A 142,918-nucleotide genomic window follows, 5' to 3' on the forward strand; every position below is an offset into this window, starting at 1 on the left:
AAAAAAATGCTATGTTTTTCCATTTAAATATCAAACTTAATTTGTATGGTCCATAGCTCGAACCGGCGTTTACAAACATGGATCGAAAACCTACAAAATTTAGTAATCTGTTACGACAGTAAAAACAACAATACTAGGGCAATTTGCACGATTGCCCTCATCTTGGGGTGGTCTTTAATTTTTGTCCCTTAAACGATGGTCTTTAATTTTTGCTCTTCGGCATTTCAAGTAATAAAAAAGTGGCCGAAAATACTCTTGACATTCTGGGTTCGACCCCAGCAAAGTAAAAAAAAAAAAAAATCACAAGGCAAGGTTTCATAGAAACTATGCTTATAGGGGTAAAGTTACATAGAAACTATTAGATAACTTAATTTCTACGGAACTATGCTGGAAGACATAGTTTCACCAGCATAGTTCTGTAGAAATTAAGTTATCCTACATATACATAGAAACTATGTCTTCCGGCATAGTTTTGTGAAATGCCGGACAAGGCATAGTTTCTATGAAACCTTGCCTTGCAATTTTTTTTTTTTTTTACGTTGCTGGGGTTTGAACCCATAATCTCTAATTTCGTAGACCAGTGAATAAAGATACTTTAGCCCATAAATTTTCATTAAATGAGAAGTAGGGACAAAAATTAAAGACCAACGATTTTGAGGGGGAAAAATCAAAGACCAGTCCATATGAAGGACAATCCGCGCAAAAACTTGACAATACTAGTTTAAGAAATTTTTTACACTGTCCATTAAAGGAAATATTAAAATTCCACCAACTCCTTATAAGCAGTATCGTAACTGTGTCTAGCTAATTCAAGTTGGGTGGCACTTCGAGCTAAACAATAACCATTCGCCACATCAAATTATTCTTGAAAAAGCAAAGCACAAGGAATATGTGTTAATTGCACAAAAAATTCAAATAATCAGAAGGTTAAATATGCTAGTCGAACAATCTTGTTCATTTAAATTTATAATTTGTTTTGTTTTATAAAACAATTAGATAGTCAAAACCTGTTCATAATGATTATCTTAAAAAAAAAATCATTTTTGTTCCATAAGGGGGAAAATTGACCTTCTGGTCAATTGTATTTTCCGAGCAATTGATACACACATACACAAATCGCTGAGTTACTTTAATATAACAAAAATTAATTTTGTAACTTTATATAGTAGACAGCAATCAATTATTCGAATGAGGCAAAAAAGTTAATTTTATAACTTTATTATAATGAGTAAAATTAAGTGATCACAGATGACTTATCATATCTTAGTTTTTCTTACGAGAATTCTGTTTTTTTTTTGGAATAAAGAGATAAATGAAGTCGAATAGTACATCCCAAAGATCCAAAAAAGATTAGCAACATCAGAAATAAACTTGCTAAGGAAACCGTATAGGTCTGATGGTACAAGTGTAATTATACGTCTAAACTTTTTGATGCACTGATAGAGAGGGAATATTTACGATGTAAATATTTTTTCTTTTGCTTCCTTTTTTTTTTTTTTTTTTATTTTTTTAACGGGGTTTCACCCGATGTCTGGTATTTGAGTTGAGTTCCAACTAATTCGGATCGAATTGGAAAGTTCCACTTTGGGGGTAAATTACTTCCTATCAAAAATGACTCCGATCAATTTCCTGAGTTCGAATCCAAAATCTCTAATTAAAAATGGAGGGATACTTACTCTCCACCACGACCTTGGCAAACGTCCTTTTCAGTCTATAACATTTTCAGCTTTTCAATATTCGACCTCAAGTGATGAGAACTTTTTCAGTTTTGAAGATCATGAGATGCTTTAGAAACTTTCTTGTACCAAATGAAGTACAAATATGTCCATTTCTTATCACTTTTCAAACCCTATATAGTCTATGGTCACCTACAAAATTCTTCTTTCAGATAATCCATCAGTTGCCCATTTTTTCCTAACTTAAAAATGCCTTTCCATGGTGTGCTAGTTGCAAAGTTTGTGGGTCTTGCTATACTAGTCCTGGCTCTTAATTAAGCTGATAGTTTCCATGAATAGGACTTGTGAAACCAGTTTAAATTTTATGCATCGAAGGTATCACAAAACATATTTATCTGATCAGTAATTTTTATAAGGTAATTATATATAAATATTTAATGCAAAATGGTACTGTATTAATCATCTTCTAAGCCACCATCACTTTCTTTTGGAAAGAGAATAATGTTGTTTTTATATGACAGGAACCTAATATATATCCATTTGAGTTTGTAACTAGCTAGCAATATTCTCATTTTAGGTAATGCCTAGGAAAGTTTGTCAGCTTATAGGTATTGTTACAACTAAACCTGTCTTTTCAAGTCTGAGATTAGACATCATACTTTTGACCTTTCCTTTTTGTTCAGGTTGTTAAGTACCTATTCTTTTAGTCCGTGTAAATTGATCTGATATAATTATTTTATCAGATAACTTTCTTTTATTGAGGAAAAAATTCCGTTGGTCGAAATAAAATCCTCTATTGAACTATCATTTCCTTTTTCTTTTTGGTAATGTAATAAAGAAAAACTCTGTTGGTCGAAATAAAATCCTCTATTGAACTATCATTTCCTCTTTCCTTTTGGTAATGTAATTAAAAGAAGGGATATCTACAAGGTATAATGATTTTTTCTAACAAGAGTTCTGAAATTTCTTCATTTTCTTTATATTTTGTTAGTAGGAAGTGTTTGAAATGATTACAATTTGAATGTAAACATATTCTTCCATTTAGTGCAAATTTAGGCCTTTGAAAATGAAATAGTAGTAATAAGAACCACCCATTCTTGGAAGTTCCTATAGAAAGAGAACCTTAAATGCTTCATTTTTTCTAGTAAAACCTAGGTCCCTATACAACTAATGAGAACCAGTTTAACATAAATAGTATGTATTATATTATAGGTACAAGTCATAATCTGTCCCTATTTCCTTTCTTATTCAAACCCTATGGTCTATGGTCACAAAGTCCCTCTAGCTATTTACAACTTGTAGAGAAGCCATCAACCACCACTTTTCTAATTTCTTTAAGAAACTTTAATTCCAATGTGCTAGCTAGTTGTGTGCTTGTGGGGTCAGTCTTCATGAGGCACAAAAAATCTCACGTTCGAGTTTGGAGAACAAAGAACAACTTGGTCAAACGCGCTTTATCTAAGGGTGGATCTAGTACTACAGTTGTGAGTTCATTTGAACCTACAATTTGTAGTTTAAACCTGGATTTGTCTTTGTTAATCCTACTGAAATTGCTGAAAATATTAAACTATGAGCCCTAAAACTCAAACAAGGTGATGCATCAATAGTTGTAACTAAGTCCTAAACCCATAAAATTGAAATTCCAGATTTGCCTTTGGACGGAGCTAGAGAGCGGGAAGTGATTCATCCGAATCCCTTTGCTGAAACATAATATATATACAAGGTCAACTTTTATATATAGAGAGTAGATAATGAACCCCTTGATGAAAATACTGCCACTAATTACCCCTTCACTGGGTCTATCCGGCACTTATCTGAATTAGTCGCGTCAGTGAGTTTTTAATACCGGCTTCCTGAAGAAAAAAGAGTCTGCTCTTGCTTTAAGCTTTGATTAGAGCTGATATTTTCATTCCCTAACACAAATAAAGGAGAATTTTGAACTAACTTCAAGTTGTTGAAAGGAAAATAGGTCTATCAACAGGCATCAATCACTTTAAGAAATTTATTATTTTGGTGTAATAGCGACCTTTACAACTTACAAGTACATATTCGGATAACAAGTAATGCAAAGGAGACAGTGACTGCTTGGACTGCGTATAGTTTTTACAACCAAACTATCATTTTCAAATAATACTTCGGAATAGAAACTCTATAGCTTTGAACTTGCCTTCCTTTTTTAGTCGCTCCCAATATGCATTATTCATCATTTTTTTGTGCGGACTCCCTCTGTCTTTAATTTTTGGCCCTCAAATTGGTGTTCTTTAAATTTTTGTCCTTCGCCTAATACCCCAAGTTCTGGGTTTGAACCCCGGCTCAGTTAAAAAAAAAAAAAAAATCGCAAGGCAGTGCAAAACTCTCCCTGCAGACAGAGTTTGCAAAACTCTGCCTGCAGGGAGAGTTTTGCATTCAGGTATAAGGCAAAACTCTGCCTTAAGGTAAAGTTTTGGCATGCCTGAAGGCAAAACTCTGCTTGAAGGTTTGCATGCAAATCTTTATCTTCAAGCAGAGTTTTGCATGCAAATTTCTGCCTTACGAATCCAAATTCTACCTTGCGGATTTTTTTATTTATTTTTGACTGAGCGGGGGTTCGAACCCGAAACCAAGGAGTTCTAACGAAGGGCAAAAATTAAAGACCAACAAATTAATGGGAAAAAATTAAAGACCACCCAAAATAAGGGCATTCCTGCGAATTGCCCATTATTCATTGACACAGCAACCCAGAATCATTTTTTTGCGCAGATTGTCCTTTTGGGGTGGTCTTTAATTTTTGCCCCTCAAATTGGTGGTCTTTAATATTTTCCCTTCGCTTAACACCCAGAGGTCTTGCTCAGTCAAAAAATAAAAACAAAAAAAAATTCCAAGGCATACGTTGGGATTCTCAGGGTAGAAGTTGGGATTCGAAAGGCATAAGACTACTGATGAGTCGTGAAATTACGCGATATTCGACGCTAATTCCTTAAGCTTTTGTGACTCCTTAAGCACTTTTGTTGTTACTTTTTGTGTTTTTATGTTGTTTTGTAGGAAAAGATGCCCGGAGAGCATAAAAGAGCAAAATGGATCAAAATGGACCAAAATGGAACAAAATAGAGCAAAACAAGCCAAGTAGCTGAAATGAGTGATCGGAAGAAACCAAGTGAAAAGAAAGTCAAAAAGAGACCAAACTGGACCATTTTGCAAAACTGTCAAAACTGGACAGTTTTGCAAAAACGGGACAGATTTGCAAAACTGTCAAAAGTGGACAGTTTTGCAAAAAAACGGGCAGAATTGCAAAAACAGAAATATGGGGGCAGATTTTGACATTTTTTGGACTTGGAAAAATAGAGGGCAGCTACAAAAGAGAGATTTGGGGCATATCATTTTCATCTTTGGTCATTTTGCAAGTTTTGGAGGCTAGGGTTTTCACCTACACCATTGGAGGAGAAGATTGGAGCACTTTAATGAGATAATTCTTAAACCTTTCTTCAATTCCTTGTTTTGTATTGAATATTTTAGTGTGTAGTATTTCATTTCTAGACTTGAATCTTGTTTATGAAAATATTCTTGATTAAAGTTTGGATTGATTCTTATTGCTATTGAAGTGGGTCTTTGTTGATTTAATTAATCTCGTTCTTGAATGTTTCCAAAGGGATTAGCTAACCCTAGGACTCACCCATTTACTTAGATTGAGCTTGGAAAAGGAAATATAGGTTGGGAAAGATTAATTAACAAGAATTTGGGTCATTAAACTCATCTAATAACTGGAGCTCGGAAGAGGATAGTTACTTGAGGTTAAATTGATTGTGCCTAATATCACACTCTAAGGCTTGGAAAAGCTTAGAGTGAAAGTCATTGATTTGGTTGGAAGACTTTCAATGAGATTTTAGATATCATTATCTATTGACATAAACCCGTCCTTAGTTGTAAAATCGTGAAATACATTGGATCGTTACTTGAGTGTAATTTCCTTTGTATCCAAACTTGTGGCCATTGATCATTTTACTTGCTTTCTAGGTTAGTTTACATTTCCACATTAGCTATAATTTTCTCAAAAACCCAAAATATTATCCATCGTTTGGCTTTAGCGTAGTTGGTGAAAGTTTCTTACTTTCTTAATCGTCTAGCATATTGTTCTCTGTGGGATCGACCCCGACTCATAGTTGGGTAAATATATTTTATACGACCGTGTACACTTTCTGTTTGAGGAGTGTATTTGGACGTTATCAACTACCTCAACTTACGCTTTAAGGCAAACTTTTACCCAAAATTAAGTCTTAAGGCAAACCTCTGCCTTAAAGCAGAGGTTAGGCCTTAAGGCAGAGGCTTGCAAAATTCCAGACAGAGTTTGAAACCCAACTTATCCCTGTGAATCCCAACTTATGCATTGTGAATTTTTTTAAAATTTTTAACTGAGCGGGGGTTCGAACCCGAAACCAAGGGGCTTTAACGAAGGGCAAAAATTAAAGACCACTAATTTGAAGAGAAAAAATTAAAGACCACCCAGCGAAGGACAATCCTGCTAATTGTACTAGTAGCAACTCTCCTTTTTTCCAATCAATGTCTACCTGCTTTAGGGCCCAATTAATCTACTTCGCACTAGAAAGTTCTATTTTGGAGGGTAAAGTGCTTCATACAAAAAGCGACTTATTCTCAGGGTTCGAACCTAAAACCTTTGGTTAATGATGAACGGAAATTTATCATCCCACCACAATCTTTTGTGAAAATTTTAATTAATTTAACGGTACAAGTGTATGTAGGTTTGTGCTTTATTTTCTTTCCGTGATCACGATCCTGCTATTAATTTTGATATTCTAATATGGAAGCCTTGCAGTTGTCCTATTCTTTCACGTTTTAGAAACCATATTGTGATTTCACTATATTAGATGAAGTGTAAAAAACAAGGGATATGGAGATGCTCGCAAGTCAGTCCGAACACTATCGTTGCGAGGAATTGGGATGTTCTCTCTAAGCACATGACCTTTAATCATCACGTCTACCGAAAGCAGAATATAAGAAAAAACCAATAAGTAAAGCAAATTCTGAATATAATTTTATAAATGGAAAATTTGCATTTAATAATCTGCATCCATTCAAATGAAAAAAGCTAAAGGGGTTCAAAGAGTAGTAAAATCATACTTGTACTCCATATAAACCATTCCTTTAGCTCCTGACATGGCACTCATATTACCCATGTAGCGACGAGCTTTTTGAAGAGCTACGTCATCTGCATCTTCATCTAGCTGCTCCAAACCGACTACATCATCGCCAGCACTCAGTACCTATAGGTGAAATTAAAGATCATATGAGTCGGAGAAACATCTTAAAGTAAAGTGCGGAAAAAAAAATCCTTGCCTGATGTATAGAAAAAAAAAAAAAAACAAGTAGAAGTACCTTTCCAAGAAGTTGAATCTGTTCCTCAAGACGATGATAAGATAACTCGGGCCCAGAATCAGAAGGCGGCAAGCTTGTGATCACCTAATACAAGAACAGCCAGAAGGGCAATTAGAAGAAAAGGTAGAACTTTAACAAATAGGCAGGTTAATGACCCGCCCAAAAGTTACTCGGGCTGAAATGAACTAAGAATCGGGTCATAACCCAACCCGCCTAATTTTTACTATCTTTATTTGTTCTTTTTATAATTTGTATAAGTACCTAATAGAACTTTTTTTTCTTTATTATGGCTATATATAACAAATCAAACAAAGGAAAGGTCTTTTCAAAAATATTTTGGCAAGGTTTCTCATGGGTCAATTTGGACTACATATTGGCCCAAATTTTAAATGAACTGAATTGGGCGGGTCAAGATGGGCAGAGCTATGACCCGCCCAAACTTGAACGAGTTGGGTGGGTCATGTTTTCATGGGCTAATTTTTGCACCCCTACGTAGAACAGTATGTACGCTATCAATGGCTTTGCCAAGATGCAGTACCTTAAAGCTATAACCTTGATCGATCAAGAACTGCTGTCTTTTGGTTGAGTAGTACATTTCCTGCATTTGAAAATTGCTAGTAAGGTCATATATTATAATGTTATTTCAAAATAGCATATAAGAAGATATCAGACATCAAAAGAAACTAGCAAAGAGAAAAGGATTCTGCACCTGGGTATCTGTTGACACAAGGGAGTAAAAGAATGCATTGTACTCCTCTTTACCTCCTGCCATCCTATCTTGATGCCGCCCCTGTCAACCCAACAAGAAGTTAAAAGACAGATAGATCGGAAACATACACTAAATATTTGAAGTTATCTCGACTTTTATGTTTAAAACCACGGGAGAAGGTTTTTTCCTTAATTCTTTTTTCCTCTTGCATAGAGATGCTTATAGAATAGTCCGTTAGCCAAGTAATTGTTTCAAATTATTCAGCATATTCCTATATCCTACTTATCAGGAGGAATTTCCACCTGAATTACCAAAAGGTAAACTCAATTTTCCACCACTATGGTAGCAGTGCAAAGACTAACATCTTTTCGTCATATATTTAACCTTAGAGAACGCAATGACAACCTTGTTATTTATATAAAGGATTTAACCTGGGGTATCACTCGCTAGAGAGATTTATTCAATTATCATGATTTTATTCGACATTTGAAATACGAATCAAGGTAGGCAATTATGAACCAGAAAACAAACACACCTTGGCCCTGAGAATACGCCCTAGACGTTGAGCTTCTTGTCGTCTTGAACCAGCATGTGACGAAATTTGTATTATAACATTCGCCTCAGGAATATCAATGGAGTTATCACCCACCTGCAAGCACAAGCAGAGATCACATCATCCACAAAAAGAAAAACTTTGAATGTAAACACTATGAGTTGGTAGCTAAAAAACTACTATGTTTTTAACTGGAAAGAGGAATACACAAATGAATATGGCATCACAATAAGATAATCATGGTTCAGCACAAGCACATATGCAAACTTTCAAAGATCTTAAAGAAAACATACACACACATTAAACATGAGTGTGTGGGTGTAAAGAGAAGATAGTGAGCAATATTTGGTGGCACACAATGGGTCCATTATCACACATTATCACCAATGCAAGGTACTCAAAACACAGTGGCACACAACCTCCTACATCCATCCAAATCACCAGCTAGTGATATTAAGAATCTGCTTGAACACAATACCTTGGAAAGAAATATGGTGTTAACCTCCTTGCTAGTTTTAAATGCATCAAGAATTTTTGTTCTTTCAACATGGCTGCATAACAAGAAAAAACACTTAAATGGAGAAGCAAACAAGAAGGTATCAAAAATATCTATCTTGCTCGGACTCTTTAAAAATGTTTTCGGGTGCGTGTCAGATCGTCCAAAAGTAGTGCACTTACGGAGGATCTGACACAGGTGTGACAAATAGTTTTGGAGAGCCCCAGCAACATAGTCTAAAATAGCAACGCAACATAAAATTATTGAGATAGCATCTTGTATATACCTGGTAGCACCATAGATCATGGGTTTCCGAAGCTTCATTGCATACTCGGTAAGTGCAAATAGATTGTCGGCAAAGACAATGATCTTGTCCCCACGCTGCTGTTCATGAAAGCGGATAAGAAACTCACAAGCCCTGAACTTGTTTGGGTTCATCACATAAAGTGCCTGGAACATCACATGGATATGAGTTAAGAAAATATAATAACAATATGCCAAAAGGAAGGGGTGAACTCAAAATAATATTACAGAAACGTTGCCTTGCAGAATCAAACAATTGCCTTGCAGAATCAAACAAACATGATTTTAAGAAAGAGAAATTAAAATCCACTATATGGAACATAGTCATAGCCAGAAATTCCACAGGCCAAGGACAAACTTCGCTCCTTAACGAGATCAATAACTACGTGAAATTGAACAATTGTGAAGTCATCAAACATTGCGTTCTAAGCATTAAGAATGGAACAGTTACAAAAGACAACGTACTTGTCGCTTCTTTGAATTCTCTTTTTTCAAATATTCAGCAAAGAATTCCTTCGTCATAGGACACCACACCTCAGCACATTGTACATTTGCAATAAATCCTCCTTTCACTAAATCCAACCAATTTGCTTCATACAACTTGGGACCAATAAGAAAGTTCAAATATGTGATCCTCTCGTCTTCTCTGACAAGCGTAGCTGTTAAGAAAGCCAAATAATCCGTTAAATTTTGTGAATAACAAACAAAATTAACATTGCAATATGCAATAACTCTTTTTGAAATACGTACCAGTGAGCCCAAGTTTGCAGTGTGATTTCGTGATACTAATGACCTTTCGAAACATATGTGCAGGAACCACGTGCACCTACATAAATGCCAAGAAGAGACCCTTATATTTATGCCAGTATAAATTTCACCTTTAATATCTATCTCTACAGTTGAAATGAACCTTTCGAAATAAATTCTGTGACACGCATTTCCCACGAGATACTTGTACTGAACCAGAAATTTAAAAAAAAAAAAAAAAAAAAAAATCATCTAATCGCACATAGCACTAGCGGAGAAAGAAAAAAAATACATTATAAGCATTCTAATAAATATAGATGCAGCATTTTAGAATAAATCAGTGCCCCCATATCAGCAATTACTATTAATTTCCAAATAAAAGGAAATGAGTGAGACGAAATTGACCACTACTTATCGGCAACACAGAGTACAAGAATTACACGGAAATGGGAAACTCAACCAAGAATTACTAAATAGCTAAAGCTTTCATACTTCTGTAAGTAACATACATCATACATCATATATACTCCCTCCGTTTCATTTTGTTTTAGCTTGGCCGTGCACGAAACTTAAGAATATCAAAAAGACTTTTAAATCTTGCCGTCTTAAATTAAGGTGTGTAAAACATATCAATAATACCTCGTGAATCTTGTGGTTTTAACATGCCATGTCATTTCTATAACAGTCATTAAAGGTAAATTGGGGATATTGGAATTAAAGGCTTACTAAATATAGGAAGGTGGCATTCTTTTTAAGAGACTAAAAATAAAATTGAAACACATAAATTAAAGCAGTGAGAGATTATGTGTTTGTGTGTGCGCACGCATCTATCTCTGTGAGTATCTGTCTTTATGTATGTATGGTTGTATGTTCTTCCATAAACAGCAACATAAACGGATATGATACTCCTGCCACCAAGGAAAGCATTCGAAATAAACTATTGTTTCGCATTAAGCTCGAAAAGCAAGACTCATATACTGGATTCTTATACGAAAGGCACAATTTGAAACATTGCAAGACCAGGCATTTACCTCGTCCATAAGGAGTAAACCCCATTCTCTATTTCTTATTTCTTCAATGATCTTCTCAGATTCTTCAGAACGTTTGCCACCAAAAGCAACCATGTTATATGTTGTCACCACCACACCAACATTTCCGCGGAATCTTTCTTTGCTGTCAGATGTGAAACGACATATCTGCTCTTCTCGGATAGTAGACCATAACTTAAACTGGAAAGCCCATTGATCCACAGACACAGCATTTGTTGCCAAACAAAGGCAGCTCTTTTTTATTCTGCTTGCTGCAGAAACGCCTACTAAAGACTTCCCGGCACCACAAGGTAGCACAATAATTCCAGATCTTGCTCTTCCTGAAGCATTCAACATACAATTTAACCACAGGCAAGAGCATTATATCTATCAAGCAACTACGACTCTTCCTGAAGCATTCAACATACAATTTTTGATACCTTCTTGTTATTATGAACTTCTGTTATTAATTTGTTAGGCGGAATAGCCTGATAGGCCCTTGTACTTATTCGTTTTTGTCATCTCGGTGTTCGTACTTACGAGTTTACCAACTAAAGCATATGTGGCATTAATATGAAATAAATACAAGTCTTCAAACAAAAAAAAAGACTTTAAGCACTTTTCAACCACTAAAACGATAATCCAAATTTTTACGTATCCTTGATGTATTGAGCTTACCTTATTAATCGTATAAATATAAGTAGGGTTCTACAAAGAATGATTAATATACGACTAAACTTACAAGTAAAAAAGTGTGAAAATGTAATAAGAGGTTGTTTTGGGAAAATGGTGAAGTCCTATAGCGTAGTATTTTACTGCACTATAGGAGAGAGAAAGTTTGGTTTAGCGCAGTATTTTACTGCGCTAAAGCACTTAACGGCTCCGTCAAAGTTAAGTGCTTTAGCGCACTATAGTTACTTCTGTACCAATTTTTTTTTTGGGATATCTTGGTTCACTTTGATTTTTAATGGGTCATTTTGGTTCCGAACTCAAAAATTTTACACATTACCAATGTACTTCACATGCATTATACAAAACTAGCAAGTATGTTGCCTTATTTTCTCGGTTATTAATTGTTTTATGATAATGAATCACCTGTAATTATTTTTTAGGTGCCTTGATAGTATAATTGTAATGTCAATACATAGAAGTTTAACTCATGCAGAAATTATAAGCTTCAACTTGATTTTAATTTCGGAGGGGGTTGGTGAACATGAAAATTGAAACTACTTAAGTATATAACCTTACAACTTTAAAAGTTGTGATAAAATAACAAGGACCCCTCTATCCGTAATCAAAGGTCGAACTCTGGAAATTGATTCACCTTCGATAGAAAGCTCTATTCTCATAAAGAGATTTTTCTAATAGATTATGTAAATATTAGTTAGAATATTTTGCAGTCTGCTATTTTATGTTAGAATATTTTATATATTTTGTAATCTCCTATTTTAGGTTAAAATATTTTGTATATTAACGAATTCAAGGATTGAAAGGAGACACGGAAAATATTTCCTACATGGTATCAAATTAGGGTTTCTTTCTTCTTCCTCCTTCCGCTACGCCCTAGTCCCTCTTTCTTCTTCCTCTTTCCGTCACTTTTTTATTTTTTTTCCGCCATGGCCGATGCCACTACCACTCAAACTAAGCCCTCGTTCCATCCGGCCCTCGCGATCTCCAATATCAAGAAACACATCTCTTTTACTCTTGAGATGGATAACTCACAATACAGAACATGGGCCAAGCTTTTCAAGATTCATACTCGTTCTCACGAGGTCCTTCATCACATCATTCCTCCACCCACAGGAAAGGAGAAGTTAGCTCCCAAAACTGATGAGGAAGTCGAATTATGGATGACCATTGACGCCAACGTGCTTCAATGGATTTATTCGACAATTTCGAATGATCTGTTAAACACTTTCATTGAACTAGACGCTACTGCCATGGACGTTTGGGTTTGCTTGCGTGATATATTCGAAGATCATCAAAACTCTCGTGCGGTGACTCTTGAACATGAATTCACGACGACTCGTATGGAGGATTTTCCCAATGCCACCGCCTATTGTCAACGTCTAAAGAGCCTTGCGGATCAACTGAAAAACGTCGGGGCTCCGGTGACGAATAGCCGCCTTGTCCTTCAACTGGTTTCGGGTCTCACTAAAGCATACAAAGAGGTTGGGACACAAATTCACCATGCTAAGCCTCTCTCCCCATTCACAGAGGCTCAGTCTTCCCTTGTTTTGGAAGAATGTAAACTTGCGGCAATGGTGTCTCACAGGTATGGTTCGGCTATGGTAGTCGCGGTCGACGACGCGGCACTGCCCTCTGAAAGCATAAGCTCACGCCGAGGGAAAACCAAAAATTCCCACCGCTAAAATTTTGGGACTGGCTAAAAAAATGGTTCTGGCCGCGGCTCTGGCGGCGGGAAAAACACTGGCAGCAGCGGCGAACGTGGTGGTCCAGGCCGTAGCAGCGGCGGTCTGCCGCCAGCGGGCTTCTCTTCGCAGTAGTGGCCTGCCGGACAGTTTGGCCACCAGCATTGGGTATCGCAGCCACGCTGGGCTGCTCTTCCATCCCCCTGCCCGTACCCGACGACTACTTGAGCTCGTCCCCCGCCTGGCCCGCCATGGCAGCAGGGTATATTGGGCCCTCCTCCAGCCCAGCAGCTCTACACGGCAGCAGTGGCCCCTTATGTGTCGTATGTTCCAACTGACATCGAGTCTGCAATGCACACCATGACCTTGAACCAGCCCGATAAAAATTGATACATAGATACCGGGGCTACTTCTCATATGACATCCTCGGACGGTAATCTCTCATCTTATTTTAATTTGAGTAATCAAAATAATGGTATTGTTCTGGAAAATGGTCATTCGATTCAAATTCGTGGTTGTGGTCATACTAGTTTGCCTCCCCCAAACCCCTCTTTATCCTTGCGGAATGTCTTACATGCTCCTAAACTCATTAAGAATTTAATTTCAGTACGGAAGTTTACTACTGATAATTCTGTGTCTGTTGATCTTAATCAGTATGAGTTTTCTGTGAAGGATTTTCAGATGGGGATGACACTAATACGGTGTGATAGTCGGGTAGATCTTTATCCAATCACCACCATCAAATATCCAACCACCACTCCATCAACATTTGCGGCATTGTCCTCTCCTTTTTGGCTTGATCGTTTGGGTCACCCGAAAATTCTATTCTAGATTGTCTTAGGCTTAATAAAAGCATTGAATATAATAAATCTAGTCATTCTAGTATTTGTCGTTTTTGCGTTCTTGGTAAACATGTTAAGTTGCCGTTTGGTTCTTCTGTTTCCGAAACTTTGATGCCATTTGATATTATTCATAGTGATTTGTGAACCTCTTCCGTGTTAAGTTCATTGGGTCACCGGTATCATGTACTTTTTTGGACGATTTTTTGAAGTTTTTATGGACTTTTCCTTTAGCTAAGCAATTCGATGTTTATGCGAAATTCTTAGCTTTATAAGCCCACATTCATACCCAATTTGAACGTCATATTAAAAATGTCCAATGTGATAATAGGAGGGAATATGATAATGGACAATTTAGTAAATTTTGTGAGTCTAATGGGATGTCTTTTCGTCTTTCTTGTCCACATACGTCATCACAAAATGGGAAAGCCGAAAGAAAAATCCGATTTATAAATAATATCACTCAGGCTCTCCTTGCTCATACCTCTCTTCCCGCGTCGTTTTGGCATAACGCCTTACAAATGGCAACATATCTTCTTAATATTTTACCAAGCAAATTATTGGGTCATGTCTCTCCTCTTCAAGTGCTATACCAAAGAAAGTCATATGACTTTCATCTTCAGGTTTTGGGGTGTTTATGCTATCTGTAGGAAATATTTTCCGTGTCTCCTTTCATTCCTTGAATTGGTTAATATACAAAATATTCTAACCTAAAATAGGAGATTACAAAATATACAAAATATTATAACCTAAAATAGCAGACTACAAAATATTCTAACTAATATTTACATAATCTATCACACCCCCGCAGTCGAAACGGGAGGTTTACGAACGCTGAGACTGTCTTGAAAATCTTTAAATAAGACTTATAGTAGTCCCTTGGTGAAAATATCGGCAATCTGATAACGAGATGAAACATGAAGGACACGAACCTGTCCTCGCGCAACCTTCTCATGAACAAAGTGAATGTCCATTTCAATGTGCTTGGTGCGCTGATGTTGCACTGGATTTCCTGAAAGATAAATGACACTCACATTGTCACAATACACCATAGTAGCCTTATGAATAGGACAATGTAATTCCAACAGAAGATTGCGAATCCAGCATGACTCGGGGACAACATTAGCAACCCCCATATACTCTGCCTCAGCACTCGAACGAAAGAGGGTGGGTTGGCGTTTCGAAGACCACGATATCAAGTTATCTCCAAGAAAGACACAATAACCAGACGTTGACTGATGTGTGTTAGGGCAGCCCCCCCCCCCCCCCCCAAGTCTACATCAGTGTAGGAAAGAAGGTCAGTAACGGAGGATGGATAAAGATGCAAACCATAATCAAGTGTACCATGAATGTAACGGATGATACGCTTAAGAGCATAAGAGATATCTGGCCTCGTGAAAGTAAGATATTGAAGTGCACTTGCGAGACTGCAATAGTGAGTCGGGTCATCATATGGAGCACCCGATGTACTGCTCACCTTCGGTTTGGTATCAACCGGAGTATAAGTAGCCTTACAAGAAGACATCCCAGCTCGATCAATGATTTCTTCGGCATACTTGCGTTGCGACAGAAACAGGCCATCTTTATGGCGAGTGACATGAATGCTAAGGAAATAACTCAAAGGACCCAGATCCTTCATAGCAAATTCCGAGGCAAGGAGAGCCATAATGGAGCATCGGAGAGAATCTGAGGAAGCATTAAGAATAATATCATCAACATAAAGTAAAATGTATGCCATATCGGACCCCTTTTTTTAGATGAACAAAGAATTGTCAGATCTGTTGTTTGAAAAACCAAGAGAAGAGACATAATCTGCAAAATGCTTGTACCATGCCCTCGAGGCCTGCTTAAGTCTATATGGACTTACGGAGTAAACATACATAATCCGAATGAGTGGGATCTCTGAAACCCAGAGGTTGATACATATACACTATTTCCTTGAGCTTACCGTGTAAGAAAGCATTCTTGACATCTAGCTGATGAATAGACCACTTCTTTGATAATGAAATACTGAGAACGGTACAGATTGTAGCCGGCTTGACCACCGGACTGAAGGTCTCACTACAATCAATGCAACCTGTTGAGTCTTTCCATCACCTATAAGACGGGCTTTATGCCTCTCAAAATCACCATTAGACTTTTCTTTATGAGTGAAAATACACATAGAACAAATAGCATTCAAATTAGGTGAACGGGGCACCAACTCCCACGTCTTATTTTTAATAAGAGCATCAAATTCATCATCCATAGCCATTTTCCAATTCAGGTCACGAAGGGCGGTCATAGGGTTACGAGGGTGAGGGAATTTCGTAATTATGGTATTCAAGTTAAACGTACGTTTTGGCTTAAAAATACCATTTTGACTCCGGGTCACCATTTGGGGCGGATTGGTAGGCTGGGGCGATATTTGTGTGGGTGTGTGAGATGGAGCTGAGGGTTGTTGGCCCAAGGCAGAGGGGAGAGGGGTAGGTGCGGCAGGGGAGGCGGCTGGCGGAGGCGCTGCCGACGGAGGGGAGGTAGCAGTATAAGCCACGGGGGGAGGGGTTAGTCGGCGGGGTCACGGGTGCAGCGTGGGGTGGGCTGGGCCGATTATCTGGATCAGAAGCCATATGATGCAACCAAAATGGGGAAATTCCATCATCCAAAAAATCATAAGTAGTTGAAGTGGGAGAATGTAAATTGAAAAATGGGAAAACATTCTCATCAAAAATCACGTGACGAGAAATAATGATTTTGTTGGACGATAAATCATAACACTTATATCCTCTATGATTCGTAGAATACCCCAAAAATACACACGGTGTAGACCGGGCTTGTAATTTGTGGATAGTCGGAGAAGGAAAGAGAGGATAGTGATAGATTATGTAAATATTAGTTAGAATATTTTGTAGTCTGTTATTTTAGGTTAGACTATTTTGTATATTTTGTAATCTCTTATTTTAGGTTAAAATATTTTGTATATTATCGAATTGAAGGAATGAAAAAAGACACTAAAAATATTTCCTACATTTTGTATACAAAGGCAAGTACACTTCTCTTTTATTTTGTGTGCCTTTTTCATGTATATTGGTTAGAACGAGAAATTCATCATGGTGACACATGGATTGTTTGTTTGTAGTTTACTACAATTAAAAAAATCCCACTCGTTATGGTTTATTAACTAGTGTCATTCGTGCACATATGCTATGACTATCTTCTGTCATCATTGAAAAGCAGATCTTATTTCTTTTTTAAAATGGTTGAAAAAGAGGAAGGAGAAGACGAAATTTTTGACAAGCATTGAAGAATTGTTCTTTAGAATAAGCAAAAGCTAGTCCAAAAACACTTGTTTTTGTTTGTTTTAAAACAAACATTTTTAATTCATTGTCTTCTCATTCCTCCCAGAAAGCATTGAGTTTTAAATATTTTTTCAGGTATCTTACAATTATTTTTTGGTCCAATCGAACTCCTAATCTATAGCAATGCAATGATAGGGTATTGAAGTTGAAACTTACTAGTACTAATATATTTATTTTAATGGAAATGGACTTATTCTTTCATGAGAAGAGTGTCTTGGTCAAAAGTGATCATATTCCTATTGGAATCTTTGTTATGTTGGAGGTGTTTGTTGATCAATTTAAATATGATTTCTTTCGCATTTTGCTCATTCCATTATTTATAGTTGGTTCTCACTTTGGACTATTTTCCTCTCAAGAATTCATTAAAGTACTCAAATATTACCATAAGAAGAATAAAGCGCTTGCAATTAGAAATGGCAAGAGTAAAATTAGACCAAGATAGTACGACAAAATGATTAAAAATGCTATCTTTTTATAAGGTGCAAACTTTGTAACATGGAGAAGAAAATGCTGCAAATTAAGCATTTTTAATCAAAGGTCTTGCGTTCGAGTCTTAAAAACTAATAAAAGTTGATATAGAAAGTTGTTTCCCCTTTAGTAAGGCTTACGCGGCGCGAATCCAAATTAATTTGTGTACCAAAACATATATCGAACATTAAGTAAAAAAAAAAGTCTCTATTTTGCTCTAAATTCATTACTATAATATTTCACTTAAAAATTCTGTTCAATTACATACATGGTTCTCGAGTTTAAAACTACTCTAGGTTCAGTATAAAAGTTCAAAGACTTATAGAATCATGCATTTTATTGATTCAATTTCCTTCCTTTTTGTAGGCTCTACGTATCAATTTACTATGCTTCATCTGAAAGAAAAGAATCAAAATTATGTCAGACATTAAAAGAAGAATCGGCATAAAAAGATTCCTAGTGTATCATAAGGTCAAATATCTAAATGATTTAAGGACCAATTAATTGGACATAGTATATGGTTGCTTTGGAACATTTGAACTTTATATTATACTAAATTATAATCTTGGAGTTCATCTATTCTGACGATAAATTTTCGTACAAAGAAAAATTAATTTGGTAGGAAAAAAGAAGATATTCTATCACACAAATGGAAACCGTAAAAATGAACTGTTAATTCCTAACTAAAATAATAAATAAAGACCAATAATGACAAACACAAAGAGCTATTAAAAAAAAAATACTTATCAGATTAGGTCTTTGCAATATCCCATCCTTTTTTCTGGTTCTTTGGAGATGCTTCTTGCTTCTTTTTTAGGGCTCACAACTAAATTTTGTCTTAATTTCATCTTTGTTAGGTGTCAGATCATTTATAAGAATAATTGAGTCACAACTTCTCTTAGACTGACAAGAAATTGAATTAAAGATGGCATCAAAGTGTTAGCTAGTCAAAGAAACGGAGTTTTTGGGCATATTTCTGAAGAAAACTCTCATAGACTTTCTAGTAAAGGAGGTAGCTTGTCATTTCATTAATAAAAGATGGTGGCAACTATTAATTAAATAAATAAAGTTGCTTCTAAAAGAGATGCCAATCAAGCTTTGGAAAGTGTTTTTTTCATCTGTGCCTACTTCCTAGAAAAGCATGTCTTTGGCTTAATTATGGAATATATACACACACACAAATGAATACATTCTTGAAACTATTGAGGAATACAGTGAAATAGACGAGATCCTTTCTCCATTATTTAGAGGATTTAGTTTTTGAACTCTGATATAAAAAAATTCTTGACAAAAAATGTTTCTTCTAATTAGGCGTGGTTTTTTAACTCTTAATAGAAAAATTCTTGCAAAGATTAATTAGGCCATCTGTGACATCAATCTGAATTAATTAAATCAGTGAGTTTTGAATATAAAATAATATAACAAATAAAGAATAAATGCTCGTTTCCTTTACTAGTTTTTTTTTACGCTGTACATTAAAAAGCATATCTTTGTCTTGTCAAATACTTCTGAGCAAAGAAAATGTAGTCTACCAAACATATACGTGGATATTGGGGAAACACGAACATTTTTATTTTTGTTGACACATATACTAACAATTTTAAGATATATGGAAGCAGCCTAAAATTATTATTTTTAGGAGAGAGCAAACTCATAATTATGAGGTCACAACAAAATGTCGATTAAAAGACATTCTGCCGACCACATTTTTATCAAGGGCTCAAATAGTTTAGCAAAAATATATATATAACTCTTGATTTGACAGCACAGAAAGGGGTTGATCAAATATAATTTTATGAGGTTCTTTTTATCTTTTATTAGTACTAATAAATTACATCTCCTAGGCTCTAGGGTTTGAAATTCCTTGACTGAACTTTCTGATAAACTATAAAATAAAAAGGTCCCATGTTCTTCTATAACTTTTTCCTTAAAGAATTTTAAAAAATTGTGCTCTAGTAGTTAAATATTATTATTTGTTGCTAGTACTTTTCTTGTTCAACGGAGAGAATTTATTCAACAAATGGTTAAATTAATATTACACTAGTAGTTCATAACTTAATTATAACGGTGAAGAAGCTAATTACAATTATGTTTATGCCTAACATGCATCTCTTTTGTTAGGGCAGCATATATAGTGCATTTGTGGCATATAGTAAAAAATTAATCAGACCTAAGAGCTATTAGCTTGGCTGATTGCTGTTTTGTAAATCATTTATTAGCTTGGCTGATTACTATTTTGTAAATCATTAAATTTTGCTTTCTAGATTTAATCCTAGAAAATCTAATTAAGAAAAAAAGCACGTTTTTTACAGTCTGTTATTTCAAAATATATAGTGCAAAGTTTGCATTTCATTAATTTCATATGTAATTTATTCTAATTAGGTTGGCAGATATGAGCTCTAGGAACAAACAAATTAAAAAAGACAAAAGGAATAAGAAAAAGAAGACAACAAATTAAAATGAGCAATGAAAATTAAAATGTAGACATTTCATTAATGTTATATGGCAAGTTGCCAAGATTTTGAGTGCATTGAATATGGACAAGCAGTACAAAGTTACTGCTGAATTTTACAAGTGGTAGTTACTAGTTAGTGTTACCAATTTGACGTGGAGAATTTACAACCAAGCCTGCACATGTAAAAAGGTTCTCCAAAAATTGACGAAATAACAAATATCTTAAAAAAATTAATAAAGACGCTAATTAAGTTCTCACCTGGTGCCACAAATGAGTAGCAAGTGATGTAGATCGCAGCAGAGCTAGCTTTTCGGTTACGGGTTCAGTTAAATCTAATAATTTTATGTTAAATTCAGTAATTTTTCTTATAAAATTTATTAAATATGTATAAATTATAATTTAGAACTCAATAACTTAAAAAGATTAAAATTCTAACCCATATAGTTCAAATTCTGACTCCACTTTTGTCGTAGAATTCCATTAACCTAAAATCTTAGATGCACTGTTGCAAGTATAACTGCTTTAGAAAAAGAAAATCAAATGGTCTTCTAAGTATAGGCTGTTTACTTAATTAATTTGTTTAGGGAAGTTTAATTAGCAAGATTCGCACAACTTGACAGAGATTCCACCTAAATGTATCACTATTTGATTTAATAGAAGCATAGAGCCCACACTAAAAATCTTTAGGGTAGATTGTAATAATGGAACTCAATTCAGGGAACCATAAGTTAATTATCTCCTGGTTTGATTACATTAAAAAAGTAATCAACATGTCTCATCAGTTCCTTTAATAGCATTAACAATCAGAACTGGTAAACTGGTTGTTAGTCATCAGGGGTGGATCCTAGAGTTTAGGACATGAATCCAGCAAAATTCAATAATTTTAGATCAAATTATATATTTGTATTAAAAAATTCATTTAATATATATAAACTATATTTTAAAATCCAATAACTCAAATAACTAAAATTTTGAACTCATACATCTCAAATTCTGACTTCAAAATATGCTAATCACGTATGATAAGAGCTTCTCTGTGAGAGTAATAATTGAGCTTGACAACAACCTTTGAAGTTACAAGAAGATATGACTTATTAAAACACTAGGTAGATATTATTTCCATAGGTTAAAACTTGGGTGAATTCTTTTTTTTTTTTAATGATCAAGAAATTTGTATGGGCTTATATTGATTTCCAAAATCTATTATTGGGTCATTTGCACGATTATCCTTCAAAGGCACTGGTCTTTAATTTTTGTTCTTTGCCTAACATCATGAGGTTTGGGCTTTGAATTCCGGCTCAGCCAAACGCAAGATAGAGTTTTGTAACAAAGTTAGACCTCAGGTAGAGTTTTGAATCCAAACATTCTGCCTTGCGAAATTCCTGTTTTTTTTTTTTTTACTGAGCTGGGTTCGAACCCAGAACCTTGGAATATTAGGCAAAGGACAAAATTAAAGACCAGTGCTTTTGAAGGGCAATCCGCACAAAAAAATGTTATGTTTTTCCATTTAAATATCAAACTTAATTTGTATGGTCCATAGCTCGAACCAGCGTTTACAAACATGGATCGAAAACCTACAAAATTTAGTAATCTGTTACGACAGTAAAAACAACAATACTAGGGCAATTCACACGATTGCCCCCATCTTGGGGTGGTCTTTAATTTTTCATTGATGGTCTTTAATTTTTGCTCTTTGGCATTTAAGTAACAAAAAAATGGCCGAAAATACTCTTGACATTCTGGGTCGATCCCGGCAAAGTAAAAAGAAATTGCAAGGCAAGGTTTCACCGAAACTATGACTATAGAGATAAAGTTACATGGAAACTATTAGATAACTTAATTTCTACGGAATTATGCTGGAAGATATAGTTTCACCAGCATAATTCTGTAGAAATTAAGTTATCTACATATACATAGAAACTATGTCTTCCGGCATAGTTCTGTAAAATGCCGGACAAGGCATAGTTTCTATGTAACATTTAGGCATAGTTTTTATGAAACCTTGTCTTACAATTTTTATTTTTTTTTACGTTGATGGGGTTTGAATCCATCATTTCTAATTTTGTAGACCAGTGAATACGAATACTTTAAATTTTCATTAAATGAAAAGTAGAGATAAAAATTAAAGACCCACGATTTTGAGGGGAAAAAAAATCAAATACCAGTCCATATGAAGGACAATCCGTGCAAAAACTTGACAATACTAGTATAAGAAATTTTGTACACTGTCCATTAAAGGAAATATTAAATTCCACCAACTCCTCGTAACTGTGTCTAGCTAATTCAAGTTGGGTGGCACTTCAAGCTAAACAATAAGCATTCGCCACATCAAATTATTCTTGAAAAAGCAAAGCACAAGGAATATGCGTTAATTGCACAAAAAAATCAAATAATCAGAAGGTTAAATATGCTAGTCGAACAATATTGTTCATTTAAATTTATAATTTATTTTGTTTTATAAAATAATTAGATCTGTTCATAATGATTATCTTTAAAAAAAATCATTTTTGTTCCATAAGGGGGAAAATTGACCTTCTGGTCAATTGTATTTTCCGAGCAATTGATATACACACACACAAATCGCTGAGTTACTTTAATATAACAAAAATTAATTTTGTAACTTTATATAGTAGACAGCAATCAATTATTCGAATGAGGCAAAAAAAATAATTTTATAACTTTATTATAATGAGTAAAACTAAGTGATTACAGATAACTCATCATATCTTAGTTTTTCTTACGAGAATTCTCTTTTTTTTTTTTTTTAATAAAGAGAGAAATGAAGTCGAATAGTACATCCCAAAGATCCAAAAAAGATTAGCAACATCAGAAAATAAACTTGCTAAGGAAACCGTATAGGTCTGATGGTACAAGTGTAATTATACGTCTAAACGTTTTGATGCAATGATAGAGAGGGAATATTTACGTTGTAAATATTTTTTCTTTTGCATCCTTTTTTTTTAACGGGGTTTCACCCAATGTCTAGTATTCGGGTTGAGTTCCAACTAATTCGGATCGAATTGGAAAGTTTCACTTTGGGGGTAAATTATTTCCTATCAAAGATGACTCCGATCAATTTTCTGAGTTCGAATTCGAGATCTCTAATTAAAAATGGAGAAATACTTACTCCCCACCACGACCTAGGCAAACGTACTTTTCAGTCTATAACATTTTCAGCTTTTCAATATTGGACCTAAGTGATGAGAACTTTTTCACTTTTGAAGATCATGAGATGCTTTAGAAACTTTCTTGTACCAAATGAAGTACAAATATGTCCATTTCTTATCACTTTTCAAACCGTATATATTCTATGGTCATCTACAAAATTCTTCTTTCAGATAATCCATCAGTTGCCCCTTTTCCCTAACTTTTAAAAAATGCCTTGCCATGCTGTGCTAGTTACAAAGTTTGTGGGTCTTGCTATACTAGTCTTTTGCTCTTAATTAAGCTGATAGTTTTCATGAATAGGACTTGTGAAACCAGTTTAAATTTTATGCATCAAAGGTATCATAAAACATATTTATGTGATCAGTAATTTTTATAAAGTAATTATATATAAATATTTAATGCAAAATGGTACTGTATTAATTATCTTCTAAGCCACCATCACTTTCTTTTGGAAAGAGAATAATGTTAGTTTTTATATGACAGGAACTTTATATATATCCATTTGAGTTTGTAACTAGCTAGCAAAACTCTCAATTTAGGTAATGCCTAGGAAAGTTTGTCAGCTTACAGGTATTGTTACAACTAAACTTGCCTTTTCAAGTCTGGGATTAGACATCATACTTTTGACCTTTTCTTTTTGTTCGGGTTGTTAAATGTTAAGTACCTTTTTTTTTTAGTCGAGATGTGTGTAAATTGGTCTGATATAATTATTTTTTCTAGTAACTTTCTTTTATTGAGGAAAAATTTCCGTTGGTCGAAATAAAATCCTCTATTGTTTCTTTTTGGTAATATAATAAAGAAAAACTTTGTTGATCGAAATAAAATCCTCTATTGAACTATAATTTCCTCTTTCCTTTTGGTAATGTAATTAAAAGAAGGGATATCTACAAGGTATAATGTGAGATCTTTTCTAACAAGAGTTCTGAAATTTCTTCATTTTCTTTATATTTTGTTAGTAGGAAGTGTTTGAAATGATTACAATTTGAATGTAAACATATTCTTCCATTTAGTGCAAATTTAGGCCTTTGAAAATGAAATAGCAGTAATAAGAACCACCCATTCTTGGAAGTTCCTACAAAAAGAGAACCTGCTTCATTTTTTCTAGTAAAACCTAGGTCCCCTATACAACTAATGAGAACCAGTTTAACATAAATAGTACTATCTATTATATTATATGTACAAATCATAATCTATCCCTATTTCCTTTCTTATTCAAACCCTATGGTCTATGGTCACAAAGTCCCTCTAGCTATTTCCAACCTGTAGAGAAGCCATTAACCACCACCTTTCTATTTTCTTTGAGAAACTTTAATTCCAATGTGCTAGCTAGTTGTGTGCTTGTGGGGTCATTCTTCATGAGGCACAAAAAATCTCATGTTCTGAGTTTTGAGAACAAAGAACAACTTGGTCAAACGCGCTTTATCTAAGGGTGGATCTAGTATTATAGTTGTGAGTTCATTTGAACCTACAATTTTTAGTTTAGACCTGGATTTATCTTTGTTAATCCTACTGAAATTGCTGAAAATATTAAACTATGAGCCCTAAAACTCAAACAAGGTGATGCGTCAATAGTTGTAACTAAGTTCTAAACCCATAAAATTGAAATTTCAGATTTGACTCTGGACGGAGCTAGAGAGCGGGAAGTGATTCATCTGAATCCCTTTGCTGAAACATAATATATATACAAGGTCAACTTTTATATATATATATATATAGTAGATAATGAACCCTTTGATGAAAATTCTATCACTAATTACCCCTTCACTGAATCTATCCGGCACTTATCTGAATTAGTCACGTCAGTGAATTTTTAATACCGACTTCCTGAAGAAAAAAGAGTCTGCTCTTACTTTGAGCTTTGATTAGAGCTGATATTTTCATTCCCTAACACAAATAAAGGAGAATTTTGAACTAACTTCAAAGTTGTTGAAAGGAAAATAGGTCTATCAACAGGCATCAATCACTTTAAGAAATGTATTACTTTGGTGTAATAGCGACCTTTACTCTCAAGTACATATTCGGATAACAAGTAATGCAAAGGAGCCAGTGACTACTTGGACGGCGTATAGTTTTTACTTTTTACAACCAAACTATCATTTTCAAATAATACTTCGGAATAGAATCTCTATAGCTTCCGAGCAGGGGCGGATCTACAGCCCACTAAGGATGTTCAGCGAACACTTTTGGTCGAAAAATTATACTGTGTAAATCGATGAAACACTGTCTTATATCATGATATATATATATATATATATATATTCGTTGATTAATAAAATAAGCCACTAGGGGGTGAAAAGCCTAGTGGTCTTTAATTTTTAAAAAAAAAATATCATGATATATAATATTCTGAACATCTTTAAATTAACTAGAGAAGTTGGTCCAGCGATAAAGGTGGTTCAGAAGGTCTTGGACGGCCCAAGTTTGATTCTCAGCAGCAGCTTTACTTTTTTATAGAGCAAAACTACCTATACCAATTCAAAACATCATTGTTTGACTTTTCCTTTTTACTTTTTAATTAATCTTATTTCAAGTAAACAAATATTAAAAGTCATTTTTGAACTAAATATAGTATAGTTTGATTTAAAAATTTGGTGCGCCCATTTTTTCTTTTTAAAGAAAATCTACTTGGCTAAGTTTGAACACTCTTAACAAAGTTTCTACCTCCGCCACTGTAGCTTTGAACTTGCCTTCCTTTTTTAGTCGCTCCCAATATGCATTATTCATCATTTTTTTGTGCGGACTCCCTCGTCTTTAATTTTTGTCCTTCGCCTAATACCTCAAGATTCTAGGTTTGAATTCCGGCCCAGTTTAAAAAAAATCATAAGGCAGTGTAAAACTCTCCCTGCAGGCAGAGTTTGCAAAACTCTACCTCACATGCAAAACTCTGCCTGCAGGGAGAGTTTTGCATTCAGGTATAAGGAAAAACTCTGCCTTAAGGTAGAGTTTTAGCATGCCTGAAGGCAAAACTCTGCCTGAAGGTTTGCATGCAAATCTTTATCTTCAGGCAGAGTTTTGCATGCAAATATCTACCTTACGAATCCAAATTCTACCTTGCAAACTTTTTTTAATTTTTGACTGAGCGGGGATTCGAACCCGAAACCAAGGGGTTCTAACGAAGGGTAAAAATTAAAGACCAACAATTTAATGGGAAAAAATTAAAGACCACCCAAAATAAGGGCATTCCTGCGAATTGCCCACTATTCATTGACACGGCAACCCAGAATCATTTTTTTGCACGGATTGTCCTTCTTTTGGGGTGGTCTTTAATTTTTGCCCCTCCAATTGGCGGTCTTTAATATTTTCCCTTCGCTTAATACCCAGAGATCTTGCTCAGTCAAAAAAAAATCGCAAGGCATAAATTGGGATTCTTAGGGCAGAAGTTGGGATTCGAAAGGCATAAGACTACCCAACTTACGCTTTAAGGCAAACTTTTATCCAAAATTAAGCCTTAAGGCAAACCTCTCTTAAAGCAGAGGTTTGCAAAATTCCAGGAAAAGTTTGAAACCCAACTTATGCCTGTGAATCCCACCTTATGCATTGTGAATTTGTTTTAAAATTTTAACTGAGCGAGGGTTCGAACCCGAAACCAAGGGGCTTTAACGAAGGGCAAAAATTAAAGACCACTGATTTGAAGAGCAAAAATTAAAGACCACCCTAGCGAAGGACAATCCTGCAAATTGTACTAGTAGCAACTCTCCTTTTTTCCAATCAATGTCTACCTGCTTTAGGGCCCAATTAATCTATTTCGCACTAGAAAGTTCTATTTTGGAGGGTAAAGCGCTTCATACAAAAAGTGACTTAGTCTCAAGGCTCGAACCTAGAGCCTGGAGGGAAATTTATCATCCCACCACAATCTTTGGTGAAAATTTTAATTAATTTAACGGTACAAGTGTATGTAGGTTTGTGCTTTATTTTCTTAACGTGATCGCGATCCTGCTATTAATTTTGATATTCTAATATGGAAGCCTTGCAGTTGTCCTATTCTTTCACGTTCTAGAAACCATATCGTGATTTCACTATACTAGATGAAGTGTAAAAAACGAGGGATATGGAGATGCTCACAAGTCGGTCCGAACACTATCGCTGCGAGGAATTGGGATGGTCTCTCTAAGCACACGACCTTTATGAAACTGATGTAGAGAATTCACATGATCAACCCCAACTAGCTTGAAATTAGAGCATAATCTAATCCATTTGCTCTAAAGTTGAAAACGAGATCACGTCTACCGAAAGCAGAATATAAGAAAAGACCAATAAGTAAAGCAAATTCTGAGTATAATTTTATAAACATTCACGTTAGCAGGCTTGTTACATTTCTTTTGATATAAGTAAAGGCTTGTTACATTTCTTTTGATAAGTAAAGGCTTGTTACATTCATTCATATCCATGTCTCATGTACCTTACAGTTCTTCCTAAAGGACAACTAAACAAGCAGTTGCATAGGGGAGACATGTATCAATAGATGAATCAAACATAACGTTTCTTGAATAATGTATGTCTCTTGGTTGGATCTTTAGGCTTGCTTTTACCAAGGCCCTTCTTCCCAGTGCTGCATTACACAAACAGTTATTTGTTAGTATCAAATAATTTCACTTTCTAAATGGAAAATTTGCATTTAATAATCTGCATCCATTCAAATGAAAAAAGCTAAAGGGGTTCAAAGAGTAGTAAAATCATACTTGTACTCCATATAAACCATTCCTTTAGCTCCTGACATGGCACTCATATTACCCATGTAGCGACGAGCTTTTTGAAGAGCTACGTCATCTGCATCTTCATCTAGCTGCTCCAAACCGACTACATCATCGCCAGCACTCAATACCTATAGGTGAAAGTAAAGATCATATGAGTCGGAGAAACATCTTAAAGTAAAGTGCGAAAAAAAAAATGCAAGTAGAAGTACCTTTCCAAGAAGTTGAATCTGTTCCTCAAGACGATGATAAGATAACTCGGGCCCAGAATCAGAAGGTGGCAAGCTTGTGATCACCTAATACAAGAACAGCCAGAAGGGCAATTAGAAGAAAAGGTAGAACCTTAACAAATAGGCAGGTTAATGACCCGTCCAAAAGTTACTCGGGCTGAAATGAACTAAATTGGGTCATAACCCAACCCGCCTAATTTTTACTATCTTTATTTGTTCTTTTTATAATTTGTATAAGTACCTAATAGAACTTCTTTTTTCTTTATTATGGCTATATATAACAAATCAAACAAAGGAAAGGTCTTTTCAAAAATATTTTGACCAGGTTCTCATGGGTCAATTTGGACTACATATTGGCCCAAATTTTAAATGGACTGAATTGGGCGGGTCAAGATGGGCAGAGCTATGACCCGCCCAAACTTGAACGAGTTGGGTGGGTCATGTTTTCATGGGCTAATTTTTGCACCCCTACGTAGAACAGTATGTACGCTATCAATGGCTTTGCCAAGATGCAGTACCTTAAAGCTATAACCTTGATCGATCAAGAACTGCTGTCTTTTGGTTGAGTAGTACATTTCCTGCATTTGAAAATTGCTAGTAAGGTCACATATTATAATGTTATTTCAAAATAGCATATAAGAAGATATCAGACATCAAAAGAAACTAGCAAAGAGAAAAGGATTCTGCACCTGGGTATCAGTTGACACAAGGGAGTAAAAGAATGCATTGTACTCCTCTTTACCTCCTGCCATCCTATCTTGATGCCGCCCCTGTCAACCCAACAAGAAGTTAAAAGACAGATAGATCGGAAACATACACTAAATATTTGAAGTTATCTCGACTTTTATGTTTAAAACCACGGGAGAAGGTTTTTTCCTTATTCTTTTTTCCCCTTGCATAGAGATGCTTATAGAATAGTCCGTCAGCCAAGTAATTGTTTCAAATTATTCAGCATATTCCTATGTCCTACTTATCAGGAGGAATTTCCAACTGAAAATAGCTAGTATTACCAAAAGGTTCACTCAATTTTCCACCACTATGGTAGCAGTGCAAAGACTAAGAAGACTGACATCTTTTCGTCATATATTTAACTAACCTTAGAGAACGCAATGACAACCTTGTTATTTATATAAAGGATTTAACCTGGGGTATCACTCGCTGGAGAGATTAATTCAATTATCATGATTTTATTCGACATTTGAAATACGAATCAAGGGAGGCAATTATGAACGAGAAAACAAACACACCTTGGCCCTGAGAATACGCCCTAGACGTTGAGCTTCTTGTCGTCTTGAACCAGCATGTGACGAAATTTGTATTATAACATTCGCCTCAGGAATATCAATGGAGTTATCACCCACCTGCAAGCACAAGCAGAGATCACATCATCCACAAAAAGAAAAACTTTGAATGTAACACTATGAGTTGGTAGCTAAAAAACTACTATGTTTTTAACTTGAAAGAGGAATACACAAATGAATATGGCATCACAATTAGATAATCATGGTTCAGCACAAGCACATATGCAAACTTTCAAAGATCTTAAAGAAAACATACACACATTAAACATGAGTGTGTGGGTGTAAAGAGAAGATAGTGAGCAATAATTGGTGGCACACAATGGGTCCATTATCACACATTATCACCAATGCAAGGTACTCAAAACACAGTGGCACACAACCTCCTACATCCATCCAAATCACCAGCTAGTGATATTAAGAATCTGCTTGAACACAATACCTTGGAAAGAAATATGGTGTTAACCTCCTTGCTAGTTTTAAATGCATCAAGAATTTTTGTTCTTTCAACATGGCTGCATAACAAGAAAAAACATTAAATGGAGAAGCAAACAAGAAGGCATCAAAAATATCTATCTTGCTCGGACTCTTCAAAAATGTTTTCGGGTGCGTGTCAGATCGTCCAAAAGTAGTGCACTTGCGGAGGATCTGACACAGGTGTGACAAATATTTTTGGAGAGCCCCAGCAACATAGTCTAAAATAGCATCGCAACATAAAATTATTGAGATAGCATCTTGTATATACCTGGTAGCACCATAGATCATGGGTTTCCGAAGCTTCATTGCATACTCAGTAAGTGCAAATAGATTGTCGGCAAAGACAATGATCTTGTCCCCACGCTGCTGTTCATGAAAGCGGATAAGAAACTCACAAGCCCTGAACTTGTTTGGGTTCATCACATAAAGTGCCTGGAACATCACATGGATATGAGTTAAGAAAATATAATAACAATATGCCAAAAGGACGGGGTGAACTCAAAATAATATTACAGAAACGTTGCCTTGCAGAATCAAACAAACATGATTTTAAGAAAAAGAAATTAAAATCCACTATATGGAACATAGTCATAGCCAGAAATTCCACAGGCCAAGGACAAACTTCGCTCCTTAACGAGATCAATAACTACATGAAATTGAACAATTGTGAAGTCATCAAACATTGCGTTCTAAGCATTAAGAATGGAACAGTTACAAAAGACAACGTACTTGTCGCTTCTTTGAATTCTCTTTTTTCAAATATTCAGCAAAGAATTCCTTCGTCATAGGACACCACACCTCAGCACATTGTACATTTGCAATAAATCCTCCTTTCACTAAATCCAACCAATTTGCTTCATACAACTTGGGACCAATAAGAAAGTTCAAATCCGTGATCCTCTCGTCTTCTCTGACAAGCGTAGCTGTTAAGAAAGCCAAATAATCCGTTAAATTTTGTGAATAACAAACAAAATTAACATTGCAATTTGCAATAACTCTTTTTGAAATACATACCAGTAAGCCCAAGTTTGCAGTGTGATTTCGTGATACTAATGACCTTTCGAAACATATGTGCAGGAACCACATGCACCTACATAAATGCCAAGAAGAGACCCTTATATTTATGCCAGTATAAATTTCACCTTTAATATCTATCTCTACGGTTGAAATGAACCTTTCGAAATAAATTCTGTGACACGCATTTCCCACGAGATACTTGTACTGAACCAGAAATTTAAAAAAAAAATCATCTAATCACACAAAGCAATAGCGGAGAAAGAAAAAAATACAACAACAAAAAACCCAGTTGGATCCCACAACGTGAGGTCTGGGGAGGGTGAAGTGTACGCAGACCTTACCCCCACCTTGGAGGGTAGGGAGGTTGTTTCCGAAAGACCCTCGGCTTAGAGGAAAACAAGGAAACAAGGGAAAAGAGTCAGATACGGACAAGCAAATCAAAACCATGTGAAAATGAGAAACAGCAAGAGCAACGAAATCATGATAAAATAATAAAGATAGACAGGACCAACACATAGAAGCAGGACAAAAATACATTATAAGCATTCTAATAAATATAGATGCAGCATTTTAGAATAAATCAGTGCCCCCATATCAGCAATTACTATTAATTTCCAAATAAAAGGAAATGAGTGAGATGAAATTGACCACTACTTATCGGCAACACAGAGTAAAAGAATTACACGGAAATGGGAAACTCAACCAAGAAATACTAAATAGCTAAAGCTTTCATCCTTCTGTAAGTAACATACATCATACATCATAGATACTCCCTCCCAAATAAAAGGAAATGAGTGAGACGAAATTGACCACTACTTATCGGCAACACAGAGTACAAGAATTACACGGAAATGGGAAACTCAACCAAGAAATACTAAATAGCTAAAGCTTTCATCCTTCTGTAAGTAACAGACATCATACATCATATATACTCCCTCCGTTTCATTTTGTTTTAGCTTGGCCGTGCACGAAACTTAAGAATATCAAGAAGACTTTTGAATCTTGCCGTCTTCAATTAAGGTGTGTAAAACATATCAATAATACCTCATGAGTCTTGTGGTCTTAACATGCCATGTCATTTCTATAATAGAGTCATTAAAGGTAAATTGAGGATATTGGAATTAAAGGCTTACTAAATATAGAAAGGTGGCATTCTTTTTAAGAGACTAAAAATAAAATTGAAACACATAAATTAAAGCAGTGAGAGATTATGTGTTTGTGTGTGCGCACGCATCTATCTCTGTGAGTATCTGTCTTTATGTATGTATGGTTGTATGTTCTTCCATAAACAGATATGATACTCCGGCCACAAAGGAATAGCATTCGAAATAAACTATTGTTTCGCATTAAGCTTGAAAAGCAAGACTCATATACTGGATTCTTATACGAAAGGCACAATTTGAAACATTGCAAGACCAGGCATTTACCTCATCCATAAGGAGTAAACCCCATTCTCTATTTCTTATTTCTTCAATGATCTTCTCAGATTCTTCAGAACGTTTGCCACCAAAAGCAACCATGTTATATGTTGTCACCACCACACCAACATTTCCGCGGAATCTTTCTTTGCTGTCAGATGTGAAACGACATATCTGCTCTTCTCGGATAGTAGACCATAACTTAAACTGGAAAGCCCATTGATCCACAGACACAGCATTTGTTGCCAAACAAAGGCAGCTCTTTTTTATTCTGCTTGCTGCAGAAACGCCTACTAAAGACTTCCCGGCACCACAAGGTAGCACAATAATTCCAGATCTTGCTCTTCCTGAAGCATTCAACATACAATTTAACCACAGGCAAGAGCATTATATCTATCAAGAAACTACGACTCTTCCTGAAGCATTCAACATACAATTTAACCACAACATACAATCTAACTACAACCAGTCAGCTTGTGAATCCCCACACCTGAGTTCAGCATTAATTGGATTCATCATAATTCAATAATTTTAATGTTGGAAGTCCATCTACTACAACCCTCCTCAGTTATGCGAACGTGAGACTATCTATGTTTTGTGAAACTCACATAGACGACGTCTAAGCCAAGAATATATACACCTGTCAAAATATAGATGGTCTCACGTTCGCATAACTGAGGACGGTTGTCAAAATAACAATGTATTCCCTTCTCTTTTATAACTTTTTGTAAACTAGAGTTCTAATGTAAACTAACAGAAGCAGGCTAAATAAACGACGACACCTCTATCATCCCTATTTTCGAATTGCGCGCACTGGAACAGAAACCGGATATAACCAGATATCCTCTTTGCAAGCGCAAGGATGCAGCTTTCTCACATCTTCATATCTTTCCCATTGAGCAATCTTCTATCAATCTCTGTGGTATAACCGTGTTCCTCACTGTGTGAGGGTTAAGACTTCAATATACTGTGACGATAATCAATGATCCCCCAGAATCCTTTATTTACCTTTTTTTTTTATCAAGGACCTTTATTTACCTTTTTAACGAAAGATACTCACTGTATCTCCATATGTCTGTGAGAGAGAGAATAGCAGATATCAGCAAACTTGTTTATGTTCTTTTGTCAACTTAAAAGTCACTTATATAAACCGTTTTTTGGCAATCAGCAAAAGTTAATTATTATTGAAAAGGACAAATTCCAAAAATGTAACAATTGAACAGAAGCTTAATCATTACATTAAGTTAATACAGAGAAGAATAAGGGAATAGAAAAACACATAAAAAGTTTAGGAAAATTCATTGACCATGACACCTGACTTTCAAATAGAGAACAAGACAAAAAAGAAAGCATCAATCGGAAAAATTAAAGTCGCTTGCTTGGTAAAATTTGGCTTTATATCCTTACCATTTCCAAACATCTTACTAAGACTCTTCTCTTGATAAGGACGTGGTTGTGCTTGAGGCTTCAACTCCATGTCAAGATCAGGATTAACCTGCAATGTTCAGTGGGCATTAAGCAGAAATACTTAGCTATTGTACAGCTCATAAATCACACGCCCTCCAAATCTATTGTCAAAAAAAAACTGACAATACATTGATGCGAGATAATTTATTACTCAAATTTCTCATACTCTAGACCAAATGTTTGATTTGCCTCTACGGATCCGACAATGGCTTTCATATCACATGGTGCAATACTCCTCCCACACCATTTTAGTTACTAGCTCAAGCAACTTATTCATGTCATCCGTACCCACCCAACAACTAAAAAGCCTAATTGCAACTGCAAGTATTCCCTCCGTTTCATTTTATGTAACGGTGTGGTGGAACAAAATAGTACAAAACTTGCGGTTGAGAAGAGCGAAATATCACATCGAAATTCAACTGTGAATGGTTTAATGAAGCCGAGGGTCTTTCGGAAACAGTCGCCCTACCTTTCAAGGTGGGGGTTAGGTCTGCGTACACTCTACCCTCCCCAGACCCCACATGGTGGAATTATACTGGGCTTCTTGTTGTTGTTGTAATGGTTTAATGAACTTAAACTCTTAAAGTTGTATCAAACTAGAATTATGTCAAAACATTTTGGAGCATGCCAAAACGGAAAAAGCATAATATAAGTTGGAACTGAGGGAGTAATTGCTTTCTTGAAACATTATAAACCATGTCAACGGTACATACATATTGAATACCAAAGGTGCACCCCCCCACCCCCCACAACACACTCCGGGAACCCCTACCACCAGTTTCAATTTAGCCAAGATAACAAGTGCTTTTAGCAACTATGAACCTTCCACCACTGCAGGTTCCTCTGTCTAGCATCTCGATTGAAAAACAGAAGATTATTTAGATATTTTAATTAGTGAATTTTTGTTCTTATAGGCAAACTAGTTGTCAACTAAGGGAATCTCATTCCTATTTTACCAGTAAGAAAGATTCTCCATCAGCTAAATTATTCACTGTCCACTTGTCCACCCTGATGCAAAAAAAGAAAAAAGGAAAAAGGAGCAACTCACTGTATCATTCCTGAAGTCATACTCCTCCATCATGGGATAATTCAAAGCATTTGGTAGACACCGCTGCTTCACATTTTCAACCTGTCCATATACAAATAGGAAAACTGTCATCTTTTAGGTAAAGCCAAAGAAATTTGTGTGTCTGTGTTCACCCACAAAGATACTCCAACACCAGGAGAAATAGTCTCCATCTAGAGCAAGCATACATATTTTCTCAGCATGACTTTTCTCAAACCACAAGATACAGCAGATAAATGGGCAACTGCAGCTCCCTAAGAAGATATTTGGAGGATACTTAAGTGCAAATATCAAAGTGAAAAATGGCACAGGTAAGCAAATTTGATTATCATCTATTAGGTCTACTCTTCAATTAACTGTAGTAAGTAGTGAAAATGAACTGTTGCATTAGAGTCTGATCCTAGAAATACAACTAACCAATTGATTAGTCAAACCACCACTTATTCATATTGCTGGAGAATCAATATCTAACAGCGTCATAATTGGTGTGATCAAGTCATATCCAACAGTGTCAAAATCCACGCACATCATACTTTAGTGTAAATCTTAGCTCCAAAATGATACAGCCACATACTAGGGAAACAGCAAAAGTACGGAGACAAACAACCAAACATCCTTAGCAGGTGAAACAAGAAGTCGACAACCATGCTTACATTTGTATTGGTTTACTTGACCTAATGAAGATGTTTTTATCGGCAATGAGTAACTTACACATGACCACAAGAAAAGTGGAGACCAAAGAATTAAAAGAACAAGAATAACTTCGGAGAACTGGATATGAAATACTATAATCAGCAGTTAGTGTATTTCATGCAAATGCTGCAACTTATTACAATAGCATCTGACACCACAGACTCCCAACTCGACATTTAAACGAGGCCTTCTTGTTGCAAAACATTAAATTATTACCTGAGCAGGGTCTATTTCAAATGAATGGGTTTCTTTTTCTTCAGCCGCTGCTGCCAGATCTACTCCGTTTATCAACTCATCATGTCCGCGTTCAATTTCATTCACAGGTTTGCTTACAGTAAACCCATCCTTAACCAAAAAATAAAATAAAATTTCACTTGATAGTTATGAACTTGTAATAGAAATACAAAGCATCAAAACAAAGATATGGGGTCTGATTTTCTTTTTTCATGATTCTGCCTCCCAAGTCTAAAACGATGCAGTCAAATTTCTTGATAACCATTACAGATTACAAAACAAGCAACTCAATCACATTGAACACGAACCTCAGACGAAATCCTAGCCTTCCCTATGGCTTCATCTGCAAGCAATTTTTTCAACACCTAGAGATAATCACATCAAATAAATCAATTAAGATAGTCAAGAAAACATCTAAAATTAAAGCATTGTTACTATATAGCTCATTATCTTGCCTCTGGAAATGGAGATTCTATAAAATACCGATTCTTCTTAAGAACAAGCTTCACTTTTCCGTAGTTAGCAGTAGAAGCATGAATAAAATCAATCATCTCTTTGGGAAGTTTGGTCTTTGACAATTTGTTCAAAACAGCGATTATAGTTTCAGTCTCAAGACCAACTGACACAGCGGCATACAACGAGTGAGGCGTCAAGTTGTACTCATGCATCGACTCCGGCCTACAAAATAGAAGTCCATTAACCCTCTCCAAAACAAACAAAAACATAGAATACAGATTGCCAGACACACAAAAAGGTACCTGCAAACAGGCTCAGCAATGGCAATGAGAAAATCATAGGCTTGCTTATACAATGGAGAGAAGGTCTCAAGGAAAATTCTTCCATCCGCACAAGCCCACAATGGACGATTGGCGTGATCGAGTTTGAGTTCCAGCTTAGTGAAATCCATCTTCTTCCCTTCTCTCTCGCCTAAATATAACATTCATTCAAATTTTTCTACATCAAACGAGTTTAATATTATATAAAAGCATCACCGAACTGTAATTATAAGGTGTGGCAATAGTACATACTCCCTCCGTTTCAATTTGTTTGTCTTAGTTTGACTTGACACCGAGATTAAGAAAGTAAGGGTCTATTGGGTACCAAACTACCCTATAATCTTGTTGTCTTAAACATGTCATGCGTAGGAAATAGGCATTCTTTTTTAAACAACTAAAAAGGAAAGTAAGACAAAGAAATTGAAACAGAGTGAGTAATACAAACAAACTACCAACTATCCTAATTTGTAACCTCGATAACTTCCTATCTAGGGTCATGTCCTCAGTAAGCTGGATCATATAAAAGCATCATGAAGTGTAGTCATAGGACATAATAGTAGTTTCTAATGATCCTTTATATTTTCTTTATACATAAGTAGAGTAATACCATCATTAAAATCATCACTGCCTTCTTCAGGATAATACTGATCATCATCAGCAGTTGAAGCCCGATACTCCTCCTTCAATCACCACAAAAACAAATAAAAATACAATCTTTATCAATTTCTATTTCAAGAAAACACTAAATAACATATCAAAACTAGCTGGGAAATCAAAGAACCTTTGAATTGAACTTGATCTTCTTGCTTGGTCGACTTTTATCACCTGAATTCAAACACTTATTATTAACAAACTACAAATACAAAGCTATACATATAGTATAATTCAATCAAGAAACCAAGTAACTACCCCCCCCCCCCCCCCCTCCCACAAGTTGCTATATTGCAATATGAATATTCTACATGGTTAAAATCAAGAAACCAACTAACCCCATTAAATTTTTCCTAAAAAAAAATACTAAACTTTTGGGATTTTTTTTTTTTTTGGATGTAAATGATTAAAGTTTAAATCTTTGAATGATAATCAAATTACCGTGTCCGTGATGACCCATTTTATGAGATGAAGCAATCTGTTTATTCGAATCACAAATATGAGTTATGAGTTTCTCTTCTCTTTTCTCTCTTTTGTTGTATTTTATCAGTCTATTATTGGAATGGCGGTTTTTAGGAAAATAGGCAAATACTTTATTGTTGTTGCTCAGAAGAAATATTTATTTTCTGGAAATGAGAATTTTAGGGTATTTGTATTTGTAACCCCTGATCTGTGAAAAAGTTGCTGTTACGCCCTCAAAACCTACTTATCGAATTATCTATCGTGATTCTCCTTTTCATGCTTCAAATCCTTTTTTTCTCTTGAGCCAAGAGGTTCTATTGGAAACAGCTTCCCTGTCCCAAACAGGTAAGGATAAGGTCTGCGTACATCCTACCCTCTCAGATCCCACTTGTGCGATACACTAGTATGTTGTTGGTGTTGTTGTTGATTCTCTTTTACATACCCCTTAAAAAACATTAATTAGGAGGGATTTTTTTAACTATTTTACCCTTCATTGGTATTTGAATAATCATAACATCACCCCTTAATTGAGATGTTTTTAATATTCAAGAACAATAACTACTAACGGTGAAGTGCGAAAAAAATAATTAATTTTGTCTGAACTTCTAAAACGATAAATAATTTGAGACAACTATTTTTAGAAAGCACGACATGTAATTTGAGATGGTGGAGTAATAAAGTATTGTTGATTGCGGCAACAAAATAATTAAACTGACATATTCTCCCATGACGGAATAAAAAAAAAAGATCAATAAGAGCGTTTTTCCCCTTTTCACCTCGACTAATTTCTGGGGACCTACTATCTCCCACTGATTAATAAGGGTATTTTTTGGAAGAAAAGAAATTCTTAAGAACACATATTCCTCTAATTTCCAAAAAATAATTTCCTTGAAATAGCAAAGATGTCATTTTCCACAAATATTCAAATGAGCAATTTTTTATAGTGAGAAATGAATTAGAATGAGAAGGGTGATAAATGATGAAACTAACCTTTTGGGTGTGGTCTCCATTTGCTTTGTAAAATGCTCTTCCACGTGAATTAAACTTTTAATAATTTGATATCTGGTTAGTCAGCTTTGAAAAATGATCCTTCCAAGTTCTACATGAATATTTTTCATATTTGCTCTTGAAAATGTTCAGGGAAATGGATTATTCATCTGTTGTGTACGTTGTATATTTCATTGGGTTTGACTCCTCAACAATCTGATAATCGTATAGTTCCTTTTATTGGGGACGATATGTTTTTTGATATATTGTAAATATTATTGATCTCTCTTGAATATTGAGTTGATCTTTATGAACTATATGATCACTTCATCTCAAAAAGGAATGGTTAGGAAATGTTTTTCCTCCTCACGCACCAAACATTCGAAAATACTCTAAAAATACTTTCGAAATATATTCTAAATATTACTATTTATTCACCTTACCAAACATCAAAAAATATGTAGGAATCACTTATTTTCCATGAAAATATGTTCTATAGAAAACATTTCCCTTCATATCAAACACGCCCTAATGTCAAAACACACTTGCAAATTGTTAAGAATAGAAAGTAAATTCAGTTGATCAAAGTCATTATCCATAAAGGTTTTATCACCAAACACAAATCCAGATGACCTAACTCTTTAACTACATACTAATGAGAACATCAGATGCAACGACTGGCGAAATTGTCGCATTTACACAGTAAAATCATTTTTCTGTCCCTTACTTTTAGGTTTAGCACTTTGATCAGTCCTATACAGAGTTGTTTTTTCTTGAAGAGACACCATGTACAGTCTCAAAATGAAAAGCCAGTAACTTCTTCATCTTCATCCTCATCTATGGCACCTTCATCGTCACTAAAAACCTGGATGTCGTCTTCATCTTCTTCCTCTTCATCCTCGTCATGCATCATATCCTTGTTCTTCCCTTTTCCATCCTTCAAACCAGTGCTCAATACTACAGTCTCTCCTCCAGTTTTCTCGATATCTTTCCTCAGCTTTTCCATATTCTCCCTTCTGCGTTTTTCCTCTAACAATTGCTTCTCCTCCCGTCTCTTGTCCAAGTCAGCCCTGACAGGAAAATTTTGCAACAATAGTTATTAAGCATGTCCAACTATCAGTGATATTTCAAGAGGTATAAATAAACATTAAGTTTCAGTTAGTGTAATACTTGTAAGTTTCCATATACTCTTCAGTGCTGGCATCAATTGTCTTGAAAAAGGCGTCCATCCCAGCACCTGAAACTGCAGAGACCCCGACGGATCTGAGATTCTTGTAGAACTCCTCAAGTGCAAGAGAAAGGCTTCGAGTCAGAGTTGATGTGTAAGTGTTGTCCGCATCTAGTGCCGCGTGAAACACCTCGAAATCTTTCATCCACTGCATTTAAAGTAGTGACATGATAAATCACAGTCCCAGAAGAGCAGCCAATGAAAGTAAAAGCACAAAGAACTGAAGAATCAATCCAATAGTAAGAATTTACTCTACACTCAACCACAAACGCCCCTCCCTCTCTCTTCTGCCCTTCCCCCTTTACATTCACACACGCACATAAACAAACACTGGTATTTTAATTGGTAAAAGACATTATATGAATGGGCAGCAAAATTGCTGCAAGTAGAATATGTGCCTCAAAAGATCAATAACACAATTGCAAAGCAACCATCATAACCAAAGTTTTATACGATGACTCCTTGGTTTAAACTGCTTAGCGAGCAGGTACAGCACATAACAGGAATACTATTAAACTGTCACTATAATAGCCTCATGGTTCCAGTACCAATTATTAGAGGTAAAGGGTAATAGCTTCTGATCCACCTTTAAGTTTTTTCTTGAACGTCTTCACTGGTTTATATTAGGTGCACAAATGGAATAATTTCCATAGCAAACTTAACATGACTAATAGTGGAGACAGCCAGTCCTTTCTCTTCCTCACAACTCCCTGCCCTTTTCAAGAAAAAAATTAGAGTAATGTGAGAATTTATTCGAGTACCTCCAAAGCAAATTCATGATTAGCCACATCTGTCTTGTTGAATGCCAATACCAACGGCAACCTTGTTTTGTAGAGGATGCTACAAGCATAGAGCATATTGCTCATAAAGGTAGCTGGACTTGCGGACCGTGGTGTATCAACTACATATGTCACCACAGTGGGAAAAGTAGATGCAAAAGCTTCAGTGATTATTGCACCAGAGGCAGACCAAGTGAATATCTCAATCTGTCCAGGAGTGTCCACAAGAACATAGTCCAACTGGTCTGCTCGTTTTTCAATAACTGATATCACCTGCAAATAGGTAGAAGAGGTTGTTGTCTCAAAAGAGCTAGAGAAAAATAATACATGTAAAGCTTTTCTTCCCTCAAATCCTTGCAAGCTACTCCTCTAATAAATAATGACAAACAGAATTGGTGAAAAGAACAAATACTACAAAGCAAAAAGAGAGCAAACATCAGATATAGATATATTGCTTTGACAACTTTCCACCTCACATTTTCAAAAACCAAATTTACTGATTCTTGCAACAGAAAATTTGAAACTTGTGCACTACTTTAAGAAATCGAATTTGATAAATAATACATCCAGACATCATCCAAGTAACAACCACAAGAATTTACAGAGGGCTTAGATGCATAAATGCTGCTTGAGAGATCTAATAGCAGGGAAGACTATGATGCAATGTTTCAGTGAACTTTAGAGAAGCATCTCAATTTCAGAGCTTAAGAGGCAAAACACATCATTCTAATTAGCCAGTACTTATGGACCTTGCACTCGCCATGTATCCACGAGTTTTGAATCAAGGGAGGGAGGGAGAGGGAGAGGGGGGGGGGGGGGGGGGTGATGATAACATAACGAATATAAGGAAAAAAAAGAAAACCAAAGCCAATAAAGGGCTGCTTAATCTAGGTTGACCGATTTCGAATTCCATATGAGTAAACCAGAACCTAAAGAAGTATATGACTGAACGTAATGAGATATGATAAGATCTAAATTTGGATTAGACTTCTTAATCCAACAGGTCTAATAATAACTTTTGAAGACTTAAATCCGGATAAGATAAGTGGATTGGATGAAATTACTTAACCTATTCAATTCACTGCCGTGTCGGAGGAACAATTTTAATGTTGAATTCATATAGTCCCATAAAATAATTGTTGACCGATATGCAAATCTACTAGAATTTTACGCACTAATATCCTATAGACATTAATTCAGTCCATTTTTCTACCACAGTAAGTGATCAATCCAAAGAGAACACTTTTATACCACAAAAGATGCAAGCGGGAGGAAACTTCAAAACAAGGTTTCTCTAGACCACATAAGTTTAAGAAAAAAACAGAAGGCCAAATAGAATAGATAGCCCCTCAAACTTGGCACATTTTCTCAGTTAGACACCTCGACTTTTGTAGTGATCATTTGAACACCTCTTTGGCAGAGGTGTGTCTCGTGCACACTTGTGTTTGTAAGACCGTGTGCTTGAGACGCACTCCTGATGAGGTGTCAAATGAACAAATTAACTACTGACATACCTGTGTAACTTATTTTTAAAAATTCGACATGTAATTATATTTAATAAAAAGAAATACAATAAGAAAGAAAATAAAATTCACCTCTTCCCCCCTCCCCCGGTATTTGCTCCGTCTCCTTCCCTATGTTCTGCTTAACCTCTTCCCCTTCCAGAACTCATTTAATTGCAGTGAACTTCTCAAAAGGTTTTGGGTTGTGGCAGTGATTTACTACTTTCTAAATACAGTTTTGAAATTCAAAACGCTAGAAGAACGCTTACCTTCTTCTCCATTTCACTTACAGTAACAAATTTGAGGTTGTTCTCCGAACAAATTGGAAGTTAACAGAATAGAAGTCTTTTAATATGAATCGAAGTCATATTATTTGTACCACCATTTACAACTACCTCTGCAACCAAGATGGAATTCACAACCTTAGTACGTGGTTCTTGCTTATTGAAGGCATTCTCAATCTCACACTTATCTACATTTTTAACTGGATTACATTCTTCCATCATATGAGCTAAGGTTTTTTTTCCTTTCCTTAAATAAGATGGATTCAATTCAGCAACTACAAGTATATGCAGAAAGAAATCTCACAATGATTATATACAACTAGTGTCAGAAACAAAACAAAAGCAGAAAGAATTTGAACTTACAGCTATCAGAACCAAAAGTTTTGAAGAAAAAAAAAATAGAAGTGAAGTCTCATATTATTATTTTGGAAACAAAATTTAATTGTATGACGAGACGATGTACTTTTGAATCAGGTAACTCGGATAAAACGATAGAGGATTCGGATCTGGAGAGATGTATTGAATTTGTGTTAACACAGAAATCAGCGAAAGTAAGAAGAAAAAAAAATGTGGGAAGAAAATCCATGTCAGCTCATTTTAAGCCATTACTTCAAATTGAGGAATGAATAAGTTGTATGCCATGTCAGACTTCGCGACATATTCCTGCCTAGTTGAAGTGTCTATATGGTCACTAGCAAAACCAAAGTGTCTGACTTACAATTCGAGCAGCCAAAACAGAAAGAAAAAGTCTCCTCACAGCCTATTCAATAAAAGAAAACCAGATCACATCAAACCTTACCTCATCAAACTTTGTGGCAAACAAGTTCAGTGAAGTAAGAATTCCTCCATTTGGCCCAAGATTGAATTGCTTCATGACTTCCTTGTATCGAACAGTGTCTCTAATATCAATATTTGCACCATATGGAAGGGTCAAGACAGCAGGATCAAGGTTCAAAACATAACCCCGCTTATTGGACGCCATTGTGTGGCAAACAAGTCGATGCATAAACGTAGTTTTTCCACTACCTGGTCGTCAATCAAAACAAGCACTATATCACGTTTCAAGTAAAAATTAAATAACAACAAACAGCTTGGGACAATGCTAGTATCTTAAAATGATAAACATATGAATCCTTAACGCAAAGAAATAGGACTTTACCAGCCATCCCAACCACTATGATAATGACAGGCTTTTTCTTGAAAGTGAAGGATGATGATCCCTCAATATTAAGGTTTTGCATCGAGTTAGAGATATCATCCTTCTCCGGAACCTATAACCAGACAATCGAGGAGAAAAAGAAGGAGAATATTAGTTAAGGCTTAGAGTTGTAAAAGTAAACCAAATTGAGAATATTTACCTTACTGTCAACTTGCATCGAACCCTCAGCCTCTTCCGGTACCTTTGAATCAATCTCCATTCAAGATAACTGCTAAGTCAGTAAAGAAATGTCTCTATCAGCCTTAATGTAAATTAATTACGACCATATCAACAGTAAAAAGCAAAAAAGGAAGCTAGAAAAAGTAGGAAACAACGCAGAGATGGTAATAATCTATGTTGCTCGGACTCTTCACTTTCGGTGCCGCACCCATGTTGACACGACATGGGTGTGGCTGTGGGATCCGTACCCAATTTGGAGGGAAATGGATTATTCATCTGTTGTGTACGTTGTATATTTCATTGGGTTTGACTCCTCAACAATCTGATAATCGTATAGCTCCTTTTATTGGGGATGATATGTTTTTTGATATATTGTAAATATAATTGATCTCTCTTGAATATTGAGTTGATCTTTATGAACTGTATGATCACTTCATCTCAAAAAGGAATGGTTAGGAAATGTTTTTCCTCCTCACGCACCAAACATTCGAAAATACTCTAAAAATACTTTCGAAATATATTCTAAATATTACTATTTATTCACCTTACCAAACATCAAAAAATATGTAGGAATCACTTATTTTCCATGAAAATATGTTCTATAGAAAACATTTCCCTTCATATCAAACACGCCCTAATGTCAAAACACACTTGCAAATTGTTAAGAATAGAAAGGAAATTCAGTTGATCAAAGTCATTATCCATAAAGGTTTTATCACCAAACACAAATCCAGATGACCTAACTCTTTAACTACATACTAATGAGAACATCAGATCAGATGCAACGACTGGCGAAATTGTCGCATTTACACAGTAAAATCATTTTTCTGTCCCTTACTTTTAGGTTTAGCACTTTGATCAGTCCTATACAGAGTTGTTTTTTCTTGAAGAGACACCATGTACAGTCTCAAAATGAAAAGCCAGTAACTTCTTCATCTTCATCCTCATCTATGGCACCTTCATCGTCACTAAAAACCTGGATGTCGTCTTCATCTTCTTCCTCTTCATCCTCGTCATCCATCATATCCTTGTTCTTCCCTTTTCCATCCTTCAAACCAGTGCTCAATACTACAGTCTCTCCTCCAGTAAAAAGCAAAAAAGGAAGCTAGAAAAAGTAGGAAACAACGCAGAGATGGTAATAATCTATGTTGCTCGGACTCTTCACTTTCGGTGCCGCACCCATGTCGACACGACATGGGTGTGGCTGTGGGATCCGTACCCAATTTGGTCAACCAATTTTGGGTACTTTGACCAAAATCGAAGGAGAAATTCCAGATAAATTCAATGATTTATGTAATCAAAACAAAAGCTATGGTGAAATTGAAGAAAATGGAATAACTTGTATATAGAAATTTCTACGTCACTCCTTTTCCTTTTATCTCCTTCCGATTTTCTCCTCAAGTTTTCCACATAATATGTCATAAATTAGGTTTTCTAACTCTATTTTTAGAATTTTGAATTATTTTTTGTTGAATCCCCGCACTAGTATCCGTACCCACGAATCTTAAAATTTAGATCATGATGAATCCGACCTCTAGATCCGTATCCGTATCCGACACCCGCATCCGCACCAGAGTCCGAGCAACATTGGTGATAATAAATGTAGGAGCATCGCAAAGGCCTGCATCAAATTCCATAAGGATTTTGCCAACGGCTAATTGTTTTCCAACTACTGCGGATAATACTTTTTTTTTTCCTTGACGAAAAATCTCGAACTAATGATGACTTCAACTTCCACGCGGAACATTCTTTTTTTTTTTTTTTTGATTAAGCACCGGGTGTCCGGGTCTCTTTGAGCCCCGACTAATCCCGGGGGTGCACAGGCCCTCGGCAAGGAGTTTCCCGCAAGTGCACCACGGGTAATTCAGGGTTTTACCCCAATCCGATGGCCCTCAGGGGTTAGCCTGGTGGTAATTGGCTTGAGCCTTGGGGTGCTCCCTTTCAAGGTCTCAAGTTCTAAATATGGTCCAAATAGGGTATACATTAGGTCTGTTTGATCTATTTTCGGCTATCATTTGGCGCATTCCTCTTTTCCATTTCTGTACACAAATCAATCTAAAAGAGTTAATACTACTAATTTTGACACCCTAAAGCAAAATATAAACTCCAATAATGTTTAACACAACAATACTATTCGTTTAATCATTCTAAATAGCTAGATCACTCCTATAGGTCATAGGTTCGAGCCGTGGAAGTCTATCTACATGTGCACTGGGCTGCCGCCATTTACTTCCTGTGCTGTGTCAAATATACACACATTCTTGTGGCAGTTGAAGCTACAAAGATAACCAGAACAAGATAAAAATTACAGCAGGTAAACATAAGCCATGAATGGAAGCTGAGATAATCAGTAGAACACCTATTAACACCCGATTTAAGAGCAAGAATTTCGCCTAAAACCCTTTAAACCACTACTGAAATTTAAAAGCCAAAAGCCTGCCTTCTCTTTTTTTTTTTTTTCTATGTTTACTCAGTACACTAGTGACATTAACTCTGTAGTCCACAAGTTTTAGAAAAATATTCATTACAAAATAGATTTTGTAAGGAAGAATTAAGCACCAGTAGTTACACTTTTCGAGAAAATCAAGTAGACACGTCGCAAGCGCACGGCGGAATGGAAGCAAAGGGAGGAGGGTTTTGCTCAATGACTTTGGAAAGACAAACACGAGACAGTACTTATACCTACTTTTAAAGCAAAAAAAAAAAAAAATGAGAATAAGTTTGAGCCCAATAAACATTAGGTCCTGTTTGGAAACTAAGGTATAATTTTAAAATTGTACAAAGAGAAAAAGTGCAAATATATCCCTCAACTTTGCGAAACCAGTGCGTAGATATCTCTGTTGTTACACAAATATACATTTTCACTGACATAAATTTTTAATTAAAATAAAAGTCACCATAGCTTTGTGATGATACGTGGCAGTTTCCCATTCGTGAAAAATTATGTTTTTTTACCTTCTACGTGCTTCACATATTTGATCTCACGCACTAGTCCAGGTCAGCACAAAAGGTGCAAATAATTACGGGAAAATATAGTTTAGGGGGTAATAGGACCCCTTGAAAGGAAAGGTGTGTCCTAACAAATTTGGTACAAGTTAGGGAGTAACAATGCCTTATCCCGGAATATATTTGGACCTAATTATTTATAATTAGGTGATGACAAGTTTCCCATGAACAAATTAAATGATCCAGTGATGAGGTGGCATGACTTAAACTAAAAATTAAATAATTTTCTCAAAATTTCTTACCAAATAACCATAAGTGACCAAATTGCAATTTATTACTTGAGTTTGTATAAAAATAATTATGGGCATATATGGCAGATTTAATAAGAAGATGAGCGTAAAAAGAAATTTGATCATCCAAGCAATAAATTCAAATTAATAGTTAAATTAAAAAAAATGCAAAAAAAAACTTTGTGAGAAGGTGCAATATACCCCTGAACTTTGCGAAAGGTCCAACTAACCACTGCAGTGGCTTTTATTTTAATTAAGAAAATCAACAAAAAGGGTATACTTGCGCCATTTGTGAAACGCAGATATAAATGCACCACTTTTTTTAACGAGGATATAGTAGCTGTAGAATTTAACCCATTTTTTCATTGAACGAAAGGTACAAAATAAATCAGATTGATAAAATTACCATGTGAACTCTTCGGTTTTTTCCCTTCCTCGATCCCTATCCCATTTAAATCGCGAAGTTGAGGGGTATATTTGCACCTTTGCCCTTATATAAATTAATACGGCCTATTATTTGGTTAACTGAATATTGTATTAACCAAGTGAGCAGTATTTATAACTAACTCATTGGACTCTAGAGTTAGATCCTAACAAAAATTAACTAAAAGCAACAGTATAAGCTATGGCCTATTAACTATCAGCTAATTCATATGGTACTGCACTTTATAACTAGTGTGATATCCATGTATAAGAAATAAGACCACTATTTAGCAGCGGTCGTTGTTAAGTTAGGCCAAGACATTGGCTCATTTTGCCTGCTTCTGCCCCCTGATGTCCACTTGTAAAACTATCTCCTTGAATCAGTCCTTGCAGTCCCTTTGCTCTTTGCTTGAATCTTCTATTGTTCCTTTCGATCCACACATGATAGCTGACAGCTGCAAATAAGAAACCAAGCACTAAAGACTTTGCTCTAGTAGCATGTATCACTGGTTGATACCCATCGAACCTCAGTTTCTCAGTCCTTAACATGTCGATGAATGCCAAGCCAGGCCAGTAGTGTTTTCCACAGATAGCCAGAGTGCTCACGTTACAAAAAAAAAAAAAAAAAAAAAAGGTGTTCTTCCGATTCTTCTGTCTAAGATGAACATAAGATACATTTATATCAACCTGAATGCCCCATTTGCATAACCTGTCCACTGTTGACAACCTTTTGTGCAATGCGGCCACATCACAAATTGATGCTTTGGTAGTAATCCAATGGTCAGTGCTAGCTTCTTCCATAGTGCTCTTGGGTATTGAGGAACCATTAATTGCAAGATAAGCTTTCTTAATACTAAATGTGGGGTCCAGTCCCCTATCCCATATTTTAAGAAAGGAAGATTTTTCTTCCTTTGACAAATTATACATTGGCAACAATTGTGGACTTGGCTAACAAGCCAATTTCTTTGTTCACATTTTCATGATGTAAGCGCTTACCTCATCATAATCGTGATGTAAGCGCTTACCTCACCATAGGAAATTCATTCCTATAAATAGGCAGCTTATGGTTCATTTGTAACACACCAAAATCTCAGACAATACATCTGAGTGAGAGCAAAAGTGAGGTATTCCATAGACTGTAAGAAAATAGTCTGTGAAGAAAAATAGAGTGTGAGTGATATTGTAGTGAGGTGGGAAAATCAAAAGAGTGTTATTTCTTTTGAGGGTGTAGTGGTCTTAGGAGTATTTGTACTCGTTACTACACAGTGTAAAATTCCTCTATAGTGATATCAGCTGCTCCTCTTGGCCGTGGTTTTTCCCTTATTCAGAAGGGTTTCCACATAAAATCTTGGTGTCATTATTGCTGCATTTTATTCTTGCTGATTTAACCATAAGTTAGTGTTCCGCGTTTATCACTAATACCGTGAATATTATTTTTGCGGGTCTATTTTATTCCCATCAAGTGGTATCAGAGCCAAGGTTCTGTCTGAGTATGCTCTGTGGTTGCAGCACAGTATGAACTTCCACATCAGAAAAGAATTACTTTGGTCTTCGAATAAAATAATATTTGTATTTGTGATAAACGATGGAAGCCAACACTAGTAGAATGGTTACTTTGAGTGGCGTAAATTATGCCATTTGGAAGGGCAAAATGGAAGATTTGCTCTATGTCAAGAATTTTCATCAACCTGTCTTTGGAAATAAAAAGCCTGATAATAAATCAGATGAAGAGTGAAATTTGTTGCATCGGCAGGTTTGCGGCTTTATTAGACAGTGGGTTGACGATAATGTGTTGAACCATATTTCTGGAGAGACACATGCTCGGACCCTATGGGAGCATCTTGAAAGTTTGTATGCTCGAAAAACTGGTAATAACAAGATGTTTCTGATAAAGCAAATGCTGGGTTTAAAATACCACGATGGTTCCGCAATGACAGATCATCTGAATATTTTTCAGGGGATCATGAACCAGTTATCTGCTATGGGTATTAATTTTGATGAAGAAATTCAAGGCTTATTTCTACTTGGTTCCCTACCAGATTCTTGGGAAATTATTAGAACTTCATTATCAAATTCTGCTCCGGATGGTGTGATCTCTATGGATCTTGCCAAGAGCAGTCTTTTAAATGAAGAGATGAGAAGAAAATCTCAAGGTTCCTCCTCATCAGATGTCTTGGTGACTGACACTAGGGGGAGAGGCAAGAATCGTGGTTCTCAAAATAGAGAACATCATAGAAGCAAATCCAGAAGCAGACTTAAAGATATTGACTGCTATCATTGCGGGAAAAAAGGGCACACAAAGAAGTTCTGCCGGATTTTGAAAAAAGAGAATAGAGAAAAGGAGGAAAAGAAAGAAGATGGCAATCGTGTTGCCGCTGTCACTACAGAAGATCTTGTTACTGTCCTTGATGCGGATCTGATAAATATTGCTTGTGATGAGTCAAGCTGGGTTGTGGACAGTGGTGCCGCATCTCATGTGACATCAAGGAAGGAATTTTTCTCATCCTATACTCCGGGTGACTTTGGAACTTTGAGTATGGGTAATGAGACTGTATCCAGGGTGGCTGGTGTTGGAACGATTTGTTTGAAAACTAGTATTGGAACTAAACTAGTTTTAAACAATGTAAAGCATGCACCTGATGTTCGTTTGCACTTGATCTCTGTTGGTGTTTTGGATGATGAGGGATATGTCAGTACCAATGGTGCTGGAAAGTGGAAGCTTACTAAAGGTTCCATGATTGTGGCTCGTGGCGAAAAGCGTCGTGGTCTATACTGGACTACGGCCTCTACCTGTGTTGATATGGTGAATGCAGTTGAGAGCAATAGCTCTTCAACGTTATGGCATAAGAGGCTTAGCCACATTAGCGAGAAAGGACTAAATGTTCTGGCCAAAAAGAAATTATTGTCAAATTTCGAAAGTGCTAAATTAGAAAAGTGTGAGCACTGCTTGGCTGGAAAACAAAATAGAGTTTCTTTCAAGTCTCATCCTCCTTCAAGAAAGACAGAGTTGCTTGAGTTGGTGCATTCAGATTTATGTGGTCCAATGAAGACAAGGACTTTGGGTGGTGCACTTTATTTTGCTACCTTTATTGATGATTGCTCAAGGAAACTTTGGGTCTACGTCTTAAAGACTAAAGATCAAGTGTTGGGTGTCTTTAAGCAGTTTCAGGCCTCAGTTGAAAGAGAAATTGGAAAGAAGCTGAAGTGTATTCGTACTGATAACGGTGGTGAATATTGTGGACCGTTTGCCGAATACTGCAAGCAACAGGGTATCAGACACCAGAAGACTCCTCCTAAGACTCCTCAGCTTAATGGTTTAGCAGAGAGGATGAACAGGACCTTGATGGAAAGAGTCAGATGTTTGCTTTCTGAAGCAAAGTTGCCGAATTCCTTTTGGGGTGAGGCTTTATTGACCGCTGCACATGTTATTAATCTATCCCCTGCGGTTGCTTTGCAAAGTGATGTTCCAAACAGAGTTTGGTATGGAAAGGATGTTTCCTATGACCACTTGAAAGTGTTTGGTTGTAAAGCTTTTGTACATGTGCCTAAAGATGAAAGGTCGAAATTAACTGCCAAGACAAGGCAGTGCATCTTCATTGGTTATGGCCTTGATGAGTTTGGTTACAGGCTATATGATCCAATTGAGAAGAAGGTTGTGAGAAGCCGTGATGTTATCTTCATGGAGGATCAAACCATTGAAGATATTAACAAAGCGGAGAAGATAAAATCTTCAAGTTCTGAAGGTTTAGTTAATCTTGATCAAGTTCCTCATACAAATGCTGATGAAGTTGGTGGGCTCGATGACGATGGTGATGCCCAGAATCATGTTCCAGATCAGCATGTTGATGATGATAACGATGCTGCTATTGATGAAGTAGATGCTCCTACTCATGAAGTCGTGGATGAGTCAGATATTCCACTTAGAAGGTCTACTAGACAGCATGTTCCTTCTTCCCGTTATTCACCTAATGAGTATGTATTACTCACTGATGGGGGAGAACCTGAATGTTATGAGGAGGCCATGGAAGATGAGCACAAGGATCAATGGATTGAAGCCATGCAAGATGAGATGAAATCTCTGCGTGAGAACCATACTTATGAGTTGGTGAACTTGCCTAAGGGCATGAGAGCTTTGAAGAACAAGTGGGTGTTCAAAGTTAAAGCCGAAGAACACAGCTTGAAGCCCAGATACAAAGCTAGATTGGTTGTTAAGGGATTTGGTCAAAGGAAAGGTATTGACTTTGACGAAATATTTTCTCCTGTCGTGAAAATGTCCTCCATTCGGACAGTTCTTGGTTTGACTGCTAGTCTTGATTTGGAGATTGAGCAGATGGATGTGAAGACTGCTTTTCTTCATGGTGACTTAGAAGAGGAGATTTATATGGAACAACCTGAAGGCTTCAAGGCAAAAGGTAAAGAAAATCTTGTATGCAAACTCAAGAAGAGTCTCTATGGATTGAAGCAAGCTCCCAGACAGTGGTACAAGAAGTTTGAGTCTGTTATGGGGAAGCAAGGCTACAAGAAGACTTCTTCAGATCACTGTGTGTTTGTACAAAGATTTTCTGATGGTGACTTTATCATCCTTCTGCTATATGTGGATGATATGTTGATTGTAGGCAAAAATGCTTCCAGGATTGACGAGTTGAAGAAACAGTTGAGTAAGTCTTTTGCAATGAAAGACTTGGGTCATGCTAAGCAGATTTTGGGCATGAGAATTACTCGTTCGAGAGATGAAAAGAAGCATTATTTGTCGCAGAAAAAGTACATAGAACGTGTACTAGAGCGCTTCAATATGAAGAGTGCTAAGTGGGTTAGCACACCTCTTCCTGGTCATCTGAAATTGAGCAAAAAGATGTGTCCTACAACAACAGAGGAAAAACAGAGAATGGCCAAGATTCCTTATTCCTCTGCCGTCGGAAGTTTAATGTATGCAATGGTATGCACTCGACCAGATATTGCTCATGCAGTCGGTGTTGTTAGCAGATTTCTCGAAAATCCAGGGAAAGAGCATTGGGAAGCTGTGAAGTGGATACTCAGGTATCTAAGAGGAAGATCAGATGAATGCTTGTGTTTTGGAGGATCAAATCCAATTTTGAAGGGCTATACAGATTCTGATATGGCAGGTGACCTTGATAACAGAAAATCCACTACTGGATATTTGTTTACTTTTTCAGGGGGAGCTATATCATGGCAGTCAAAGTTGCAGAAGTGTGTTGCACTATCTACAACGGAAGCGGAGTATATTGCGGCTACTGAAGCTGGCAAAGAGATGATATGGCTCAAGAGATTCCTTCAAGAACTTGGATTGCAGCAAATGGAGTATGTTGTCTATTGTGATAGTCAGAGTGCAATAGACTTGAGCAAGAACTCCATGTACCATGCGAGAACAAAACACATCGATGTCAGATATCATTGGATTCGTGAGCAATTGGAAAGCGAATTGTTCCAAGTCAAGAAGATTCACACGAATGAAAATCCTGCAGATATGCTGACCAAGGCGGTACCGAGAGACAAGTTCGAATCGTGCAAAGAACTTGTCGGCATGCACTCAAATTAGAAGCCAGTGTACCCTCCTTCAGGTGAATGGGACTGGAGGGGGAGATTTGTGGGGTCCAGTCCCCTATCCCATATTTTAAGAAAGGAAGATTTTTCTTCCTTTGACAAATTATACATTGGCAACAATTGTGGACTTGGCTAACAAGCCAATTTCTTTGTTCACATTTTCATGATGTAAGCGCTTACCTCATCATAATCGTGATGTAAGCGCTTACCTCACCATAGGAAATTCATTCCTATAAATAGGCAGCTTATGGTTCATTTGTAACACACCAAAATCTCAGACAATACATCTGAGTGAGAGCAAAAGTGAGGTATTCCATAGACTGTAAGAAAATAGTCTGTGAAGAAAAATAGAGTGTGAGTGATATTGTAGTGAGGTGGGAAAATCAAAAGAGTGTTATTTCTTTTGAGGGTGTAGTGGTCTTAGGAGTATTTGTACTCGTTACTACACAGTGTAAAATTCCTCTATAGTGATATCAGCTGCTCCTCTTGGCCGTGGTTTTTCCCTTATTCAGAAGGGTTTCCACATAAAATCTTGGTGTCATTATTGCTGCATTTTATTCTTGCTGATTTAACCATAAGTTAGTGTTCCGCGTTTATCACTAATACCGTGAATATTATTTTTGCGGGTCTATTTTATTCCCATCAAATTTCCCCACCACAATGAACTTATCAAGCAATGCAGTAATATTTGCCACATCCTCCAGCCACGATCTAGCATAAAAAGTCTTCCGGACTAGCCAACAAACCTATTTTAGGAGTACCCATTGTGTTGATGCCCCTAGCCCTTATATAGACATGGTGAATTAATATGGCCTATTTATTTGCACAAAAATAATTAAAGAGATTGATATTGTTTTATTTTAAATAAAAAATAGATGAATATAAGTAATAAGTTTTAACATGTGATAATTTTTTCTTTTGGCAATTAAACTAAATTACGATGGACTCACAAATCTTTAGTGTTTAGAACTCCATATATACATGTCTAAAGTTAAGATGGACTACTAACTTTCGATATATGTATTTGAAGTTGGCATAAATTTGAACTTCAGACATAAAGTTAAATTTGGTAATTCCTAACCTCGTACATGTATATCTAGGGTTGTTAGTTTTCTCATATGGATGTGCCCATCTTACTTGACCAATAAATCTCACACAAAATTTTTATTTTTTCTTTTCTCTCAAAAAGACCCTAACTTCATGCATGTATATCTAAAGTTGTTAGTTTCCTACTATGAATGTTTTCATCTCACTTGATCGATCAATCAGATACCAATCTTTTTATTTTTTTTTCTCTTAAAAAGAACCATAAATAATATCAAAAGTCTTTAAAATATATACGACTAAAGAAACAATAAAATGTTATGACAACATGCTCACAATCAAAACTAGTTTGCAGAAAAGTTAGCAATGAAATATAATTGAACATAGAAATATGACAACATCGTTATGGACGCCACTGACTATACATAAGTGGTTCATTACAGTAGAAATTCTCATAATAAATTCGAAAGGTTGAAGGAAATGGAGAAAGAGAAGTAGAAGGATGATGAGAAAAATAAGAAAAGAAATTAAGGATGCGATGATAAAGACAAAAAAAAATGGTGAAAAACTAGTAGCAACATTTTGTTTGAAGTTTGATAATATTAGCTATAAGTTCAAAAGAAAAAAGATACAGTTGCTTAAATAGCATAGAGAGAAAATCGGTCATTTCATGAATGTTTTATTTAAAGAGAATTAAGATCTATATAAGAGGAAAAAACACTATTACAAATGAAGGTAATGCTCAAAAGTAGTTAGTGAGAGCTATTTCATCCATATTATAAAGATAGTAGACAAGTTAACGATAATTCATTGATAAAACAAGTAAATTATATCACATTATATGTTTTTTCTTTAGCACATCTTCTTATTAAATGAATCAACAATTATTGGTGTTTGGAGTAGCAAAATGGCGTCATGTAGCCACTTTCAATGGTGCTATTTAAGAAATAGTTATAATTTACAACATATTTAATACTTAGCCACTTTATTGTTACGTCTTTTTCATTCTTTGATAACTTAAGAGCAAGAAATTTCTCGATCTAACTTTACCTGACAATGTGAATAAATTTTACTATTTTATCGTTCAAAATATATGATTGAGATTAAATTTCACTATCATCATGCTAACAGATCCCAAGGTAGAAGTACAGGCTGCGTACACTCTATCCTTCTCATATCCCTTGCGAGATTATATTGAGTATGTTCTTGTTGTTGTTATCATCATACTAAAAGAAGAAATAAATAAAATTTAATATCGCGGAGAATGAAAAATAAAACACAAAAAAAAGAGTCTATTATATAATCACCAAAAGTTTTCGATTACTATAACAAAACAAATTTACCAATTGATCCCAAGTGCCACAAGCAAACTTCATGCAAATTGTTGTGTAGTTTAAAATTTAAACCGCAAGTTTGAATTTTTGACTCTTTTGACTATTCAAATATGAGATTTCAGGTCTTTTATCCAACACCATAAGGGGTGTTTCGTAGCTAGTTAGAAGACAATTTATTCATATATTAAATTTTACATAAGTAATAGTATCACGTTTGTTAGCTGGTTAGGAAGTGATTTATTCATGTATAAATTAATACGGTGGTTGGTTAGCAATTTAGAACATGCATAATAAATACATGTATAAATTATGCGAAAATCTATATAATATTTTATGCAGGATAAAAGATGAAATAACTAGAATAACTAATCATGTATAAAATAATACATAGATTACTTATAAAATAATATATAAATTTCCTTTATAACTAATCTTTGTATTACTAAAAATTGCGTTTATAAAATAATATATAAATTTCCTTTATAACTAATCTTTGTCTTACTAAAAATTGGGCACCTCTAACCAGCTACTACCAAATAACCCCTTAGTAACTAAAGTTTTTTTTTTTTAAACACGGTAATATTGATTGTGTTTTAAAGAGCAGTAAAAGTCGCTATTCGTGCATTCCACCTGTGACTCGGGCGTAGAAAATTAACCGGTTTGATTAAGCCACCGGTTTAGTACCACCACATTTCCCTTTACGACAACCATTCCGTTTCATCTCTCTCTCTCTCTATATATATATAAGCTCTGTTCTCTCCACCGGCACCGTCGGATATCCGATCAAAAGAGAGATGAGCGGTCACGATTCAAAGTACTTCTCCACTACGAAGAAAGGAGAAATCCCTGAACTCAAAGAAGAACTCAATTCTCAGTACAAGGTCAAAATAAAAAACAACACTCTCCTCTTTTTAAATTATTAATCGAATTTTCGGTGTTTGTTAGCTTTGCATTGATCTGATTTAATTAAATCTATGATTTTGCTTTGTCATTTGTGGTCAGATCTGGTTAAATTTCGCATTTGATTTGTTGTAGAAGTGTTAATATTCCTCGTTTGTTTGGTTTGATCTCAGTATTTAAATATATTTGATTTATTGGATGTGAATTTATGCTTTTTCAGGGTTTCTATTTTTAGTTTTGAGGTTCTATTTTTAGTAACGAATAGAATAGTTACTGTGATCGAGAAGTCATGCTTAATCAGGATTTATGTTTAGTTTTGAGGTTCTATTGAAATTTACTGCATTTTCCGCGGGATGTTTAGGAAATTGGGGAAGTTACTGGACTAACATCGAATGGAATAGTTACTGAGATCGGGGAGTCATGCTTAATCAGGATTTATGTTTAGTTTCATGAGTTGCTTTGTTGAAGGAGTCTCAATTTGCTTGATTTGATCTCGATATTCTACTTTGATTTTCCGGATGTGAATTTATGCTTGTTAAGGGTTTTTATGTTTAGTTTTGAGGTTCTATTGAAATTTACTGCATTTTCCGAGTGATGTTTAGGAAATTGGGGAAGTTACTGGATTTTCATTGTATAGAATAGTTACTGAAACCGGGGAGGCATGCTTAATTAGGATATATGTTTAGTTTCACCATTTGATTTGTCGAAGGAGTCTCAGAAGTCTCAATTTGCTTGGTTGATCTCGATAAAATTTAGATGTTTGATTTCTGCATTCTCTGTGTGATGCTTATGGAATTGGGGAAGTTACTGAAATGGTTATTGAATAGAATAGTTAGTGAAATTGGAGAATCATGCTTAATCACGGATTTATATTTAGTTTGCAAAATACTTTTACCTGATCAAAAAAAATATCTAGTTTGCCAAATTTCTCGAAGGAGTCTCGCAAGTCTTCATTTGCTTGATTGATCTCATTTGTCAATTATGCTTATGGGTTAGTTTGAAAACACAGTTTCTCGGTGGTGAAATGTTTTTAGAAACTAGATGTCCGTTTATTTTTGGTGGAATGTTACTTGTCTCTCTATATGAATACCTGTCATTTCTAGAACTGGTTGCTTTTGATCATCATAGACATATGTAGTTGCACATTGTTGCTATTACAATGAACTCAACATTTCAGTCTTAATGTTTACTCAGCCGAATAGTGACATCAATCAATTGAGGCTTTTCATTGTAGCTTTGCCATTCCTTCTTCTTTTTGGAAATTTGGTAGCTGTTTATATATCTGTATGGAATGCAGGACAAGAGAAAAGATGCTGTCAAAAAGGTGATTGCTGCTATGACTGTTGGGAAAGATGTTTCTTCACTCTTCACAGATGTTGTTAATTGCATGCAAACAGAGAATTTGGAGTTAAAGAAGCTTGTATACTTGTATCTTATCAATTATGCTAAAAGCCAACCTGATCTTGCTATTCTTGCCGTAAATACATTTGTGAAGGTATTTCCGTGATGAAACTCATCCTTAATCATTTGTGTTCTATAAATGTTGCGGTTTTATTTTTCTCATTACCTGGTGATTTGTTCTTTGTATGTCTATCTTCACCTTCCCCGGACCCCACTGTGTGGGATTTCACGGGGTATGCTGTTGTTGTTGTATGTCAATCTTCACTTTGTCTACTACAGTAAAAGCTTTAGCTTTCATCATTGATCTAGACTTCTCCACTTGTCTGTCTCATATACCTATAATTGAGAATAGGGAAGCATTAATAAAGCTTTCTATCTATCGTTTGACTGGTGTAAGGCAATGAGTCTAGAAAGTTCATGATACTTCTTTAGCCGGTCTTCAATGAGAATTGAGATCGGAGGGGCTTCTCAATCTGATTCAATCCTTCTGTATACCCTTTTTGCTTTTCCATGGACCATAAAGTTTTTCGCTCTTCAATTGAGTAGCTCTTCTTCTTTATCAGGAAAAGAATTTTAGTTAGTCCCTCTTCTTTTGTTTGTTTTATTGAGGGTAGTGATGCCTAGTAACTGGACATAGTACACTAACATAGTCATAGACCCAAAGACACGAATAATCTAAAAAAAGAATCAGCAGGATATGGAACAAATAATACTACAATTTTTTGGACAGGTAATTCATTGTATAATCATTAACTATTCTGCTTGATAAGTAATGAGCTCATTCCTTTCAATTTAAGATAGATTGAAATAAGGCAGTAAATAAAAAGATATGCTGAATAAGGAATGTGAGCTTCTGTCTTATAATATTTTTTCCCGTCTTTTTTGATAACAGTAGTGTTCATACCAGTTTGCGCAAAGATAACCTAATCTACCTATTAGATAACTCTGACAAGGAAAGTTGAGATGGACCGAAGAATTCACCTAATGCCACATTTGCAAAGGTCAGAACTCTGGTCCCCATGTTGTCCCACCAGCTCTTCACACGCTGCGCCACCCCCGGGCTATAACAATTTCTTTTCCTTACTTGAAGGACCTTGTTTTTCCTCCCTCTTTCCAAAAGAATAGTTTTTCTAAAGGGAGTATGACGAATAATGTCTGCAATAGTCTGAATATTAAGGAAGTAAACAAAAAGCATATTACTTTTTTGGCTGGAGCTCTCCAACACGGTGTCCAGTCTGAATTTGACTGCACCGCACAACCTAGTGTCCGCTCTTCCTCGCATACTAGAGGTTAAAAAAAATGTGTCTAGTTTAATTAACTTGTTCTTTTGAGTTGTATTTATCCCATGTGGATTTTGTAAGGGATTCAAAGCGGGTTTATAAAGGTCTTCAGCTATTTCTGGTTATCTAAAAAAGGCTTCAGCTACTTCACCCTTGTCTTATGGTTTTGAGTTGAATGTTCAAATTATGTTGCATTTATGTTATATTTAGGGTCAATTTAAATTTTTACCTTTGGTCATCTCCCTCTAGTGTATGGAGCATTGCATGGTAACATTTTGGATTGCAGAAACATAATATGACTTAATCATGCAGATGTTTCCTCTAAATAATTTGAATTGTTATCCTTGCTGCCCTAACATGTTGCTCTGGATATCTTACTAATGGCGTGATATATTTTTGAACTTTTTGCAGGATTCGCAGGACCCAAATCCTTTAATTCGTGCTTTGGCTGTACGGACTATGGGATGCATTCGTGTTGACAAGATCACCGAGTATTTATGTGATCCCCTCCAACGTTGCCTGAAGGTGAATTCACAAACTCTCTCTTCCTCTGTCTGCTCCTACTTTTGAAGTCGGATCTTCTTGATTGATTGAAGTCGGTCTGGAGCATAACAGTGTTTTTTTTTTTTTTTTTTTTTTGAGACTGGTAACATGAAAAGTTTATCAATGTGTTTGGTATTTTCTAACTAAGCAATGGATATTGCCTGCTCTCTTTCCATCAGGATGATGATCCTTATGTTCGTAAGACAGCAGCTATCTGTGTTGCTAAGCTCTATGACATAAATGCCGAGCTTGTGGAAGATAGGGGTTTTCTAGATGCTCTCAAGGACTTAATATCTGACAACAATCCTATGGTTGTTGCAAATGCTGTTGCGGCTCTTGCAGAAATTCAAGAAAGCAGTAGCAGACCTATCTTTGAGATCACCAGCCACACACTTTCAAAGCTTCTAACTGCTCTGAATGAATGCACTGAGTAAGCCTGTGCAAAACTAATGCTGCTACCTTTTTAAGCATAAAATGTTCTAGGGTATGGCATATAATGTAAATTGTGAACATTGTTGTAAATGTTAGTCGGCGTGTCACAGGACATTACATCACTTCATGTTATTGTTTGATTTGCTTTGTTGTCTACTAGATGGTACTTTATGGGTATTACCTCCTCCTATTGCGTTCTTAAATCTTTTTGTTAGAACTTGTTTATGTTTGCTCCTTTGTTTATTAACGAGATAATGATCTCTGGATATAGGTGGGGTCAAGTATTCATACTGGATGCTCTTTCCAAGTACAAAGCAGCTGATGCTCGTGAAGCTGAAAACATAGTGGAGCGAGTTACTCCACGATTACAGCATGCAAATTGCGCTGTTGTTCTTTCAGCTGTAAAGGTGGGATTGCTTTCCTTCTTTCTCAGAAACTTACTTTTTTTTAAAAAAAAAAAAAAGCAAATATGCTTCAGCATGATTAGCAATGCCAGAATAAGACATTCCGCTAATAGTCATTTTCCGGTGTTGCAGATGATACTCCAACAGATGGAACTCATCACCAGCACTGATGTAGTTCGGAACCTTTGTAAGAAGATGGCTCCTCCTCTTGTAACGTTGCTTTCAGCAGAGCCTGAAATTCAGTATGTTGCCTTAAGGAACATAAATCTCATCGTACAAAAGCGTCCGACAATCCTTGCACATGAAATCAAGGTACTTTTTCTGGTGTTGCCTAGGCACCTGCAAGATTAGCGGCAAAACTTCAATTTCCTTATCAATTTTGGACCTATCTGTAACTAAACCTGGACTACTAAACTTTGCTTCTAATCTTATCTGTTGTTAGGTATTCTTTTGCAAGTATAATGATCCTATATATGTGAAAATGGAGAAGTTAGAAATCATGATAAAGCTTGCTTCAGACAGAAACATAGACCAGGTAAGTCCTTTCTGCTTTGATCCAGTTTAGTTCCTCTGATGTAGGTTCGTGTTTGTTGCCTCATTAAGTGTGTTTTATATGTTTTCAGGTGCTACTGGAATTCAAAGAATATGCTACTGAAGTGGATGTTGACTTTGTCAGAAAAGCTGTTCGTGCTATTGGGCGCTGCGCCATCAAATTAGAGAGGGCTGCTGAGCGCTGTATCAGCGTCTTGCTTGAATTGATTAAGATAAAAGTAAATTATGTTGTTCAAGAAGCTATTATAGTAATCAAGGACATCTTCAGAAGATATCCTAACACGTAAGTTTCTTCGAAGTCTCAAATGCTAAAGTTGAGTTTTTGTTTTTTATTTAATTCTTTCGTTCTGCCTTTCTTTTTCAGCTACGAGTCCATAATTGCTACTCTCTGTGAGAGTTTAGACACACTGGATGAGCCAGAGGCAAAGGTAACAGAAGATCTTTCCAGAAGTTGGCTCTGGGAAATTGTTGGGTCTACAATCTGTTTACAGATTTTGTAACTGCTTCCATCTCTTTGTTGACAGGCATCAATGATCTGGATTATCGGTGAGTATGCTGAAAGAATTGATAACGCAGATGAGCTCCTTGAAAGCTTTTTAGAGAGTTTCCCTGAGGAACCTCCCCAAGTGCAATTGCAGTTGCTGACAGCAACAGTCAAACTCTTCCTCAAGAAGCCAACTGAAGGACCACAACAAATGATCCAGGTATTTCTTGTTGCCATATCATCAAGCTATCTATTCTCTTGTTATATTATGCAATATGTTAATTTGCATTCTGCTTATATCAATAATAGAAAAGAATCCAATCTAGCTTTCTAATCAATTAGTTCTCCAATTTTTACTTCCATTTCACTCATCATTCTTGTTAGACAAAAAACTTCATAAATCATCCTCTGCATGTAGGAACTTTGATATGCTCCCTCAATATAGACAATAATTAAGAGGAATCAATTTCCTTAAAAAAGGATGACATGTTGAGTTTTTTTTAATGTAACGTAATGAGTGAAAAGGGTCATGCATCTTGGAGCAATATTTTTAAAAGTGAAAAGCGCAAAATGTGACAAGATCCATGGGGCTTGAAGAAAAAAAGCGACAAGTGAAGCACACACTTCTTTTGAAGTAAACCGCACAAGTTATGGAGAATAAAAAGGTGCCAAACATATATGGAAATAACATTATAATAATCAAATTGCTATTAAAGTAACTAATTTCAACATGCAGTTCCATATTGTCAATATTAATCCAATTTGTGACAGTTGACATTCAAAATCGACTACTGCTTTTCTTTCCGATCACTTTGTGTGTCGTTGTTTGAAGTGCATACTTTTCTGAAGCACATGACTTCACATGATGCAAGAAGCCAAGAATCCCTTGCTTTGCCTCGCTTCATCTCGTCATAGCTTTTTGTAAAAATGCCTTGAAGCTGATATTGATAGTCGTGAAGTACTAAATAGTTAGATTATTTTAATTCAAAAATTTGAGGTTGTGAAGAAAAAGGACTCAACCCCAAAAGCTAGCATGATGTGAGTATTGATGAAGACATGTAAGGCGACAACTCATTCCTTAACCAATGTGGGATACTTAAACAGTCCCTCGCCTTGCACAACCAGGATTAGACACATCTGGACAGTGAACAATATAACATGTGGGCCCAACACTGGGTAAACCAAGAAAAGGGATGTGTCTGGTTATGATACCATAGAAAGAAAATGGACCTTAAGCCTAATTCAACCCAAAAAGCTAGCTCATGAGGCGTTGTCGAGGACATTTGAGGTGGCAATAACCTATTCTCGCAACCAATGTGGAACGCTTAATGGAGATCATTGCAATTTAACCAGGATATCAATTTATATTCATTTCTTTTGTTAACTACATGTTTAAGTTACTTTTACCCAGTCCAAACAGTAACTTGGAAGTTAAACTGGTTTGTTTCTTGCAGCAATCATGGTCATTTCTCTATCTTATAAACAACTGATGCAAAGTATTTATTTATTTTTTATAAAGTTGATACTTAGTACATATGACCTTGCTCAATACTCATAGGTGGTCTTAAATAATGCCACTGTGGAGACTGACAATCCAGACTTGCGAGATCGTGCATACATCTATTGGCGTCTTCTCTCAACTGATCCTGAGGTACGAGCAAGCAGATGCTTAATTCAACTTTTGGCACTTCTCTTTGGGCTGTTTCAAGGACCTTTTTTATGACTTCAGTATGAAAAAGCTCTATCTTCCATTAATAGAAAGACTTGCTGTCGTCGGGGTATAGTTAATATAATTCATAACTATTTCCCCCTTGACTGTTTTTTCACTTTGGTCCTAGATATGTTTCAGTTTGAATAAACGAGCATGTATGTAGTTCTGGGATTACGTTGATCTCTGGATGTCTAGTTATAGCGAACTACTTTGTATATTGCAGGCAGCTAAAGATGTTGTGTTAGCTGAAAAGCCTGTGATTAGTGATGATTCAAACCAACTTGATCCTTCTCTCCTCGACGAACTTCTTTCCAATATTGCTACTTTATCCTCGGTTTATCATAAGCCTCCAGAAGCATTTGTCACTCGTGTGAAGACCGCTCAAAAAACTGAGGAGGAAGAATATTCCGATGCAGGTGAACAGGGCTATTCAGATTCTCCTGCTCGTGTTGCAGAAAGTGGTGCCTCACCGCCAGCTAGTGCAGCTAATGCTCAGCATCCTGCAGCAAGGCAACCAGCTGCACCTGCAGCCCTGCCTGATTTACTTGACCTTGGCATGGATAATAGCAATAGTGCTATTGTGTCAGTTGATGAGCCTGCAACCCCTGCCGGGTATGTATAGTTTGCATTTGTACTATAAAGAATGTCCTTGCGATCTCTTTTAAGGTCACAGACATAATGGTTAAAGGCTTCCATTTCTTGCAATACTGAATCTAAAGTTATCTATGCAAAAGGAATTCTGATTTTTTGTCGTTAAAAAGATCTGCTCTCCTTTTTGTTTGACCATTATGTTTTAAATCTTTTGAGATATCTTCGTAAAAACACTTACAGAGCGTTAACTTTTATTGCAGCCCTCCTTTACCTGTTGTATTGCCAGCCTCTAGTGGTCAAGGTTTACAAATCAGTGCCCAGCTGGTACGGAGAGACGGGCAGGTATTCTACAGCATGATGTTCGAGAACAACTCACAGGTTCCTCTTGATGGCTTCATGATTCAGTTCAATAAAAATACATTTGGTCTTGCTGCCGGTGGACAACTCCAAGTGAGTATTATATTGCCACTTTTGTCTGCAGTCCTTTCACAAAGTATTTATGTTACTATCCAGTATAAGAGGATTATCTGATTATAGACCCTTCTCTGACTTCTACTTCTCTTTGATTGTTTACTTTGGCGTCTTGTGCTCAATAGGTTCCTCAATTGCTACCTGGGACATCTGCAAGCACTCTCTTACCGATGGTTTTGTTCCAGAATATTGCCCCAGGTCCCCCAAATACCCTTTTACAGGTTGCGGTTAAAAATAATCAGCAGCCAGTATGGTATTTCAATGATAAGATCTATTTCCACGTACTTTTCACGGAGGATGGGAGGATGGAGCGATCCACTTTTCTTGAGGTAACTTATATTGTTGAATTTCTATCTAGATCTATGTTTCCACCGCAGTTTGGGATTCAGGTGTAGATTGATGTATGGATTACCCTCTTACTCAAAGTTAATGGACATAATATGTGTGAGCCTCCGCTATGTTTTTCTCACCTCAGAGGGGTGGATTTTTCATCTCACAAGTCCCATCAATTGAAATCGCTTAGGCATTTACTCATTCTTTAGAGCTCCACGTCCATAAATGACTGGGCTCCTCTCAAGTCTACTCCTTTATAAAAATATTTACTTCCTCTTTTCTTTATATTTCATTCTATCTGCATTACTTCATTGAATTGCCGATTGTCTTGGCCACCACTTAAGCTAGTTGAATGCTTAACACCATAATCTGTGCTTCTTTGCTAGACTTGGAAGTCGCTACCTGATTCAAATGAGGTATCGAGGGACTTCCCAGCATCTGTTATAAACAGTGTTGAAACAACCCTTGATCGGCTAGCTGCATCAAACATGTTTTTTATCGCTAAGCGCAAGCATGCTAACCAGGAGGTGTTGTATCTTTCTGCCAAGATTCCTCGAGGAATTCCTTTCTTGATCGAACTAACAGCAGTTATTGGAACCCCTGGTGTCAAGTGTGCCATCAAGACTCCAAGCCCTGAAATGGCTCCCCTCTTCTTTGAAGCCGTCGAGACTTTGCTCAAGAGTTGATAGCTTTGCTTTGCCCTCTCCCTTCTATTTATTTCCCTCTGTGATTTTCATTTGGTTCTCTTTTATTCGGATACACGTCTTATTTTTGTTCTGATTAATTAGCTTGAGTTTCCAGGTCGAACTGTTAATTCATGCGTGATCTTATGGCTCTTGTTATTATAGGGTTTTTGTTGTACGAATCTTTAATTTTTTTCAGCTGTATGGAATGTATCTTAGAAATTTTCTTTTTGTAGCCTCTTTATATTTGTTGACATTGAGGATTGGATTGCTCCCATTTGCCAAATTTATCTGTAGACCAATTTGAGCAGTATTGTCTTGCTACAACTACTTGGAAGGTTTATGTGGGAACTAATACAACTTGAAAGTTGTATGTCTTTTTAAAAAAAAAATGTTAAAACAGAATGATAGAATTCAGATATGTAACAATAACTTCTCTATAAAATTTTCTGTTTATTTCTCGAGTTATGTTAAACAGAATAATAGATTTCAGATATGCGACAATAACACTAAAATTTTCTGTTTATTTCTTGAATTAAATTTCGGACGTTCATCTTTTGACAAATACAAATATCAACTAGTCAACTACCATAAAAGCAGCTATATGATACATGACACCTTTAACCATCGAAGCATATATTTTGTAAGGTCATTCACTCTCGTTTCAATAATGATCACTGGTTATGACTCACAAGCATTATTTCATTTTTTTTTTTACGACTTTGTTTACTCAACTAATGTGTTTATGGAGATACTCAACAATGCTAATATCAAACATTGGATGAAAAACAAAAAAAAAAAGAACCTTAAGCCAGATTTATTACACTGCAATATGTAACATCAGATTTATTACACTACAATATATAACAGCAGATTTATTAAACTGTAATATATAACATTTGCAAACCGTAATAATTACATATCTAAGCCAGAAAATGGCTGTAGTCCCTACGACAATCTGGACAGGTCATCGGCCTATTCATCCAGTTGAGAATACAATCGTGATGAAATACGCGATTACAAGGGAGGATGAGTACAGGCTCAGTCTGTTCAAATTCACTTAAACATATATGGCATGTACCGTCAGTGAAGTGTATGTCTTCTTGTAAAGACCTAAACCGTACATACGGAAATCTAACTATAATACGTTTAATAGTGACAGTACGCCTTATAGAACAGCATACTGCCCAAAAAGATAAAAGAAGAAGAACAAATGCCAATGCCACTGAGATCATAACAAACTCTTTTGAAAAGAGTTGAGCGGGAAATCCTTCTTTTTCGTCGGAATTGGAGGTCATGTGTAATGAATCCATACTCATTCAAACCTGCTGAATTTTAACAAAATAGCTAATGAGAAAGGAAGTGTGGAATGTTCAGGTCAAACCACTGCCAGGCCAAAGTTTCATCAGACAAGCCTATTTGCAGTTACTTGGCAATTTAGAAAGAGTGAACTGGAAATGTCTCTTATTCCAAATTGCAGCTGGACCAAAGGCAAGGTTCACTATGTGGGTACAAATGCATGGGAGGTTGTTAACTGTGGATAGACTTCTAAAATGGGGGATTAGTGCAGATCCTAAATGCGTTCGATGTCGTAATGTAGATGAAGACAGGAAACATATATGTTCATTTGTTGCTCCAGCTATGGTTTATCCCTGCTAAAATGGTTACAACTACAGCCTCTTCCACCAACCAACTGGCAGGATCACAATTGTTGGTGTATCAGCAATGCTAAGCTGAAATTTCACATGGCTTCTGGATGGAGAGAAATCAGAGAATGTATGAGCTTGGTATTGGTAGATAAATAGCTTAGAACCTGTTTGGATGGGCTTAAAAAAAGCAGCTTATAAGCCAAAAAAAAATAAGTTGGGGTAGTTCAACTTATTTTTTTGGCTTATTTTAAATACAAAATGACTTTAAGCTGGCCAGTCAAACACTCAAAAAAGCTGAAAACAGCTTATAGGCAACTTATAAGTCAATCCAAACGGACTCTTACACTTGTATTGTGAGGGCTCCTGCCAAGTCAAAAGCCAAACTGTTGTCTTTACATTTCTGATAGGTGTAGTTTGGTTAGCTGAGGAAACGAGATTACATGTACTGGGGTAGCTAGCTGAGATGGCTTATGCTACTGGTTTGTATTGCTTAATTTGTTAATTAATAGAAAATGTTCAGTTACCAAAAAAAAAAAAAAAAAAGAAGTCTGGACAGGGAGCAATTACTTGTTCTGCATTTGCTATGGTTATAGCATTGATTTGGAGGGAAAGGAATATGATCAGGTTCCAACACAGCAATTACAATGCAGACAGATTATGCAAGGAGATTGCTATTCATTTACACATCAGAGGTGCTGAAAGAAGGAAATGGCAACCAGTACTTGGCATGCTCAACACCATGCCCTGATGGTACAGAAGATGATACATCTTGTTTACTAGTTATTGGACTGATTTTCTAGTGAAACTAATGGTGCAAGAATAAAAAACGAAGATGAACACAATGCAAACAGGACGAGTTACTAGTTTAGAACCAGTCGAACAAAGTGAAGGAAAGAAGAAGATGAATAATGTAGAGAGAACATTTCTTGTATATTGCATTGATTTCATTGAGTTACAATGTGATAGAATACACTTATATAATCTACTAATCTCTCTAAACTAATTAACTAATCGTAACAACTTTTGGAGGGAAACTGTGAAAGTTAGTTATGCTCTTAACAGCTTTTGTATACAAGTTGTATATGAGCTGTATATTTTGTATATTGCTCTATTATTCTACATCTGTTGTTTTTCTTATTGAACTTTTACTGGTGGTTAGTAGATGGCTTTGCCAATTTGTCTAGTCATGTAAAAAGTTAATAAAGATAAAATTATACCGCTCGTCATAGTTTTAAATTTAAGCACGTAATTAGCATATCTTAAAAAAGAACAGGTTTTTATGACAAATACTCAAAATGTACTCTACCAAATAAGATAGCCATAAAATAATGTGTATTGGTTGAAGAAGAGAGAGACGTGAGGAATATAGGGGTGTTTTAGTTAAAGAAGAGAGAAAAATAAGGAGTGGGGAACTCCCTAATTTAGGGTATAAACTGGAAGAGTGTCATCTTGATAGTCTTGTTTTGTTTCACGTATTATTTTTCCCTTTCGTTTTGCAAACTGATCTCTCTCCTTCAATGGCCTGTCAATCTCAAAAACCTTAAAATTAATATGTAGTAGATCATTGCTTTGGATTCATTACACATGACCTCCGATTCAGACGAAGAAGAAAGATTTCCTGCTCGACTATTTTCAAAAGAGTGTGTTATGATCACAGTAGCCTTTGCATTTGTACTTCTTCTTGCATTTTTTTGGGCAGTATACTATTCTATTAGGCGTACTGCCACTATCAAATGTATTGTAGTTCGATTTCCTTATGTACGGTTTATGTCTTTACAAGATGACATTAGGGGCGGCTTGATAAAATTGGTGGTCTAAAGCCAAATCTTAACAAGAGGTCTCAAGTATATTCAATAAAACTAGCTCACGCACGTGCGTCTCGTGCATCGCATGTGCATCTCGTGCGCCGCACGTGCATCCCTTAAGATAAATTTAGTTGGAATATGGCCAATACGATTATCGTGCGTGAAATGTACACATTGTTGTTTTTACCAACCGGTTTCTAGATAGCACTAATTATAATTTTTCATATGCTTCGAATTGTTCAAATCTATTTTAAAGTTTTCTTTTATTTTTGAACTAAAAAATTATTCGTTTTACTTTAAAAATACTCAATTTTTTTCAAAAACTAATTTATAAACCTATAATAGTGAAAAATGGGGCCCCTAAAATTTTTGGGCCTAAGGTCTTTGCGTTATCAGCTTCACCCTAAAGCCGGCACTGGATGACATACACTTCAGGGACGATACATGCAGTATCTGTTTGAGTGAATTTGAACAGACTGAGCGTGTATGCGTCCTCCTATGTAATCACGCATTTCATCACGATAGTATTCTCACATGGATGAATAGGCAGATGACATGTCTAGATTGTAATTAGGCCAAACACGTATACAACCCTCTAAAGTTGTCACAATTTTCCATCTAGACACTTAAACTAAGACTATAACCTATTAAGCACTCAAACTTGGTAGGGTTTGCCCTGACTTTCCTATTTTATTTGAATTTTACTATAATTGTGTTTTACTTCAAAAAGGTTTTCTTTGTAAAAAATGATTCAACCATATCTAACATTTTCTTGTAGGAGAAGTTTTGGACTTCTATAAATAGATCATTTCTTCTCATAAATAACACAATAGCATCCACAATGTAGTGTTTAGAGAGTCTTGTTTATGGGGAGATTATTCTCTCCATAGTTTTTAATGCTTTCTTTTAAATTAGATTTTAATACGTAGGTCGATTGATAGCTTTCGCATGACGCCCTGTTATTTTGATCACAACAAAACTACAATAAAATTGTACCAATTGAACACATAAAATTTAGTCCCAAATAAACATAGGTGTGTGAATCTCACTTGCAGCTTACATGGCAACTCAATGAATAAAAAACATGTGCATCAGAAAAAACAAATACACGTAGGATTTAATTTACTAATCCTATACAACCATATCTATCTAGCCTTTTACAACTTCTGCCTTCCTCATTTCTCAGCGTGCTCGGAATCCACCACTCTCTCTATTTTTTGCTAAGGAAGATACACATTCCTCTTCTTATTTATTATTTGTACTTATCTTTCCTCTTTATTTTATCCTACTGTTTGCTAATTCTTTTAGCTTTTTGAAACACTGCTTTGATTGTTGTTCGCAAATTTATTATATTACCAAATGCAGTCAAAGTTTGGGATATCAGTTTTTGAGGTCTAATTCTCTCTTGGCTTTTCTCACTTTTATCTACTGTTCCATATTTTACATACTACATGCGCTAAGCCGTGCTTAGCCCAGGCCCAACACAAAGTTAAAATTTCCTTAATTGTATTAGTACTGGCATAATTATCGGAAAAGGGTAAAAAATGCTCTTAATGTATTAGAAATGGATCAAAAATGCGCTCTTTCCACCTATTTGGATAAAAAATACCCTTAACGTATTAGAAATTGCTCAAAAATGTCCTCCTTCCACCTATTGTATCAAATTTGCTCCTAACGTTATTTTCAGGCTTAAAGTTGTCCTTTCATTAACAACATTACACAGTTATATGACATTTAATTAAATTTTAATTAAACAAGTCTTTATTACCGGTCCACGTAAAATTAGGACCCAACGTAAAAGGATCCGACCCATCTATGACCTAACTCAACACAAACCCCCTTTTAAATTAACACAATGAAGCAACAAAATTATGTTTTTCCCCTCCCATTTTCAATCAATTTCTGAGACAACAATATATTTAACTTTGAAGCATTCATTATTCATTCTTATTTAATTATATTTATAATATTTCACCTATTTAATTTTTTGGAAAAATAAATAAATGCACCGTTATTTTTCGAGTCCTTTTTTACTTTAGCAAATATTTTTTGGAAAAGTAGAAAACCCAGCGTCATCATTATTTTAGGAGTCCTTTTTTATTTTGACAAATATTTTTTGGAAACTTAAAAAAACAACACCCACCGTTATTTTTGGCAAACTAATAACTGTCATAGGAGTTCTTTTTGGCTTTGGCAAAATAAAACTACCGACATAATTGTATTAAATCTTTCCTTATTTGAAGGAAGTAAGAATCCCAATATTTGGATTTTAAAATCGACTAAAAATTCCTAACAGTAACTTAATTATATAGCTCAAACACATGACTTATTCTCACTAGTTGATTCAATTGTTAGAAAACCATAAGAAGAAAACGAAAACAAAGAGGGCTTGAGGCGTGAAAACGATTTTCCTTAAAGAAGATATTGCCCGCATACAGATTTAGAGAACATACTGATAATCTTTTTCAGAATACAATAAGCCACAAATATAATACTTGCATGTTTTTTCTGATTCTTATTTTGTAGAAAACTCGCATTAATTTATAGGGCAAAGTCGGGCCTTTGACATTGAAATACCACATTCATCACTAGATGACATTGAAATACAATCAGACCTCTCTATAATAACATCCGCATATAACAGCACCTCTCTATAACAGCCAAATTTTTTCGGAACCGATTCTTTATGTTATATTTTACTTCTCTATAACAGCATTTTACCTATAACGGCAACAACCAACTTTATAACAGTACACTCTTTGTAAAATTACCCCTAATATAATAGTAATCTTCTTTTTTTTGTAATATAATAATTAACCATCTTTATAAAAATAGAATATCTATGATTATCAATAATAAGTGTAGAGATATTGAACAAATATTTGATCCTTTAATACACTATTTATGAAAAAGAATATATATATATATATATATTCGTCGTTAAAATAGTTTCCTTCGTTATGCAATGTATGATTAAGCGTAGAATTGACAATTAAAAATAAAAAATTATATTCTATGCATCTTTTTTGCCTACAACAACGAAATATTATTTAAATTTCAATGTTGTTACAGGTGTATAACAATCATTCTTTATAACAGCCAAAAAATTTTGAACCCAATAATGTTGTTATTAGAGAGGTTTGACTATACCATATTCATAAGGTTAGCAATCCTTGTGTATGTACTCCACTCTGTTTGCCGATCAGCTTTATACAATTAAATAAAATATAGCACGCACTCTTCATTTATCAATTCATAATATACACCCTTCTGAATAGCTTATATTGTTGATTTAGTTTTATTTTTCTTTCTAGAAGTTAATTAATTACTTCATATCAATCATCATGCACTGTAAAACAAGTATGATTACGTTTTTCACTTTTTTCCGAAAAATTATTTCACTTTATTTAAAAATTAACATTTGGCCATGGAAATTTTAAATACAATTCGAATCCTACTAAATGCAATATTGCATCTTTTGGTAGGGATCTAGTAGCTCAGTTGGTTGGTTACCTGAACTTTTACCTTGTTGGTGAAGTTTCGAATCCCCACATTGTAATTTCCTCCCCATTTCCCATTCCCTTACCCCATATGTAATAAAAACAATTTAAAATAAAAATAAAAATTGAAAGACACATGAAACTTTGTTTTCACTTTTTTCATTTTCAATACATTCAAACAATCAAATATTCTTTACAAAAATTATAACCAAACACAATTCCATTTTCAACTCCAACTTCAGAATTCCAAAATAAATATGAAAAATATTTGATTTTCATGGCCAAACACCTACTTAATAACAATAACAATTATTCAATGGAGAAGCATGAGATAGATTGTTGCTTTTAGTTTTACATCGTACACTTTTTTCTATTTATATATATATATTTAAGAGATCTTCCTTTTACTTGATATTGGTGTATTCTAGACTTGAATGGTGAATTGATTTGTTTAAATGTTTTGGACTCGAGAGGCTTCCATATCGTCTAACTTATTTTTACCAACTTTTTTTGTTGGTAGACTTCTTATTAGAATTAAAGTTTTAACGCTAAATCCATTTAGGAGAAGAAGAAGTTGAACGCTTCCATAGAAAAAGTCATTATTCCATAATTTTCATTATAAACTCTTTAAGAATAGCAATTTGGTAGTATGATCGAAGCAAACAAAAAATTAGTTTGAAGTGTGGTGTTGCAGAAAAAAGCTATTGTTATTTTTGCGATATATTAGGTGAGAATCAAGGACATTCAAATAAATATGACGAGTAAAAATATACTTTATATTTTTTTGACATAGAAAATAAATATCATCAGCTATTAAGTAACCAGTTTAGACTTTTCGGCTCTTTCCAGGTCCCCATAAAGTACTAAGTGTTGGTCAGGTTGTGGGTAATCTCTTACACGATACAAATTAGGATCGTCAACATATATAGTCGTCTTATCCACATCTATTGTCTCACCTTTTTCATTTACTACGATAAATCTCCTACAGTAAGCATCATAATTGGTTCTTCCTATGGGAAAAAAACTTGAGCCCATTGGAGGTTCAGGCACACCTGGTGGGTTGTACGTGACTCCTCCCCACTCGACGTTATCAGCAAAGCTTCTCAAGCTAGTGAAAATGTTTTGAGGCCAAAACCCAACTTGTATATTGCTTTTTCCAAGTATAAGCCACCAATTTCCTTTGACTAGTTCCTTTATTATTCAGAAGGAAATGACTATATTAGTATTTTGAAACCTTTGAAAACATGACAAAAAGCTCTACATAAAGAAATAAAACGTACCCGATCTATGTTCATTCTGAACTCCCATGATATCTTATCTCCACGGCGTGAAACCCCATTGAACGCCATATCAACAGGTATTTTATTGTTACTTGTACAAATCCCAGACATAATGTGTTGAAACAATGTGTATTACCCGCCTAAGAAACGTAAAGTATGCACAAACTTTTATGCAAGTGACTAACTGGAGGGAATATATATTAATGTCCTAAAAGCAAAACGGAAGTCACAAGAGTACTGAAGGCAACTAACCTGAAAATGCACAAAAAGTCTAGTTTTAGTGTCTCTATATAGAGTCGGATCCACCTGAAATAAGAAATAGGTCTATGATGCTGATTGAATGGGAGCTAACCGGGAGACATTAAAAAATTAAAATTAAAAATAAATAATTAAATTATCAATGAACAAGTTGTTAAACTTACTCTCCAACCAACTTGTAAAATGTCTAATTCTTTTTTAACTTTCATTCGACATCCATTGTGTTGTTGACCATTGACATGAGGATTATATAAACTAACTGACATTCCAGCTCCCGCAACTTTCTTATTTGGATTTTTTAGAATTTTAACTATTACAAGCTGAATATAGGAATGAATTTTTTTGTTAAACTATGGTAGGATACATCAAAATTAACCTATTTACATTCTCTTAAAGTAATTTTTGTCCCTTTTTTCCATTTTGAGAACAATGAGTAGAGAAAATGGGAAAAGTAGAGCCCAAGTTATCAGAATTTAATCCTTGCATACGGTAAGAAAAGTGAAACAAACATTCAAAAAGAAACTTTCATTCCAATACCTATTTACTTAACTAATTCTAAATAATACCTAAGCTCAAAGAAGCAAAAGAAAAATCATCGAAGCACAATTAATTTGATACGCAGCATCTAAGAAGTCCCTTATTGTGTTAGACTAAAAAATTTCAGAACAACCTTTTGCATTTGTTATTTAAAAAACATATAAAAATGAAAAACTACTCTTTTTTTGAACAATGGTCCTTAATTTGATTGGTCATTGAATTGTGATAAATAGAAAATGATACAAAACTAGAAAATGAAATGATGATAGTCATATCTATATATGTACCTTGTATCTAAAAAAAAAAAAAAAAGTACCTTGTATCTTCCCTTTGACTCACTTTTGTTGTTGGTCTGTGTAGAAGCAATAAAATGTATGAGATTCAATGCCATTGTGGACAAATATTAATTTGTTTACTTGACTAATTTTTTGTTGTTATACATCTAGTGATGCTTAACATACTAGATTTTATATATGAAATCATATCTATTATTCAAGGCAGAGCAGTAAACTGGTGTAAGTTATCTTACAGTAGTCAACTCAGACTTATACGTGACACCTTCCGGTGGTGGTGTATTTTTTTGTCTAACAAGATCTTCTTTGGTGATTTCTTTAATTGGAACTATTCCAAAAGGATAACCGTCATCGTTTGACCATATCCTTGATGACCAATTAGTTGTAGTGGTACTTGAATTCTGATATGATCCGACTAAAGTAGGTTTCATCTGTCCATCAAAAACTTAAATTGTATGTCAATAATATAATATGTTTGGTACAAAATTAAAAAGTTAAGTGGATAGAGAGTAGACACATGCCTCGGGATGGAAATTGTGATTCTTTAGAGATGAATGATCAAATGCTGGTTGTTTGTAGAAATTCACACAATTATATATATCTCCCGATTTACTCTGTGAACCAAAACTCCATGAGATAAGTAATTTTGGTTGCACCATTGTTAACTAATATGTTAAGTACTTTTTTTATACATAAAATGTTTTCGAAAAAGGAAAGGAAATGAAACGCCTATAGGTTGCATACCCCAATCTTTCACATAGTTTATCAGTATTTTAATTCAAAGGTCAAGACAGACTTTTACCAACGTTATTGTTATGCCTCCTTTTTTTTTTTTTTTTTTACTATAAAGGTGAAAATCAGTGACTACATTGGAAGTACTAGCACTAGATGTAGGTTCATTATTAACTTTTTACTACAACATCTATGTTAAAAAATATGGAATTATAAGTTCTCTCTTGCCTTATCTATAGATTGATCTGTCAAGAATGAGCTGACGACTACAAGGGAAGCAACTGACTGCAATCCAAGTTAATTAATTAACCAAAAGTTAGTTTAATTATTTTAAAATATTTCACGGACCAAAACTATAGGGTGGAAGGATAATTATTTTGTTACAAGTGATATTAACGCATGAATATAATGATTTCTTGCTCAAATATATACCTTAATTGTTTTTATTGATGGCATGTTGAGAAGTTTAAGTTACTCCTCCAACGCTAACTCCTCTAGTTTAGAAAATTTTGTTCTTCCTTGAACTTCATTGTAACTCAGAAGAAAATATAGTACCAATGAAGTTTGTCAAAGAATCCTTAGATACGTAAACATTGCCTGAAAACATTAGTTTATTTTTAGATACATATACACACACACAACATTATTTGAGCAACAAAATTTATTAACACAACATGAAGGAACCAAACATATTACTAACTTTAAGTTAGTTAACAAAACATGAAAGCACTAAGCAATGGACTTACTTGAGGGTATGAAAGTTAAAGTTTTTGAGCACCTATATATCACTATTGCTAGTATGATCAGTAGCAAGTTATATAGAGGATTAGTAGAGGCTTAAACCGACTATCACTCATGCTATTAAATCAATCTTCTGAAGTATGATTAACATAATCTAAAGAAGATTTTTCTTATGCTAATAAATGTTGATTACTCTATTTCAGGTAAAATCCAAAAGGAAAATTTGACCATATATTACCAATAAAATAAATATAATACTGAGGTTTCTGTGTTAGAGAATTTTTCTTATGCTAATAGATGTTGATTGCTCTATCTCAGGTAAAATCCAAAAGAAAATTTTGACCATATAAACCAATAAAATAAATATAATACTGAGGTTTCTGTGTTAGAGAATTTTTCTTATGCTAATAGATGTTGATTGCTCTATCTCAGGTAAAATCCAAAAGAAAATTTTGACCATATAAACCAATAAAATAAATATAATACTGAGGTTTCTATTAATAATGATTAAATGATCACTTCTCAATAATGTCCAAAAAGAAAATGTCACCGTAGATTACTACCCCCGTGTCAAAAACTTTGATAAATTTTATTTGCTCCTTTAACTTTGCCTAGTGAACTTTAGTCAAGATTCATATTCTTAGAACAATAACTCATTTACTTTTAATATTAAGTTTTTTTCTGGGGCAAAAATCACTTTGATTACGTTTTCAAGTTCGTAGCTGACAGACAACTTGAAAATTATCGTTTTGATTTTTTTTTTTAATAAAATATATTAAGGTTGAGAAGACCATTGAACAATTAAATAAATCTTTAAGCTTTTTTAGTTTTTAGACATTTATAACTATTCAACTACTTAAAGTCGAAGGGGTTTAATTTGTCTTGGTCAGATGATAGTTGTACTCCATCAAATAAATGAATTTTTGAAAAAAAAAGTTTAGATTCAAAATAAATGAATTGTTCAAAGCCTAAAGAGATATTATTATTTTTTTCCAAATTACCCTTATCTTAGATGGGTTTTCCAACTATTTTACATTTTCTAGGAGTACAATATTAGAAAGGGAGTATTTTTTTAAGGCATAAATTGCACTAATTGCAAAAGGATAATAAAGACAAATGACTTTTTGATTGCTGTAAGAATTAACTTTCTTAAGGGCGTAACACACCCAAAAATTCATTTATTCTGAACTAGAGTACTTAATTACAAGGATTTAATGGGCCCTTAAAACAAGTACCAAGGAGTTTTGGAAAAGAAATTGAGACTTTCTTTAGTGAATGGAGTAGCTAGTAATCATGCATAGAGATGTGGGTGGGGGGAGTTTAAAGTGTAAGATCATTAAAATGTCAATCAGAATTGTAATTGAGTATTGTAGGGAGATTAAGGTGAATGTTTATTGAACTCAAAAGACATTAAATTTGTATAAATAGGCTAGAAAAGTAACAAAAAGAGAGCTTGTACCACGGCACAGGATACCATTCCACCACTAGATCACTGGTGCTTCTTGTTTTAGCACCTTAAAAGAAAAATATTATCATGAATGATGCCGGTGACTGCTTGGTTATATCTTATTTGAGTGCTTATGTTTATCCAAGTGTATGAGCAATTTATCTCTAATAAATAAGAGTTGTATAGTTTTTTTGTATTTTAGTTCAAGAAAAAAAAATCTGTATTAAAAAAAAAATAGTCTCACCGGAAAATATTGCATGAGTAGGTTACCATTTTCATTCGACATGTCAAGGGAATATTGTTTCCCATTCAAATGTTGTTGGGTTGGGTTTTGGGGTGGGGGGGGGGGGGGGGGGGGGCGGGGGAGGGAGGGAGGAGCAAAAGTGGATGTTAACCAGAGGAGGATCTACACTAGCAGGTGTGGGTTCCCGATAGTCCAGTAACTTTTTCCTAGTCCCTATAGTTGTTTTGAAATTTTTTATTAACGTATGACAAGTTTTAGATGGGAACCTAGTGACAAATTGGATGATTAGTTCAACGGCAAAGAAGAAATTAGCTTTGGCGCTTCAACTTAGTCGACTCGAGATCGAGTACACCTAGAGTCAATTTTTATTTGTTAAACTTATTTTTTTTGTATTCTAATTTACTTTCGTTGGAAACGCACAAATTTAAAATCCTGATCTGTCCTTACTTTGACTCCTCCCCCCGTCATGGGTCTAAATTTAAACAGTAGTATGCAACAACGTCAAATCTTTGAGATGGACTGAAAATGACTTGGTACTTAATCATATTGGATATTTATTTATCGTATTAAAAGGTCTGATAATATTTCTTAATGTTACTCCTTTATTTGGTTTTTTAATTTGAAGTTTGGCTGAGCAATCAACTGACACCATGTTAAATAGGATGTTGGTTTGGTTATGTTTATTAAATATTCATGCCATTACAAAAATCCAAGTGTCTCCTCTCTAACTCCTTTTGGACCATTTTGTACGTAGTATTTCTACCAATATCTACTTTACTACTTATTGTACTCTCAAAAAGTAAATGGGGGCAAAGATTTAATGTATTTTTTAAAGGCTGCCAATCATTCAAAGTTTTTTCCCTCTTTAAGTCGAACTTTTGTAAAGAGATGGATAGCAAAAGCCAATTGAAATTTCCCTATTCACATGAATTGAAATGTATTTGAACAAGTAGAATGAGGAAGTAAAAATTCCTCAATATATATATATATAATTGAAATTTCCCTATTCACATGAATTGAAATGTATTTGAACAAGTAGAATGAGGAAGTAAAAATTCCTCAATATATATATATATATATATATATATATATATATATATATATATATATATGATATTTATTTATCGTATTAAAGGGTCTGATAATATTTCTTAATGTTACTCCGTTATTTGGTTTTTTAATTTGAAGTTTGGCTGAGTAATCAACTGACACCATGTTAAATAGGATGTTGGTTTGGTTATGTTTATTAAATATTCATGCCATTACAAAAATCCAAGTGTCTCTTCTCTAACTCCTTTTGGACCATTTTGTAGGTAGTATTTCTACCAATATCTACTTTACTATATTTTACTCTCAAAAAGTAAATGGGGGCATAGATTTAATGTATTTTTTAAAGGCCGCTAATCATTCAAAGTTTTTTCCCTCTTTAAGTCGAACTTTTGTAAAGAGATGCATAGCAAAAGCCAATTGAAATTTCCGTCTTCACATGAATTGAAATGTATTTGAACATGTAGAATGAGGAAGTAAAAATTCCTCAATATATTAATACTTACTACTTAATATTATAATGGTGAATTTTATATACATTTTTGGGGAAAATATTGGATTGTACTTTCTGTATATATGTATACAGTCATATTCTTCTATAATAATCATAATCTATAACAGTATCTTACTATAGCAGTTAAAATTTCTTTGGAATCAACTTTTCATGTTATATTATACCTCTCTATAACAATATTCTCCTATAATAATAGTGATCATCATTGTTAGAGTATGTTATTAATGATAACAAATAAAGAAACAAACAACAATAATAATGCCTCAGTCTCAATTGGGATCGCCTATATTATATATATTTAAACATCTTCATTTAAGCTTAACTAGTGTCATCTATGTGGATCTTTTTCTTCCATCGCGTCTTGTTTTTAGCTAAGTCTGCATTGAGTTCAATGATTTTGTAGGTATTTTGAGACGACTTTCTTTCACATTGATTTTAGACCACTCGATCCCCTTTTAACACATTTTAGAGGCCGATCCAGGATTCTAATTATACTCTCAAGGTAATATAAAAAATAATTTAACCAATAAAATGAGTTTCGAGCTAAATATTCTTGAACATTTAATGTAATTTTTAATATAAACTATGTTCACATGAACTTGTAACTATTACATTAGATTCACCTTTGACATCTTTACTCACCATAATTTCATTTTTACAAACCGATGCATAATCAAATCATCTCAAGCGACTTCTTCAATGCATACTACTCCCCAACTTCTGACGAACACGAACAACTTTTTATTTTATTTGGATTTATATGATGGTACATCCATCTTACAATTCATATTTGTAAAATGCCCATCCTTTAAAATACAACATAATAATATTGAGAAAAAAAAAACATAATAGGAACAGTGGGATTAAGCTAATTCCTTTTATGGATTGTGAAACCAAAAAAGGACATTTTTCACCGATTCACGAATGTAGCTCCAATTAGACCCGTACCATATTAAAAATATCATTTAAAAAATCACACCCATTTTATAAATTATTTAAATGTGCCAAAGATTGATCACCGAAGCCTGAGCAATAACGATTAAGGAATTTTCCGTGTAAGTGTCAGAACTTAGAAGTCAAACATCATACAATATTCAAAGACCACAAATTAAACTAGTATACAAAAGTACTATACAAAATAAAATCACAAAAACGACATAAAAAAGTAATTGCAGAGCACGTGGGATGTGGTCCCCACTTTTTTCCTATGGGTCCCACTTCTCTATGGTGACGTTGGTCCTTATGGACCCCACCTGAAGTGCGTTATGCTCTCTTCTTTTTAAATTTTATTATATTCTAAAAATAATCATTTTTGCGCGGATTGTCCTTCAACCGGACTGGTCAATAATTTTTACTACACTGTCTTGGATTTTTATCCCTGCTATTTATTTAATGAAAATATTCAGACATACTTTGTAAGATATAATTTATGTAACATTTTAATCTTCAAAAACTAATTTTTGCCTCGCTAGACATAAATTTTATAGGAATTAAGCTATGCGTCATAAGTTTTGTTGTAGTATTTTACAGATTATGTTTAGAGTTAAAAGTTTTGCCCGAAGTTAAATGTAAATTATGCTGAGCAAAGTCTATAATTATGCCGTTTTTCAGAGTATATTAAGTGTTGAAAGTTTTATCGGACATAATTTGTGAGTATGTTAGATACATATGCATAAATTAAACGTAAACTCTTCCTTGCTAAATTTAAATTATGCCGTGTCAGAAAAGTTGAAAGATAAATATTAAAGACAAAAAATAAAAACCACCCAGAAATAGGGCATTTGTGCCAATTGCCTAAACATAATTTGTTGCGCTCCAGCTGCCTCGTAAAAGGAGCGGATTCCAAATCTATATTCAAATTTAATTAATAAAAAGTTTCAAATATTCACATAAGAGTACAAACAGTTATGAATTAAGTTTCAAAAATTCACATAAGAGTACAAACAGCTGTATATTAACTGACACGTGTACGTTGATCTATGACTTCATTATTTTCCCCCTCTTTTAGTTTTTTGTTTATTTTTGAACCGGCTCAGCTCGGCTTATGAGCTTGCACTATGAAATTACCCTTATGCACTTGAATAATGCGACGTTATTAGGGACTAAACGGGAATAAAGAGATGATTTGAGGGGTGAATCCTGATCATTGATGCAGTTGTTGGGGATGTGCCAGACAAGGTAGTACAAAGTTGAAAAATAAATAGTGTATTTGGTAGGGAAGTCGTTTGTCTTTGACAAGGTTTTTTTTTTACTTCTTATTTGACTGGCACTTGCTTTAGATTTCGATTAATTTAGATTGATATCGAGATTATTACTTTTTCTGTTTCAATTTATGTGATATTTTTCGCTTTTTGATAGTTAATTCGATTAGACTTTAAAGTTAAATTGAATTAGATTAACTCAATATTTTAACATTCAAATTTATATATTTGAAAACTACATGAAAAATACTATAAGTTGTAATTTTTCTCATATCAATTTGGTGAAATACACTATCTTAAAATGTTGATCAAAGTTCATGTAATTTGAATTTCGAAAAAATGAAAAATGTCACATAAATTAAGACAGATGGAATATTGACTATAAAGAAGTACTTACCAATCCATTACAACATTTGATGAATTTGCAGCGGTGGTATTGATTATTTGCTGGTAATATGTCCTCTCGTTTAATGAATGTAATACTATTATTTTGATATTATCAATTCTTTAAACTACACATTATACTACTATAAGTTATGTATGGATGTACATACTATTTAATACGAAATATAGTACTCCATGTAGGGGCGGAGGGAGGAAGGGTCAAGGGGGCTCATCCGGCCTCTTCGGCAGAAATTACACTATTTATACATGGTTAAAATTATTTTTTATGTATATATAGTAGATGTTGAATCCCTTTAACTTCTTTGTGTGTTTACTTTTTCATATTTTTATCCCCCTTAGTAAAAATTCTGCCTCCGCCACTGACTCCATACAATAAGAATAGGCTTATTATTCACATGTAATGTCACGAACTAACTCCTCTACAATGTTAGCAACATATAAATAGTTCATTTAGTACTCGTAGTCTCACCTGAGTACAAGTCAACCATCTATTGTCTTAGGTTTCTTGGCACGACTCGGTGCCTACGATTAAGCTTGCCTCAAAAGCTAATTAGTTTTATCTATGCCACCCGTTGGATTCCAAGGCTTCAACCTTGGCTTGCTGACATACTTTTGTGATGAATTTAAGATGTTGGATCTTAGTTACACACACGCTCGGAATTGGCTACCAACATGTCAATCTCTAGGCTACCACTGAGCGTCGCTTTGATCGTGCGCATGCGTTGTCTAATCCTTAAGCTGGACACTTGCCTTATGCTTGCGTGAGTGATTTGCGCTTGCCCGGGTAGGAAACTCTTAAACCCTTAGTCATTGTCATCTTTCATATAATGCCAGCAACAATCTTTTGCCAAACATTTCCTTCCCAGGAGCGGACCCATGTTGAACGAAGCGGTATCGCTTCATTGAAATCTTTAACTGAACATATGTATTAAAATTGTGCATAAAGTGATATATTGAGAGAAATGACACCTCTTAACATCAAATTGTTGTATTTCTAACATATATACAGAGCCAACACAACGGAAAACTAAATAGGAACCTACCTTCAGCCATAACTGTTCAAGTGTCGTGGAGAATCGCCTTTGATCTAGCGCCGACTTGTAACCCTGAAAAGAATGGTAAAAATCCTAAAGCCTTCTAGCCAAAACCTATCACAATTTTAGAATACTGGACTGATGGAGTCACACACGTATTTATAGGTAGGTCAGGGACTCTTAGGTAAAAACTTTAACCCAAGGGTCTTTTTCATAAAATATGGTTGCCCTAGGGACTTTTCCATAAAATATGGTTGCCCTAGAGACTCCTAATAAAACGTTTCCTCCCATCAAAGAAACTTTCGGATATGCATAACTAAAAAACATTATTTGCCATATATTATTTAATAATTTGTTACCATAATATGTAGCCACATTAAATGTATCCAAAAGAGACGTTATTCTTACACGAATGCCTCTTGACGCACTAGTTCAGCACTTGGTTTTGCTCTTAGAGGTTGGAGGGTTCGAAACACAATCTAAATATTTTCTTGAAAAATATAATCTCTATTGTTTAAAATTGTGGTTAAGTAGTATTGAACCCAAACCTCGTCTAGTCTAGCTTAATACTAAGCTAAACCAATGTGAGTAATTTATATTTTTGTCCTTTCTTCTATGAATACTGTTACACCCCGTAGTTTCGTATGTTGAGATTCGAGCTACCTTTCAGGAGGTATGTGAGCTTATATGTGTTTAACTTATGGTTATAAGGATTTAAGTTCATATAGTAAACTATGAAAGGATTGACGGGCAAGTGAATTAAGGAAATTAAATTTGTTGGAACTTGGAAGAGAATATGAGGGGTAATTTTGGCCCAACTTGGAGAAAGAATATCTTTTAGTAGATGAGGAGTTTTGAAGCAAAGTAAAAGCCTAAAATAAAGTTCGTCGAGTCTAGTTTCCAATGCAACAAACCGCTCGTCGATACGATATCGGAGTAGAGAATTATGGACGTCACAAGTTAGGCTGACAGAGGAGAACGCTGCTACAGTAACCGGGCTACTACAGTGCTGCTACAGTACCGACTTGCTACTGTGCTGCTACAGTAATTGCTACAGTGACCCCCGAATTTGACCCACTATTTAAGGACCAAATCTGATTCAAAACTTCATTTTCAGCCAAGAATGCTCCAAATATTTCCCAAATCTTCTAGAAAATTCTCCTAACTTCTATCCACTAGATTTTAACGCGAATTAAGTATAATCCCCGGATTTAAGTTGGACAGCGCGTAGTTGCGATTATACTATTGTATTGTGGTGAATCCTAGTTGGAATTCAAGGCAAATATTGGAGATATCGCGGTACTAGCGAGAATAAGGTATGAATCTCTCCTTATTGATATGGATATAAGTTTATTTACGGAAGTAGAGTTGTAGAATAATCGTATAGTGGATTTGTTGGTGGAAAAATTGGACAAATGTCGTGTGAGATATTTTATGGAATATATTGGTATTGATAATATTGTGGTTGATGTTGGTATTGTTGTTATTGTTGTTGGTTGCTGGATTATGATTTCGAGCTGGGCATATAAACACGGGAGATGCTGCTCGAATTTCGGCAAATTCAAAAAAGGGGTTTCATTTAAATGCTTAAGACAAGTGTACGACGGTGAGCCTAATAATAGTATGAACGATTTTATATGTAGATTACAAGTCAGGAGATAAGTGGGAAGGTCAAGGACCAAGATTCCATGTATGTTAAGGCTAAATCTTTCTTTCTTAAGGCATGATTCCTTTGTTGTGAACCTATATATGACATCTTCAATAGCCTCGTTTCTAAAAGTACCAAAGCTTACAGTTCCCGACGTTCTTGTGATATCCTTGAGCTTGTTTCATGGCTATTATTGTTATTCATTGATGTTGATCTCATCTTATGAATTTGTTCCTTCAAGGTGAGACGTGTTCTTAATGATGGTTCCATAATAATAATTCAACGAGTTTAGGAACAAGTTCGTAAGGGATGTTTTATAGGATATGAATAGAGTGATAGTAGGGGATCTCTAATGAGGTATTTAGTGTTCGAAGAGAGGTTTATGTTGTATCTTAGGACTTGGTTAATGTTTAGTCAAGCGGGAAGAAGTACTAATGGCCTGAGCTGTGCTTATAAGTCTTATGTGATTATGTAAACCCTACGAGCTAAGTGATGACCACGGGAAGGGCATAAAGATTACTTGTAGATTTTTACCACTGGTCTACGACCAGTCGGGCAGATGTTACCATCGGGCTACGGCCGGTTGGGCAGATGTATGTATGTATGTATGTATATATTTACCACTGGACTGCAGCCAGTCGGGCAGTTACCATTGTGCTACGGCCAGTCGGGCAGTTGCGCTCTACCGTCGGGCGATAATCGGACGGGCAGTTATTACCACCGGACTGCAGTCGGTCGGGTAGTTACCACTGTGCTACGGCCAGTCGGGCAGTTACCGCTGATCAGTCGGGCAGTTGCGCTCTACCGTCGGGCGATAATCGGACGAGCAGTTATTACCACCGGACTGCAGTCGGTCGGGCAGTTACCACTGATCAGTTGGGCAATTAGCATAGGATGATTAGTAAGATAAAGGCACAGTACTATACCTAGATATAGTTAAGCATGCGAGAGTATAGAGAGACATGTATCATATATGGATCGGGTTGCACGCCGCAACACATGTTCAGATAACATTTGATGATAAGGTAACCAGGACTATGGTAGGGTATACAAACCTAGTAAAGATCGCAAAAAGATGAAGAGGTATGTATACATATACTAGATTTCCATCGGTAGTTCAGAAATGCCAGGTTGATTCTTATTCTTCTCATCTTTGGTATATGGCTATTTTATTGCACTTTCCGCCTTGCATACTCAGTAAATTGCTCGTACTGACGTCCCTTTGCTGGGGGCGCTGCGTTTCATGCCCGCAGGTCTTGAGGATACAACTTGACGGATCTTTCAGTAAGGATACCAGCTCAGCAGGCAGAGTCGTGGCGCTCCACTTGCTTCGGAGTTGCCCTGTGAGTCAGCATGGCTGCATATGCATTTGCATGGGTATGGCGAGGCCCTGTTCCGGCCACTTTATGTCATGTACTCCTGTAGAGGCTCGTAGACAGATATGCACAGTTAGATATCTTATAATTATCTCAACTTGTATTATGTTGTATCATTATTATAGATAGCCTTACTGGCACATACATTCGAGATTAGTTTAAAGACGCAAGTATGTTATCTTTTGGGCTTGTGCCTCTACGGCTTATAGTACCTTGGTCTTATGTTGCCTTTCGAGTTACAGAAAATGTGAGTTACAGTTGGTTCGCTCGGTTCCCGTAGGGTGCCGAGTGCCAGTCACGCCTTACCAAGGTTGGGGTGTGACAAATACAAACACCGCTCGCTACAAACCGCATACTCTATTGGCCCTTATAACATACTTCTATCCTACATAGTGCATCGGATCTACCCTTTGTGATGGGGGTGGCATGGCACCCCCTCAATTAATAATTTTTTTATATACTTATGTTGTAATTTGCGTAAATTAGGTTAAATATTTGATCCTGTCGCCTCCAGTCGTAAATTAGACAAAGTTGCCACGGCTAATAGACACAAGTTTGAATCTATCTTGATTTTCAGGCTCCAGTTTGCCTTTGCGCTTTTTACTTCTTTTGTACCAGTAATTCCCTTTTCGGCCCTCCAAATTTTCTATTTATCTTTTTATTATTTATATTGATTTTTCTCTTTTCTATTATTTTATCTGTGATCTCTAGCGAGAACACACAAATAGAAACTTCAAAATCCCTTAAATTAAGTATTTATCTTAATCTCAAATCTGTGAGTATTTAAATAAAAAAACTTGGGTCTCAATGGGAGTTTTGGATTGAGATCAAAATTTATTTATTTTATAATTTCTTTTGTTTATTACTCCCTCTGTCCATGTTTACTTGTCTATATTTGACCTGAGACACTCTTAATAAGCAATAAATAAAATGAGAAATGAATTGGAATACTTAATAATAAGGGTAAAATAGGTATAAAATGATAAATTATGTCTTGATTTTTCAAACTATATAACTTACAAGTAAAAGAGGACATATATTTATAGTATAATGGACAAATAAAAATGGACGGAGGGAGTGCATTATAAAAATTTATGCTATTCTATAATTGTTAAATTCAATTTAAATCACTTTACTACTTAAATTGTGATGGAAATTTCATAAGCACTGCTTAGAAAAAACATGAAATTTATGCTTTATTTTTTAGAACTTTGTAGTTTATCCAATTCTACATTTATTTATGGGGAGTATTTACCTATTGAAGAATTTTTCTATTATTTTTCTTATTTTGATCGGTGTAATTCCCTAATTGAAGATGTTATTTTACTTGTGCAAATTCATTTTTTAATATACATAAGAGATGCAAGTCCCTTGGTGAAAATGTTGATTTTACTTTTGTTATTAATGGGTGTTAATGAGTGCGATTTCTTATTTAAAATGTTAATTATGTTCGTTTCATGATTTTTGAGATGTAATTTTCATATTTGTAAATTTAAAAAAAAACTCATTAAATTGACCCGAATAAACTAAAAAAAGATGAACCCGATCCAAATATACGTTCCTAACAAGATGTATATTGAAGAAAATTGTGACACTCGTCACCTTCAAATCCTAAATCCACCTCTAATTGCACGTCTAGACCAATACTGCTTGAAAGGCTAAACTCAAAACCATGCTCAAAAGTTAACACAGGAGACTCTTTAGACTGATGCCTCGAGTGCTCAATTAGCACCAAAGTTTTTGTCCTTCCCAAATTTAGCTCTCCTACACAGAAAAGTGACCACCCTCAGGAAGCAGAGGGTATATCACTTAATGTTGCATCGACACCTGTTGGACAGAAAAATTATTGGAGAGAATCATAGAATGTGTAGAGTTTAGTCGCTTTCAAACAGCCTCGGATTCTCGTTTGTACGTCGCCGGTTCATTGATCAGCAACGCAAGCAGAAAAACTCGGCTCAACACGCAACTGACCCGGCTCTACTAAGCCGCTAACTATTCAAACCGAGTTTTACAATATAAAACAAAACAAAGAGCAATACAATACAATAATACAGTAACATGATAACGAAAAGAAGAAAAGGGATTTAAGGATTAATAGCACTTTTGGTCCTTCAATAATAGTTAAATTCTAATTTTAATTCTTATGATATCTGATTAAACACATTTATTCTTCAATTAATTGAATGTACGTTTTTTTATCTCTTTGCTTGTGAATATTCACAAATTTATCCTAATATTAGTCGTTTCACTATTTAATTACATATGTGTTCCGTTAAGCTTGTACCATACTACCTTTACTCCATATTTAACATCGATATAGTCCTAAAAGTAAATCAAATACAACATACTTCGTATACTCTCTTCGTTTCAATTTATGTGAATCTATTTAATTTGATATGGAGTTTAAGAAAAAAAAAAAAGAGTTCTGAAATTCGTGATTTAAAACAAACGTTAGATATCTGTGTGGTTGTAAATTATATCATAAAGTTAATTTTTTTTAAATATATAAAGATGACAATCTTTTTAGTACATAAACTAGAAAGAAAAAGTTTGCCACATAAATTGCGACAGAGAGATTATACAGAAGGACTACAAAGTTTCATTTCAATTAATTAAAGGTTAAATATGCTTAGTCAGATATCGCAAAAACCAAAACCAAAATTATATTTAAAATATAGGGAGTAAAAATGCAAAGTATGGGGAAGAAAGAAGATAAGGAAGAAAAAGCCAAGTGACCGTACAAGTGGGTCTTCTTTTTTAACAGCAGGGTAGTAGTTTCCACTCCAATGGCAGTTTGTGAAGCATTTTCTCTCTCTAGATAACTAATCACTTTCTCTCTCTAGTTTACTGCAAAATTCTGTGTTGTATCTGATTGCATTTCACTCCAATCTGACTAAAAAGGGCTCGGAATCCATTGTTAAACTGAGGTAACGTAAACTGTTAACGGATTTGACGTGTTTGCTTGATTTTCACTTTTTGATGCATTGTGAAAAATACATCTTTTTTTTTTTTTCACGTTGAAATTAACAATTCTGAGCAGTTTTTTGTTCGAATTTAATTTGTTGAATCGATTAAGCATGATTGCTTGTTTAAGTGTCACTTTTTTTTGAAGTTTTTACATCAAAAATTCTGATTTGCAGTAGTTTCTACTGTTCGGTGTGTTTTACTATTTATGCATTGTGAAAAATACATTTTTTTTTTTAAAAATTGCAATTTGAAATTAGCAATTCGGAGCTCTTCTCTGATTTGCATTTTTTTTTTCAGTTTGAAATTAACAATTCTGAGCTCTTCTCTAATTTCTAGTTTTTCTTATTCGAATCTAATTTGTTAAATAGATTCAGTATGATTGCTTGCTTGAGTGTAACCTTTTTGATGTTTTTCACATTTAGAAATTGCTCCTTTTTTTTTTTGGTTTAACGTGATTGTTTGGTGGAATTCGGTGTTTGATGTTTTATACATTGCGATTTATTTTGTTAAATCAATGATTCTGAGATATTTTTGAGTAGCAATTTTTCTCTTTTCCTTATTTTTTTTTCCAATGTTTTTGGTTAAAGTTAATAATTAACTTGATTCATTGCTTGATTTTCACTTTTTGATGTTTTATGCGTTGAGAAAATACAATTTTCGCTCTCAAATAAATAATTCTGAGATTTTTATTGGTTAAAGTTATTGTTTTTTAATTATTCAAGTGTAAAAAAAAAAAAAAAACCGAGTTAATTGAAAGTTGCAAAATTGCGATTAGCGAGTATTTATTGGTTTAAGTGCACATTTATAGTCTATATTCGTTTGCCTTATTTTTGCATTTTAAAAAAAATATTTAGGGCTTGTTTGGCCATAAAAATTGTGAGTGTTTGAAAATTATAGTTTTTGTTTTCAAAGTGAAAAATGATATTTGGAAATCGGAGTTGTGTTTGGTCATGAATACAAATTGGAGTTGTTTTTGAAATTTTTTGCGAGTGATTTCTAGTGAAAACAACTTTTTGGTGTTTTTCAAAATTTCGGAAAATTCCGGGATTTCCCCGAATTTTATGACCAAACATGATTTCAGAAATTCAACTCCGAAAAAAAGTAAAGAAATATTCATGGCCAAACAGCTACTTAGTTTATCTAATTTTCATCTTAAGCTAACTATTAAGAGTGTTGTTACTGAAGAATGAATTTGAAGTCTTTAGTTAATAATTTTGATTGAATTGGAGATTTCAAGGTTACTTAATTGCCTTAATTTTAAAATTGGACATGCTTTAGAAATTACATATTTACAACACTTTTTTTATTTTTATTTTTATTTTTTATTGCAGTAGATTTTAGTGGATCATGCATTATTGCATTTATTACTACTCATGCTATATCCGTGACTTGCAGATTTTTAAATTGCTTGTTGGCTCATAGCATTCAACATTCCATTACAAATTTCGTGTCAGTCTTATCAGATCTTAAAGATATCACTCTCTTTTTGTGTCTCTCCCTTTGAGTATATATGTGACTGTATGAAAATGCCTTATTTGGACACTATATAGTCATACTTTGTGGGGATTATTTGGCTACATTTTTGACATTCTTAATAGTTTCTTTTTCAGGATTTTCATTTGAGACTGAGAGTTGTGCTTTTTAGCTTGATTGATTGTGGTTCTTGAAAGTTCAAAGATTCCAGTTTGTCAGTTCCATTTTGAGGTGAATCGTGTTATTAGTCCTAGAGATTCTTTAGAAAGGTATCTGAATTGAGATGCTTGGGAGTTAGTTCTGTACTGGAAGTTGGTATACGTGACATAGAAGGTGAATCGCGTTATTGGTGCTTTGTTATTTCATTATCTGATTGGAATGAGGAGCAAAGGAGAAAGGATTTGCCGCTATGTAGAATTCCGTAGTTTGGTTACAGAGTATCAGTAGCTAATTTAGTCTGATCTCCATTGCTATCTTCGTTGGGGTCACTGATTAGTTAGTTGTTGAGACGTGCAAAATGCTGGAGACTCAACTATGTCCTGCTCGGGTGTTATCACCTTTCCGCGAAGAGAGTGGTGATGAGGAACTGTCTGTACTTCCAAGGCATACCAAAGTTATTGTGACCGGAAACAACAGAACCAAGAGCGTTTTGCTGGGACTTCAGGGAGTTGTCAAGAAGGCTGTTGGGCTTGGTGGTTGGCATTGGTTGGTGAGTCCTTCATTCTACTTAGATTGTATATTTATATTTTCCTTTTACCCTAACAGTCCAAAATGACTCTTCTTCTCTTTGACTGTTTGACTTGAATTACATAACTGCTGAACTAGCTTCCTGATTAAGTTTCTGATTGTAAAGTGAATTTAACTTTACATGATTTATATTTGTTAAGTAGTTAAGCTTTAGACCTTGCTGTCGTGAAATCTTCCACTTATAACATTCTTGTTTTCTTTATCTGTTTTTTGATTCTGTTGTTGTTTGATTATGGAGTCAGTTATTAAACTTCTTTATCTCAAAATTGAAGGTTTTGAAAAATGGGGTTGAAGTCAAACTACAAAGAAATGCATTGAGTGTGCTAGAACCTCCCACGGGAGATGAAGAAGACGATGATTATGACTTTGACAACTCAAGCAGTGGTTCAGACATTGTTGAAAAAGAAACCCATCACTTTGGTTAGTCTCCATTATCTAAACTTTGTTATATTAATTCTTCTAATTTCTAAAGAGGTTTCTTATTTGATTGTAATCCTTGTATTTGGTAGCCACTGGTGTCGAATACAGAAAAGTGAGCAAGCCTAGAGTTCGTTATACAAGGCCATGGGCCTTATCTGGACCACCAAAGACAATGAGCCGTGGCAATTGCAGAGAAGTTGAACCTAACTATTTGCAACCGGTAAGCACATAAAATATATATGTAGTCTCTGTGTTTTTGATCTGGTTTTGTTGATGTGGATGGTTTTGTGAAAGTCACATTATGTGCTTTCTTTCCATGTGATAAAAATCTTTTCGTTGGTATTTACAGAAACTCCAATGAAACATTACACAGCCATTCTGTGTCTGGTAGTTTATTCTTTGTAAATTGTGATGGTCTTGCTTGACGGGGGTTTAAAGTGTAATCATGGTGCTTGATGTGATGCCTTTATATTAATCCTGCAAGTGTCTCCAGATAATGTGACATGCTTGTTTTATTAAACTGTTCCATTTTGTACTATCAGAGGTTGAACTTGGCAAAACTAGGAACTGGTTCATTATGGAGGTACTGGCGAAACTTCAACCTTGTGAGTGTCTGTCAGCACGAATCTTTTTCAATGATCAATCTAACAATATGTCGATTCAAGTTAGTAACACGTTTCGCGTATATGCAGGCACATATTAGCCCTAACCCAACGAAGGAACAACTGCTTAGTACAGTGCAGCAGCACTTCTCGTCACAGGTCTCGTTCTTTCTGTTGCTATGCTTAACTGCATAATCTTTACTTAGCCCCAAGTTTTCCTAACGGATGCTCCGTATCTTAATCCTTGCAGCGTGTCGATGAGGTACAAGTGGTGGTGGAATTTATCCGTGCGGCCAAGCGATTAAGATCAACTGACACACATTGAGATTTGTTGATGATGATAGGGGAAAGTTGTGAAGAAGGTCGGATTATTATCTGTAATATAATGCATATATAGAGTAAATATTTATGAACCTCTAACTTAGTTCAGCTAATTATAGACTCTACTAATGGAGACTGACTGTGGTGGGAGCTTCTTTGTTAGCTACTCCCCCAAATTGTCTCCCGGATCCCTAACCTGGTATTATGCGGCTGTGACCCGGTTGATATTTATAACCTTCAATTCTGGTGTGATTCTACTTTAGTACTTTTACATGAGTATGTGTATATTTTTTTTTTCTTCTTTAGATCACAATATTCTTCTTGACTAGTTAAAGATGTATGATAACATTTCCATTTGTCCAAGCTTTGGTGGATGGACTTATCCAATATATGTGTTGGTGGAGGTAGCAGGTACCTCGTAAAATAATTGAGGTGTACGAAAGTTGACTCAAATACCAGAGTTATAAAAATAAAGATGTACAAATTACAATCTCACCATCCATGTACAAAATGAAGGTTGGGATTCATAGAGGTATATTTTACCGAGTCAAATACGGAAAGCTTCATGCATTTTTAACCCTTGAGATACTTGTCTTTTGACTAAGGTGAGTTTCAATGCAACGACGTCCACATCGTGGATTCATATATAGTCAATATATTTGAAATTGAAATGTACGTTCTATTTCTATTTAAATTTAACATAAAAAATTAAGTCTTTTTCGAGGCTACATTCGCGCCTTGATTTTTAGAAAGCTGATCTTAACGCCCTTACATCATTCAATTTATATTGTAATTATTTTTCTGGCCTATAAGCTATGAGTACGTTGCAAACTTAAAGTAAATTTTTAACATAATTGTTTGTACAGTACGAGAACAACTAATTTATTATGCTACATGTCTTAATCTGGCTAATTTGGTTTAATTAATTCTTTTTCTTTTTTGCTGTAACTATTGACAGTCTACAGTAGGAAAAATATCTCAAAGTATAATAGTATTAAATTCATTATTATAATACAAAATTTATGGATATGGAAGCCAGGCTGTAAATAGGTGTCACGAGTCAACTATAAGTTGGCAGATGTAGACCCATTGTGTGGGTGCATATTGTTATTAAATATCTACCAACCGAAGAAGTGCTATATGTGCAACCAAACCTAACATTGGCTTTCAAATTAATATTGATAAAAATTACCCCTATAAGAGATCGAGAAGAGTCGCTTTCTCTTCACGTTATTAAAAGTTGGTACCAAAACAATTCTATTATTGGTCCCTACAAAAGATTTTGTGCAAAAGATTAGGGGTGCTTCTTTAGATTTGCTCTATTATTTCAGTTTTTGTGGACCCACTTTGTTCCCTCCACCCACATAATAGAGGAATTTGAAATGTTAAAAATTCACAAACTAGTTACTTTTACAATTTTTATTTGTAAGCAAGTGACAATCTCAAAATTAATCGGTACCTAAGGCTATGATCCAGTGGTTAATAAATGTTAGAAATTATGAGGTTCTTAAGTTCAAATTCTAGCTAAGAAAAAAATATTAGGTAATTGATTTCACTTATTGTAGCCTTGGTGGTTAGAGTCACTCAGTACCTCATGAAATTAGTCAATGTGTGTGCAAGTTAGCCCAAACATTATGATTATGAAAACAAAATTGCAAAAGTAATTGAAATCTAACCACTTCTTCATCTGAAAATAATATTTGAATAAAAAAAATACTCCTGACTTGAAAAGGTGGCAGAGGTCTGTTTCTTCATCTTTTTTGTTTTTTTCTCCGGGCCACTCCAAGATAGTGTCTTCGAGTTCTAGTCTTATATGTGGAACTCTGAGAGAAGGGGGTGAGCTGCTCCAAGCGGAAAACAATAGTGAAGTTCGAACTTGCCCACGCTCATTTAAATTGGCTGAAAAAGTGATCGGAAAGCGAAGTCCTTCCTTTCAATCTGAGCCTGCTCCAGTATCTAACCACTGCTCACCTCGATCAACACAATGTGTTGTATATTTATTTTTCAACAATTTTACAATTACTGGCTACTTTTTCGATCAACACAATGTGCTGTATATTTATTTTTCAACAATTTTACAACTACTGGCTAATTTTTAATTATAGCTCCGGAAAGTGGACAAACCGCATTATGTTTGCATTGAAAATTTGTGAGGTGGGGGATGTCTTTGCGTTAAATTCTTTCTTTTTGTTGATGACCTTATTTCCTATGTAAAGTCAAACAGCAAGTGAGAGTGTAGATTCGTATTTATTCGTCACTTTTTCCTATTATAGTCTCTGAGTTTCTTACAGAAATTTAGATAGTGAAAGTGCAAAACGCATATTTATTTGTCACTTTCTCTTATAATGGAATCTGAGTCATGATTAATTCGAATGGTAATGTCACGAGTTTAAATTCTGCCTAACTAAAAATATGTCAACTGCCTTTCATTCTCAAATTACTTGAGGCCATTTATTTTACTTCTATAGTAGATAAAATGCTTCCGAGGCAAATTACGAGTTTGAGTTCATTAATGTTAGTACAAGTTTTCTATATTTCACACTTATTCTTACACAAATAATAGCGTGCAAGGCTCACCCCAAAGAAGGAAATGATGTTTGTTTTGCCAAGTGGATTAATCTCAATGACTCTCTCAAGAATATGAGGCAATAATAGAACAAATGCGTAAGAAGATACTCCATTAATAAGCAATCCCTCCAGCTAATCACCTCACAGGCTTCATTGTATCCTACCTAATCACCCCACTCTATTTATACTCATCTATAATCTACTCCTTATGCACAAGGGTCTCTTGGTTAATTGTCAGTCATCTAATCTTGCTTTGAACAAAATCGAACACTAATAAGATTTGAATTAGAATAAAAAACTCTTGTCAAACTTTGATGTCATCAATTAAGCCTTAATCTTTGTTAGTTAGTGTCTTCTTAAAAAGAGCAAAAAAATTAACAAATCTAAAGAAAGAACATTGACCGACACCTCGGTCAACCTCCACTTTCGTTGCATTCTTTTCTTAGATAAGTTAGAATCCAAAACTTGTGTTTTTGCTTATTCTTCATGTAACTCGAGCCTTCAACCTACCAGTCGATAATAGAGTCTAGGGAAAATTTCAGAAACCACCCCTCACGTTTTGCTTCATTTCAATGACCTCCCATCACGTTTACAGTATTACAGCTACCTCCCCTATTTTAACTTTTTTTTTTTTTTTTTTGTAATAGTTATTTTATTCTATTTATTACTAATGAAAAAAAACACATATGTGGATTGATTTGTCCTCCCTAAGATTGTGCTCTTTGGATTAATTATTATTTTATCAGTTCACATATGTTATTTTTTTCATTAGTAATAAATAGAATAAAATAACTGTTACAAAAAAATTATAATAGGGGAGGTAGCTGCATTATTGCAAATGTAAAGAGAGGTCAGTAATATGAAGCAAAACATGAGGGGAGGTCTTTGAAATTTTTCCTAAAGTCTATGACTCTTTTTTTCTAATATGCCTTGTTTATTAGGAAAAAAAAGTAATACATTTGACTCTATATATCTCCAAAAAAAAAAAAAAAAAAAAAAACATAACAGAATAACTCCATTGCAATGGATCCGACCACCCATAGCCCCAAATGGGCCTTAGCTTTGAATCATAACAAAATATTTGGGCTTTTGTAGAATTCTTCATTGGGCTTAAGATGGGGTTTTCAACTTTTGGACACTCCTCGGCTTTGATACCAGTCTTGAATAAAACCAACCCAATTTAAACTAAGCCCACCTACTATGTGAAGAAAAAAGAGGTTGATTTTCATAAGGGAAAACTACGTATATATACATGTTAAGGAGAAATATTTACGAAACGTGATGATAGTTTTTATTATTTACAAAACATAACGATATTTTACGAAATATGATGGGTTTGCATAGATTTTTCGTTTTTTATTTTATTTTCAGAAAATAATTTTATTTTAAAAAATATTTTTATTTTTAAAAAATAAAAAAATAATTTTAAACTTAAAAAAAAACAATTTTATATATATTTTTTAAAATTTGTTTTTTTTTTTAAATCTTTTTTGATCAAAGGCTTAAAAAATTACCTCAAATTTTTGTGTATGAAAGCTGTATGAAATGTGTATGTGTAAGTGAAATTTTTAATATAGTTTTTCATATACAAAATGTGAATGAAATTCTAAGTCTTGAGCGAGATATACACATTTTATACCATTCTCATACATAAAATTTTGAGTGTAATGTTTAAGCCTCGATCGAGATATACACATTTCATACACAAAATTTGAGCGAATTTTTTAAGCCTTGAGCAAGATATACACATTTCATACACAAAAATTTAAGCTATTATTTTAAGTCTTGAATGTTGTATAGTATCCAAGTTGTATATAATGTTGTTGTACGTAGTTGTATTAATTTTAGAGAAATCTAACATGAACTTTATACATGAAATTGTGAGCGAAATTTTAAGCTTTGAGCGAGATACAAATTCATATTGTTTTCATACATACAATTTTGAGGTGATTTTTTAAGCCTTGAATGAGATATACACATTTCATACAATTTTCATACACTAAATTTTGAGCGAACTTTTTCAGCCTTGAGCGAGATATACACATTTCATACATAAATTTTTTAGCGAAAAAAAATTAATTAAAAAATATATTTTTTTTAAAGTATGTTTGTTAGGGTTTGTAATGTTATGTTTTGTAAATAGAAAACTATCTGTCACGTTTCGTAAATATTTCTTCTTAATATGTATATATACGTAATTCACCCTTTACATAAACTTCCCTTTTAGGTCCTATTTAAATTTTGTTCCTATTTTTAAAAGTTATGCAAATATAGTCCTTAGAAAATTTCCTTTAGGAAAAGATTAAACTTGGGTTTAAAGTTTGCTCAACATTAGAATATTAGGCTGTCATTTAACATTAATAATACCTACAAAATTTAGATTCTGATCTAACGTTTTTTCGCAAAATTTTTAGTTTACTCGTAAGAAATCTTTAGATCATAATATAAGAAGGTCACAGTACCAAAAAAAAAAAAAAAAAAGGTATAAGAGGGCCACAAGTTGTAAGAAAGAAAAAGGTCATTCCGGGAAATGGGTGAAAATTTGTGGAAAAAGAAAATAAAAATGGTACTACAACTCCATTAGATACATTATTAGTTTGAATAATAACTCATCGACATAATAGTTTATTCTAATCATGAAAAAGTAAGGTACGTCATCGGCTTAAAATAATTGTTCTCCACTCTAAAATACCACAATTCTGTTGGCTGCATTAATTGTTTTTATAATTTGTTGATAGGTAAGTTGGTCCAATTATACATTATCCTACATAATTTGCAACTAATATATCTTGATTACTTTATTAAATGGGTTACGTTAAGACTTTTTATGAGCTGAAGTAGGATGTCTTGTTCTGCAAGAACAGAATTTACTTCTAATACGAGATCATCTTTAATTATGTTGCATAACTTGCTTCAACAACCAATTTAGAATTCAATTACCGTTAGTAATTGAATTCTAAATTTAACTTTTGTACAAAGTTAATTTTAATACAAATGTAGAATTTAAATTAAAATTATTAAGTCCGGTCGAACCCATACATCGACTTCTAGCTCTACCCTGATAGGATGAATTTCATTTTCCTTGAGAAGTAATTTGTTTTGATTCTATGAAAAAAACAAAGTCTCAGTAACAGAAATATAATTGTGTTCTTTCCGAACGAATAAGGTTTTAACCTCTTTGAAAATTCTTTTGTTTTTTTCCCACGAACTTTCCCTTGATAAGTCAATTATGTAATAGTAATATGTAAACACAAGAAATAAGAATACCACCAATATCATGTTTGGTAAACAAAGCAAGAAACGTGGCTTATCTTAGTGATAAGCTACAATTTAGAAACTTCCACAAAATGTACGTTGAGAGTGACACACTCAGCCAAGGCATTACGACTTATCTCGTCAAACGCCGCCCACAGGACCAACCCACTACAAGTCATCGGCAAATACAGTAAAAATTACTATATTCAATGTTTATATTAAATTAATAAATATAAGATTTATATCTTATATATAGGGGCAGACTCAGGAGTTTCATTAAGCAATATTAAAGTTAATGATGAAAGTTTTTATAAAGCGAAATAGACTAAGACTACGATGCATCGATTACAAAGTCATTTGAGGTCTAACTATGTAAAGTTTGATCATTTATATCATTTTTATTTAAGCTCTTTTTAATAGCATACTTGATCCTTCTATTATTGATAAGTTGTAATTTTAATTCTTGTGATATTTAACTTTGAATTACTTGAAATGTGTACTTTTGAGCCCTTTGATCATGAATATAGAAATTGTCATAGTTATTGATTCATTTTATAATTTAATTACTCATGTATTATGTTAAGCTTATACATTTAGTCAATACTTGCGGTTAATATACTTCTAAAAATAATCTACACATATAATAACCTCTCACATAGAGAGAGAAAATTACACATTTTAATAAATAAAAAGTGAAATTGCTGAATCAAATATCATAAAGATAAAAAGTAAAATTTATCAATAATTAAGGATAACAAATGCTATTAATAGCATATAGTTACATTTATTGTTTTTAGTTGTGAGTCCAAGGAGTTTCATACCGTCACGCATTAGTCGTTACCCCGTACAATTCCAAAAGAAAGAACAAATCAAAGGCCTTTTCCGATTCCCACATTAATATTAATAATGAATATGTACGACTCCGATCATATTATAATAAATAGCAATAATAAACAAATAACTATACTCCCCCCCCCCCCTTCAAATTATTTATCGTGATTATTAAAAATAGTTATCTCAAATTATTTGTCATTTTAAAAGTTCAAAACACAATAAATTATTTTCTCATTTTACCCTTGTAAGAGTTTTGCTATTAATGGAGATGACACATAAATAGAGTATTCATTTAACGGAGAAAGATTACAACATAGACATAAATAAGAGTAAAGTAGGTCAAATACCCCACCTAATTAATATTCTCTCTGTCTCAATTTATGTGATACATTTTCATTTTTAGTTTGTCCCAAAGAGAATGATACATTTCGATATTTAGAAATAATTTAGCTTAAAACTTAACCTTTTACCTTTAACCTTTTAACCTCAGGGCTCGTTTGGTTAGAAAACAAGTTATCCCTAGATAAATTGTCATTCCACCCTCAATGTGAGATAAAATAACACTATAATCTTGGGATAAGTTATCCCGGAATTTTATTCCAATCAAAGTGGGATAAGGCGACACTAAACTTTTATCCCAGGACTATTTTTGCTTATTCATTATACCAAACGAGCCCTTAATGAAATGATTTATAGCCACAGAAATATCTATAACTTATTTTATTCCGCAAATTTCAAAAGTTCATGAATATTTAAACCACATCACATAAATTTGAACCGGAAGAATAACTCTTAAGATATATATAAAATATAAAAGTCATAAATAATTTGAGACGGATAGAGTAATAAATATACCAATATAGAATATATTATATTATAGTATAGTAGTGCCTGATATATAATTCCAAAATTCAAATTGGTGGGTGATGTTTTTGTGAATGGAAGTGGTCATCTGACACGCTCTTGCACAAAAGAAGCACAAGTGCCACCCCCACCCCCACTCCCACCCCCCAATTACCCCCACCCCCTAAAACCTTTTTGCACCGTTTTTCGACACTTTCTGACTCATCATCACCAATTCTTCAATCACACCCAGGTAACAATAATCAATCTATACGTACACAATTTCCTGTATCTATAGGTTCAGCTTTGCTGTGATTTTTGTGTATACAACTTGTTTGATGCATAGGAATTGATTTACGGTGAGCTTCTGTAAGTGTTTATTTGTTTGTTTTCAGCTTGACTTGGATTAAAATTTTGCATTAGGGAAGTTGGATTAATTGATGTGTTAGGACTGGAAATAGGGCTTGTTGTGTTAGTTTAATTATCATACTTTGAGTATTCTGTTTATTTTTAGCTGTGTGATCGATCCGCGAGACAGTAGATTTTACAAGTTCGTGTTTTACTGTTTCTCATCGTACAGGTAATAAAATGCACCTTTGTTTAATTGTTCTTCTATTTGTTGTGAAGAGCTCTGTGAGTTAAGCTACTGAGTTTCCCTCACAAAAAAATTAATGTCGTCTAGGGTCGAAGGCACCTCAATGGATTAGTATGAACTTGATGACTAGTTAGTGTTCCAGATTTTGGTTTCACTTGATTAATTTGATTTCAGCTATATAGGAAACAGGTGTCGAGGGTCTACTGGAAACAGCCTCTCTACCTCCCAAGGTAGGGGTAAGTTCTGCGTACACTCTAAGGTTTCATTGGGTATGTTATTGTTGTATATAGGAACAAAGTCCAAATTTCTCGGTTTTGGTTGCTTAGTATCAGTAAGAGTGTAACTTATCTTGGAACCTTTCTTTGACCTTGAATCTTGAGGAATTGCTTTCCAGGATCAGTGAACTCTTGTGGAACTAGCTCACGGTAATAAATACGCTATTGAACTTGGTCTACAGCAAAAGATTGTTGATGAGATAAACCTAAAATTACATGAAGGGAAGTTGTCTCAAAAAATGCTACAACTTCCCACAATCACGCGGACTTAGCTAAGAATCGAACGCAGTATAAGCAATGTAACCATATAGGCGTTTCCAACTTGTTGGGAGTAAGGTTTAATTGCTGTTGTTACACTTGTAGTAGATCTGGGTACAGATAAGTGTGGGATTTTGACCCTCTAGTTTTAGAAAACCTCTGATTTGCCTTAAATGACAAGTTGTTTAACAATATTTATGCCATGGACTCAAATACAGTGGAAGGGATTTAGCGGATTCTTAATCCTGACTAGTTTGGGATTGAGGCATGGTGGTTGACGGAGAGAGATGTCATTGTTAGGATAATATTGTATCTAGTTTGTAATTATCTGTATTTAGTTTGTATTTACCTCTTAGATACAGTACTATATAAGTCTATGCAATGTAACTTATATAGTACTGTAGCTAATAGGTAAATACAAACTAAATACAGATAATTAAAAACTAGATACAATATTATCCTAACAGTCATGACTAACTTGGCACAATCTGTTGTAACTTTTGCTTCTGAATCGAAAGTTAACCTCCTATTTTGAACTGTTTTTCCTCTCATTAGAGTGTTCTTTTTTTTTCTTTTTTAAATGGTGAGATTTCATTTATAATAGCACTAAGATGGTGCTGGTAATTCTGTACAGCGGAGTAAAAGTATGAAGACAAAAGTATATATCCCTTTCTAACCTTAAGGATTCTAACAGCTCTAGAAGTGATTCTGCTTCATTTACAAGTTCCGTTCTAAACCAAAAATAAAACAAAGAAGAATTGTTGGCCTTTATTCTGGATGGAATTTAATTTATCCTCCAATTACCTCATGTTCCTTTCTGTCCAAACTGGCCACCAGATCCAAGTTGGTACTGTGTTCCACCACTTCGCCCTTCTTCTTTGAGCTCCTACTCTGTCCAGCTTCTAAAAGAAGTATTGCGTGGCATGGTCCATTTGATGCCCCAAAAATTCAAAAAAGCTTCCATCGACGTGTGGAGGGCCTTGGTCCATTTATAGTTAGTTAGTTAGGGTTACAACTCCACACTGGCATCTCCATTCTGATCCAATCGGTTACCTGAAAGTGCAGAACACGTGGAAGATGCTTTCATTTTGCTAGGTCACTACAAATGTTATTCAACCATGTGACTTCGATTGTCTTTCACCATCACATAAGAAAAAGAGTTGAGATATAATTTCGTATAATTTTGGTGGTTGTGCTTAGTGATACATATTTCTTTGTCATGATTTGCTGTATGTTCCATAAGTTTCCAAACTGGTCTCGCCTATAAATAGAATGAACTGGTCTCTGCTAGTGAGTAATTTGCGCAAACAATCAGAATTGCTGATTCTAGCTCTCACAGCAGTGCTTTCTCCTGATCATTCTGTTAATGTGCACTGTTAGTGTATGATGCAGTATCCTTCTGCAAGCTATATATCAGTGCTTTTATGGTCAATCTAGAGGCCAGGCCTGCTTCTTTTGGTTCTTAAATCTCCTAATAATGATAGTATTATGTTGTAATGGTGCACAGAAAAAAATGAGCAAGGAGTCAACCCCTTCAGGCGGTTGACCTAGATAAATTATCAGAAATGGGTAATTGTTGCTGTTGCTGTTGTGCTTCAAAAGGAGTGGAATTGAACGGTTCACCCTCATTCTACCGTGTAAGTGATTTGTCCTCATTCCAGGTGCCATTTACCTTCTTTTAATTTCTGATATTCTGATTACAGCATTCTGGTTCAAAGTTCCTTTGAAGATTGAAATTTATTGTTAAGAGGAAAATTTGAGTTCTAGCCCCTTCCTTTCTCTTGTTGTTTTTGCATAAAACCATGCCAACTCATCTTATCAGAACTTTAGTATGCTCCAGAAAATTTTTGATCAGGGAAGAACTAGTAAATGTGTGTACTTAGGGACTCAGTGTCTGAAAGTTGAAAGAATTAGGACACCAACAGATAGTGGCGGATTTCTGTCCAGTGACTGTTCGCTGTCTGGGAAACATTACTCAGCGTTGTATATGTTAATGCTTCATAGGTTGATAAACCTGGCTCCTGAACTCTTTCCTGTGTATGTTGCATGCTGTGACATAATAAAACAACCTTGGGTATAGTTATCCTTATCTTTTTCTTATTTTCAACCTACCATTCTATGCTCTCTATGAGCACTTTCCAGAAAGCATCTTTCGTTTTATATTGCTGTTTTCTTCTTAGTATGTGTGGTTATCAGTTCACTCCGTTAGAAAAACCTTCTCTTTTTTCTCTTTTTGTTTTTATGATTTTGTATAGGGGTTAATATGATTTGTTTTGAATAAAATCCGCTATATGGTCCCAAATCCATGCAAATGCTTCATTGCCTTGGATATAGGGTACTTGACAGAGGAGCTGGTCATTATCATAGTGCTTTTTGCAGTCTTTGAAGTCAGGAAAATAAAGGATAAGGTAAAGAGAATTAGACCAGCTTAGTAACCAGGAAAGTAGGAGGATAAGGGGATGATAAATTACACTTTTCAGCATTAGGAACCGAAGTTCGTTGTTATGTTCTGAATGCACTCTAATAATGTAGACCTTTCTTTTGATGGCATTATCTGATCCTTCTGTATTTTGCTATGACAAATTGGATTTATTTAACTTTTAAAATTTTCTTCAGTATCCTACAGTGCCGGAAGAGCGCGAACCATTGTCATCTCATCATGTCACAGCTGCAGCATTCTCCTCTGCGGCGCTTTTGGTTGATACAAATCTGGACACCTCAAGTCCTGACACTTACAGACCACCTCCAATGCCGATGCCTTATGAAACATATGCGGGAAGGCCCAGGACTCCACCAGGTAATCCAGATGGCATCAAGAACGAGGCAGCAGTTCAGGAAATAAACATTGAAACTGGTGGAGCACTGAACTTAGCAGATGCTGCTGAAGCTGTGGACAAGGATAAGGAGGAGTCTGAAGGCAACGTGCAAACAGATATCCAGCTTGATACAATAAAGGAGTTGGAAGATGAACTTGAGAAGTCCGAGGAACTCAAAAAACCCAAACTACCTGTATCCTTACCACCGCAAGAAGAATGTCCCATCTGTCTTGAAGGTGAGAAATAGCTTTTAGCGCTGTTGCTCCCAACTCCCCGCTTCTAGCTTCAATTAGAAACTGTACAATGACTGTACTCTTCATTGCAGAATATGATGCTGAGAATCCAAAAATGAGCACAAAATGCGAGCATCAGTTTCATCTTTCATGCATTCTTGAATGGATGGAGAGAAGTGACACGTGCCCCGTCTGTGATCAGGTTTGTTTTAAACCATAATAACCTCAACTAGATTGTTGACTGGTAATATGAACTACTGCTATAATGGCATCATAATTATTGTCCTCTTCTCCTTGGTTGTAGGAAACGGTTTTTAATCCTGCAATTGATGAATAGCAACGAGAATTCTGCCTATAGGCGGGTGGTTGCAGTAGTGACTTTGTTGTATGCCAAGAAGTGTTGTTCAATACTTTTTGTGTCCATGGCAGTTTACAGCTTTAGCCGTCGTTTCTTCACATGTTTCCTTATGTTTGCTTCAAATCGTTAAGCTTGGATGTGGGAATAATTAGGATAATGATTGAAAAGGTTAACAAAAAAAGAGGATAAAGAGAACATTGGTTTCAATACATCGCATAGGTTCGTTTCCATTGTGAATATCGTTTTTTAATCCACGAAATATAGGTTATTCATCACTTGTATTGCATTTCTGCAGATTTGTTTGTGCTTTTCAATTTCTGTATCTCCTATCCTAGAGACAAGTGTCTTTTCTTTTATCTTTTTCCTTTTTCGGGTCATTTGACTATGAATTGGTAGCTCTATTTTCTATATTTGTAAATATGCAGTATAGGAACAACTCCATTCTTGTGTACAAGACCACACTTAAACATTGAAACTTTGTGCAATTCTGCTGTTTGTTTTACGTAGGTGTATATAAAGCATTCCCAGGGGGTTAGTTTTGTCCTCTTTGTTTCTTCTTTTTTTTCCTGATAATCGAGAATTCGCTGTTTACAGCTTGAGACTCTGAATAATAATAGTTCGTTCTCTACCCGTTTCCACTTAAATACTAGACTTGGTCTGCATATGTTGTCGAGTTTGAATTGTTCATTGCTGCAAGCCGGTTTAAGACTCTTGCAGTTATAGGACAATACATTAATTGATGCAATTGTTTTCTTTTTTCATTTGCAGTATCATTATTTAAGAAAATGGTAATTGGCACTAAACCAGTAATTCGCGACTTTAACTTTTTAAAAATATTGTTGTTACTTTGTAGTTAAGCAAAATATCTGAACATCAAAACGTATTCATCGTTGCTAGAGAATGGATCATAGCTACCTAAACGAATCGTGTAAAAAATACTGAGCACAAGAAAAGGAAGACAATCATATGATGTTTGCATTGAAATTTTATGGAGAAACTAAAATGGAGACTTCTTTTTAAAAGGGAATTTATATTGTTGCAAAAGATCTTTAATCATGGCAAACATTACCAGCCATGTCATAACTATAATGAAAGACGAATTAGACAAAAATCTAATGATGGCTCAACATGTGACATGTCGTGTAATTTGTCATTTAAGAATAGTTCTCAGATAATAATATCGAAATAGGAAAAGTATTCTGAAAGGCTCTTAAAAATAAAGAACTACAAAATAAACATGCTAACCTATCTTAGTTGATTGTGTAATTCTTTTGTGAAACATTTGTAAGATTTGGCTAGGGGTTTATTGTGAATGATAAAATTTATCCTACTTTTATTTTGACTTATGAATCCTTTAGATTACCAAATATGAGATATAAATTTAATTCTGATCTAATTTCCATTATTTCTAAATACGATGTACAATCAAATTTCTAATTTAGGATAAGCATTTTCCTTTTTTGATGATTAAGTGTTTATTACAAGCGTAAATACATACTAAATATCCTAATTTTCACGAAATTGGAATTTCAAATTTTCCATATCATGTTGATAGTTAGGTTAAATATGAAAATTACACAATGCAAGTGTAAATATATATTGGATACTTTAGTTTTGCGGCATTTAGATTTCTAACTTCGTACATCATATGGTAGTTTAGCTTAAATATGAATGTGTAATTACGTAAATATTGTTAAAAGTCTTATCGATAGTATAACATACTTTGTTTATTCTAATTTATTTTGCATTTTTCACTTAATGGATAGTGATTTTCAAATCTAAGTACAACAACGTCTCCAATGTAATCCCACAAGTGAGCTCTGGGGAGGTAGGATGTACCGTGTACGTAGACCTTATCTCTACTTTTATGAGATAGAGAGGATGTTTCTGATATACTCTCGCAAATAGTCCATATATTATCGCAAATACTAGTCCATATATTACTACTACATGTTTTTCATATGAAAAATGAAAGAAAATTTCAACGTTATATAATTAATCAGGGTAAAAATGTGTCGAGCATTTCTTGGAAATAGAATAAAGTTTTTATTTCTTTTAACGACTTTCAAAGTAATATCTTGATCGGTTCCAGTTGTATATTAAATCAACGGAAAAGGTTCAAAAGTGCCCTTATCGTATCATAAATGGTTCAAAATGCCCTCTTTCCACTATTAGATAAAAAATGCCCCCAACATTTTTTAATGTATTAAATGCTCTTTTTTAACAGCTGAATGACTTGGCAATTGATGAGTCATTTAATAAGACAAATGGCTTCATCTTATTAGTCCACATGGATGCTCCATCTACTTACAAATCTCAACACCTTCTACGTATGTTCTCATATTACTTACGCCTAAATTGGTAAATACATGCCATGTGGGTATATGCAAATTGGATTGATCACTAATATCCATGCCAATGAGTTAAAAAGAGTACGAATAGTTTATCAGAATTGTTGATTGATTTTGTTACTAAAGGCTAGGGGTGGCAAATGGGTGGGTTTGATTGGATTTGATTTGGTTAAAAATGGTTTGAACAAAAACGGGTTTGGTTTCAAACCGCTCATATTTCATGTGGGTAAATATGAGTTGGGTGATAAATGGGTGGGTTGGTTATGGGTTAGCCCATTTTATACAAGTATAATATTATTTTAAGTGTAATGTCTACAATTTTTTTTCTTTTGTCAAGTTGAATTAATTTTTTCATATATTCATAATTGATATTATGAAATTGAAGTTTCAGGGGTGGGGTGGGGGGTAAAAATTTTTTTTTCCCCAATTTTTATAAAAGTAAAATATATGAAATTGATTCTTTTTTTTTTGCTGGGGGGTGGGGAGGGGGTTAAACACATTTTTTTTCCATATAAAAATAAAATATATGAAATTGAAATTTGAGGTTGAGGGGTGGGGTGGGCAGTAAGAATTTTTTTCCACTTTTTATAAAAGAAATGTATGAAATAGAAAATGTGGTTGTTGGGGGTGGGGGGCAGGGTGATGGTGGGGTTAGGGGTCAGAGTGAGATGAAGCAAAAACAAAATCTCATTTTTCAAATTTTTATAAAAGCAAAATAAAGCATATGAAATTAAAAAAAAAAAAAAAAAAAAAGTGTTTTGGGGGGGGGGGGGGTGTTAAGAAAAAAGTTCTCAGTTTTTTTTTTTTTTTTTTTTTTTAAAGAAGTAAAATAAATTAATAGAAAATATTGGGGGGAGGGTGGGGCATGGCGGCGTGGGTGGTGGGGTAAGGGTTGAGTGGGATGTAAGAAAGAAATTTCTCATTTTCAAAATGAGTTGTTATTGGGTGTAGTATATTCTTATATGGATACCCATATTTGCTCATATTTTTATGGGTTAAAAGAAGTTATTTAGCCCATATTTATCCACCTGAAATATGAGTGATTCAACTCACTAAAATATGAGTTAAATGGGCTAAATTTCTAAATATGAGCTTAAATTGCCACCCTGGGGTTTGCATTTGCACTAGTACTTATGCTAGGCTTTTTGTATACATTTTTTGGTTTCATGGCATGTGGGGTCTATTTATGAGGAAAGAATTATTGTACATGATATTGTCTTCTACAACTTTAATAATTTCACAATAACATGAGATCCCTAAACCAATTCCATTAGCAAAGGATCACACTATCTTAAAAACTACATACTTCAAAGCAATCTCCAAAGGCATCTACACGTCAAGCTGGATAATAACTGGAAGAAAGAAGATGAACCATTGAAGAAGGACGAAGAGATGCAAAAATAATCGGCAGTGTATGTTTTAGCATACTCAGTTAGTTATGGGTGTTGGGTTTTTAGAATAGTTGGGTCGGATTCTTTAAAATGGGTCAGAAATCCATGTCATCAACTCCAAGTCATTGCCAAGTCATTTAGTTGTTAAAAAGGACATTTTTAGACCTAAAAAGAACGTCGAGGGTAGTTTTGATCTAATAGGTGGAAGGAGGCAATTTTGAACCATTTATGATACATTAAGGGCATTTGACATTTTTCGTTAAATCAATTAGCAAATTTTCTTTCACTATATTTTCTTAATGTTTCGCTCCTGAAAAAAATGATAATCAAAACAAGAAAAATAGCGATCAGTAATAATATTTAATTTCAGTAACTCGTGCGGGTACAATTCTTAGAAAATCTTAAATCAATAGACGTAATCCTCGGATTCTTTTCCCCACGACCGTCAACTCAAGGGCTTTGCCTATTCTTGAATTGATGGATTACTTGTTGTTGGAATTTCACCACGAATGCAAAGCCAAGCTTTGATCACAAACATGGAGGTATGAAAACTTGCGGCTCACCACTTGAAAATGAAGACCTCCGGGTATGCGAAGACTTGCAGATCACCACTGGAGAGGAGAGCTTCTCTATATATTTTTCTTGATCTTCAGAAGATTTATGGATCACAACCAGAGATGGAGACTTCGATATGAGGAAGACTTGCGGATTACCACCAGAGTGATGATGTATGCATTTCTCTTATCTTCTGGTTGAGAATGTCTTCTCTCTGATTCTGAATGATCTTAGAGGGTTATGTAACCCCTCAATTTATAGTTGTACAATCTAGACGATCCAATTACATATGGACTCTCTTGCTTGATTTTGATTGGCTTGTGTGAGTCATTAAGTCTACCACAACGACTAAGTGATAAAATTGCATTTGATTGGTGGAACCATATCATTCGGACACTTCACAATATTTGATTGGTCCTCTTTGGTCAACTTGACATACTACATCACTTAAGCACGTGGCATAATTTTATTGGTTCTAGATTTGATTTGGCGTGACATGTCATTTGACACATGGCATGCACCTTGGACTAATGAACTTGGCTCATCATCTGAAGCTCAACTCAATGGGACTAACCCGATAAAATTGGACTCTACTAAGATATTGAACTTAAATAATTTAATCTTGATTTAGGCTTGAAATTTCTTAAATTTAAAAATTTATACAAATTTATCATAATTTTAATTCCAAAAATGCATATGCTACATTCACTATTACTTTTATCCTTTTCTTCTAATTTTACCTTTTTACTATTCCGAAATCATATAATCACAATTACTTATTTAAGACAAAAAAAAGAGAAGTAAATGTAAGGGTAATTTATTGAGATATCCCTTAATTGATATTATTAAATAAAATTCTTAACAGGGGGGTTAAAATCTTAAATGACAATAAAGAGATCGAAGAAAGTAATTTATAATAAAATTTTAACTACATAGAAATTACGTCAATTTTATCTTAAAATAATTTAAAATTAATATCCGAATCATGACGAGAATCGCGAGGTTTAACTCTACCCGTTTAACAATTACAAAATCATCCCGATATTTTAATAATCTTATCCCGCATTCAATATGAGATAGTAAATAATAACAAGATTTTCGATCTAAAATTTTATCGATATTAGCTTATATTCATAATCAAACACTGTATAAATGTAATTCCAAATTTTATATCAGAAGTGTAATCTCGGTAACCAAACAAGCCCAAAAAGTTAATATATTTAGACATCTCTTAAAGCTAATGTTATTAGAATAAATTTCTTAACGAGCGGGTTGAAACTTTAAATGACAATAAAAAGATCGAAGAAAGTAATTTATTGTAATAGTTTATCTACTTAGTAATTAAGAAATCACTGCTCGAACTATAAGACGAGAATCACGAGGTTTAACTCCTCTTCTTTTAATCTTATCAAAACGAACTACAAAATTATCTCGAGATTGTAATAATAATCTGAGGGTTATCATCCCACGTTCAATATGAGATAGTAAATAATAATTAAATTTTGATCTAAAAGTTTGTCGGTATTCACTAATATTGGAATTATAAGACGAGAGTCACAAGATTTAACTCTCCCTTTTTAACCGATTCGAAATCAAATTACAAAATTATTTAGAGACTATAATAATCCTAAGATTATTTTCCAGCATTCAATATGAGGTAGTCATTAAATTTTTATCGATATTTAAATATTATCAACATCATACTATTAATTCCGGTAACCAAATTGATTAATCCAATGGTAATAATGAAATCTCATATATCACTCTCATTATTAAAATTTTATACCCTATATTCTTCTACCATTTTCTACAATATTTAAATATTATCATTTTCCCACAAAATTAATCCCTTTTAGTTCTACTTTAATTTGTTTTCCATTAATGTTTTAATGCAAATTCACAAAATCTCAGACATCAAAAAAATCCTTTATAAACAACAAGAACTTGACCAAGCAGGCTCTTTAACCTGTTCTTACAACCATAAAAAAGAGTTCTTCTATTTTCCTCATTTTTGCAAGCTGCTCCTTTTCTTCATTGTTGTTCAAGCAAAGGAAAAAGGAGAAACATTCAAAAAATAAAAAGGTGGTGGTGGGCTTGAAGGAATTTTATCAAACATCACTTAAAAAGGTAAATAATTCCAATAAACATCCTTTTTCTGTTTTTGTTTTTCAGTTGGTTCTTTTTTTTTATTTTTTTATATGGAATTAGTCATTTTGATTAATCTAGGTTGTGATTGCCAAAATGATCCCATGTGTTTGAGGTAAGATTCAGAATGGTCCTTTAGAAGTTTTTTTTGAGCAATTTTGGTCCTCTAAGTTCGTTAAAATTGAGAATTTTTTCAGACCACTAATTATTTAACAAACTCTAGTTATGAGCCGAGAGTCTATCAGAAATAACCTTTATACCTCCCAAGATAGGAATAAGTCTGCGTACACTCTACCCTCTTCAGACCCCACTTGTTGAGACTACACTAGGTATGTTGTTGTAAAAACGATAAATATTTTTTAATTGTTCTAATTTATATTAAATCACAACATAATTTCCTTTTTAAGTCACTATTACAGGTATGAAGAATATATTCTTTTTCTAATTTTATTTTTACTGCTCCAACAAAAAAACTACTCATTTAAGGAAGAGATAAGGGTGATGAAAGGGAAAAAACTTAACCAATGTGTTAAAATCTATGAAAAGAGTAGTCTATAGTAGTATTTTATCTCTTAGTAATTATGATGTCAATTTTATTTTAAAATAATTAAAAAAAATTAATATCCGAATTATAAGACGAGAGTTACGAGGTTTAAGCCTCCTCTTTTAATCTTTCAAAATAGATTACCAAATCATCGAGAGATTATAATAATTCTAGAATTATAGTTCTAGGGTTATTACCTCGCACTGAGAATGAGGTAGCAAATGATTTTTTTTTTAACGAATGTGTTAACATCTACGAAAAGAGTAGTTTAGAGTAGTATTTTATCTTTTAGTAATTACTACTTATGTCAATTATATTTTAATTACAAAAATATTATAAGACGAGTCTTTCGAGGTTAATATCTGAATCATAAAATGTGACGTACGAGGTTAATATCCGAATTATAAGATTAGACTAACGAGGTTTAACTCTCCTCTTATAATCTTTCCAAAACAGTTTACAAAATCATTCAGAGATTAAATTAATCTTACAATTATAGTTCTAGGGTTATTATTCCGCATTTAAAATGAGATATGAAATTGCTAATAAGATTTCGATCTAAAATTTTATCGGAATTAGCTAAAATTCATAACCTGATACGATATAAATGTAATCCCAAACTTTATATCGGCATCAGTATACTAATCCCGATAACCAAATAACCCCATAAAAAACGAATTTCCTAATTGATTAATCCAACGGTGATAATCAAATCTCATGATGGGGTTAAGACACAAAAGGATGGACCAAAATATTTTTTTTTCATCATTTCTCATTATAAACAAAACTTTTGTACCCTATATTCTTCTACCATTTTCTACAATACTTAAAATGTTAGGGTTCATTTGATATTTAGATAATCACTAGAACTTCCTATAACTATCATTTCCCCCACAACATTAATCCCTTTTCTTTCTTTAAAAAATTGTTTTCTTCCATGAATGTTTTGTGTGCAAATTCACAAAAACTCAAACATCAAAAAACCCAAACACACCTTTCAACTCTATTTCTTTGAGCTGTCAAAAAACCAGGTGATTCTGTTTCATAATAATCTCACTTGGGGTTCTTGTTTTTTTCCTCATTTTTTGAAAGTTACCCCTTTTCTCCATTGCTGTTCAAGAAAAAGGAAGATTTTTTCTTAATTTTTTTTTTTTAGAAAAATAAAAAAGTGGTGGTGGGCTTGAAGAAATTATATATAACGTCACTTGCAGAGGTAAACAATTCCAATTAAAAAAAAAAAAAAACCTTTTCAGTTTTTATCAAAATTTATTTAGTCTATCATTTTTCTTTTTATGTATGTATATTGAATTAGTCATTTCTTGATTAATGTATGTTGTACTTGAGAACCCTAGAAAAAAGGTACAATCTTTTTGTGTTAATGGAAGCTTGGGTAAATTTAAATGATGAGTTAATAGATTGTATCACTTTTTTCCCCCTGTTTTTACAGCTTTTATAAGTACTCATATAGCCTCTCTTTTTTTTGGGGGGGTGTATGGAATTAGTCATTTCTTGATTAGTTAATATAGGTAAAGATACAATCTTTTTGAGTTAATGGAAGCATGGTTGAGTTTAAATGATGAGTCTCTAGTTTACAAAGGAAATGGTTCTAGTATTAATCTTAAGGTAGAAGGAAATGATAGGTTAAAGAGCTTGTTTGATCAACTTCTTGCTGTTTATCTTAGTGAAGTAAGTGATAAAAAAGGCGTAATAAGGTCTCTTCCGGTTTTGACTAGTAGTGGGCAGCCTTTAGATTTGTTTAAACTCTATTGGATTGTGAGGGAAAAAGGCGGATATGACCTAGTTTCGAGCAAGAACTTGTGGGGTTATGTTGCTGGGCATTGTGGATTGGATTTCGGGGCTGTTGCGTTTGTGAAGTTGGCTTATGTTAAGTATTTGAGTGAATTTGATCATTGGTTAATGCGATTACTTAAAGATGGAAACATGGAGAATGGCGAGGGTGGAGTTATTCAGCGATTTGATTTGTTGTCGAACGAGTTGGAGACAAGGTTTAGGAGGTTGTTGTCCCATAAGGGTGAGAAAGAAAAAGATACTAATTTGTTCCCTTCGGAGGAATGCGAGGAAGAGCTTATTTGTAAGGTCAATACTCAGGTTGATTTTGAAATGTTTACTGCTGAAAGTGTTAATAAAATCAATGACGATGACAACGCCTTTTTGGTGTCTACCAAGGGGGTTGTTGAGAAGGTGCTTTGTAAAGCGCCTGACGAATCAAATAGGCAATATGATGATGACGAAAAATTCTTTGCTCGAGACAGGAAAATTAATACAACATCTACTGGAGAGGTGATTCAGGGAGACGTTGCTAAGATGAATGGCATGGCAGAAAATGAAAACCTTTCTGTTCAAAATGGTTATGATAGTACGGTGGCCTCAGGAAAGAGTGTTATCGAGGATGTAATTGTTTCTCGCAAGAGAAAAAGAGAACCTTCGTGTTTCTCAGGAATGTTGGATTGGCTGAACCACGCTGCAAAACATTCGAATGATCCTGAAATCGGACAAGTTCCCGACTCTTCGAAGTGGACAGGTCATACAACCAACGAGTTCTGGTCCCAGGTCTTGTTGGTTAGGGAAGCGCTGCTGAAGAAAAATCATAGTGATACGAATGCAGAGGAATCTAACCCTCAGGTATTTATCTGCTTCATCCTTGTTCAATATTATTGCAGTGATTGGTGGATGTTTTGCCTGCCATTGCTTTATCTTCAATTATTTCTTGTAGCACTGTCTAATTGCCTATTACATGCCAGGGACCTTTAAATATGATTGCTTTATATTATCTTCTCAGAAGTAATTTAATGAGAATCATATATATGGCTTCATTTTACTTGTGGTCGATCAATTGTTTGAATCGGTAAATATTATGTTACACATGTTCTACTGAAGACTAGATAGGCGCTGTAGCTTTACTATAAGTCTTTAACCTGAGTCATTTGTCACAAATTAGGCCAAAACGGTAGAGGGCTTCACTGCTTCTTCATTTCTCGTAACAAATTTAGTGTATCACAACTCCAGAGACCAAAATTGATATTTTATTTTCGAAGTTCCACAACTACGTCCCTGTTTCCAAATAAATAATCTATAGGGTTGAGTGTGATTTTTTTTTTTTTTTTGAGAAAGAAGTGAAGTATTTTCTAATCTAATTTTTTTGTTGTTGCCGTGTTTTCCTTTTTCTTTTGGCAAATTGTTGATGTTCCGTTCTGTTTTCTGTTTCTTGATCTTGTGAGTCTTTAGTTTTCAATCGGAAGTACCATTAGTCTTTCGTCTATTCCAATGTTACATACTGCTAAAGAAAAAGGTAAATTACTAGATATTTTCCAGGTTAAGAGAGGTCATTTTTGAAATGCACAAATTCCGAATTGAGTTGATCCAGTTACTTTGGTTTTCTGTTTCAAGTTTACCTCTATGGGAGAGGGAAGGAAATGACCAATGAACTTCCCTTACGGCACTATTTCTGTGCTTGCAACTCTAGCAGAACATGATGATACATTTTACTATCTTTGTTCTTTTAGGGTGATTTGATTGAAAATGACATTTAACTCAGCATGCTTCCCTGTTATAGAATTTTTTCCCCTCCCTTTCCTGGTTCTCTCTCTCTCTCTAGTTCTAAAAAAATAGTTACTCCTTTTTTCCCTTTTCTATTTGCTTTTTTTGTTATTTGGGTGGGGAGGTGCTTTGTTGAGAGAGTAAACAGAATGTTCTCGTTTGCAAATTTGGCATGAATTACTATCTTGGGAACACTTTCAGTTTGTCGTCCTCTTCTTTGAGGTGTGTAGGGTATGTAATAAAAGACCGGCATTTCAATCATAACACTTATCTGACTTAAGTTAGCCATGATCAATTATATGCGTATATCCGTGTGCGGGTGTTTTTAATTATTATACGGACCCGCCTAAAGTTTCTTGCAACAGCTTTAGAGCTAATACAAAAAGTTTCTATGGAACAAAACAGTTGCTGTATTTCCCAGATAAATCTATAAGAATGGGATATGAATTATAGATGTTAGTTATCCCACATTGATTGAAGGAATCCGCTGTTTTCACCTCATGGACTAGTTTTTGAGGTTGAGTTATGCTCCAAGGTTCATCTTTTAACATGCTATCAGAACCGGACTCATCCTTGTTCTTGGTTTACCCAATGTTATGGCCTTCATGTTATACTGTTCACGCACCAGATGTCCAGTCATGGGCATGTGGAGGGGTTCTAAAAGTTCCACATTGGTTGAAGGGATGGTGTGTTGCCTCCTTATATGGTCTTTGACAATCGTCATCTCATAAGCTAGCTTTTGCGGTTGAGTTAAACAATAGTCACATGTCATTGCCTTGTTGAGGTGATGTACAACTATTTGCCAGTTTCTTGACTTTTTTTTTCTTGTAAATCTTTCTTCTAGAACATACAGTATAAGGCAGAAATTTGGACTTGTACTATATGTCTTCTATGACTTCTTATGTATCAATTTATCGAGAGCAAATTTATTATCCGTTTTGTCATGATGTAAACCAACAGAAGAAGCCGAGGATGCATCCATCCATGTACGAAGAAGAAAAACTCAACAATCAACATGCAGAAAAACTAAGATGCAGCAAAAGGGTGGTCTACGCTTCACAAAAACACGTTAATTGTCCATGTTGCAACTCATGTTCAACCTCTCAAAACAAAGAAACTCCTCAGAAGGAAGAAGAAGAGGATACTCAGCCAGATATGACAAGTGTTTTTGAGGTATCAATAACGGAAAAAACTGAAGATTCTGTTGATCAGCAAACACACCGTGAAGTTCCCGTAGGTCCTCTCTACCAAGCCGAAGTCCCTGAATGGACTGGTGTGATTTCTGAGAGTGATTCTAAGTGGTTAGGCACACGAATGTGGCCTCCGGAAGTGGAAAAAACAAAATCTTTAGTTGAGTTAGATCCTATTGGGAAGGGAAGAAAAAGTTCATGTGGTTGTCCATTTCCGCAATCTGTTGAATGCATCAGGTTCCATATTGCAGACAAGAGGAGTAAGTTGAAGCTCGAGCTTGGTCGTTTGTTTTTCCGGTGGAGGTTTGACCGGATGGGGGAAGAAGTTGCGCTTTCATGGACAGATGAAGAGGAAGAAAGGTTCAAAAATATGGTAAGGTCAGGTGCTAGTACGTTGAAAAGCAAAAACTGGAAGAACTATAAGAAACTGTTTCCATCCAAGACTAGGAATATGTTGGTTAGTTATTACTTCAATGTATTCCTTATCAAGCGCCGGAGCTATCAAAACCGGGTTACTCCAAAGGACCTCGATAGCGATGATGACGAGATAGATTTTGGATGTGTCGGCAGCAGTTTTGGTGATATTAGATTTCATGCACCAATCTCCAGGTCATCACTAACATGCACCCAGAATGAGGTATGCACTGATCTGGAGTAAAATGTCATGAACTCTGTAGGTTCTTTTCTAGTTGATACCAAAACAAATATGTTTTCTTGAACTCAGCAGGCAGTTATTACAACTTGCTTGACAATTTTGACAGACTAGTTGAGTGCAGTGGATGGCAAGTTGGATAATACTAGTGGTAATTTGATTGTGAAGGCTTGCTCTGCTTGAACATTAGGTGAGATGATGCAGCAAGGCGAAATACAAATTAGTAGAAGGCTGTGATGATGTTGTTATGTAAATGCATTATCAAAGTTTAAACAAGTTTTATACAAGGATTCAAAGTTTTCTTTATTGTTGCTTGATGCTTATGTGGAATGTGCGGGTCATATAAGATTTAGACAAGATCAGTTTTGATCATATTCGCCTTTGACTACAAGTAGCACACATGTGCTATAGGTTAAAATGAAAGAATGTTGCTAGCGGAGTTTAGTTATGTCTTATATAAATCTTTAAAGCACTTGTCCTTTCTGTTTGGTGCATCGGAAAATGCATTAGTATCTTTCATAAGCTACATGGCTTAAATTATCTAGGACAGTAAACTACATTTCTTTAGGCGCATCTTCACAGATTAACCAACTTTCTTCATGCTAGTGGCCTTCATTATATATCCTCTTCTTTGATAAACTTGACAACAAGTAAGTAATCAATTTTCACTTCTAAATCTTTGTATCCCCTTTCTTTAGCTAATTAAGGTCTTGTTTGATTCTTCATCGTTCTATAGTGAGACTTGACTTGATGTACGCATCATTTACCTATATATCCTAATATCCATTTTCCGCATTCATCATTAAAGATATCCCTCCAAAAACAACATTTCCAGTGGGCGTCTTGATACTGTCATCAATATTAAGTTTCATCTTCCATGCATAAGGAGGCGACCAAACAATTAATTGGCTTGTTTAGATACAAAGATTTGCGAAGGAAATACTTCATCAATTTTCTTAGCATAATCTCTAATTCACTTACATATAATTTCAATAATTAGGTACTTCTTTCCAATCAAATTTATATTTCACTTTCTTTTAGAAAGTGGTTCTAAAAGACTATAAAGCCTTTCTGACTAATTTAAAGCACATCACAATGGACGGGAAAAGATCCATACTTTATATAACTAGTTGGGATTTGTAGGTTAATAGAATATATAGATAACTCGTAGTGTTGAAGAGTGTTAATCTATTGAGTATTAGAATGAAATGATGCCAAATAGAATGAACTGAAGAATAATGATTTATATAGTTGACTTTAACTGCCTGATCGGTAAATATTTTTTAAATTCTGGATGACCTTAATTGCACAAGTACATCAAACCTTATGTATGAAACATGTCATTTTTTTAATATATACTTTTCAACATTATTCTTGGTTGAGCTAAGTAAATATTTAAGAGAACTTCGAATGGTAGAATAAAATACTTAATAAGAATTCATCTAATCGACTTTAAACTTGCTTGGATTTAGGGGTACTAGTTGCAGCATGAATGATTCGTGTGGTGTTAAAATGACGTTCCAATTAAGTTAGTCAGATATGTAAGGGAAAGGTTATTTTCTTTTCCACCTTTTAACTTTTTAAATTTTGTCAAACTTAATCACCTTGACCAAACAAAAAGGATAAGATTACGATATTGATGTAGCTATTTGAGCAAACAATTTTCCACCGTGATCTACGATTATTTTAATTGACCAGTTCAAAGCACGACGACTTTGGTTTCCTTGTTCACATACTTTAATGCCACATTATTCGTATTAAAATAATCCTATTTTAACGTAGTACTCGTGCGTATTTAAAAAAAAAAAAAGTTTCAAAAGAAAATGTTCGAATGAATTAGAATTTGATAATAAACATGATATAGTGATCAGAAGATGTGAGAGTTTTAAAATGGCATACCAAAGCAAGATAATGCAAAAATAAAAAAATTCTACATATTAATTTTAAAGTAATTGAGATTGACAGGTCATTCAAGGAGAGAGATCAGTGTGCAAAACGAAAGGAAGAAGGAAATATGTGAAACAAAACAAGAGTAATAATTTCAATTTATATTATCTGTAAAACTTCTACACATCCTCCAGTTCTTGAGAAATACATTTGGAAACTTTAATCAGAAGTTTATCTAAATCACCCTTCATTTCTCTCTCAAACGTCTGACTTAATTAATAAACATTTCACTTATGGAAGGGTAAGGATCAATGGCAGATCCAGAATTTTTACCCAGGGAGTTTGAAAAACAAACAAAAGCAAATATAAAAAATAATGTTGTCCCTGGAAATCGAACCTAGGATGCTAGAGATAATTTTGAACACCTTAGACCACTTGAGCTAACATTTTGCATTTGTTCAGGGTATTCAAAAGTGTACATAAACATAGAAAACCTATCCTATATATACACTGTAATCTTGAGTGTTCTAAATCCACCCCTTGTAAGGATAGATTTGAAAAAAGAAGAGTAGCAAATAACTCTCCCCTTTTTTTTACATAACATATTTTGAATCAAAACTGATACTACATGGATGCAATAGAAGGGAATCGTTACAACATTGGCTAACGAGAAAGAAATTCTTTTTAACTCTAAAATAATCTTCGGTGGAATTTCGAGTCTCTTAAGACTCAATACAAAGTAATTAAATTCGATTCCATATCTGTGACCAACGTGCATTGTTTGTGCAGCTATGGCAGAGATGAATATATCATGATTTCTCTGAACAGACAAAATATCCACTAAGTTAAAAATCAGCAACTCAAAAAAGCAACATGTCTCTCAAACTCACAGTTGTCAAGTTAGATATATTCTCGAACAGACACAAATCGATTATGTCACTCTACAAACAGTATCTTAAATTTGAGTTTATACGAATGCTAGAATTGGCATACAATTACATCCTCTCGACAATAAAGAATGAATTAGGTGAACTTTATTACCCTGGTTCAATATACTTCTCCAAGAACACTCGTTATATTGGCAACTTTCGCCCTAAATGGAAAATAGGGACGGGGCATTTGATGCAATAGTGTACCCGATATGCTCGAAAAAAAAGATGCTTTCTTCTTGCTCACCAAAATTATGGCAGATATGGCCTGTAAAGTTAAGACCTGAAACTTGAGATTAATATATAAGAAATTAAGAATGAATAAGTTCCAAGAGAATGTAAATATACAAGGGATAAGACTTACCACGCACCTTTTTAACAATATAGCAGCTCTCATCCAGATGAAAAAAAATATTCAGAGAGATGTGTCATTCCTCTTCTGGTTGGAATTCAAGATCTAACTTCCTCTTTAAATGTGATCGGTCAGCGCTGCAGGTGAAAAAACGTTCAGGAGATTTATAGTGATACCACATCAAAGTAGTTACTGGTCCCTACAATGACTAAATAATATTTTCCTGCATATCCAAATTCTTGATAGCAATCATCATACTAATGTTAGCACATTCAGGATATTTCCTCAGAAAACAATACACCAAAATAACATCTGTTTTAGTTCTCGTTTTTTCGGAGAAAAGCTTATTTTCTTGGGAACTACGGTAACTTGACCACTAGTTGAACACCCAACCCCCCCCCCCCCCCCCCCTTTTTTTTCCTGGTATCGTCTGCACATGTAGTTTTGAATAACAAAAACCATGGCAGTACAGATTATGCAAACTAAAAACCAAGACGTGCATAGGGTTAAACAATCAAAAGGCAACCCCCCCCCCCCCCCCCCTTTTTTCCTGGTATCGTCTGCACATGTAGTTTTGAATAACAAAGTCCCATTTTTTGTGAACAAAAACCTTGGCAGTACAGATTATGCAAACTAAAAACCAAGACGTGCATAGGGTTAAACAATCAAAAGGTCCGCTACAAGGCCAAAACAATATCTGCTTCTGTTACCCTTCTTTCTACTGAATGAATAATTTCGCAGCACTGAAGAACAAAGAGCAAATTTTGAAGTGAAAATGTCCAAACTCTATAGCTCCGCATTAATAATGAAATGCATCCCAAACTAATTTCCCTTCATGGATTCTATGACAAACAGCTGGAAGAAATTGCTACAGTCCCTAGTTAGAATGAACTTACAGTAAAACAGAAAAACATTGATCTATTAATCAATTAAGCTAGTACGTTGGTTCAAGATAATTCAGGGAGAATAAAAAAAGTTTGATCACTTGAGCACAACCAATGTGTGAGTTCAAAGGCAATACATAACCATGTTAGATCAACGGGGCAACAATGGTATATAGCCAACAAGAGAGATCAAGAACAAATGTAAACTATGGTTAGTACTTAGTAGAAGCTATTGCAAGGCGTATCAGCTAATACCTGGTAATGGTCGGTCTAGTAGGTGGTTTCATCCCAAAGACTGAGAAATCCAGTGACATGGGTACCTGTTCACTCCTCTCACCAGCTTGTCGGAATTCATTTCCATGGTCATCCATCTTTTCTGGACGCACATTCGCCTCAAATCCTTCGCGATTTGGCATCACTCTCCTTGACTTTCTTGGCGGAGACAATACCACAGGACCATCATGTGGATTGAGATCTGAAACCCTAGGATTTGCGGGTTCCCGCTTAGGGGGAGGTCTTGGAAGCTGAGCTGGCTCCGTAGGTGGAGGTCCTGATGAGAAGTACCTAAAGAAAGGAAAAGTTCAGTACCCACAGCAACCCCAAGTGTGCAAACTAAACAAGATGAAGAAAAACATACCGATGCTCCAATGCTTGCTCCGCTGAAATTCTAGTTTTTGGGTCGTATGAAAACATCTTTGACAGAAGATCTATGCAATCTTCAGTAGCCGTTGGAAACAATATTTTGAGTGGTTGTCCAGGGACAAATTGGTACTCAACATAATCCGGCAAGTAGACCATATCATGCCACTGTGAAGGCTTTGGGGTCCCAAAGGCCGCAAAAATCTTCCCCAGCTGATCAATATCACTGTTTCCCTAATATAGTCACAGATTTCAAAACAAATTATTGGCTAAAAGAACAAGGCGGATAGGAGTAGTGAAAGTAGCACATGAAATGTAACACAAGTTCAAATAGTTATCAGGAAATCGGAAGAACTTATCATTGAAAAGGATCATCATAGGAACAAGGAAGGGAAAAAATGTTCAGTCTAGTTCGATAACTAATTTGCTTTTAACTATGGCTTCATCTTCAACTGCCCTAATGCACATGAAGCTTTCTAGAACAGAACTAAGAGGGACAATTAGTTCACAGCTTTTATTCTTCTAGTGAAATGTCATGTAAATTTAATGAGAACACATAGAGGAAAGACAACATAACTCACAAAATTGCCTAAGTAACGAAAAATAGAGGGTAAGTTCTTCGTATAATAATTACAGAAAGACAGATCATGAACATTTGGATGATATGTCCCCCATAGCAAAACCCACTAACCAAAACAAGTAATAGACCACGTGGATGCATAAATCACATCTAACCTCAAACGACATATGCAGTTTCACCCCCATAAAGACCCAACCCCTTATCCTACCAAAAGCATATATACTTCAGCTAAAATGATAATGAAAACCTTTTTTGGAAATGGTAAGTATAAATGACAAGGAAAACTTATGCCTTTGGGACTGTTTTCAGGAGTGTGAGGCTCCTCCTTGGCTCTCCATATAACTCCTATTTCTTCTTGGTTCAATAAGATAGTCAAGTCTTCAAAGCCTAACTTGAAACTATATAATCTCATGCAACATTTGAAAAATTGTAGTTGACGATGAAGAAGATTAATTACAAATAACAACGTCATATTCCTTAAACTGATTAGCGGTCAGGCATAGCGCCCTCCTTGGCTCTCCATATAACTCCTATTTCTTCTTGGTTCAATAAGATAGTCAAGTCTTCAAAGCCTAACTTGAAACTATATAATCTCCTGCAACATTTGAAAAATTGTAGTTGACGATGAAGAAGATTAATTACAAATAACAACGTCATATTCCCTTAAACTGATTAGCGGTCAGGCATAGCGCCCCCCTCCCCCCCCCCCCCCCCCCACCCCCTCTTTTTGTGATATTCTTATATGAATATATAACACAGGAAGAAGAAGAAGAAGAAGTATTTTTTTTTTTTTTTTTTTGACAAGTAGAAGAGAGTAGACGTACATGTCTTAAGAGCAAAAGTCTAAAGATGCATACAAAAAGAGTGTTTATTCCCTGGAAGTGAAGAAAGTTACTAACAAAGGATACAATAGCGAAACAACTAGGACTGTCTGGGTTCAGAAGTTAATATGAAAAACTCTTCCAGAAAAGAGCATCTCCTACATTACACTATACAAAAGATCAAGTAGAATCTGGCAAATTGAGTCATGTAAACTAGTGATAGCACCAACCAATGTCACCTATAAGGACTTGTGAGAAATATAATCATGACATAGACGTTCACCTGTAAAAATGGTCGCCGCAGGAGGAGCTCAGCAAAGATACATGCAGCGGCCCAAACATCTACTCCAGGTCCATACTGCTTCGCGCCAAATAATAACTCTGGTGCTCTGTACCACCGGGCAAAAACCTAATAATATCCAACCAGATTAAAAGATAAATTTTGCTTACACTATTTGCAAAAGTAACAGGTAGAGAGAGTGTGATAAGAAAATGGCAAATATGATTTTACCGGAAACAGCCTCTCTACCATGGTAGAGGTAAGGTCTGCGTACATTCTACCCTCCCCAGACCCCACTTTGTGGAATTTCACTGGGTATGTTGCTGTTGTTGTATGATTTGTGAACTCACCAAAAATGAAATGTTAAAGAAAGAAAGAGTAAAGAGACAGGATCTTTTTTTTTTTTTTTTGAGGAGGAGAAAGGATAAAGAGACGGTAATTCCTAATATCTGCACTATTTTGACAACATCCTGCTCAAATTTGTACGCATACCACAAAAAGGCCATTCCTAATTCACCAATAACAAGGTTAAACAAAACAATCAACAATTTGCACGTATGTTTTAATGTAGAATGAAATGTATAAACCAATAAGTAAATACATACAAATTTCCATGAACAACAGTTACTAACATAAGAATTGAAATTGTGTACTGTTCAACACTAGCTACATAGAAAGATAAGAGTAACTATGTCAACTTTGATCATCATAGATTAAAAAGGGTGCAGCATTGGATCACATTTCATTTTTTCCATCACACAATTTGATAGAAGAACAAAAGACCGCTCTTATTTGGTAAAGTAGATATCCCTGAAAGAAAGTCTAAATTTCAAAGATAGATATCTCCAAATTTGATTAGAACAGATTAGAACAGTGTGCGAAACTGATAACTTCGCTTCCATAAGGAAAAAATCAAAGGCAATTTTAGTAAGTTGCTCGTTGCAGGTCAGTAGGTAAGGTGCAAGCAAATCAACTAATTCCCCCCTTTCTAGTGAAGATGACGTGTCATGAATTTCCACTAGGAGAACCACAATTTGAAGCCCAAAAAGAACTATGACAAAATAACAAGATAGAAAAGTGATTTTTGACAGGATATATGCTCCAAGAATCGCAAGGTTCACCTTCACAATTGATCATTAAAGTAGAATAGCCCAACATACCTGATGTGTAAATCTTCTATCAGGGCTACCAAATAGACGTGCTAATCCAAAATCAGCAAGTTTAAGCTGCCCATTAGGTCCAATCAGTAAATTGTTCGGTTTCATATCTCTGTCAGGAAGAAACGGCAAAAGTTTAAGGAAGCTGAACACAAGTCCGAATCTAGTGAAATCGAGATTATACAAACACATACCTATGCAAGACCCATTTCTTGTGACAAACAGCAAGACCTTTCAATGTCATCTGAATATAAGATTTTATATCCGCAGGTGAGAGAAAGATATTCCTATCACGAATCACGGCCTCAAGATCTGTCTCCATGAACTCAAACACAAGATGCAAGTTTCCTTTGTGAGGGAAGGCATCAATCAATTCAATAATGTTAGGATCCTTCAGCTCTTTCAATAGTTTGATTTCCCTCAGGGCAGTAAAATTCACCCCTTCCTTCTGTTTTCCAAGACGAATTTTCTTGATAGCAACAACCTGGCCGCTCTGCAGAAAACGGAATAAAAGCATACATCAGATAAGTCATTATTTCATGATACAAAATGGAACCAAATGTTTAATCAGTTAATAACTATGCCTCGATCCAAAACCAGTTGGGGTCTACCATATGAGTCCTTTATATCCATTCCACATTATCCAAGCCTAGTTGACTCCAATACTTCTAAATAATTTGTCTTTCAAGGCAATTTACCACTCGCTTAAATTAGAGGTTCTCAAAATCTCGCACTAATTCATATAGCCTAGAGAATTATGCCTTGTCGAGATTAGTTACCAAGTGAGCTCATAAACCACCAGAATCCATCTAAAATTTAGCACAAACAGAATTTTCTTTTTTCCTTTTTTGTACTCAATTCAAAATCTTACGAAGCATAACTTGCCATTCTACTCTGCGCGATAAAATTTAAATCAAAACATATTCCAAAATCATAGACATCAACGGCCAGTCAATCAACAACGATTACTCCCAAACTAGTGGGGTTGTAATCGTTTGACTAATTTTAACCTGAACTTCAACCTAAAACAATCCTCCTCCTTTATGGGGACGCGAGAGAACTTCTTCTTCTTTATCACGTTATCTGAACATTCTATGTGAAGCTTGGAGATAGAAATCAGCAAGCATGGCATTAATTACAGAAATCCTAGAAATATTGAATCCAAAGATGGCAAATGAAAAACTCACACACACCGACGAGCTAGCACTAAGAGCTTTTTCATTTGAGCCAAGGATCTATTGGAAACAGCCTCCATACACCACAAAGATAGTGGTAAGGTCTGCATACATCCTACCCTCCCCAGATCCCACTTGTGGGACTACACTGGGTATGTTGCTGTTGTTGTTCAATTCATAAACTTACACAGCTTAATCAATCAACCATTAAACATGACAAAATCAAAATTCAAATAGGCTATCTGAAGCTTGGAAAACCACGGCATTAATTATACAAACCTTAGAATTACTGAAACCAAAGACAGAAAACGAAAAACGCAACACACCCACGAGCTAGCACTAAGAACTTTTTCTTTTTAGTGTTCAATTTAAAAACCATACAAACCTTAAATCTCCAACCATTCAACATAACAAAATCAACATTCAACGAAAAAAAAACACCATGACTTCATAGAATTAACAATCACACCACGATACACCCACAAACTAGCACTAACAGCTTTCTCATTTTGTGTTTAATTCAAAAACTTGCAAACATTATCTCCAACAATTCAACATAACAAAATCAAAACTCAACCAAAAACACATCACAAATTCACAAAATTAACAGCTTTTTTTTCTTTTTGTGTTTAATTCAAAAACTTGCAAACATTATCTCCAACAATTCAACATAACAAAATCAAAACTCAACCAAAAACACATCACAAATTCACAAAATTAACAGTTTTTTTTCTTTTTTCTTTTTGTGTTTAATTCAAAAACTTGCAAACATTATCTCCAACCATTCAACATACCAAAATCAAAACTCAACCAAAAACACATCACAAATTCACAAAATTAACAGTTTTTTTTTCTTTTTTCTTTTTGTGTTTAATTCAAAAACTTGCAAACATTATCTCCAACCATTCAACATACCAAAATCAAAACTCAACCAAAAACACATCACAAATTCACAAAATTAACAGTTTTTTCTTTTCTTTTTGTGCTTAATTCAATAACATACAAACCTTAATCTCCAGCCATTCAACATTACAAAATCAAAATTCAACAAAAAAAATCACAAATCCACAACCCAATCAAACCTAAATTAAACAAAACCCTATAATTCACAAAACCAAATTACTCCAAATTAAAAAATGAAAAAAAAACAAAGTGTATAACAAAAGTAATACCTTCGTATCAATAGCTTTGTAAACAACACCATAAGTACCTTCACCAAGAACTTCACGTTTTAAGTAACGATCTGCTACTTTTTTAGTCAATAAACTGTCTATTTCCGTCATTATTACTGTTAATCTATTCTACTAAGCTAATTGAGTGTGTATATATATTCGACATATACGATGAAACGGGTTTGTTTAATTGCTGTTTTATTGGATTTGGGAAATTGCACACAAGCTGTTTGTGAAAATGTCTCACTGAAGAGTATAATAAAGGGGTAAAAGCAATTGTAGGAGCGTATAAGTGCTGACTCTTGTTAACGTTAACTTATTTCTTTAATGGAGATTTTTTAATTTTTTTTCACTTTAATTTAAAACAAAGTGTTATATTACATGAAATTCTCATTCACACCTTCACTCTTTTTTTGTTTGTTTTGTTTCATCTATTAATATATTTTGTCTTACATTAGGTTTTGTTGCCCATTGGTAAAATTTATCTATTTGGTGCTTACATCAAATAATACTAATTTATCATGGTTAAGTAATTGCAATTATGGTTTGTATAGAAAGAAACGTATCATATAATAATTTATATTTGTTCGAGTGTTCCCATGAAGAGTATAAAGGGGAGAGGGGGAAAAACAATAAGCGTATAGGTTGTGACTCTGATAACGTTACCTTATTTCTTTAATGGAGATTTATGTTTTACCTTAAATTTAAAACAAGTGTTAAATTACATGAAATTTCCGTCCACACCTTCGCTCTGTATTTGTTTTTCTTTTTAATGTTTTGTTTCAGATTCTTTTTTATTCTATTAAAATTAATGGATATATTTGTCTTACATTAGGTCTTGCAAGACTCACAGCAGCAAGTCACATGTCAGCTGCCACCTCCAATAGGTCCAGAACCGATATTCCTTCCAGTGGTGTACGCGAAATGCACGACTTGAGAGAGAAGGGACCTATGGGAAGAGATGAGGGATTGGGATACGAAAATCCAAGGACCCTGGGGGGTGATAGGAGACTTCAATGTCATCCTTGATGCTGAGGAGAAATATGGTGGAAGACCGTATCGAATTGATAAGAGTTTTGACTTCTTGAATTGTGTGGATGATTGTGGGTTAAAGAATGCGGGCTATTATGGAAACAAATACATTTGGAGTGATAATAGAGGCTTCTCAAAAACAATATGGAAATGATTGGATAGACTTCTGATCAACTCAAAATGGGGAGATGACTTTGGGGCGACGACAGTGGATCATCTAGCAAGAGTGGGATCAGACCATGCACCGCTCTCAGTATCCATCAAAACAACAACGGTTGACGCACCAAGATACTTCAAATTCCTTGACTCCTGGGTTGAACATGAAGATTTTCACATGATAGTGGAAGAAGCATGGAAGGAGGAAGTTTTTGGAAATCCTATGTGGGTTCTTCACCAAAAGCTAAAGACAGTATGCAACAAACTGAGTAGCTGGTCGAGGCTAGCATTTGGGGATATCTATAATGAGCCTAAACAGTTGGAGAAGAAGATAAGGAACCTAGAAGAGGCAATGGTACAGAATAACACTCCAGAAAAAAGAACTGAACTGAACAAGATGAAGCAGAATATCTCCAGTTCTTAAAATTGCAGGATGCAATCTTGAGACAGAAAGCTAAGGCCAATTGGCTAAACGATGGCGACAAAAATACAGCTTTCTTCCATAGTGTTATTAAGGGGAGACGGAGCAGGTTGGCAATTAAAAGAATTCAGGATGAAGAGGGACAGTGGAGGGAAGGCAACCAAGATATAGCAGCAGTGGCCACTAGCTACTTCAGAAACTGTTTAGTCACAATGCCAACATTCCAAGCGACAAGGTTCTAGAGTGTGTTCTACCAAAGGTAACAGATGAAGATAATGCAATGCTCACAGCGATGCCTACCATGGACGAGGTCAAGGAAGGGGTTTTCTCGATAAACCCAGAAAGTGCACTAGGCCCGGATGGTTTAAATGCTCTATTTTATCAAGCAAGCTGGACAATTATTGCTAAAGAGGTGCATGAGGCAGTGGTGCCCTTTTTCGAAGGGGAAAATATTCCAAAGTTCTTTACTCATACATGTCTAGTAATGATACCAAAGGTGGATTTCCCGCAGCATTTGACAGATCTAAGACCAATAAGCTTGTGTAATGTATCTAGCAAGATCTTTGCAAAAATGCTAAATGCAAGGCTGCCAAAAGTCGTCTCTATCAACCAGTCGGGTTTCATAAAGGGAAGATTTATCTCGGAAAACATCCAACTTGCCCAGGAAATCATCAAAAACATCAAGAAACCACAGAAAAAATGGAATGTGGTAATGAAACTAGACATAGCAAAGGCATACGACAGGGTTGCATGGCTGTATCTATACAGCTTAATGGAGAGACTAGGGTTCTCTAAGGAATGGATCAGTCTAATTAAGAGGCACATCTCTAATAATTGGTATTCCTTGATTGTAAATAGACGGAGATATGGGTTCTTCAAGTCGGAGAATGGCCTGAGGCAAAGAGATCCTATTTCTCTCTCTCTATTTGTCCTTAGTGCGGAGTTGCTATCCATCATGTTGAATAACTTGCAAGAAAGAAGAGGATTCACAGGATTTCAAATGTGTAAACAGGGCCCTTTGATAAACCACTTGGAGTTTGCGGATGACCTAATTCTATTTTCTAGTGGCAGGAGAAAGACAATCAACATGATCATGAGAACGCTGGCCGAATATGAAACTGCTCCCGACAAAAGGTGAACAAGGAGAAAAGCTGTGTAATTGTAGCCTCTGGGATACTAAGACAGATCAATACGCAGCAGAAGAAGTTCCCGTCAAATATCTGGGGTATCCATTGATTGATGGTAAATATAAGATTTGCCACTTCTCGGAGCTAATCAGCAAGGTGACAAGCAGAGTTAGGGGATACAATAATAACAACAACAACATACCCAGTTGGATTACACAATGTGGGGTCTGGGGAGGGTAAAGTGTACGCAGACCTTACCCCCACTTTGGAAGGTAGGGAGGTTGTTTCCGAAAGACCCTCGGCTCAAAAGAAAATAAGGAAAACAAGGGAAAAAAGTTAGATACGGACAAGCAAATCAAAACCATGTGAAAATGAGAAATAGCAAGAGCAACGAAGTCATGATAAAATAGCAAAGATAGACAAGACCAACGAAGTAGGATAAAAATTCTCCTAATACGAGAAAGGAAACCTCGCAGTCCTCCACTAGTCCTCTACACTAATACTCGACATCCACCCCCTCCTATCACCGATCATGTCCTCGGTAAGCTGGAGTAACGTCCTGCCGAATCACCTCTCCCCAGGCCTTCTTTGGCCTACCCCTCCGTCTCTTCAGGCCCACTACTGCCATCCTCTCACACCTCTTCACTGGCGCATCCACGCTCTGTTGTACGTGGCCGAACCATCTCAACCTCCCTTCCCGCATCTTATCCACCACAGGGGCCACACCCATTTTATCCCGAATCCTATCTCTCCTGGTATGCCCGCACATCCATCTCAGCATCCGCATCTTAGCTACCTTCATCTTCTGGATATGCGCTTTCTTAACTGGACAGCATTCCGTCCCATACAATATAGCCGATCTAACCATCGCTTTGTAGAACTTTCCCTTTAGAATATGCGGCACCTTCTTATCACACAACACCCTTGATGCGAGCTTTCATTTCATCCATCCCGCTCCAATACGATGTGTGACATCGTCGTCAATCTCGCCAGTCCCTTGGATGGTCGATCCTAGGTACTTGAAACTTTCTTTCTTCGCGATTACCTGAGTATCCAGTTGCACATCCTCGTTCTCTACTTGACTCCCATTACTGAACTTGCACTCTAAGTACTCTGTCTTAGTTCTGCTCAACTTGAAACCCTTCGACTCCAGAGTCTGTCGCCAAACCTCCAGTCTCGCGTTAACACTGCTCCACGACTCGTCAATAAGCACAATGTCATCTGAAAACAACATGCACCACGGTACCTCTCCTTGAATGTGGCTTGTCAAAGCATCCATTTCCACAACAAATAGAACGGGATAAGCACGGACCCCTGGTGTAGGCCCATTGTGACTAGAAAGTGTTCCGAGTCACCTCCAACCGTCCTCACTCGAGTTTTGGCTCCATCATACATGTCCTTAATCGCTCTAATGTATGCTACAGGAACACCTCAAGCTTCCAGACATCTCCACAGCACCTCTCTTGGGACTTCTCAAGGCCGATAAACACCATGTGCAAGTCAGTCTTCTTATCCCTATACTGCTTCACCAACCTCATCACTAGGTGAATGGCTTCTGTAGTCGAACGCCCCGGCATGAATCCAAACTGGTTCTCCGAAATAGAAACTAACTTCCTCGTCCTCACTCCCACCACTCTCTCCCAAACTTTCATCGTATGGCTCAACAACTTGATACCCCTATAGTTGTTGCAGTTATGAATATCCCTCTTGTTTTTATACAACGGGATCATGGTGCTCTATATCCACTCTTCAGGCATCCCCGTCGTCCTAAAAATAACATTCAACAACTGCGTAAGCCACTCCAAGCCTCCCTACTCGCATTCTTCCAAAGTTCTACCGATATTTCATCTGGCCCGGTCGTCCTCTCCCTGCTCATCTTCCCCATAACCCCCTCGACCTCTTCAACTTTGGCCCGCTTGCAGTATCCAAAATTGCAGCGGCTCTCAGAGAGCTCTAATTCGCCTACAACGATGTCCCGGGCCTTCTCTTCGTTCAAGAGCTTATGAAAGTAGGACTGCTATCTTCGTCTAATAAGGGCATCCTCCACCAAAACTTCCCCTATCTCGTATTTGATACACTTCAGTTGATACAAGTCCCGAGCCTTTCTCTCTCTCTCACTCTGGCTAGCCTGTATAACTTCTTGTCCCCATTTTTTTCCCCCAAATCTTCATACAAGAGTCCAAAAGCAGCCGTCTTAGCCGTCATAACTACTAACTTCACCTCCTTCCTCGCCTTCTTATACAACTCCCTGTTAGTCCTCTTCTCTTCCTCGTCTGTGCTCTCTACTAGCTTTAGATACGTTGCTTTCTTAGCTTTCACTTTACCTTGTACCTCTCCGTTCCACCACCAGTCTCCTTTGTGTTTGCTAGAGTAACCCTGATGTTAGCAGCCGTCGTAGTCCACATACTACTCACATCCCCGCTACTCCTCCAGGCTCCTAACGCCCTCAACCACTCCCCCAGCTCCTGGGAATTGTCTTTGTTCAAAGCGTCCTACCTAATCTTCGGCTGACCCAATACGACCCTCTTTCTCCTCTTCCTTTTTATCTCCAGGTCCATAACCAAGAGCCTATGTTGGGTCGTGAAGTTCTCGCTCAGGATAACCTTGCAGTTCGTACATAAACGTCTACCGCACTTACGGGAGAGTAGGTAATTAATTTGGGTCTTGGCCCTCGTGCTCCGAAAGGAGACCAAGTGCTCTTCCCTCTTCTAAAAACTAGAGTTCGCTATCAACAAATCGAAAGCTCTTGCGAAATCCAACAGTACTGTACCTCCCTCATTTCTATCTCCAAACCCGAAGCCTCCATGCACATCATCGTATCCCCTAGCCGACGTCCCGATGTGACCATTGAAATCACCACCAAGAAAAAGCTTCATTGAGTGCGAAAAACTCCGCACAACCTCGTCCAAATCCTCCCAGGATTGCCTTTTGATCTCCTCATCCTGGCTCGTCTGCGGTGCGTAAGCGCTAACCACGTTTAAAGTATGCCCTCCAACTACTATATTAATAATCATCAGTCTATCACTTACCTTCCTGACCCCTACCACCAGATCACGGAGCTCTCTGTCAACCAGAATGCCAACTCCGTTCTTGACCTTCGGGCCTCCTAAGAATCACAACTTAAACCCATCTACATCCCGAGCCCTATCTCCCACCTATCTAGACTCCTGGACACATGTTATATTGATCTTCCTCTTCTCAAGAATCTTCGTCAACTCTATAGACTTCCCCGTCAGTGTGCCAATGTTCCAGGGCCCAATTCTCAGTCTAGCTGCTCTCTTTCCGCCGTTAACCCTCTTCTTACCTCCCACCTCTCCGCTCCCTTGAGGACATGACCTTACTCTACCATCATCCACCGCAGCCACTATAATAAAGGTCTAGCTAAGGTGGCGCCAACACTATACAAGCAGAAAATAGAACTACAGGGAGTAAAAATACAGGAATAACTTCGTTAAAACGATGGAACACCAGAAAAATTAACTAACTATAGCCGGAGCTACCAATTCCAGGCTGGACAGAACCTGAAATAGTTGCTAAGTAGTGCTTCTGCTGCTGTCGAAACACTGTTGTTGGTCGCCCGTGCCGGAGTTACTGTTCGCCGGAGTTACTGTTCACCGGCGATTGCTGCTCGGTTTCCACCTGTAATGTGGGACCAAAAGAAAAAACAGGGAAAATAAAGAGAAGGCTAAGGGGAGGAGCGAAACCACCCAAACCCTACAATGGTGGTACGGGTCTTGATTGTGAAAAGCAGTAGAAGGAGGAAAGGAGAGGAAGAGAGAGAGAGAAGAGATAGAGAAACTAAGTTGTGGGAGAAAAGGAGAGGGAGAGAGAGGTGCTGCCAACTTACCTGGGGTGACCTCCGGTGGTCACTGGCCGGAAAAAATCAGAGGTCAGGTCAGATGATGTTACCGTTGGGTGAAGAGAGAGGAGAGAGAAGAGAGAGAGGAGCGATGATGTTACGAAATCATGTATGCAACTGTCATAAATGGACTTAGCAAAAGGAACCATACCTAAAAACCCTTTAGTTTACTCTGAAGGCCAGAAAAGAATAATAAATTAATTAATTTAAAAAAATATATAAGTAAATTAAACAAACAGACAAAAAGTAATGAGGAAAAAAAAGTACTTACTACTAAGTAGTAAATTAGAAATTAGAGTAATACTTTTTAGTCTTAGAATTTATATTATGTTTAATTTCTTTTGAAAGTGATCTGGATTAGTGATAAAAAATAATAATTTATAGTATTTGTTCTCTTGAATTTTTTCTTCTATGATATGAATTTGAGCAAGAATGGGTGGTAGAAGATTCTATTTCATATTGCAAATGTTTCATGTTCAAATGGTACCAAAAATCACTCAGAAAATGTTATTTCAAAAGAAGAAAAAACTTAAAGGGCTGGCCCGTCCTGATCCTCGGTGCGCTTAGGGCTGGGTTAGGCTGCTATTTTGTAGGCCCTTCAATTAAAAGGGTTAGCCCGTCCTAGCCCATTCAATTCTTTAGCCCTTTAGGGCTGGATTAGGTTGGGTTGGGCCAATCCATTTTGACACCTCTATATACATACACGCTTACCATCTCTTCCAATTTATGGACCTATGCCTACCAGGGGAGAGATCGGTCTATGTTACACAATTTTTTTTTTTTGGTTAGATGATCAATTCACAGAAATGGATAAATAAAATGCAAAATTTGGTTTCATAATCTATTACAAAAATATAAATTTGATTCTATAACACATTTAAGAGGAAATCACTAAAAAAAAATAACATAGGGAACCTGCAAATAACACGCAAAACGTATTTATTGGATTTTTTTTAAAAGAACATTCTTCTATTATTATTTATAACTAAAACCCACTAACCGCTTTCTGTACCGGACTTCTAAACAGATATTCCATACTCCATCACTTTCATTTGTCTCTCAACTGGGTAGGCCATCTTCTTCCGATTCTTGCAATTCTCTTCGAACAAAATCTGATTTTCTGCATAAGTTTTGTTTCTGCAATGTGCATTTCCAATGGATATTTTCCATGTTTGTAACTAATACCTTCCTTTATTGAATATGAAAGTCTGCATTTCTACCTTACTATATTGAATCCGGAAGATGAAAGTATTGTAGTACCTCACTATATCTAATGCGAATGATGAATAAATTCTGATTTTCTATTATTATTTTTGCTTCTTGCAATCTGTATTTCAAAATGTGTTAAAATTGATACAAGAAAAAGTCTCGTAAGTAATATCTTCCTTTCTTGAATATGAAAGTCTGCATTTCTACCTCACTATATTGAATCCGGAAGATGAACAAATGCCAATACATGCAAAAGTATTGTAGTATCTCACTATATCTAATATGAATGATGAATAAATTCTGATTTTCTGTTATTATTTTTGCTTCCCGCAATCTATATTTCAAAATGTGTTAAAATTTATACAAGAAAAAGTCTTGTAATTAATACCTTCCTTTCTTGAATATGAAAGTCTACATTTCTACCTTACTATATTGAATTCGGAAGATGAACAAATGCCAATACATGCAAAAGTATTGTAGTGATGAATAAATTCTAATTTTCTGTTATTATTTTGCTTCCTGCAATCTGTGTTTCAAAATGGGTTAAAATTAATACAAGAAAAAGTCTTGTAATTAATACCTTCCTTTCTTGAATACGAAAGTCTGCATTTCTACCTTACTATATTGAATCCGGAAGATGAACAAATGTCTAATTTTCTAATCTAATAAACTTCCTGTAATCTACATTCCTAGAGAGTATTTTGTGTTAAATGCCTTTGTTTTCTTGTGATTGATGATTTTCTTATGTTTAACCCAATTCATGTAGGATCTACACAATGGCTAAGCAAAGTACTTTCGGATTTGCAGTATTCCTTTTTGGGGTTCTTTTTTTTCAAGCTTTATGTCACGTCTTTAGTCTTCAACTAAGTGCACGTGCGGCACTTGACAGCTCGCTCACGTTCTTGCACAACTTGCTCACGATCTTGCTATGCCAAGTCATCCTAGATTACTACACTTAAGATCACTAAGGGAATAGTAGGTGAATAAGACAAGAGAAATTTTCTAGAAGGAAGTTTTTTATTATAGAAGAGTTGATTGATTTTTGCTTGATGGTTTACAAATGTATGCCCCTCTATTTATACTACTCACCTAGGGGCTAATGGATAAATAATAATTGTTATACAAGTCCCTCTATATTTACAAGTATGTCCCCTCTCTAGAATTCTCTACATGCCTAGAATATTCTAAGGCTTCTCAAGAAAGTCTTCCTAAATATTTTATAAAAATCTAGAGTCTCTCCAAGAAAACTCTCCATGGCTCTAGAATCTTCTCATAAATGCTAGCATCTTTGCCATATAAGCATTCACATGTCTAAAATATGTGCTTATGTGGCAAGATGACTTGGAAGGTCATCACATTCTCCCCCACCTGATGTTGCGACGACCGCAGCGCATTGCTGTAACATAAACTCTAGAATCTTATCTTTAAATTGCCATAAGTCTTCGTAACGCTCCCATGTGGCCTCTTCCGGTGGTTGCCCCTTCCAATGGACGAGGAACATGGTGGTGGATTTCTGCCCTTGTTTTCCCCTGGCCTGGTAATCAATGATAGCCTCAATTTCTCGATCATGAGAGACGGTGATGGTAATCGGCGCCCGACTCGACTGACCTCGGCTGGGATCATCCTTGTCTTCATGGTATAGCTTAAGCACGCTAGTGTGGAAGACGGGGTGAATCTTAAGATGAGGCGGTAACTCCAACTTATATGAGATCTTACCCACCTTGGCAACGATCCTAAACGGCCCCTCATACTTCCGTACCAAGTTCTGGTGCACGTCCTGTAGTGTCTTAAACTGCCTCGGATTAAACTTCACCAAAACCATATCTCCAGCCTTATAATCTGTGGGACGACGCTTACGGTCAGCAAACTTCATCATCTTCTTTGCTGCCTTATTCAAGTAGAACTTAGCAGTGTCAAGCTGCTCCTCGAACCCCTTGGCCATATGGTAAGCCCCCAAACTCTTCCCCTCGAACGCTGCCGGTAGTGAATATGGAGTTTGTGGTTGCCGGCCTATGGCTAGCTCAAATGGTGTCTGTCCTGTGGACTCACTTCGTTGCAGGTTATAGGAGAACTGGGCTAGGTCTATGAGCCTTGCCCAATCCTTCTGGTATGCACTCACATAATGCCTCAAATAACACTCCAATAAGGCATTGACCCGTTCTGTTTGTCCATCCGTTTGCGGGTGGAAACTAGTGGAAAAGTGTAGCTCCGTTCAAAGTATGTCGAAAAACTCCCTCCAAAAGTTCCCAGTGAAGCGGGGGTCTCGATCACTGATGATATGTCTTGGTAAGCCCCAATATTTCACCACGTTCTTGAAGAATAGTTTGGCGGCTTCCTTAGCTGTACATCCTGGTGAAATAGGCATGAAAGTGGCATACTTCGAAAATCTATCCACGACCACCATGATAGTTTCATAACCGTCAGACTTCGGTAGACAGGTGATAAAGTCCATAGTCACGCTCTCCCATGGACGCTCCGCTATTGGTAGTGGCTCTAAAAGTATTTCGGGCTGCCTTTGCTCAACCTTGTCTTGTTGGCACACAAGACAAGTCTGCACATAACACTCTATGTCCTCACGCATGCGCGGCCAATAATAGACCGACTCGACCAAATCTCTAGTGCGGCGTTGACCTGGGTAACCAGCCCATAAGGTGTCGTGGCTCTCTTTCATAATACATCGTCTAATATCTCCAAACTTCGGCACGTAGACTCTCCGACCTGTGGTGAGCAATATACCGTCTTCCACCCAAAAGCGCCTCGTCTTCCCCTGGGTGGCTAACTCTATAAGCTGCTTAGTTGTGGGATCATGTTGCATGCCTTCCTTTATAGCCTCTCGTATATCCCAACTTGCTGAATTAATTATAGCAAGCTCGACCTTTCTACTCAAGGCATCGGCTACAACGCTACCCTTGCCCGGCTTATACTCGAACACATAGTCGAACTCAGCCAAGAAATCTTGCCACCTAGCCTATTTTGGTGTGAGCTTCTTCTGTGTCTGGAAGTAGCTAGTGGCCACATTGTCAGTCTTGACCACGAACTTTGACCCCAGCAAGTAATGTCTCCATATGCGAAGACAATGCACAATAGCAGTCATCTCCTTCTCTTGCACCGTGTAACGCTGCTCCGTATCGTTCAACTTGCAGTTTTCGAACTCTATAGGATGCCTATCTTTCATTAGGACACCCCCAATGGCAAATTCAGAAGCATCTGTATGCACATCGAACATTTTGCTAAAGTCGGGCAGCGCTAGAACTGGCTCCTCTGTCACGACTGCCTTAAGGTCTTCAAATGCCTTTTGGCAGTGCTCCGTCCACCCCCATGATTTGTTCTTCTTTAACAACTCAATCAAGGGTGTTGCCTTACCATAATAGCCATTGATAAAACGCCAGTAGTAATTAACAAGGCCAAGGAAGGATCTCAACTCAGTTACCCTTGTAGGTGCCTCCCACTCTCTGATAGCTTGTACCTTAGCCTCATCCATGCGTAGCTCGCCATTGCTAATGATATGGCCCAAGAAGTGCACCTTTGATTGTGCAAACTCGCACTTTTCCCTCTTGATGTATAGCTCGTTCTCTCGCAAAACTTGGAAAACCTTTCGTAAGTGTTCCACGTGCTCCCCCAAGGTGTTGTTGTAGATGACTATATCATCCAAGTATACTACCACCAACTGATCCAGGTAGGGATGAAAGATCTCATTCATGAGAGTGCAAAATGTAGCGGGTGCGTTGGTTAACCCGAAGGCCATCACCAACCACTCGAAGGCTCGGTACCTTGTCACACAGTCTGTCTTTGGTTTGTCCCCTTCTGCAATCCGAACCTGGTAGTAACCTTTGCGAAGATCCACCTTGGTAAAGTACTTGGCTTGTCCAAGTCTATCAAATAAGTCGGCAATGAGCAGTATTGGGTACTTGTTCTTCACTGTGACCTTATTAAGTGCCCGATAGTCTATACATAGGCGCAATGATCCATCCTTCTTCTTTTGAAATAACACCGGCGCAACAAAGGGTGCCTTCGATGGGAGAATGTGGCCGGCATCTAGTAACTCCTTTAGTTTTTCCTAAGCTCCTCCAACTCAGGCGGTGCCATGTGAAAAGGGGCAAATGCGGGTGGCTTAGCCCCTGGCTCCAACGCAATTTTATAATCCACCTCACGTCTAGGAGGCAGGTGCTTAGGTAACTCATCGGGCATGGCATCTTTGTTCTCCTCGAGCAACTTCTCTATGTAAGGAAGCAGTGTGTTCTGGGAACCCTTGTATTCTTCCAAACTTGCAATGGTTGCCATGAATGTCGGCTCTCCTTTCTTAATACCTTTGATTAGCTGCATTGCTGAAAGTTGTGTTTGTCCCTTTGCATGCGGTATAGTCACTGTAGGCATTATGCAAGCTCCTTCTTGCTCCAAGACCAAGAGACGTTTGAGGTAGGGGTCGATCATCGCGTGGCAATACCTAAATAACTCTTGTCCCAGAACAATGTCAAAGATATCCATAGTTGTGGCGGTAAAATTTGTCGTACCTTTCCAATCGCCCAATTTGACACCAACGCCATTAGCTATACCACGAGCATTTTCTGGCTTAGCATTCATGGTCTTAACGAGGGCGTTAATTGGAGCGAGCTTCAACTCTAGTCTCTTCGCTGTAGCCTCGGTCACAAAATTGTGAGTCGCTCTAGTGTCCACCAATGCCCGAGCGAGCTTGTTGTTTATAGTGAGATCCACGTATTGATTTCTATTCCCTTTGGGATGGATGGGTTACTCCTTAACAGCGCCACATATGCTTATCATACCTAACTGTGTGGTGCCTGAACTCTCTCCTTGCGTCTGCTCCTTTCGATCACGAACCATTGCATTGAGGCTCTTCAAGTCAGGGCAATTTCTGAAGCCGTGTGGTCTTCCACATATGTAGCATCCTTTTTTCTCGACATGCGCCTTCTTCTCAGCATAGCCCTGACGACCATTTGACTTTTTTCCATCGAACTTGTTGGCATTTTGAGTCCTGGAGTAGTATTGTTGAGACTCATTGTTCTTACCACGGTCTCCCCCACCTGTGGTATTGCCACCTCTTGACTCATGACCTTTGCCTTTGTCGCGTTTGTCATGCTTGAAGTCCATCAAAGACTCGGCCTCCACTATGGCTTGGTCTATATCACTGACTTGTCGGCGTTGCAATTCTTGCTTAGCCCAGTTCTGTAACCCGTCCATGAAGTGAAATAACAAGTCATCACTAGTGAGGTTGGGAATTTGAAGCATAAGGGTGGTGAACTCCTTGACATAGTCGCGAATGCTCCCTGTCTGCTTCAACTCTCTAAGTTTGCGCCTTGCGTCATACAAGACATTATTTAGGGAGAACTGTCGCTTGAACTGATCCCACGTGTTGATTGTGCATATACCTCTGTCAGCATCGGCGATTTTTATTCTTCACAATAACATGGAAGTCTCTGTTATGTACAACACAGCGGTGTTGATCTCGGCCTTATCGTCCCTCACTTTTCCATGCCTGAAATAATTCTCCAAGAGCCAAAGAAATTTCTCCACCTCTTGTGCATTACGAACCCCTTTGAACACTGATGGCTTGGGAGTCTCGATCTTAGCCTCCCTCGTCACGACAACATTATTGGCTGCCTCGGTCACACTAACATCAATCTGCTCTTCGAGTACCACTATCTTTGCCTTCATGGCATCGATAGTACTTAACGCTTCCATGAGTTTGCACTCTAAGGCAGTGATGGTTTGTTTTACCTCAATCTCAGCCTGCATGTGCCCTTCCAAGTCATTTCGGATGCTTTCAATCTCTTCAAGAGTATGCCCTTCAAGAACGCTAAGAGTGCCCTCCACCTTGCCCAAACGTTGGCCAAATATGTCTATGGCGTCCATCCCCACGTTAACCTTCATAACCCACTCTTTACTGAGCGAGACGTCCTCGGACAGGACCTCCACGTCATCCTCGCTCGCCTCAGTGGTAAATGTTTTTTGGGATGTAAGCCCTTCATTTGGCACAACTTCTGGCGGCACCTCCTGGCTCTTGTTGGCGTCATTCCTCTTTTTGTTATGGCCCTTCTTGCCAGCAACATCCTAGATGACATTGGCTTGAGTTTTAGCAGTGTTGATTTCTCCGTCGTTTGTGTCATGACCCGACTAGGGCCGCAACGGGTACCCGGGGCTAACCACCGAGCACCGCTCATTCTATTACTCGTCATACTCATTTATGCTCTTTCATCAATAATATTCAAATCATAATCATTAGACAATCGTTTTTCGTTTGAAAACATAATTGATTTTATATACCTACGCCCTTCGGTTATCAAAATAATAACATATACACCATAGTAGTATCGTGAGACCATGTTACGCACACATACGTATATACGAGCCTCTACTAGAGTACTAGACATATGGACGGGACAAGACCCCGTCGTGCCCAAAATACATATACATATATATACACAAAAGTATAAACCCGATTAGCACCTCCGAAATAATGGAGTGCTCCTGAAAATCTGCTGATAGCTCCTATAGGTCTGCACCGTCTTCCTGTCTACCTGTGGGCATAAACACAGCGTCCAAAGAAAACGAACGTCAGTACGAATATTGTACTGAGTATGTAAGGCACGAATGAAATAAACATGACAGAGAATCATAAGTCATGAGGTGAAGGCTAAACCTGTGCGACCTTTAAGGATGAATGCATTTCATACATATACCACATATACATAATCATCGCACATGAATCATCATAGTGTATACATCATCATGTCATATAATTCATCATCTTAATACCGTATCTACTCATACACATATAACATTATCCGTATTCGGCCGCGTAGGGCTCGACCATATTCGTATTCGGCCACGTAGTGGCTCGACAGTATCCGTATTCGGCCACGTAGTGGCTCGATAATATCACATAGACAATATCCGTATTCGGCCACGTAGTGGCTCGACCATATCGCATATATCATAACAAGGATCAGCATATCTTATCATCATCATTGTCATCACATACATCTTATAACCGTATCGTAACTTTTCATTAATTCACATATTTAAATTCAAAGACAATATATGAAAATCACATCACATTCGTAGCACGAATTTCGTATAAGTATCATATGATAGTCTTTATAATCTTTTAGGCTTAAGCTCATCATTACCATTATCGTTTCTATAGCATATCTCTCACCTTTATCTCATATGAAATCTTCTATGAACATAGACTCGTAACTTTGCGGAACATTGGTCATAGGACATGCATTAAGGCTCATGGACAATCTATAACAATGTCGGGGTGACATAAGGCCGAGAACCCCCGAGGCCATTATGGAGCATTCATAAGCATTATGCCTCACCTTGAAGGAATTAGCATATAAGGTGAGTGTAGTCAATGAACAATATCAATGGATCGTAATGTGGATCATTAACCTTGTAGAATCATGATATTATAGGCCTTAGTATCTTTAGGCTTAGACTCATCATCATCATTATCGCATTAGTAACATGCCTCTTATCTATCCCATATGGCTATTCCTGAACATAGGCTCTTAGTTTTCCGGGAAGTAGGAAAGTCATGGAGTGGTAAGGAAAATACTAGCATTGGAATCATATAAGGATCATTAGCTTCGTAGGAATATCATATCATAAGCTTTATGACCTCTAGACTTAAATTCATCATCGGTATTTTCATGTGCGTAACGTATCTCTTTTCCTGTTCTCGTATGAAGTTCTTTATACTAGTAGATTCATAGTTCGTAATATGTAGGAAAATCATGGAGATATAGGAGAATTCATACCATAAGATTCATGTCTTAGAAAGAAAGGACTAGTTTTACATACCTTTGTCGTTTAGCTATTCTATTGCTTGCTCGTTCTCCTTCAATGCTCACGTCTCTACCTTCAAGAGGATTCACATGAACATTAGCTAATCACTTACAAGAACGTGTTACTATTCCTAGGGAAAATTGAGCAGCACTTCCTTTTTTTATACTACTTTTCCCACGTTTCATTTCAACTCCCAAACGTTCACAACAATACTCACAATATCGTA

At 35.5% G+C, this 142,918-nt stretch overlaps 13 protein-coding genes across 23 annotated transcripts; 5 read left to right on the plus strand and 8 right to left on the minus strand.

The window, feature by feature from the left end:
• Window positions 1-6,680: 6,680 nt before the first annotated feature.
• LOC132634876 (general transcription and DNA repair factor IIH helicase subunit XPB1) lies at window positions 6,681-11,274 on the minus strand. Its single transcript, XM_060350996.1, has 10 exons — window positions 10,883-11,274; window positions 9,855-9,930; window positions 9,570-9,763; window positions 9,088-9,251; window positions 8,784-8,856; window positions 8,288-8,401; window positions 7,753-7,833; window positions 7,582-7,641; window positions 7,044-7,127; window positions 6,681-6,931 (listed from the first exon to the last, which is right to left on the minus strand). The coding sequence occupies exons 1-10, from the start codon at window positions 11,234-11,236 to the stop codon at window positions 6,767-6,769; spliced, it is 1,365 nt and encodes a 454-aa protein (XP_060206979.1). The 5' UTR covers window positions 11,237-11,274; the 3' UTR covers window positions 6,681-6,766.
• Window positions 11,275-14,956: 3,682 nt separating this feature from the next.
• On the minus strand, window positions 14,957-15,729 carry LOC132637081 (uncharacterized mitochondrial protein AtMg00810-like). Its single transcript, XM_060354227.1, has 2 exons — window positions 15,420-15,729; window positions 14,957-15,102 (listed from the first exon to the last, which is right to left on the minus strand). Exons 1-2 carry the CDS (start codon window positions 15,727-15,729, stop codon window positions 14,957-14,959), a joined length of 456 nt encoding a protein of 151 aa, XP_060210210.1.
• Window positions 15,730-27,777: 12,048 nt separating this feature from the next.
• LOC132634877 (general transcription and DNA repair factor IIH helicase subunit XPB1-like) lies at window positions 27,778-38,137 on the minus strand. The gene is made up of 20 exons (XM_060350997.1): window positions 37,979-38,137; window positions 37,668-37,711; window positions 37,494-37,566; window positions 36,869-37,037; window positions 36,566-36,788; window positions 36,419-36,475; window positions 36,093-36,221; window positions 35,166-35,246; window positions 34,058-34,145; window positions 32,660-32,997; window positions 31,230-31,305; window positions 30,945-31,138; window positions 30,484-30,647; window positions 30,181-30,253; window positions 29,688-29,801; window positions 29,130-29,210; window positions 28,959-29,018; window positions 28,423-28,506; window positions 28,199-28,341; window positions 27,778-28,068 (listed from the first exon to the last, which is right to left on the minus strand). Exons 1-20 carry the CDS (start codon window positions 37,995-37,997, stop codon window positions 27,987-27,989), a joined length of 2,292 nt encoding a protein of 763 aa, XP_060206980.1. The 5' UTR covers window positions 37,998-38,137; the 3' UTR covers window positions 27,778-27,986.
• Window positions 38,138-39,538: 1,401 nt separating this feature from the next.
• LOC132634878 (GPN-loop GTPase QQT2) lies at window positions 39,539-46,856 on the minus strand. Of its 4 annotated transcripts, none has more exons than XM_060350998.1 (7): window positions 46,717-46,856; window positions 44,138-44,206; window positions 43,939-44,050; window positions 43,579-43,805; window positions 40,976-41,266; window positions 40,157-40,362; window positions 39,539-40,056 (listed from the first exon to the last, which is right to left on the minus strand). In XM_060350998.1, the coding sequence occupies exons 2-7, from the start codon at window positions 44,195-44,197 to the stop codon at window positions 39,783-39,785; spliced, it is 1,170 nt and encodes a 389-aa protein (XP_060206981.1). In that variant the 5' UTR covers window positions 44,198-44,206; window positions 46,717-46,856; the 3' UTR covers window positions 39,539-39,782. The 4 variants fall into 4 exon arrangements, with proteins under 4 accessions (XP_060206981.1, XP_060206983.1, XP_060206984.1 ...); XM_060351000.1 differs by having other exon boundaries at window positions 46,727-46,814; XM_060351001.1 differs by having other exon boundaries at window positions 44,138-44,209; window positions 46,717-46,768.
• A 9,528-nt stretch (window positions 46,857-56,384) lies between these two features.
• Window positions 56,385-65,772, plus strand: LOC132634879 (beta-adaptin-like protein B). The gene is made up of 15 exons (XM_060351003.1): window positions 56,385-56,637; window positions 57,954-58,151; window positions 59,749-59,862; window positions 60,060-60,310; window positions 60,584-60,719; window positions 60,849-61,028; window positions 61,159-61,251; window positions 61,340-61,551; window positions 61,633-61,696; window positions 61,793-61,972; window positions 63,311-63,403; window positions 63,687-64,075; window positions 64,315-64,504; window positions 64,651-64,854; window positions 65,245-65,772. Exons 1-15 carry the CDS (start codon window positions 56,551-56,553, stop codon window positions 65,542-65,544), a joined length of 2,691 nt encoding a protein of 896 aa, XP_060206986.1. The 5' UTR covers window positions 56,385-56,550; the 3' UTR covers window positions 65,545-65,772.
• Window positions 65,773-73,245: 7,473 nt separating this feature from the next.
• Window positions 73,246-74,081, minus strand: LOC132638069 (protein neprosin-like). Its single transcript, XM_060355057.1, has 3 exons — window positions 74,028-74,081; window positions 73,776-73,915; window positions 73,246-73,686 (listed from the first exon to the last, which is right to left on the minus strand). The coding sequence occupies exons 2-3, from the start codon at window positions 73,884-73,886 to the stop codon at window positions 73,309-73,311; spliced, it is 489 nt and encodes a 162-aa protein (XP_060211040.1). The 5' UTR covers window positions 73,887-73,915; window positions 74,028-74,081; the 3' UTR covers window positions 73,246-73,308.
• An 853-nt stretch (window positions 74,082-74,934) lies between these two features.
• LOC132638070 (protein neprosin-like) lies at window positions 74,935-76,186 on the minus strand. Its single transcript, XM_060355058.1, has 3 exons — window positions 76,028-76,186; window positions 75,385-75,477; window positions 74,935-75,294 (listed from the first exon to the last, which is right to left on the minus strand). The coding sequence occupies exons 1-3, from the start codon at window positions 76,049-76,051 to the stop codon at window positions 75,091-75,093; spliced, it is 321 nt and encodes a 106-aa protein (XP_060211041.1). The 5' UTR covers window positions 76,052-76,186; the 3' UTR covers window positions 74,935-75,090.
• A 12,836-nt stretch (window positions 76,187-89,022) lies between these two features.
• On the plus strand, window positions 89,023-93,053 carry LOC132634880 (uncharacterized). 2 transcript variants are annotated; one of them, XM_060351005.1, is made up of 7 exons: window positions 89,023-89,179; window positions 90,830-91,401; window positions 91,712-91,859; window positions 91,949-92,079; window positions 92,402-92,464; window positions 92,552-92,620; window positions 92,712-93,053. In XM_060351005.1, exons 2-7 carry the CDS (start codon window positions 91,210-91,212, stop codon window positions 92,784-92,786), a joined length of 678 nt encoding a protein of 225 aa, XP_060206988.1. In that variant the 5' UTR covers window positions 89,023-89,179; window positions 90,830-91,209; the 3' UTR covers window positions 92,787-93,053. The 2 variants fall into 2 exon arrangements, with proteins under 2 accessions (XP_060206988.1, XP_060206989.1); XM_060351006.1 differs by having other exon boundaries at window positions 89,035-89,179; window positions 90,818-91,401.
• Window positions 93,054-100,379: 7,326 nt separating this feature from the next.
• On the plus strand, window positions 100,380-105,302 carry LOC132634881 (probable E3 ubiquitin-protein ligase RHB1A). Of its 3 annotated transcripts, none has more exons than XM_060351007.1 (5): window positions 100,380-100,535; window positions 102,918-103,047; window positions 104,027-104,462; window positions 104,552-104,661; window positions 104,764-105,302. In XM_060351007.1, the coding sequence occupies exons 2-5, from the start codon at window positions 102,976-102,978 to the stop codon at window positions 104,794-104,796; spliced, it is 651 nt and encodes a 216-aa protein (XP_060206990.1). In that variant the 5' UTR covers window positions 100,380-100,535; window positions 102,918-102,975; the 3' UTR covers window positions 104,797-105,302. The 3 variants fall into 3 exon arrangements, with proteins under 3 accessions (XP_060206990.1, XP_060206991.1, XP_060206992.1); XM_060351008.1 differs by lacking the exon at window positions 100,380-100,535 and adding an exon at window positions 100,618-100,641; XM_060351009.1 differs by lacking the exon at window positions 100,380-100,535 and adding an exon at window positions 101,091-101,113.
• Window positions 105,303-112,569: 7,267 nt separating this feature from the next.
• Window positions 112,570-117,509, plus strand: LOC132634882 (AT-rich interactive domain-containing protein 2). Of its 2 annotated transcripts, XM_060351011.1 has the most exons (3): window positions 112,570-114,446; window positions 116,322-117,188; window positions 117,313-117,509. In XM_060351011.1, exons 1-3 carry the CDS (start codon window positions 113,355-113,357, stop codon window positions 117,319-117,321), a joined length of 1,968 nt encoding a protein of 655 aa, XP_060206994.1. In that variant the 5' UTR covers window positions 112,570-113,354; the 3' UTR covers window positions 117,322-117,509. The 2 variants fall into 2 exon arrangements, with proteins under 2 accessions (XP_060206994.1, XP_060206993.1); XM_060351010.1 differs by having other exon boundaries at window positions 112,574-114,446; window positions 116,322-117,509.
• A 2,390-nt stretch (window positions 117,510-119,899) lies between these two features.
• Window positions 119,900-127,395, minus strand: LOC132634883 (cyclin-dependent kinase D-3-like). Of its 4 annotated transcripts, none has more exons than XM_060351015.1 (8): window positions 127,080-127,395; window positions 124,927-125,225; window positions 124,736-124,844; window positions 123,579-123,704; window positions 121,893-122,128; window positions 121,511-121,819; window positions 120,391-120,508; window positions 119,900-120,287 (listed from the first exon to the last, which is right to left on the minus strand). In XM_060351015.1, the coding sequence occupies exons 1-7, from the start codon at window positions 127,188-127,190 to the stop codon at window positions 120,448-120,450; spliced, it is 1,251 nt and encodes a 416-aa protein (XP_060206998.1). In that variant the 5' UTR covers window positions 127,191-127,395; the 3' UTR covers window positions 119,900-120,287; window positions 120,391-120,447. The 4 variants fall into 4 exon arrangements, with proteins under 4 accessions (XP_060206998.1, XP_060206999.1, XP_060206996.1 ...); XM_060351016.1 differs by having other exon boundaries at window positions 120,384-120,508; XM_060351013.1 differs by having other exon boundaries at window positions 119,900-120,302; window positions 120,384-120,508.
• Window positions 127,396-128,980: 1,585 nt separating this feature from the next.
• On the plus strand, window positions 128,981-129,826 carry LOC132637082 (uncharacterized). Its single transcript, XM_060354228.1, has one exon. The coding sequence runs from the start codon at window positions 128,981-128,983 to the stop codon at window positions 129,824-129,826; it is 846 nt and encodes a 281-aa protein (XP_060210211.1).
• A 926-nt stretch (window positions 129,827-130,752) lies between these two features.
• LOC132637083 (uncharacterized) lies at window positions 130,753-131,094 on the minus strand. Its single transcript, XM_060354230.1, has one exon. The coding sequence runs from the start codon at window positions 131,092-131,094 to the stop codon at window positions 130,753-130,755; it is 342 nt and encodes a 113-aa protein (XP_060210213.1).
• Window positions 131,095-142,918: the final 11,824 nt, after the last annotated feature.

The sequence above is a fragment of the Lycium barbarum genome, chromosome 4 (assembly GCF_019175385.1).
Source record: "Lycium barbarum isolate Lr01 chromosome 4, ASM1917538v2, whole genome shotgun sequence".
Lineage (NCBI taxonomy): Eukaryota > Viridiplantae > Streptophyta > Magnoliopsida > Solanales > Solanaceae > Lycium > Lycium barbarum.

Bases quoted from the DNA above. Each gene is read 5' to 3' on its own strand.
- LOC132634878 (XM_060350998.1), bottom strand. From the start codon at position 44,197: ATGGAGATTGATTCAAAGGTACCGGAAGAGGCTGAGGGTTCGATGCAA. The intron at 43,806-43,938 runs GTAAAGTCCTAT...ATTGACGACCAG, and splicing joins CATAGTGGTTGGGATGGCTG to GTAGTGGAAAAACTACGTTT. The intron at 41,267-43,578 runs GTAAGGTTTGAT...ACCTATTTGCAG, and splicing joins TTGCCACAAAGTTTGATGAG to GTGATATCAGTTATTGAAAA.
- LOC132634877 (XM_060350997.1), bottom strand. The intron at 37,038-37,493 runs GTATTACTCTAC...TGTTATATTTAG, and splicing joins CAGTGATGATTTTAATGATG to GCGAGAGAGAAGGGAAGAAG. The intron at 35,247-36,092 runs GTAATAATTTAA...GTATATGGACAG, and splicing joins TTGAAATAGACCCTGCTCAG to GTTGAAAATGTGAAGCAGCG.
- LOC132634879 (XM_060351003.1), top strand. From the start codon at position 56,551: ATGAGCGGTCACGATTCAAAGTACTTCTCCACTACGAAGAAAGGAGAA. The intron at 60,311-60,583 runs GTAAGCCTGTGC...CTCTGGATATAG, and splicing joins GCTCTGAATGAATGCACTGA to GTGGGGTCAAGTATTCATAC. The intron at 63,404-63,686 runs GTACGAGCAAGC...TGTATATTGCAG, and splicing joins TTCTCTCAACTGATCCTGAG to GCAGCTAAAGATGTTGTGTT.
- LOC132638070 (XM_060355058.1), bottom strand. From the start codon at position 76,051: ATGCCATCAATAAAAACAATTAAG. The intron at 75,478-76,027 runs GTATATATTTGA...TTTGGTTCACAG, and splicing joins CATCAATAAAAACAATTAAG to AGTAAATCGGGAGATATATA. The intron at 75,295-75,384 runs GCATGTGTCTAC...TTTGATGGACAG, and splicing joins ATCACAATTTCCATCCCGAG to ATGAAACCTACTTTAGTCGG.
- LOC132637082 (XM_060354228.1), top strand. From the start codon at position 128,981: ATGCCTACCATGGACGAGGTCAAGGAAGGGGTTTTCTCGATAAACCCA.
- LOC132634882 (XM_060351010.1), top strand. From the start codon at position 113,355: ATGGAAGCATGGTTGAGTTTAAATGATGAGTCTCTAGTTTACAAAGGA. The intron at 114,447-116,321 runs GTATTTATCTGC...GTAAACCAACAG, and splicing joins CAGAGGAATCTAACCCTCAG to AAGAAGCCGAGGATGCATCC.
- LOC132634880 (XM_060351005.1), top strand. From the start codon at position 91,210: ATGCTGGAGACTCAACTATGTCCTGCTCGGGTGTTATCACCTTTCCGC. The intron at 92,080-92,401 runs GTAAGCACATAA...TTGTACTATCAG, and splicing joins AACCTAACTATTTGCAACCG to AGGTTGAACTTGGCAAAACT. The intron at 92,465-92,551 runs GTGAGTGTCTGT...GCGTATATGCAG, and splicing joins ACTGGCGAAACTTCAACCTT to GCACATATTAGCCCTAACCC.
- LOC132638069 (XM_060355057.1), bottom strand. From the start codon at position 73,886: ATGTCTGGGATTTGTACAAGTAACAATAAAATACCTGTTGATATGGCG. The intron at 73,687-73,775 runs GTACGTTTTATT...TGAATAATAAAG, and splicing joins TCAGAATGAACATAGATCGG to GAACTAGTCAAAGGAAATTG.
- LOC132634883 (XM_060351015.1), bottom strand. From the start codon at position 127,190: ATGACGGAAATAGACAGTTTATTGACTAAAAAAGTAGCAGATCGTTAC. The intron at 125,226-127,079 runs GTATTACTTTTG...CGTTTTCTGCAG, and splicing joins ACAAAGCTATTGATACGAAG to AGCGGCCAGGTTGTTGCTAT. The intron at 122,129-123,578 runs GTGAACGTCTAT...TGACTATATTAG, and splicing joins TGCGGCGACCATTTTTACAG to GGAAACAGTGATATTGATCA.
- LOC132634876 (XM_060350996.1), bottom strand. From the start codon at position 11,236: ATGTTGAATGCTTCAGGAAGAGCAAGATCTGGAATTATTGTGCTACCT. The intron at 7,834-8,287 runs GTGTGTTTGTTT...TTGGGTTGACAG, and splicing joins GGCGTATTCTCAGGGCCAAG to GGGCGGCATCAAGATAGGAT. The intron at 7,642-7,752 runs GTGCAGAATCCT...TTTCAAATGCAG, and splicing joins TTGTGTCAACAGATACCCAG to GAAATGTACTACTCAACCAA.
- LOC132637081 (XM_060354227.1), bottom strand. From the start codon at position 15,729: ATGAAGGATCTGGGTCCTTTGAGTTATTTCCTTAGCATTCATGTCACT. The intron at 15,103-15,419 runs GTTTGCATCTTT...TTTATCTTTCAG, and splicing joins TCATGGTACACTTGATTATG to GAAATCCAGTGCAACATCAG.
- LOC132637083 (XM_060354230.1), bottom strand. From the start codon at position 131,094: ATGGATGCTTTGACAAGCCACATTCAAGGAGAGGTACCGTGGTGCATG.
- LOC132634881 (XM_060351007.1), top strand. From the start codon at position 102,976: ATGGGTAATTGTTGCTGTTGCTGTTGTGCTTCAAAAGGAGTGGAATTG. The intron at 104,463-104,551 runs GTGAGAAATAGC...TCTTCATTGCAG, and splicing joins ATGTCCCATCTGTCTTGAAG to AATATGATGCTGAGAATCCA. The intron at 104,662-104,763 runs GTTTGTTTTAAA...CCTTGGTTGTAG, and splicing joins CGTGCCCCGTCTGTGATCAG to GAAACGGTTTTTAATCCTGC.